Genomic DNA, 123402 nt, shown 5'->3' with positions numbered 1-123402 from the left:
TTTTTTTTTTTTTTTTTTTTAAGAGGATTAATGCCGATATTTGCTATTAAAGATCTTTTGAAGAAGTGGGAAGATGTCAGAACAACAATCTTAGAATGGCATCCAAACCAGGTTGAGGCTTGGGGATTTCTACAATTGCAATCCTATTCGTAAGTATAAAAATCCTGAAGAAGAGAGAAAAGCAATCGACATTAGACAGATTCTTTAACCCTTTCAAATGGGAAAAAACATGACTAATAAAAACGCAAGACTGTGCATGTATGTATTTTTATTATTACGTATAAATAAACGTAGTAAGAAAGTATATATTTTTTTATTTTTGGCGGTCTCCAGAACAAATTAATAAAAATTCCCATTAAAACCTATGATAAATTGATAATCGGTTAACGAACAATTCAGATAGCGAACAAAGTCTTGGAATGGATTATGTTCGTTAACCGATCACCCACTGTACTTGACTTTCCTCTTTTTCAGTGGTGTCATTTGCGTTGAGCTTTCCAAATCCAACATTTTGCTATTTATGCTGTATAAATACCAAAGCAACAACAATACTCATGTACCTACTTAGTGTTTATAAATACAAGTAATTATGTATTACTTAAATAAAAATAGTGTGTGCTTTCTGCTTCTGTCTCAATTATGTAAATGATGATGCATGGTGAGAGAAAGCCAGGTGGGGTGAACGCAAGCTGCAACGCATGTGGGCGAGTGATCGGACACATGGTGACTTGACTGACATGAAAACAATATGATATGATATGTTTAAAAGTGTTCGAAGGCCGAACCTTACGGCATAGCCTTTGAAAAGGAAGGATGAAGAGTTTTAGAGGAAATGAGAAGAGGGAAGAAAAGTAAGGAATGATAGGAAAGTGTGAAGTNTTCCACGATAGTCCCATTTTGAAGGAGTGTCCCTTGTTCGAGAATGAACAATTCCATCACGTCTCGATGACTCCGGGACGATGCGGTCGACTTCCGTTGATGGAACGATGTCAATCCGAGGTCGGGAGATGGAGACAAAGATCGGTGCGAGACACGCACACAACAACAGATCCGTCACTTGGAACTTTCGGGAGAAGAAGCCGTCGCGTCCTCGAATTTCCGGGGTTTTATCTGTTTTCTCTCAGATTTCCCTTTCCGATTGGTCTCCCGTCGTCACCTGATGACAATTCGAAACCTTTCGGGGCGCGGGAGAGGTCAAAATCGAAGTTTAATTCGATCTCCAACCGGAAATGGTCGACGGACTTACATTCTTCTATTGTTTACAAGTTAGCGTCGCGTTTTCATATCATAAAAATGTATTTCTAACTACTAAATATTTTTTCTCTAAAACAATTATTTTCCGCGAATTTTAGTGAGGGTTCGGACCTGTCCAGAGCCTCACACCAGACATCGCCCCTTCCGATTATCACTTGTTTCGATCGATGTCACATGGCCTGGCTGAGCAGCACTTTCGTTCTTATGAAGATGCCAAAAAATGGGTTGATTCTTGGATAGCCTCAAAAAAACGTGTCGTTTTTCTGACATGGAATTCAAATGCTGCCAGAACGATGGGAGAAAGTAGTGGCTAGTGATAGACAATACTTTCAGTGACCTGTTTATTACGACTTTTTTAAAATAAAGTGTTAATTTTCACAAAAAAACAGCGAGAACTTATTCAAGGTCCTTATATTTAACTGAAATATTGGTCCTACATAATTTACAATCATCAGTGAAATTGTCTCATTTTCTAAGCCAAGTACTAAACAGATGATCATTCAACCAGTTTACATCAAAGCTTGTACTATATTTGACTTTCCTCTTATTAGGTGGTATCATTTGCGTTGAGCTTTCCAAATCTGACATTATGCTATTTATGCTGTATAAATACCAAAGTAACAATGACAATACTCACGTACCTACTTACAGCATTTACAAATACAAGTAATTATGTATCACTTAAATAAAAATAGTGCACTTTCTGCCTTTGTCTTAGTCTGACCACTAATTATGCAAATGATGGTGTGGGGTGGGAGAAAGCAGGGTGGGGCGGCCACAAGCCACAACAGGTGCGGATGAGTAATTAGACACTTGTTGATTTGACTGACACGAAAACAGTAGCAGCTAGCAGCTATAGCGACTAAGGCTCCGGCTCAGTAGCAGCATCGGTTGGTGCAGCGGCTGTATCGACGGAGAGCGACAGTGGTGCCGACTGGATCAACTACTGAGCTGGAATCTGAGTCGCTAGCTGCTATGTCATTCTTTATGTTTTTTGAGGGTTGAGGGGCAGTAGCAGCTCCACCTTTTTTCTTTTTTTTCAGTGCAGGCAGTACAAAAACATCTGGGAGATTTTAACAGTGTTCCTGGAGTTGGGAGATTTTAAAAACTAAGGGTCTTTTTCCGGGAGAGTTGGAAGTTGAATTCTACAACTGTATAATTTAACTTCAAAACTTAAAGCTTGAAATTTGGGTTTAGACCTATACTTTTTATATAAATTGACCTCTTCCTCCTTTCCAAACACAAAAAACCTATTGATAGGCTAGAATCAAAATGTGGATATGAAATACAGTCTATGTCAGTGATGGTAAACTCATTACCTGTGAGTCAGTTGTTTAGTGATCTGTATGACAGTTTTAAAGTATCTACATTGAATGTTTAGAAAATATTAAATTTTATAAATTATAAAAATATTTGATAATTTCAAAATTCATTTATGTAGTGTGAAAGCAAGGACCCTAAAGCTACTGTGAAAAGTCTTAATGGCTAGTAATTATGAACCTCAGATTGAAAAATTAACATAAAATTAAGCAACAAAAGATTTTTCAATAAACAAAATATTTGTTTCCATTATAATCACATTATTTTCTTTTCATTACAATATATAGAGATTATTGTTTTTTTTTTCTTTTATAGATTAAAAAAATGAAATAAAGAAAATTTCTAAATATTTTTTGTTATTTTTTTTAATTACTCAAATTAAACATTTGACTTATAATTTGGAATTGCTAAGTTCTGAATTCAATTTTGACCCACCTTCAGAAAAAGTTTTGTTATCACAGGTCTGTAGCAGAAGCTTATATTGATATATCAATCTTAATACCTTTTGATATTATATTGATAAATTTTCCTCATAATTCTTTGTATTTAATAATATCATTTTATTTAAATATATTTTAAATAAAAATTATATTTTATGCTCATTTTAGTTATTCTTTAATTGTGTTTTGCTACCTTACTAATCAAAATGAACAATTATAGATTATGTTCCATATTTTTAGGTAAAAATAACTTAAATGATGTAACTTAGATAAAATGTGAATAAATGAAATCTCTGATAAATGAATTACTATGAACATATTAGATTTAATAGGAAAGTGAAAGTAGAAGAAAATTCAGTTCACAAAATAAAATTAAAGTTCAAAGATATATTTTATAAAGTGTCTCTCTTATTAACTTAGTAAACTTCTTCGTTCACAAAACACTGAGACGAAATCAACACGTACCTGAACCAATTACCGGTGTTTGAGAAAAGACTAATAAAATCGTAAACGTTTTCAAACTTAGAATGTAGAATGAAAAATGGAATGAAAAGGTTCCATTTTTCATTCTACGTTCTCTCGCTTACATTTCATTCGAAGAAGAACTAGTAAGGTTTGAAAACGTTTACGATTTTATTAGTCTTTTCTCCAACACCTGTAATTGGTTCAGGTACAGTACATCTTTATTAACTTAGGAAGAGAGAACTTTTCTGTTCTAATATATGAAATCATGTTGTGACACTGTACTGCTTTTGTGACAATTGCATTGCTTATAAAAAAATTAAATTAATTAGTCAAAATTATTTCAAGGATTTGAAAAGTTTGATATAGCTACAGAAAATCAGAAATGTCATTAATATAGAGAATTGAACATTCCGTGTTCTCCACAGGATGTATTTACCATTGTCACAAAAATACAGTATCGAAATTGAATAATTAAGGTCAAGCCATTGATTTATTGATTAATCCTAATGATTTTAATGAGAAAGGCTAAATATGTCTTAAATAGAGATTTATCAATTTCTCTTTCATTTATAATCATCTATAAACACATTAATACCTTATTACATATTTTAGAGTATTTTTTAAACAATTAAGAAACATAAAAAGATCATGGATGTCTAATAGGAAATTTTCAGAATAAATTTACAGATAATGCAAAAAAATTAATAAAAAACAGTAGTACTGTAGTAGTAGTAATAATAATAATAATAATTGGAAAATATAAATAAAAGCTTAAAATAAAATTTGGCATTGCAGTTTTATCACTGATAATATGACTAAGTACTGTATACTTAAATAAATGTGTAAGAAGATAAAAACAGGCCTTTATAAGATAGACTGATTCTGTGTTTTTATTGTGAATATTATGAACCCAATATATCTTATGTAATAAAACTGTAATATCAATATTAGGATAATTTATTATTAAAGCTTGAAAAAAAAATATTTTACAAGATAAAAATTATAATGAATATGATGACATTACCATAAATTATATATTAATTTTAACATGATCATAATACATCACATATGAATTAAGTTGTGGAGAACATCGAATGTTTAACTCTCTATATTAATGACATTTTTGATTTTCTGTAGCTATATCAAACTTTTCAAATCCTTGAAATAATTTTGACTAATTAATTTAATTTTTTATAGGCAATGCAATTGTCACAAAAGCAGTAAAGTGACACCCAACATGATTTTTTATATGTTAGAATAGAAAAGTTCTCTCTTCCTAAGTTAATAAGAGTTTAACAAACAAAATCTTATGTAGTAAAGTAACATAAATTTATTTTGTTACTAGATTCAAATTTTAATAAAAAATTTATAAAATTCTATTAATAAATTTACTATATTTACTCGCATATAGGATGAGGTGTGACTTTAATGATCAAAATAAAGAAAATTAGATTTATTAATACAATTCTAATTTTATTTCATTTAATCACAAATTAAATATTAAATGCACATAAATGCACACATTGCCCCGCAAAAATTACTGTCATTTTAAACTTTAAGGAAAAATCTTGTAAAATCGACAAAATAATTTGTTCGTGTAAAGCTGGACAATTGGGAATCTTTTTTGCCAATTCTTAGTAGTCAAATCTACTCTACATCAATTACACTTATGAATTTCTTTGAATTCTGATTTCCGAATAATCATCTGTTTTCATCTGGGAATGGATTAAAACTCATATTGGGCTCCCGTGTGATTTTGAAATTTGGAATTCAATTCAAAAGCTTTGCTTTTCCTGTTGCTATTCATCTTTACTCTTGACAATACACAAGAATGATTCAAACGACCCATATAAAATACTTTTGTTTTTAAACACTAGAGGATGAGCATCTGGTAAAAAAATGCAAATACATGGTTTACAAAAGTTATTGCAAAAACGCAAAGAATCCTTCACATGTGCATATAGTATGATCTAGGTTTTTGAAGCATTGAAAAGNAACCCTATCAACTGTTTTAGTAGTAATAAATAAGAAAATGAAACAAACATTTTATTTCTAAGATGTCTATCTCTGTAATATACTGACTTACAGTAACTAACATTGATTGCATTGCATTGATTATTCATACTAACTTATAAGAAGGAAGTAATAAGTCCTCATACTATATATTAGTAGCACATATAACTGGACACAATATCAATTTATCATCAAATCTTAATATCCACCTGATAATTTTAAAATAAACAAACATTTCAGCTACTTTTTGCTATGTTATATTATAAAAGTGTTGTAATTAAGCATTTTTTTACCATATTGTCTGTATTAACCCATTTGATTTTGTGCTGATCCATAAAATTTACAAATTTACAAAAGATTAAAATATTTTGATAATTTCTGTCGAATTTTACTGGCATTAATATTATTCAAACAAAGATAAATATAATGGCTAGATTACATGGAAATATTGTAGGAGCAATTTTTTGTCATTCATTTTAGAACTCGTTTTTATTTTTGAAATATTTAATTAGATTTAATTTTTTGTAAGCATTTTGGAATTTCTTAAAAGATTATGATTTTATATTCACAGGTTATAGCTTGGCCCACTTGTTCAAAAATTTTATGACAATTTATCAATTCCTGGTGGTGCTATTTCTATATTTTTTTTCATTGATGGAAAAATATTAGTTATGATTTTAAACTAAGTATTTGTCATTTATAGGGTAGATATTTTGGTTTATAGTGTGGTACTTCCATCCAAAATTTGTGTTATTTATTGTGGTGTTCTCACCCTGTGGTTTTATAACACCTCTTGTATACTTATTGCTGGAGGCAATAACAGTCTTGTCCTACGTAGTGAGAGTCTGATTAAGTCCGACTGTACCATTGTTCAGGACACACCCTGATTGGAAGAAAAGAAAAGATGACAATTATGAAGATATATAAACAAAAAAAATGGTGTGGTGGCCATCTTTTTCCTTTCCTTTTTGGGCTTTTCTTTGGACTTAACCTTCAAGCAGGCTTAGGAAATTGTTCAAGGAGGACTAGTAATCAAGGAGAGAGCATGTATGGGAACAGGAAGAAAGGAATTCTTTATCCCAAGTATTGCATGCCACTAGGATATATATTGAAAGGATCAGACTCTCTTTGGAACATTGTGTCAGAGGTGGCTCCCTAACCAAGTGAAAAGGAGGAGAAAGTGAAATCAAGGTACTATCAGTAGTTCTTCATGTGTATATACTGAAATGCTCAGAGGTGAAAACTTCTCGATAACTGATAACCCATGAGATAGGAGTAGTGAGTCTAGAGAGTGTCATTTTTAGGTTTACATTATCTTTACTGAGTGGGATAAGTTTTGTAACAATGTATATATAATTCCCACTCTTGCACAAAGGAAATTACAATACATACTGGTACTTTTAAAATAAAAATAAAACAATTTTCAAATCCCAACATTTCTTGGGAGCTACTCAATGTTGTTTGATTTCTGGGAAATCCAAAATCACAAAATTTCAGAAACTTTACTTTGGATGATGTAGCTCCTATTGGTTTGATTGGAAATGTAGAACCTATCAACTCAATACTTTCCTGATATGTAGCTCTCTATGTAAGGTCTTGTGCACAGATGCCAATCAATGCCTAAATTGAATTCTGTCTTTATATGTTACACATGGATCTGTTCTTAGTCACACAGTTCACATGCTCTTCTGTGATTGCTTCTGGCCTCATCTTTGAGAGTTACCATTTCATGTTGAAACTCACTAGAAGGAAGTGAGTCCAAGAATGTATCTTGCAAATCTTAACAGAAGTTCAGTTTAAAATTATTTTAAACTGAATTTGTAATTTGTTCAAAAAATTGTATTTGATTTTAATTTATTTGTTTAGTTCTGTGTTCTATGTATTTTACCTGAAGATGTCTGTTACAGACAGAAATATTAGTAAAAGTACTATTTTGATTACTACCTCCTTTAACTGGATATCTTCAAAATAAATACATATAAAAAACCAAACTACTGGATTTTTGGTTTTTGATTGTATTTACTTTGTACCATTTCAAAGTAATTTGTGCTAGTTTTAGATTTTTGTTTTCATTTACATATGCCTCGTGCCTCTGCAGCAACCATTGAAGGTGTGACACTTATTGATAAGCAGTTTAGAAGGTATGATACCTTCTCAAACATTAAAACATTGTTTTTTTTTACACTTGATTGTAGATGTAATTATAAAATAAATGAAATAAATAACAAAATACTGAGAGAGGACTTCCTAAACTTTGTATAGATAAAAGTGTCTATCAAATAATTATATTATAAATAACATATATATATATGTAATTTATTTTTTGTTTAGTGTGAGAAAAATAATTCATACTAAAATGATTCGTTTCACATGAATATGAATTTCAATTTTAATATGAAGGATTTTTTTCATAATGCAGATAAATGATAAGAGATAATGGAAACAAATTATAGGGCTGAAAACAATTTGAAAAAGTTGTAGACCTATAAATGTCCACTGTCATCTGTCTCTCTCCATTTGTTTTTTCCTTAATCTCGAGAACAGAGTTAGATAGATGAAAGACGAGACCAGATACGGAAACGTTAGGAGCAGGAGGCCTTGATTAATTATATACGAACTTCCGATGCAAACCAGCAGTTTGAGAGTTCTGTGTCAACATGATCATGGTTAAGATTGTTAGAGTGACTACTTTGGAGCACAGAAAGATCACTGTGGTAGGTATCCTAATGATGATGTCTGTGTGTTTTATGTTAGATCCAGATCAGTATTGTATAGGTGAGGAATAGGTTATTTCAATAGGTAACCCTTGGCATGTGTGTCAAATTTAGCATGCCAATGATTTTTTCTGGCACAACTCAAATCTCACTGTAAAAAATAAATATTTAACATCTTTGCTGAGTTGTATATTTTAACTTAATAGAATGCAATTTTATTGAGTAGAGCAATACCAAATAAAAATGCAATAAAGAAACAAACCCTATCAACTGTTTTAGTAATAATAAATAATAAGAAAATGAAACAAACATTTTATTTCTAAGATGTCTATCTCTGCAATATACTGACTTACAGTAACTAACATTGCATTGCATTGATTATTCATACTAACTTATAAGAAGGATTTTCAATTTAGTGGAAAAATCTCTAAATCTAGCTTTCCTATTAAATTGTTTAGCTGTCACACTAAATAGTAATATTCTTTCAAAAATTTTTGGTTTGTATATGAGAAAATTTTGCATCATAGATTTGGGAACTTAAACTTACTTACACACACACTTAAAAAGGTTGTTATATTCTTGTATAGGTTTGGTGGTGTATTATTATTCTGTATAGAAGCTGCAGCTTTACATAATTGCAATGTTTATTGTTTTTTGTAGAAAAATGTTTCACAATATCTATTTGTTTGTGATGAAAATGTACTATATCTGTAAGGTCTCAATTTTTCACTTTATGAGGAAGAGTCGGCCTTACTTAGGATGACGACTGTTATATTATGTTAATGTTTGTGTTTTTCCTTAGCATTGTTCTAGTTCTGTGTATGTACTGTATAACTTCAAATGAGTCTGTACTGTATAACTTCAAATGTGTGTTTTGCATTCAGTTGTGTTGTTAGTATTGAGTTTGACCTGTTGTTGTATTTTTTGTTAGTCTTTGTTTTATTTGTGCATGTTCTGTGAGTCTGTCCTGTTAGAATCCTAAATATTTATAGACTTCACCTTCATCCAAGGATTCAATGATGTCTCCATTTCTGAGTAAGAAATCACCTTTCTTTAGGATTCCTTTTCTTTATTATTATGTGAAGTACAGTATTCTGCATTTGTCTAGGTCAAATTCCATTTGAATGTCACTAGTGTGCGTGTAATATCTAATAGGTGATTTAGCTGTGCTTGTGCAGATGCATAGCACTTTATGTTATAAGTACTGTACATGTAAATGAGGTGAGATAATGTGTGTTGTACTGTTTTATTGTTTGATGTTTTGTATGTAGTATTGTTTAACCTATTGAACAATGGGTTTAATGCCAGACAGAACCAAAATGAACTTAAGAATTCTGGAAAATACTGACTTTATGTGTATTTGCTTTGTTTTAATGCATGTGTTGTGAAGTTTGATCTGTAGTGTTGTTCTCCAGTATTGCATTGTTTTTTTAGAAATGCAATAAGTGTTGAATGTATTTTGTGTAAGCCTAATGTGTTTATTAGTAACCATGAATATGGGATGCAGTCAAATGCTTTCCTGTAACCTAAGTAGGTTTGTGTGCTTGTAGAAGAACTGAGTCTATGAATAATTGTTCTTTGCATTTGCATATAGTTCTTACAACAATCTTTTTGTAGAAAATTATTATCATTATTAAATATACATCATTATTATTATTTTCTGTTTTGAGTTAAAAATATAGTAAATAATGCATTATTAGGAGAACAATTTATACAAAAATTCCTGAATGCTCTCTTTTTATGGGCTATAAAAAAATACAGTTTTTAGAATATTATGATTTAAGATGAAATATACAGATGTTACTTTCTATATTTCTATAAAGAAAAAGTTTGTTAGAATTGATAGATCTTAAAACTGAAAATTTGCCTCATTTAAAGAATTCTATTTGGAAGTTAATCAAAAGAATTTTTCATTGATCTGACAACATTGAATGTAGATTTGAGTGATGAAATAATTATATTTATTATTTTCTGATTAAAATAAACTTTTTCTATATTAAATTTTAGATTTCTAAATGGGATAGATTATCTATCACAGAAATAACTACTAGATTTTAGTTTAGCTGAAAATTTTTCATATAGTATTTCTATACTCATTTTATATAATGTTTTGTAATATAGAAATTGTAGAATTTTTTCAATGCTAACATATATATTTTTATTATTATTTGTTGTAATAATAATTTTCACATATAATGTTTTGTAAATCATAAAAATTCCATACATTTTATAATTTGGCTTTCATTTAATGCAATGAAATTAGCAACTTATTAACAATTAAACTATTAAAACTATCAAAACTATTAAATATGTATATATATATGTATATATATACACATACATATAATAGTTATGTTTTATGTATTAGTAAACTCGCATGTGGCTCCATCTGGCAATCTATAAAATAGGAACCATGTCTATTAATAGCTGTGTTATAACTTGTAATTAAATCAATATCTGTATTTTACTTTTAATAATTAAAATGTATAAACAATGATAAATAATATATGTTTAATTATTTTGTATTACGGATTATAGGATATAATAGTTATTATCTTATCAATTTGTAATTTAAATGAATGAAGAAGAAAAATTTATTTCAAGATCATAATTTTAAATTATCTTCATTGTTAATTTTGTTTAATGAATATATGAATTTGATGCTTTCTATAATTTTTATTACTTTTCAAATGATAGTAATTGTTATTATAATATAATCATTAACTGATTATAAATAATTAATGATACTGAAACTACTAAATACAACTTTGCTATTTCTAATCTTAGTAGGTGATGTGCTGATATGTATATGAACTAGAAAATGCTCTTCAAGTAATTATTTTTATTTATATTTTTATTATTTTATTAGTATTTTTCTTAAATAGAATGATTTTTTTTAATTAAAAGAGTTGTACTGTACAGAAAAAAGTGATTTTGAAAAATTAAATGAAATTTTATAAAGGAAATTCTCATAGATAACAAAGAAAAAAAATTCATTAAATTACAGGATTGCATTTTAAATATAATAAACATTCTACAAATTTATATGAAATTTTAATTATTTGAATAATTAAATATTTAGTTTTTATGATATATTATAATTATCTTAATTAAATACATTTTTAATAATACTTTAGTGTGCCTTATTTTTTATTTACAGTCATCAGAAATAAAATTTAAAAACCAATTTTGAATATTTAATTTTTAATTTCATATTAAAACTCACTATACTTTAACAATTTTAAACTGATAGCTGTCTAAAAAAAAAATAAGAATAGTTTAATAATCTTAACAAAAGAAAAATTAGTAATGATGTAAATTAAAGAAGTAATTTTAATAAAATAATTATTAAAAAGTTTAGAAAGGAATTATTGTATTAATTCAAGGAATTGTTATTAATGTAATTAAATTTTTGAACTTTTGATTATGCTTTCATTTTTTTTTATTAATGTATTAAGGAAAATATATTTTTATAAAAGACTTAATCTTTAAAATAAATAAATCTATGACATTCATAAGAGGGACTGATTAAAATGTTTTGGATAGAAAACTCTTTTTCTTATTATTGTGATATTACAGTAATATACGTTGAATATAATTAATTGACTAGATTTAATTGCTTTTAGTATTTATTGTAATTTTGTATTTATTCTTTTGTTGCATTATCAAATATTAATAATAATGTGTAGTGGTAGGTTTACATCTCTTTCTCTTGTGTCTTATCATATCATTCTGGGTTAAGAATTTTTGATATAACTGACCTCTACACTATATTGTTTACTGCTATAAAAAATTCTGTAAATATCTGCAGTCCTGCAATATTTTTTATACAATTAATCCATTTAATCCTAGGACAATTGTGCTTATTTTTTCCTTTGTTCTACTTTATATAATTTCATATTGGGTTGTCTATTCAGTTTCCTTCTTGTCATGTGACTGAACCATTTAATTATCTTATTCTGATATTGTTGAATATTGTGTTTAAGGTTTTATAAAGAGGCCTGTCAAATCTGATGGCTGCCAGGAACCATGCACTCAATGGTGGCCTCAAAGAAAAATCCTTATTAAACAAAAAAATATAATTTTTACTGAGAAATTCTTTTATGATTTTATGTTTAAATTGCTTGAGAATAAAGTTGAATATTTTAAATAAATTTTTTAAAATTAAAATTACTATGACAAATAATAGCAATGGTCATGAGATATAAACAAGCAATGCCACTTACTAAAAATAAATGAAAATATAAAAACTGTCTATTGGCATTAAAATGTATTTACCAGTAATGCCAATAGACAGTTTTTATATTTTCATTTATTTATAGAGATGGTCATTATCAATAAGAAATGAGACATCCATGCCATATGTTAAGCAATAAATCAGTAACTGAATAAATTTATTTTCAGGTATATTTATTGCTTTCCCATTTCAATAAACTTAAAACAGCAAATATGTATAATTAAAGGTAAAAATAACACAATTAGATGCCTAATAAGGCATCTGATTTAAGTTTGAAGTTTGAATTAGGTACCACTGTACATTGATAAACATATATCTAATAGTTATACAATTATCACTAAATGTAATAATTACATAGTTAGGGGTTTGCTGGCAACCTAAAATTTGAATTAGGAACATCTATTAAAACGTCTTTGTTGCATCCTGTTTAAAAGTCCTCCATTATTGAAATCATTGGAGAACTTTATTGAAACTCCATAATAAATTTAAAAATGCCAAAGAAGGAGCTAACAAAATGATTTATTCAACTTTTAACAAAGAAATACTAAGGTCAAGCAAAAGAAATTTTTTTGAATAGTCAAAATGAGAATTCTTCAATGCTATTGGCAAAGAATCTTCATTTTCTCAGTTGACTACAGTACTTCATTTCAATGCTTGTTTTTACTTATTTGCAACATGATAACAAATCTTGTTAGAAGAAATAATATATGTGAAGATACAATAGAATATTTAAGATATTTGTTGTTTTCAATTTAGTGGATGATATGAAATAGAATTATATTAACATTTTAAGAAATATTTACAAAAATGATGCAAATATTAACCATTTTGAAGATTTAATTAGCACAATATTTTTATCTTTGAAGGAAGACAAATATAAAAAAAGTATTGCAGTTAATGTTTATAAAAGTGCATTAATTCTGAACTTTACCTTTCTGAATGTAGAAGTTATATAAAAAGTTTTTCAAAAATTGTTGTGTTTAATTGGGCTGCAATTTGAAAAAATTGTAGACCTATAAATTTCCACTGTTGTTTGCCCATCTGTCTTTCCTTAATCTCAAGAATGGAGTTAGTTAGATGAAAGACGAGACCAGATATGGAAACCTTAGAGGCAGGAGGACCCGATTAACTATATACAAACTTCCAATACAAATTGAAAGTCATGTTATTTCAATTAAAAACTTTCATCTGAAAGCAGTTAATAGATGACTGGCATGACTATTGTTAAAGGAAAAGTATGATGTACAGGGGCAAGACTCTACACTACTACAGTAATTTGAGGTGGAGAGCATACATTTTAAATTGCAGCCCAGCATTGTGATGATGTCACAATAAATAATTGCTCGTTTGATATTGTCTGTTTCTAATATTTTGGGAGAAAGATCTTTTTCTGTTTTAAAACAGGTTTAAAAAACTATCCAAGAATCACTATGATAGGGATAATTTAAATAACTTGGTACTGTAAGTTCTTATTTTATTTTAAAAGTTTAGTATATATTAACTAGTGCTGTTACATAAAACGTTTTATTTTGTTTTCAATATACTGTTAATAGCTAGAATAATAAAAGCTAAAAACCAAGATTATAATTCACTTTTGAATTAAAATGTAGAAAAATATTTTAAAATTCAGTATCTTACAATTTTGTTCTTCTTACACATCAAAAGCAAAGAGCAGAGTCAACCTTTATTTGGAGGTGCTCCTCTGCCTCAACCTGCAAATTTTGTCTATAAGCATACTGGTAATGGTATAATTATAAAATTACATTTAATAAAAATTAATTGTAATTTCATAATTATAATTAAATATAGGAGCCTCCAAATAAACATAAACTTCACTATGTGACACGGTTGTTTCTAAAATATGAGGAAGACAAAATTATGAAGATACTGAATTTTCAGTGGTTTTTTCTCTCCCTACTAGATTACATGGAAATATTGTAGGAGCAATTTTTTGTCATTCATTTTAGAACTCGTTTTTATTTTTGAAATATTTAATTAGATTTAATTTTTTGTAAGCATTTTGGAATTTCTTAAAAGATTATGATTTTATATTCACAGGTTATAGCTTGGCCCACTTGTTCAAAAATTTTATGACAATTTATCAATTCCTGGTGGTGCTATTTCTATATTTTTTTTCATTGATGGAAAANTAAGGAAAACACTGAAAAATGCGTTTTGTAGTTGTAAATGTATAAATAACCATAATAGAATAATAATTGATTTTAAAAAATGTTATTATATTTGTACTTTACTTTTGTCATTTGTCTATAATAGATACTTTGACTTTGATAAAACAAAAATATGTGAAACTTAGCACTGTACTGTTCAATGAACATCATCTGTTTGATAAAGGTTATCAAAAATTGCTTAATATGAAATGTTTGTTGTCCTCAATTTAGACCATCCTCAGCATAAAATAGAAATTGAAATAGAACATTTTGTATTAAATTAATTAAATGATTTTTTTGGTATCTTAATCAAGCAGCTTTTGTTTATTAGACAGAAAGCTAATTCCAAATTATAAGATCTCTGTTCATGTTTCTAGTATTGATTATTAAGTTTATTTTGTATTTGAAATATTCTGGAGATTGGTCTTTTCTTTTGAAAACATTTAGTAATTTCATTTCTGCAAGTTTTTCTCAGTTAGTACATCTAGTTTAGTACATTAGTTTTTTACTAGAAGGACAATTTCTAGGTTTTATATTACATAAAATTCTGCCTTAATCTTTTATTTTGTAGTGATTAAAAACAAACTTTGATAATTAGCATAAATATATTTATTTGACAAGTACTTTTAATCTTTCAGTAAATTATTCTTAGGTCTATACAGTTAAAAATTATACAACTTTACAGATAAAAATCTGTTTTACTATTTAAAAATAATCTTTCTTTTTTGAAATAGTGACTTTAATTTATCTTAATATGACAATAATTTCATTATAACTGGTAATACTTAGAATTGAATCACACACAAAAAGAAAACACCAAAACCAGTTGTAAAAATCCAATATATTTACACAGTTGCCGACCATCAGTGGACAGGCTGCTTTTCCCTTTTGTCAGCATTTTTAAAGAATTTGATATTATCATATCAACACCTTATTTAACGAGTCTAATACCAATATATATGCCAAAGACATTGTATTTATTTTATTATGAACAACTGAAGCAAAACAGAAAGACATTCTCAGATTTGTTTGCTTGGGAAAGAACCAAGATTGATATTTTTATATATATATGTTGGTATACGTATGAGAATTTTAGCTCAAATATTGTAATTTTAAATGGCAGATATGATAAATTGCATTTACAAGTTTGGCAATGTTAGTGTCATTGCGTTGGCGGTTAAATCAATCATGACTGACTCGTCAGTGGAAGGAAATGAGTTTACTTTTATAGTTAGACCGAATTATTGAGTAGCATTACAGTTTCTCTGCCCAAAATGAAGAAACAATGGATTCCTCACTTAAGAATATACAGGACATATGGTATGAACCTTCTCAAAAAAAGAAACCAGATGGTTCTTTGAGATTTTATGGAATTTTACAAAGATTTGTAATCTTGTAAAATAGTAAGGTTGATGATGGTTTTGCCACACAGCATTACAAAGCCTCCCTATATTGCTAGCAAAAGGAAAAGATATTCAAAATGATAAGAAAAAGTAAGACAGAGATAGGAAATAAATCACAACCAGAAAAATCATTGTCCTTATTAATTAATAATTGCAGTGAAAGTCAATAAACTGACTGATAGCACTGTCGTGAGCACACTGAAACAAAAGAAATTAACAAAGCAAAACATCATACAAAGGCATATAACAGGATTGATATTGCATAACGAGTCTTGCATAATGCTATTGCATGAGTATTGCATTGAGATATTGCATAATGATATTGCATGAGTCTTGATATTGCATAATGAATGCCTCATTATGCAATATCAAGACTCATGAAACATCAAGGTGGAACACATGATAAATCTGGGTGTGGATTTATGACATGTCCCATAAAATACTTGACCATTTTTACATTATGATGTTAAAAAGTATAAAGCTATTGCCATACTCTTCACAGTGTTTATAGCAATAGCTGTACAGTACATAATGTCATATGCAGACATAAAATTACATTTTGTTTATTAAAGATATTTAATATAAGCCTTGTGCAATATCAATGTTAAATTAATAAAGAATTTTCGTGCATTTTTTATGCTGTCAGTGTTTTTATTCGAAAAGCAATGTTTTTCTACCAACATCTCAGCTACTCCCCATTCTAAAGGTTGGCAAGTATGTATTTACCTAAAATGAACATTCATTAGATAACTATATTGGACTTCTACACCATGTTTTAGTGTTTTTTGTGTGTTCAGTTAATGATATGATAAATGTTAAGAAATAAATACAAATAATAACAGTTTAATTTTGAATATGTACTTTTCAGAGACTTTTTTACTAAAACATTTTAAAGATGTTTTCATACAAAAAAATATCTCAAAAATCTTTTCTATGCTGCTTTTATGATTATCATTACTATTTTTAATTGAGGTGGAACATTAGCAAAGACTTTTCTGTGTGGCTTATAGAATTGAGTTCATTCTCAAAATTTGATTGGTTGATTGTGATTACACTTTGTCACTTTACGTAATATGAAATGAGAAAATTAAAAATGTAATAAAAATTAGGGGTCCATGATTTTGTTTTTGAGTATTATTTTCGGATCAAAGTGACAATGTTCAAGGTTGCTAGCCTGAGCACATGCAATTTTTTAAAATTATTTTTTATGCAGTGTTGCACTTCTTTTGCCATTTTAATGTCCCTGAAAATTAGATGCAGCTTACCATTCAAAGGTGGTTAAATTTTATCTGAAAAGACAATTTTTTAAAGTAAATCTATTCTGTACCACGTCTACTATCCCTAACTTAATTTGATCATCCAACCAGTAGTTTTTAATCGGGTTTTTTTTTCATCAACAAACCTTTTAAGAACTATGTAAGAAAAGAATATGAAAATGGTTACATTTGGAAAACTATGCTTTAACTGCTACTGGAAAAATAAAAGAAGGTGAGTACTTCAAAAATTGTGGAATGGTTATCTGTTGCCTGGAAGATAGTTCCCAGTGAATTAATTCATTCTTTTAAAACATGCTGCATTACAAATGCAATGGATGGCACAGAAGACAACTTAGTTTGGGAAAATGATGATGCCAATGCTCATTCCAAAGTCAGTTGTGATAGTGCGACTGATGACTTATTTTCATAATGTGATAGTAAGAGCAATTAAGATTTACTTTATGTATTTAAGAATTTTTTTAATAAATTAATTCTTTATTCCTTGTTACTTCTCATTTTTTGAACTTTGTAAATAAATCTTAATATCAGTATTTTTTATTTTTTCACAAAAACCTGTGTAGAAATTGAGGTATACCTTAGAATCAATGGCAGCTTACAATCAAATAAACACAATTTATTTGAAACAAAAAGTACATTTGTGTTGCTTAATTTTCGTATCATCCAACAAACTTTCAGTTCCATTTATGTCAGATAACAAAGAGCATATTATACAGTATTTTTATTGAATAGGTACTGCAATTAAAATTCTTTTTGTTTTACATAAATTCTCTGAATATGAACAGCTGAAAAATATTTAAATGTTAAACATTGACATTGTGGTAAAAAATTATATTTGAGATTTAGGTAGTTAGTTTATTTTTTCAAATTAAAAGCATATTTTTTTAGATTATTTTCATGGTGCATTGAATTTTTAATAAATTGAATATTGAAGTGAAGAAAAAGTAACAACAAAATATATTTCAGGGTAAAATTTTGGTCCGTTCAATGTTCAAAATGATTATATAGAATCAGTTGGAAATTTCAATAATACCTTAATGTACAAACATTTGGTATTAATTAAAAAAAACTGTTATAAAGTATTTTTGTTGTAATTTTTTGTGACTATTATTAGGAGACTATAGAATAACATTTAGAAATATATAAAGTTACTGTATTTTATTTTCATTGTAAAAACTAATAATAAATAAAAATTTATTATTATTTATAAAATTAATAGAAATATCTTATTAGGTAAGTAAATGCTATACATAAAATAATTTTATAATCTCTGTAAAATAGAAAAAGTTAAAAATTCAAATGTTTTATAAGTAAGAAAATTATTTATAATAATTGTAGCGTTTAGAAACAAGAGAATGATTTCGATCAAATATAAAATTTAAAATCCATATATTAATCATTAGAAAAATGAGGAGTTTAAAGTTAATATATTTGATATTTAAAAATTTATTGTAATAGAATGTAAAACTGTTATAGTTACAGTAAAAGTAATTTAATACTTAAAATAATTTCCTGGACAAAATTCAGTAAAAACACTATATAAAAGATTCAATTTAGAAATACATAAATAGATTAATTTGTTTGCGTCATGAAGAAACTGATTATAAACTGAAGTAATTTAACTATAGTACATTTTTATTTACTTTTTCCTCTCTAAAAATTGATTTTCTTCTTATATATATATCATATGTGTAACATTCTAATTTTGATAGAGAATAGATATTACCTAAACAAAAAGATTTTATTAAGGCAGTGTTTTTCAACCTGTGGGTCGCGACCCCCAGGGGGTTGCAAAGCCTTACACGGGGGTTCGTGGGTAAAAGAAAAAGACAAGTGTTTGTAGGTCCTACAGTACAATAAAAAAAAACTACAATTTCAGTGAGAAGGCTGTACCAGTTTATTTTACCGTACTGTACAATTGGTTTTTTGATCGATATTTAGGTCTCAACAGAAAGAAAATTAAATACGTAGTTTTTTTAAATCACTGATAGTTTTAATATGGCCCTGGGGGGTCGTCAAAATTTTTTAACTTGTAAAGGGGTTGCATATTCAAGAAGGTTGAAAAACACTGTTTTAAGGTATGAATCATCCTTTAGATTTCTTAAACTTTTATGGAAATTTTTGTAAATATGTCTCAAACCATATAATTCTATTTACTTTATTGTATACAGGTAACCCCCGTATAACACGGCACTTCTATAGCACGGATTCGCTCTAACACGGTTCGAGAATTGGTACCATCCCTCGTATAACACGGTACTTTTATAGCACGGATTCGCTCTAACACGGTTCGAGAATTGGTACCATCCCCCATATAACACGGTACTTTTACAGCACGGATTCACTCTGACACGGTTCGAGAATTGGGTAAAACCCTCGTACAACAGGAAATGTAATAAATTTTTACATACTTAAGTACTAATAGTTCACGAAAATTATTATTTTCGTGAACTATTAGTACTTAAGTATATAAATTTTCTTTTTCTTCTGTCGATACACATGGTCCTTCTCGAAACTTGTTTCAATGTTGCCAGATCGCGACGCTTCTGCTTCTGATGTTGCCGAATGTTTTCCCCTTATTCCATACTTGCTTTATTCTTCATAAGTGCTTAGCACCATATAAGGAAATTTATAAAGACTTTTTAACTAGAAGCAAGCAATCTAAAATTACATACATTTTGCAAAAGGTAAAGCATGGATCTGAAGATAATGCAGAAAAATGCTCAGAGGATAAGGATAACTTGCCAAAAAGAAAACGCTCTCGGTTAATTAATAGTGTTTTTAGTGATGACGAAGAAAATATTGTTTAATTTATATTAATATGTATCACTTAAAAAATTTTTAATGAAGATATTTATCTAATTATGAAAATATAGTAGCATGTTTTTTAATTTTTGGAACCTAACCCTCCTTTTCGTATTAGTTCTTTGTTTCGTATAACACGGATTTGCATAACACGGCAATTTTTTGGAACGTAACTACCGTGTTATACGGGGGTTACCTGTATTCCATATTAAACATGTTCTTTTGAAATAGTCATTCATCCTAAAACTTTTAAATTTATTTTATTATAAAAATATGTTAAATATCAAATCATTAAGTGAATGCATTGCTTTATGAAAAATATCATTCCTTTTGAAAATTATTTATTAAGCAAAAAAGATATATGATCTTTATTTACATTAATAAAAATGAAAGAAAATATATTTGTATTTATTTATTATAATAAATAAATGCATTAAATAACTGTTTCAAATTAGGGAGAAAAATATGGAAGCTTCAATGCATTTTTCAACTTGTTTTTGATAGGGGAGGGAAAAAACATTATTAATTGTACTTTTGTTTTTGTTTCATATGACTTATTATAGGTTTCTTTGCTTTATATTTTAATCATATTTAAATCAATCTTTCAATATTATTGTATTGTCCTAGTTTACTTATTAAAAAATAATGGACTAAGTCTAATATAAAATATTTGTACTCAGATTTCTATATGAACTTACAGTTGGTTATCTGAGTGAAGTATATGATGTATATGATGACATTTTATAAAATTGTTGATTAATCAATAGAATCAACAGTTGTTTAGATATTTTATAATAAAAATATTATTTGGTTATAGCAAAAATTTTTTATATAGATTCAAAAAGCTTATAAGAAAAAAAAATTTAGCACTGCCAAAAATGCTAATCCAAACATTTTCAGGTCCATAGACTGAGTTTTTGATAGAACATCTGTACAATTATAATAAACTTTTACCTGGCTCTTTGTACAAATGTTTCTCTGAAAATTGTTTATGGGCCCAAAAACAAAATATTTAGGTTTTTAATTTTAAGAGAGCTCTAATAAAGTAATTTTATTTACTTTTGACTTAACTTTTTTCAGAGAATATTATCATCAATAATTGGGCTGCAATCTGAAAAAATTGTATATCTATAAATTCCTATTGTTGTTCATCTGTTTTTCCTTAATCACAATAATAGGGTTAGCTAAATGAAAGACGAGACCAGATATGGAAACCTTATGGACAAGAGGGCCCAATTAACTATATACAAACTTTTGATATAAATGGGAAGTCATGTTATTTCAATTAAAAATTTCCCCTGAAAGCAGTTAATAGAAGACCGGCACTGCTCTGTTCTTAAAGGAAAAGTATGATGTACATTGGGCAAGACACTACACTACTAATTTGAGGTGGAGAGCATATATTTTAAATGAAATAAATTAAAAAACATGGTTAAAAATTGCAGCCGGCATTGTGACACTGTCACAATAAATATATATATATAATGTATGCACACTGTAAAAAGATTTTTTCTTTGAAAATAGTGTTTGGATTAATACTGACTCACCAGATTTATTTATTTATTATTGTTGTGTTGTTGGAGTGTTTCCTGCACAGCATATATGTAGCCCTTGACCAATTGGTCAAGAAAAGCTCTTGACCAATTGTGTAACAACTAGGGACTGGCAGGAAAAGTTGAGAGCAAGGCAAGGGCAGAGTTGTTGGAGGAAGAAGGAGCAATGCTGTGAAAGTGTTTGAATTTGTTAATCCTATGCCATCTACATATTTTATTGTATTTCACTGATTTATAATTAAATTTAGTTAATTTATTGATTTTTCTGTTGTTCTGATTCCACATATATATCTGCACCTAGTGCCATGCCAGACCAAAGCCAAGGCTATAGAAAACAAATGCTTTGTTTGTCTGTTCATGTTTGTATCTGTGTTTAAGAATTTCACGACTATGTGACATAGCAGTATGTGGCATACTTGGTATGGCAATTTCTATAAGTGCTTTTGAAATGTGTTTTCTGAAATTTTTATATTTATGACTTTGTTTTGTATGGTAATTGTGAATCCTTCTGTATCAACATGAATTCTTTCTAGACTGCATATTGTAATATCAAAACACTTACTAAAACACCTTTTCTTGCAGCCGACGCTTTATTATAACAACTTTCAAACGCTTTCGGTCTTGTTAAAAGACCTTTCTCAAGAAAATACAATTAAATAAGTAACAAAATAAACAACAAAATCGTAAATCGAACGCTTAGTACGAATAACTGTTTTTTCAAATCTTTCGAACTCGCTTATAATCCGTTGTACATGACGTCAGTGTAACCGAAAATATAAAAAGATTACATAACTATCTAAATATAAATACTTAAAGATGCCATCTCCCTACATCGATTATTATTATTAATATGTATCTCAAGTTATATTTTTTTGAACGATGTAGGGAGATGGCATCTTTAAGTATTTATATTTAGATAGTTATGTAATCTTTTTATATTTCCGGTTACACTGACGTCATGTACAACGGATTATAAGCGAGTTCGAAAGATTTGAAAAAACAGTTATTCGTACTAAGCGTTCGATTTACGATTTTGTTGTTTATTTTGTTACTTATTTAATTGTATTTTCTTGAGAAAGGTCTTTTAACAAGACCGAAAGCGTTTGAAAGTTGTTATAATAAAGCGTCGGCTGCAAGAAAAGGTGTTTTAGTAAGTGTTTTGATATTACAATATGCNGGCTTGTTAAAATATATAGAAATATATTTTTCTATTTTAATCTTAAAACATGTAATAAAATTAATTTGATAGTATTGTATTAATCATGCATTTATTTATCTATTATTTTACATTTATCATTTGATTAAAAACTTTATAATGGTTCTTGCATCATATATGTTAGCTTTTCAACCTTAAACTAGTAAATATTTTGAGTATACTTGGCATTCTGTGTCCGGTTCATATTTCAAACGGAATTGTGTTTAATCCTATAAATTTATCTAGCTTTAATTTGAATATTTTTTGTAGCTGATTTGAATTCTAAATTGTGAGATTCACATTTCAGCATCTATATATTTTTAATACTTTCTATAAAAATGTTGAATAAGTTTATTCTAGAGTATATATAAATTATAAGTAATTTTTATTTGAAAAAGAAATTTTTCATTTTGAAACTATCGAAAAAAACACCAAGTTATATTTTTATTTAACATTAAAATTTCTTTTATAATGGCCAATATTAATATGAACAAATCATTTATTTTATATATTTGATTTTGAAAGACTTTTTCCAAATGAAAAAAAAAAGATAGGTTTTATTTCTCTTATTCAGTATTAAAATATCATATTGATCTTTATAATAAATTTATAAAATAAAATTATATTAAGATATACGATATAAATTAGTCAATTTTTATTTTTCTCAATTTAATAAATTTAGCTTAATTTTCTATATTTTGAGCTAAATTTATAGCTTAAGAAATTTATTCGACAAGTGATAAAAATTATTAATATTAAATTACAAAAATATTATTTTAAATATTAATTTAAAAAAATGAAATTGATATATAAACACTAATTGTTTTAGAAATTAGAATATTTTTCAAATAATTTATTTAATACTTTATATAAATTTCTATATCATATTAACAAAACATATTTAGATGCAATTTGATTGTAAATATGAAAGAATTTTGAAATTTGATTAAAATCTTAATTTATTTATGTAAATAATAACTTATTTATAACACTTGTATTACAAAACAAATTTGTTTAACTACGCCAAAAAATTCTTTGATAACGGTAAGTTGCCGAAATTCACTAAACATATATTAAGAATTTGTATATTTTTCTCATTATAGAATTTGTTTGTCGAAAAGAATCATCTTTTGTTGTAATAAAGTATATATTAAGGATGTCCTACCAATTTCTGCTTATACAGAGACATAAAACAGGAAATCTTCAATTTTTCTGTTGATAAATCTTTATATATATATTAAAATGGGCGACAATGTCAAATTAATTGAAAATATGTCCGAAAGAATTCTTTATTTGATATTTAAATTAAATACGTAAGATGTTACGCTTAAATTGAAAATAAATTAAATTATGTTGGACTTTATAAATTAGGATTTGATTACAGAAATATTGTTTATCATTTTTTACAATTAGAACATTTTCTATAAATGATGTCAGTTATAATCTTATCTGTCAAGCTATTATTTCTTTAAACATAAAATGTAAAAAAATAATAATACTTTAGAACAGTAATTTAACTGGTTATTGTGAAATGTGGTAAATTTTTAAAAAATATTATTAATATTTATCAGAAAATTATTAAATTTAANCTTTTATATTTCCGGTTACACTGACGTCATGTACAACGGATTATAAGCGAGTTCGAAAGATTTGAAAAAACAGTTATTCGTACTAAGCGTTCGATTTACGATTTTGTTGTTTATTTTGTTACTTATTTAATTGTATTTTCTTGAGAAAGGTCTTTTAACAAGACCGAAAACGTTTGACAGTTGTTATAATAAAGCGTCGGCTGCAAGAAAAGGTGTTTTAGTAAGTGTTTTGGTATCAACATGATCTTGGCTGAGATTGTTAGGATGCCTACTGTTTAGATTGGAAAGAGCTCCATGGTAGGCATCCTGATGATGATGTGTGTTTTGTGTACTATGTTAGATCCTGATCAGTGTTGTATAGGTTTAATGTTATATTATTTTTATCTACAAGAGTTATAGCTTTATGTAATTGCAGTATTTCTTGTTTTCTGTAGAAAAATTCTCATAATGTTTTGTATTTGTTTGTAGTTAAGATTTACTATATCTGTGAGGTCTTATCCCTCTTTATGAAGAAGTGTCATCCTTTCTATGGATGGCTTAAGGTGCATTTCTTAGTATTGTTTGCATTGTTCTAGTTCTGTATCTAGTCTATAACTACAAATGAACATGCCAATACTGAGATGACATAGGTCTATGTGTTGATTATTTTAAATGTGTGTTTTGCATTCTGCTGTGTTGTTAGTATTGAGTTTGATCTACTGTTATATTCTTTTGTTAGTTTTTGTTTTGTTTGTGCATGTTCTGTGAGTTTGTCTTGTTGGAATCCTAAATATTTGTAGACTTCCCCCTTATCCATGGATTCATTGATGTCTCCATTTCCAGTACATAATCACCTTTCTTCTGGAATTTTTTTTACTATGTGAAGTATTTTGTATTTGTCTAGGCCAGTGATTTTTAACTGGTGTTCTGTGAATTTGTTACAAGTGTTCTGCTAAATTATGAAAGCAGCATATTAGCTGAAACTATGCTTGGACAAACTTTAGCATAAATTCACAGTTTAGAATGCAGACAAAATGCAACTTGCATTTTGCAGTGAACTTCTCTTATTATTCTTGCAAAGACAAGAAACTCAAATATTATATCTAAGCAATGTTTTTGCATAGAGAATCTGTAGTTTCAAAAACATTGCCAGCAACATTAAAACCTATACTAGACCAAGTTGTAAATATGTTAACTTAGGATCAAGATCATTTAAGATGATTTTTTAAAAATTTGAATATCTATGGAAGCTCAGTATAAATCTTTGCTTTTGTATGCTGAAGTAAGATTGTTATTCGGGCCAAGAGTTGTGTTCATTTTTAGAACTTAAGAATGAATTGTTGGTCTTTTTCTGAAATGAAGGTATGAATGCTTTTATAAAACGTCCTAAAAATGATATTTGGTTTGTTAAAATGGCACACTTAGCTGATATTTTTAATTACTTGAATAGCTTAATACAAATAACTAAAGAAAACATGAAAATATTTTGACATCCACTAACAAATGCCAATGTTTCAGAAAAAGTTTCTCTGAAAACTCGCATCAGAAAAAATATGAACCTTATACAGTAGAGCCTCGAAAACTCGGCACTCGATAACCCAGCACTCCGGATAACTCGGCCACACCCTGGCAGGGCAAAAAAATCCTTAGTTAATTAATTTTCATTATAGACAGCTTTATGCCTCATAAAGTATTTTTTTGAGGTCTGTCTTATCATGTAAATTACTATACACAGTGTATTCATTAATTTTCATTTTCATGTAGTAAAGACTCTATGCCTTCATAAAGGATGTACTTTTCCTTTGTTTAAGGGTATTTGGGCAGTTTATTCTCTGTTGTATTCTCAAGCAAACAATACATACAAGTACAGTACAATATTTTCTGAGGAAACATGCATACTTGTCTTTTTTTAACCCCATTCCCAATAACCCGGCATTTTCACAAACTCGGCCACCCTTCGGTCCAGATTAGGCCGAGTTTTCGAGGCTCTACTGTAATAAAAATGTCAAGGGAATTATTTCCGTTATAACAGAACTTTTAGCACTATTGGAAGAAAACATTGCAAGTTACTTTCCTTCCTTAAATATGACTTGATATGAAATCAATTCAGCACAGTTAATACATTGAGTCATGAGTTTTCGATACAAGAACAACAACTTGTCAAACAGATGGTACATTAAAAAATGAAATTCTCTGAAATAACTCTTAAGGAATTTTTGGATTTTTATCCAATCCAAATAACCAGCTCTCTTCACAAGGCACTAAAAATTTTGTTACAGTTTTCAACATAATATTTGTATGAGCTTGGATCTCACATTCACCAATATAAAAACTCAAAAATTGAGAAAGACCTACTAATATAGACAAAGAAGTGAGGGTAGCTATATCACATAGTAGACCTGATATTGATGAAAGCTGCAAAACCCGATTAGCTCATGTATTGCATTATAATTGACTTAATAAAGAAGTTCCATTTTTATAAAAGTTTCATTATTTCAGTTAGTTTTTACAAATATAAGTTTTTAATTACTGTTTTTACTATTATGTATACTGTAATCTATAATTTTTAATAAAATGGTATGTTCATGTTTTATTTTTATTTTTTTGTTATTTAATGATCTTAGTGATTTTTTTCTGTTCTACAAATTTTTCTGATATTCAAAAGTGTTCCATGACTTCAAAAAGGTTTAGAACCCACTGGTCTAGGCCAAACTTCATTTGAGTGTCACTACATTTACTACAGTAAATGTGTATAACATCTAATGGTCATTTAGCTGTGTGTGTGTGGATATGTAGTCTTATGTTATCCATGTAAGATGATGAGATAATTTGTACAAGGTCTGATTTAAAAAGTATGCAACCTTATTTTTTTCTTTGCAAACTGGGTATCATGTGACCTTGGACTCTATTGCACTATGTGAATTTTGGCTAGCCCATTCTATTCTGCAGTCACTGTCAGGCAGCTGTGATAGTTACATGTATACACTGTTATCACATTCACTTCATCACATTAGTGAAGAAGTGAAAATGGCAGAACATGATAGATACTGATTTCATTAAGATTATAAACAGAGATGAGACCTGCGTCTACATGTATGACCCTGAGGCAAAGACACACACAATCCTAGTGGAAAATGCCATGGTCTCCATGGCCAAAGTAAGCATAACAATCATACAGGAATATGAAGCATATATGAATGTTGAATGTTTTTTTACCACCAAGGCATAATTTATCATGAGTACACTCATCATGGACAAACTGTGACAAAGGAGTACTATCTGACTGTTTTACATCACCTATGAGATACTGTTCAGTTCAAGCACAGCTCTGGCAGTCTCATCACTGGTTCATTCATCATAGCAATGCTCTGACCCTTGGATTGTATCTCTTCCAGACATTACTTGCAAAATGTGGTATTGCACAAGTTCAGCAGCATCCTTGCTCTCCAGACATGGCTCTGGCTGACTTTTGGCTCTTTCCAAAATCCAAATTGCTATCTAAAAAGTATGTGAAGTATTCTTTTCTTTGACTTGAAATAACTGAGCAAATTATGCATATTAGGGAATTATATAATTTATAAAACTTCTAATTTTTTGGATCACATTGCAGGTCATAGTTTGGGAACTGTTTTATAAAGTAATATATTTTATTAAATTATTAAATAATATGTTATTGATAAAATTGATATTTTAAATTAATTGAATTTATTTTACTATTGAGATGTTTGAATTTATACTTTAAATTAAAAACTATTGTAAAATAAAATAAGAAAGTAATCCTTATAAATTTAAATATTGTTATAAATCTATATAAATAATTTAAAATATCTCTTAACAGTATTTTCCATATTTCTGTTTTTAAAGTACATTGAAACAGCCTATAAGTATTTAATATAGTTGTAGCTGGTGTAGTGTGTGGTAATAAAGAAAGGAATTGCTTAGTTGGAATAGTTTAATGTATAGTACACACAGTAGAGGTACAAAAGTATGTGTGTCTACATAGGACAGGGTCTTATACAATATATGAAAAGATTTAGGCACCACCTACAGCGTCCCTAGAAGAGTGCCACAATACTCTTGCTAACAAATATATTGAATATCTGCAATTTAACTGTAATGGTAATTTTATGAGAATTTGATTAAAACAATGTGTCAGAAATATTTAATATAACAGATTTATAAAAATAAAAAAACAAATTTCCATTTAGAACAGTTGGTTTACTCATTAATCCTGAATACTTTTTTCTATCAATTTTAATATATACATCAGTTAATTTTTCACTTTGTAAAATAGCTATTAGTTGATATGATTTATTTCATTTAATTGTCTGATATACCATCATCAATATAACAACTATAAATAATCATTTGATGTGTTTTGTTTCGTGATATCAAATTTTAGTGCATTGATTATATAATAATCAAGTATATTTGTTTAATATTTAATTGTATGAATATTTAAATATTCAAGCATTAACCATGGATGACATTCAAAAATTATATGAGTTTCACTTAATTTGTTTCTTCTATTTTCATTTTGTCTTTAACACACTAAAAACTAAAGACTAGATATGAATGGAAAGCAAAGTTGAATTAAAAATTGAAACAAATATTTTATATTAATATTATTTTTGCAATCTAAATTTCATTAATTTAAGGATAAAAATAAATTTTAGTACAAAAAAAATAACAACCTTAAAAAGTAATCAAATTAAGTAATTTGATATGAATTTCAATTTCACTTTTAATATGTTAATATGTTCAAAAAATATTTTAATGAATGATAAAATAAAAATCAATTATATGTATATTTATATACTTATTAAAAGTAAATTTAGTATATTATATCCAGTGACAAAATACTGTATAATTAAAATAATATAAATTTCTTAAACTGTGTATTTTTATGAATAAATTATGCATTTTTAGACCAATATGTTTATATCCTTTGAAGTAATGTTTTTAATACCTTAAATATTCAATTAAAGATACATTCATTTAGATAATATATTAGATACTCCAAAATAATTTGGATCAAAAATAGAATCTTTTTTTATTGAAATTGAATATTTTGTTTGAGATAAGTGAAAATATTAATTCTTAATTTAGAAAATAAAACATACGGATTTTAAGATAAGAATTTTTTGATTTAAAACAATACTCCATAATTAGTACATATTTTTATAAAATATTTTTGAATAATAATTAAAACATGTTATATCCATCTTTTATTATATTAGTGATATTCTAAAATTTTAAGAAATTAAAAAGAAAATTTTTTATAGTAGAAAGACAGATTTTAGAATTTTCAATTATATTTAAGATAACATAACTGAAAATATAATAAATGCCGATTAAGATCAAATTTTATATTGAAAATATACCAATTAGTTTTTGTCACATTATATACAAGAAGAAAAATGACGATCTTTTGATTTTGAAATTCTTAATCAATGAGTAGTGCTCTATCAACCATCAAATATTTGTTAAGTACATTGTATTTTTCAGATTGTATCTTTCTGCTTCTCCCATTTTAACTTTTTTAATGTTTTTTATACCATCTACAATCTTCATTGAACTATTGTTCCTAAACAGAAGTATTCATGCTGAAGTTGGCATTTCACAATCTTGTGCATTAATATGTTTGCCTCTGATTTTTTTTGGTTGAATTTTCTTGGTCATTGTAACAATAATATTTTCATGGAATTAAATATCTTATTTCACATTTTCTTTTTGTTATTTAGAATTAGTTTAATAGATATGTATTTTGTACAATAAAAAATAACTGTTTAAATTTTGCGAATATAAATTTAAAAAATCTTATTAGAAGTAAAGCTAATTTTATACCATTTAACACTTTTTGAAGTAATTTAGCTTTATTTTAAAAATGAAACTGCATATAGATTGATTATATTCTGAAAATGACACTACTGGTAATTCCTTTAAAAGTATTAGATATAATAAAAATTAATTTGATTTCTGATAAGACTATTTAACTTTGTTCTTAATTTATTCTTATTTTGTTATTTTTGTCTATATTTATTTTGTTCTTAAATTTATTCTTACATGCTTTTTTTTGCAATGGAAATTGAAATTTATCAATTTAAAAAAGTTACTTGCTTTTTGTAAAAAACATCTGTTAGTAATACAGATATAAACTATAATGTATCAATTGTAATCCTGTTTTATGTAGTTAAGTTAAGTTTTAATTAAATAGTTAAATAATTCTTGTGATTAAACATTTTGAGAATTAAATTTTGAAACAGAAATGTCTGTCTATGATGTAATATCTTTAATCTTTCAGATATTAAAATATTTTGTGTTGATTTTTTTTAATGTTAATAAATCTGGAGTAGGATATTAGAAAATTCATATATGTTAAAATTAAACATTGAATAATTGAATAGCCAAATAGAAAAATTAAATCATCTATATATATATAAAATTAATATGTATAAGCAGAGAAGAGCCAATAGAGGAAAGTTGACTCTGTTAGTGTTAATTGTGTTCTTGTGATTATGAATGGATGTTCAGAAGACTGTATATATATATATATATATATATACATCTTTGAATAAATTAAATTATTTACACACTATTGAAGACAAAATATAAAAAAAACATTTTTTTAGTCTTCTGAACATCCATTCATAATCACAAGAACACACTAACAGTCAACTTTCCTCTATAGGCTCTTCTCTGCTTATACATATGCAATTATTTAAAGTTCGTACAATGTTGGATATATTTATAAAAATTTCTTTGTAAAATAAAGATTAAAAACTTCAATAAACCTTCAAAAATATTTTTTGAATTTTGTCTTTAATGTTGTACAAATCAGGGATGTTAGGAAGGGGGAAAAGTGTTGTGGCCAAAAGAAGAGAGCAGTTGTCATGTTAAGAGGGAAAGCAATCTCTTAGGTATTGCTTTCTCCCTTTCCCCCAAGGAAAGTCTGTTGGTTTGGTCTGATAGTGTTACATGCTGTGGATGATTTTAAATTAAAATTGTATTCAAAACATTGACAGCAAGAAGTGGTTCAGCCATGGCCAGACTGGCTTCTACAGCCTTGCAAATATATTCATCTTAAATTTTTAATCTTCAATAAAATAAGTAATTTATAAAATTATATTTTTAATAAAAATATAATTAATTTTGAATCAAACTGTCTTATTCAGATTTTAATAGTGTTTTAATTGCTAAAAAGATCAAAATAACCAAATTAGTAATCTTTTCAAAAACATACTTGAACATTAATATGAGTGTTATAATTTGAGTACACTTTTTATGCCTACTATAGCACTGCACAAATTCTTTATTTTACCAAATACTTACCTAATGATATGGAGAAACATCATACATTCATCAGAAGGAGTAAGAATGTATAAATATGAAAGTTGTTAATATTTATGGATTTGCTTATATTTATAATACAATACATGTTGGATAGTAAATATATAATAAATGATAATTGTTCAAATGATGTATGCCTACTATTCCCACTAAAGCCAAAATACTAATTATAGATTATAATCCTTAAGTAAACTTTTGAGTTTGTAGAATATCTTATTATAGAAATCGATTATATTCAGATGTCCAGATTCAAAATTAAATAATCGGAGATTTAAAAATTATATAAAAATATTATAAATATTAAAATATAGAAATAAAAATATGTTACTAGTTATTTTTAGGTATTTAAGTAAAATGAAAAAAATCAGATGTAATATGGCTGATTAACACCTGATTTGTTGTTTTTAAATTATTAAATTTATAATAATCATTTTGATCTCGGAATTTTCCGATTTTATTTTAAATGAAAGACTCCTAATTTAGGTACGTACAAGTATTTTGAGTAACAAACCATCTAATTAATTTAAAGTGATTGATAGCTAATGCATTTTCAGTGATGTAATATCATATGTATTAAGTCTAAATCTTTATTTCTTTTACAAACAAATATATAAGATAGAATTTGTGTGTTTATAAAGAAAATATAGTATATAAGTTATGTTGTGTTATATTATCATGATCAGTTTAAAATAATATTTAGGCCATATTAAATCTGCAAACTCTTTTCATCTTTGTTATAATGTATAATCATGAGATTTAAATATAGATTTTTTTTTTTAGTCAATAACAGATGAAATATAACAATATCAATATAAAAAATTTAAATCTGCATTTATTAATCCATATTTAAAACCACGTTTATGGTTAGGTGGCTTGTTAAAATATATAGAAATATATTTTTCTATTTTAATCTTAAAACATGTAATAAAATTAATTTGATAGTATTGTATTAATCATGCATTTATTTATCTATTATTTTACATTTATCATTTGATTAAAAACTTTATAATGGTTCTTGCATCATATATGTTAGCTTTTCAACCTTAAACTAGTAAATATTTTGAGTATACTTGGCATTCTGTGTCCGGTTCATATTTCAAACGGAATTGTGTTTAATCCTATAAATTTATCTAGCTTTAATTTGAATATTTTTTGTAGCTGATTTGAATTCTAAATTGTGAGATTCACATTTCAGCATCTATATATTTTTAATACTTTCTATAAAAATGTTGAATAAGTTTATTCTAGAGTATATATAAATTATAAGTAATTTTTATTTGAAAAAGAAATTTTTCATTTTGAAACTATCGAAAAAAACACCAAGTTATATTTTTATTTAACATTAAAATTTCTTTTATAATGGCCAATATTAATATGAACAAATCATTTATTTTATATATTTGATTTTGAAAGACTTTTTCCAAATGAAAAAAAAAAGATAGGTTTTATTTCTCTTATTCAGTATTAAAATATCATATTGATCTTTATAATAAATTTATAAAATAAAATTATATTAAGATATACGATATAAATTAGTCAATTTTTATTTTTCTCAATTTAATAAATTTAGCTTAATTTTCTATATTTTGAGCTAAATTTATAGCTTAAGAAATTTATTCGACAAGTGATAAAAATTATTAATATTAAATTACAAAAATATTATTTTAAATATTAATTTAAAAAAATGAAATTGATATATAAACACTAATTGTTTTAGAAATTAGAATATTTTTCAAATAATTTATTTAATACTTTATATAAATTTCTATATCATATTAACAAAACATATTTAGATGCAATTTGATTGTAAATATGAAAGAATTTTGAAATTTGATTAAAATCTTAATTTATTTATGTAAATAATAACTTATTTATAACACTTGTATTACAAAACAAATTTGTTTAACTACGCCAAAAAATTCTTTGATAACGGTAAGTTGCCGAAATTCACTAAACATATATTAAGAATTTGTATATTTTTCTCATTATAGAATTTGTTTGTCGAAAAGAATCATCTTTTGTTGTAATAAAGTATATATTAAGGATGTCCTACCAATTTCTGCTTATACAGAGACATAAAACAGGAAATCTTCAATTTTTCTGTTGATAAATCTTTATATATATATTAAAATGGGCGACAATGTCAAATTAATTGAAAATATGTCCGAAAGAATTCTTTATTTGATATTTAAATTAAATACGTAAGATGTTACGCTTAAATTGAAAATAAATTAAATTATGTTGGACTTTATAAATTAGGATTTGATTACAGAAATATTGTTTATCATTTTTTACAATTAGAACATTTTCTATAAATGATGTCAGTTATAATCTTATCTGTCAAGCTATTATTTCTTTAAACATAAAATGTAAAAAAATAATAATACTTTAGAACAGTAATTTAACTGGTTATTGTGAAATGTGGTAAATTTTTAAAAAATATTATTAATATTTATCAGAAAATTATTAAATTTAAGCAACAACTTAAAAGAAAAAAACTTAATAAAGCACATTTTCTTTATATCGAAGGATTTGAGTAACAAAAAAACCGAGCTTTTAAAATTCGCGTTTTTTTTTTTTTATCAAAACATATGAATTTAATCACTATATGTATCTAAAATTTGAAAATAATATTGAATAAGTCTTTCTACAATTAGATTTTATTCATTTTTATTATTTTACCGTCAATAAGTTAAAAGAAATAGAGTTATTTTTATGTTTTAAAAATAATATTTTAAACTTTAAAAATTTTTACGTTTGTAAAATATTAAAATTTTTATTAAATTTAATATATTTATTTTTATCATCTTGAACTAAATGCAATTTACTTTTTTTTTTTCCTGTTTAATTTTAAATTCATTATTTATTTCATGCATTATCATTACTTATATGAATTTATCCTCTTTTTTTTTAAGTTGTTGAATACTTTAAATAAAAATCAAGTAATAAAAACATTTTTAAATTAAAAATAAAATTTTATATCATAATATATATAATAAAATTAATTATATATCAGGTGTACATTACTCTCACTGTATTAATTACATCAAGCAGATTAATTTATTCAGTTAAGAATGAGGATAATTAAATTAAAAGTATCAACAAAAGGAACAAACCGTTTTGTTAATAAATTCAAATTCAATAAGTTACTTAAAAGATGCATTAAATTTTTACAATTAAGAAAAATATTTAATTACGGGAGGAAAAAATAATAATAATTTAAAAATAATTAATTCAGTGTTAAAACATCATTAGTTAACATTTAGAGATTTGTAATATTTGTAAAATAAATTTTTAAACAAATTGCGCATTCCGTGTTAAATAATGTAGATGGAGAAATGAAAATTTTATGCATTATAGACCAAACACATTATATAAATAGCACTAATAATAATAATAAACAAGCAGATCAATACCATCTTAAACATACACAAATCTGACATGATCAATTACTTAGAAACCATACAAATATCAAGTAAAAATATTTCAATTTAATCAAATAATTTAATATTATGAATGTTAAATTAATTAAATGTTGAGAATAATACAGACATACCTATATATATGTATACACTCTGTTGTTTATAAGTGTATATATATATATATTTATATAAAGTATTGTGTAATACATATTGTTATCTTTTGATCAAAATTTGGTATTAGTATCACTTTGGTTTTGGAGCCACAAATTTCCTGTAATATCTCGTTAATCAGGGGACATCATTCAATTTCTGTTCCCCTGCATTATTTTGCTGACTGTATTGAATGTAGATTTAGCCATGTCCTCGTCCAGCCACAGTTACAGTAACTGGGATTAGCAGGATTAATTAGACTGATAATTTGGTCGTACTGAAGTTAATTACCTGTAAATCAGAGACATTGTGTCAGTAACAGATCTTTGTGCAACTTCTGAATCTGATTGATGATACATCCTACTAGATAGTAAATGTTGTCACATAGTTTGTAGAATAGTACTAGTATATAGTTTAGTGTCAAGCTGTTTAAAACTTTTAACTATATTTACATTGTTTAATTTATTTAGTAGTCGATACAATTTCCTTTATTTAATTGTATTAAACGATTCGCATATGTTTTTTTTTCCCCCTTCTCCCTTACAAGTTTGTGGAAATGAATTGCGGGAAATGAACAGGGACATTGACACCTTATTTATATCTGTAGAAAAAAATGTTCTTACTTTTTATAAACGTTTTTTTAACTATTATTTATTTTATTTAGTCATAAATTTAAGTACTTTTTGAGATTTTTAAATAATTTAAAAATCTGTTAACACGACTAGAATTGTTTATTTCTCTAAAAATAACACTTTTTATGGATTTTTTACCGAGTATTTTCGTTATTTAATGAGTTAATTTATATACCGTATATTTATTTTTTTCGAATGAGCTTGTCAAAACAGATTAACAATATTTATATTTTATTAAAATCTATTTATGTTTTTTTTTTTTCTTTTATAAATTATTTAAGATATAAAATCACTTAGAATTTTCCATCGATGAATTTTTTTTTTTGAGGTTTTTACAGCTAAATGTAGTAAAAATAAACGAAGAATATTTAGTAAGCAGAGAAAATTTTTATTGTAGGATTATAAAAATAAGATATGTCAGCGCGGTTTCATCCATATTCTGCAGAAACCTTGAGAAATAACTGACAGCTGTCGACCACCTGCAACAAGGTAATTTTATAGTTGGATGATTTTTCTCAATCTCTATATTTTAGTCGTTTATCAGTAGATATGAAAAAAAGAAAACATATAAATGATTGTCGGTGACGTGTTTTAATTTATATATATATAAAAAAAAAATAAATGTATTTAAAAAAGAATTATTATTATTTTTATAGTTTTAGTAATTGGTGGAAAGCGTAAAATATATTTACGGGTAGGATTTGAAGAATTGTGTATAAAACAGACAATATATAATATAGCACGTGACCTTATAAATGCAAGACATGGAGTGTAAATGTTTGCAGCTGGACAGAATAGTGCTAACTTCGTCCTGTTAGATTTGTTGTAGGGTTCTACAATATCTGCACTTAAATCCACTCAGCACACATTCCTACATTTAGGGACAAAGACTAATCAAGTTTACGACTTGCTGATTAATCAAATTTGTCTCTCGTGATAAACAGGGAGTAAATATCTAACCACTAGTTAGTACAGCTTGTTATAAAATTATTTTATTCGTATGATACTAAACTAAATCATCTGGAATTGTACAAACGTCGGATTTTAGCTGCGGTCCTTGTTAAAACTTATTAAGGATAATAAAGTGAAGCCAAAAATACAAGGTTATTAGTCTTGTGGTGTAATCTTGAGTATTCTAATTGGATGGTTGTGCGCGACCACAAGTGGTGGGAAAGAATAATGAGACCATCAGGAAATATGCTCCATTTGTCTTGGGTTGCAGAGGCCAGGCCATGTTCCTTGGGGGATACTTTCCCTTTGTAGTGATGCGATATGTTGTGGCTGGCATTAATTCATGCAGTTATCAATAGCGGACTTTTCACCTGTAAATGTTAAGTAATTGATATTCTATTTCGGCTCGGTAGAAGGTTTATAATGTCATCACCAGCTCTATTTGCTTTGACAAATTTTGTTAATAGTTGCCGAAAATCATATTAGAAAGTTTCTAAACTCTCGACCACTTGAAATTAATTTCTCAATCGACACGTCCGTCGAAATCGAGAAAATTTCGTAACGCGCCGCTTAATTGGCCAGGGGCTGCCTCTTTCCGTACCTGGCCAATTCGTTATCCGGAGTTTTATATAGTGTGGAAACCAGATAGGAAAGGGATTTGAATGGCCTCACGCCCGCTTGATGGAGGAGTAATATTCGCGTAATAGTTGTTTTTGACAGTAATTGGTTTTACGAGGTCCTGTTATCGGGATAGAAGAGTATTGAGAAGGACACGACAACAATTCACTTTTGCACCGTGTAAAGAAAGATGCGGCATTGACTAAACGCTCGGCACCTCCTCCGATAAAAGTCGGCCTGCACATTGTAGCTTGCCTGATAAATCTATAAAAATGACGTCAACCAGTTGAATTCTTGCGTGTTTTGTGTCCGTCTAAATTACCGGAACTAAAAAAATTCCACACACCAAACAGAATCATTTTCAACAGATGAAGCGTTCTTTTGAAAATGCGGCCAACGCTCTATTCCTTTCGGAAATCAAAGAAAATTGTTTTTCCAAAACAAGAATAGTCGTCCTTTTATCTCCCTCTTTTCTCGTCCCCCCGATTGCGAAAAAAGTATACAAAAATGGAATGCGGTTGATGGCATTCTTGCGGGTCCTGTCCAAAAGTCTCTATCGATTCGTTATCGACTGGACAATGTAAAAAAGTCTCATACGTCGGATTGTATTTTTCGGACGCGCTCGGGCCGGACATTTTCGGCCATTTCATGCTCCACTAAGCTTTAAAAGAAGTCGACTCGAAATAAACGCAGGAATTTCATATTGTCAGAATTTATCACTTTTAAAGTTATTTCGTCCACCGTCGAAGACGAGAGGGCAACACAACGAATGAGGGGAGAATAAAATAATTTAGTGCGGTCACTTCAGTCTGGCAGGTATTGGTCATTTAGTAGTTGTGGCTGGCAGCACAAGAGATAGATGTCGAGCCATTCCACACTTTACGAACTGTATTTCTCTTGTGGCAGCCTCAACAGATACGTGTGTCGAGTGTGTAATGCTGAAAAACAACTATCTGACAGATTTTTCAACACACCGTAATTGTATTTACTGCCGAGAGAAATAAATTGGTTGCCCGACTACCACGCGATAACCATTCCGTTCCACTCCCATATGAGTGTGTTCGCTGCTACCTTTCGGGACGCCCTCCTCCACCTTCGTACGCAAATCCGATATTATCCTTTCGTTACTTAACGTTCGCCACATCCAAATATTCGGAAGTAGACGGGCTGCGATTGATTAAAAACAAACATCATACTGCCATTATCGGCCAATTATCGGTTGGAGTAAAGCCTCATCAGTTGTGAGACATTAAATTTCGCGGTTTGTTGGTGGGGAATCTGCACGGTTAATCAATGCAGGAAGGGATAAAAATCGGGGAGATGGCGCACGGTCACGAAAGCGGAAAGATTTTCATTAGGGTAAGAAATGTTTAAATTCTGTATGGGAACTTCATTTAAAAGTTAAGGGTCCGTTACAATAAAGGCTGCAGCAAATCAGAGATTTAAGCAGATTAAAATCGAATGTATTCTTTTCCTTGTTTTTTGTTATTATTCTTTTTCTTTGGTGGCTTGAGCCCGAGGCATTTGTTTCAATTTTTAACTCGGGAGAATAAATTTTAAATACTCGAAAAATACAGTTTCGCATCCTGGCGGCAATTAAAGTAATTCCATTTGGTAGGCGGTTAAGGTCCTTGCAGTTGTGTAATTTCATGCAAATTAGATTTCTTTGAAAGAAATACGATTTCTTAGCTAGCAAACATTTCTTTATTTACAGTTTCCTTATGTTTTTGTCCCCGAGTGTAATTTCGGCTTTACTCGACTTCATTGAGTCATTTGTCAATGTCCGAATGGAAATTACTCGAACCGGTTTTACATGCAAAGAGGCAAATGTTTACTATTTAAAAGCGCTACAGTGGCGGGGGCACTCCTGCAAGAAAAATAGTAGACGGGGTTTACATGTTATCCCGCTTCTTAAAATAATTCCGATGTGGCAACAATTAAATTTTAACGACGAAACGTGGATACTGCCATTCGATTTACCGGAGACACCCGAAGGGCGTTTCGTGCATACTTCGCGCCGTCCCCCCTTTATTATAGTGTAATAGATAGAACCGAGGGTCTCTTTTAAACTCGTTAGGCATTATCCGCATTTAGGGACGGATAATTAAATGAAGAGCGGTTAATAAAGTGGAAAAACGGTACGGGTGCCGGATGTCTTTCCATTGTGTGCCCGCTATGAATTAATTAGTATAGTTAGCACCATCTAACAATTTATCAAACTATGTACCTCAATTAGTATAACATTGTGCAGCCGAGAAATGCTCCACAATAGCTTAGTGGTTAGTTAGGAAACAATGCTTGGTAGATGGAGGGAGTGTCAACATCACGTTGCGCGCTTACAACGTAGGAGGTCGGCAGCTTAAACAGATGCCCCAACTCGATATTCCATTAGTATAAATTTGTTACAATACTCTGTAGACCTATTACGATATGGATGCTGCCTTGCCTATAAATATAAAAAGCTCACCGGCCACCGAAGACGCCATAGGCGCAAGAATATATTTGTTCTTTTACGGGGGACGTCCGTTTGCCGGTGGCGGGGGCATCCGCGCGGCAAACAAAAAAATAAAGGAGAAAAAATGATTTCGGCGTCGTAAATCAGTTGCGCGTCAGATGTGTGTGTTTTACTACGTCGCGTATAAAATCTCCTACAGACGGATAACTACGGTAGTTTCCCGGAATCATCCTCCTAGTGGGTGGAGTAGCTGACAGTAGATTCTAACCCAACTCATTGAGATAATGGACAAATTAATTGTCTGAAGGCTGGATGGGAGCAGGGTGCCGGGCCTCCAGGTAGGCGCGAGTCGTACCGTAACCCACCCAACCGGTCACGTATTGTTTTGTAATAAACACTTTAGCGGAACATTTCGTATGCAAAATGTGGTGCCGACGTTGAGTTATTTATAAGTCGGACGTGTCCGGAGACGTCAGAAAGGCTGGCCATGTCCCAGGAGCGTCGCTATCGTCTTTATAATTACAATAAACAGGCGACATGGAGAAATTTGGAAAAATTTTCCGAGTGGCGGGCGCGTGGCCGAAGTGTGCGGAAGCGCGTGGAAGAAGGAGATACGACGCATGGCGTGGAACTAATATCGAACAATATAACGGCACACGAACCGTTAAAATTAATAGATTCACGAGCCGGTAACGTGCAGACATGATGAGAATAAAGGTTGTTCCTCATCCGCTATTAAAACCCACCAAGGATGTCTTTTTAATTACAATCTTTTTGGGAAATTACCCGCGGCCGGATGATGTCACGTCTTAACGCGACTCCACCTCTAAGTAAATGAAGCGATTTTTCCTGGCGGGCCGCAAACAAAACATGTTGGTGTCCGGATAGGGTGACAAGTGACGGGATGACACCAATCGCTAACCTCTCCCGGCTCGGGTGATCCATTAGAGTGGGTGGGGTCGCAGGCAGCCATCCGTAACAGCGTTTAGATGAATTGCAGCCCTCATTAGTCCCACGGCTAAAGGAAAAGCCCTTCCGAGCATGTGTCCAGTGTCACTCGTGTGAAATATGTAGAGTGCAAGAGATCCCAAAGTTAATTAGACGGTAGGAAAGGGGGGAGAGTCATTACGCGTGATTAAAGTCACCGCTTACGCCAAGAAGTGGTAGTGTTTTGGTGGATTATTTCTTATCAGTCGGAGTGTGGGGCGGAGTGCGACCGAGCCAACTGTCACCCTTGATGGTTTACAGAATGACTGCTTACATTGAATTACACTCAATACGTATCGCTGTGCGCTTCTGCCGTCTCTGCCTTTTTCGTCCGCTGCAGCCAGAAACATGTTAATTAACCGCTGTGTTTATCAATTAAAAATAAAGATGATAAAGGGAATTAGCAAAGATTCTTTAATCTACCTGATGACGATTTTGGCTTTTGTCGTATTAACAAACGAGATAACGACCGCCATCCACCAAATTTGTCATTTTTCTTTTCCTTTTTTTCCGATTCCGCGCGCCGCCAGTTTAATGGCACAAAGAAAATTAATAAAGGCAAAACTTAAGTTTAAAGAAAAATTTAATCTTTTACTTTTATAAGAGTCAATTAACCACCGGAGTAATTTGCAATTCTTCGATTTGTTTCCATAAATTAATCGCCATTACTTAAATTCATTACTAATATGTCGAAGCGGATTTTTTTTTCTAAGCAGTTTTTTTCGTCGAATCGCCATCGGGGAAACGCAGTTTTTTTCCAAGAAAAAATATTTTTAATTATCTTTCGACTATTTTTTGCCTCCGTAGGACTTCTTAAGAGTTTTTTCCCTTTCCAGTAGGCATGGGGGAATTTCTTTAACTTAAAACGCCGAACAAGATTCACATTTTTTTTAACCCATCGAATTAATTTTTGAAAGTATAATTTTTGAGTTATTATTATTAAATGAATTGTATTTTTTAAAAAATAAAAATAATAATAATATCAAAGAAGCATATCAAGGATTTTTTTTCCTTTCAGGAAGAAGAATAAGGCAATCGGAAGACTGCGATGGAAACCGAAGTTTCCTCTATTCCTAATAAGATATCCGTTCCTACTCGATGAAACGATAAAGAATATTTTTTTTTTTAACAAATAAAATTTATGTGGAATTAATTGTATTATTTTACGCCACCAGGTGGCGACACAATCAAACGCTTGGAAGGAAACTGCTAATTGTCTGGCGCATTACGGGATAAATAACACGAATAGAAAAATGCACGGATGGCATCCGACGGAGCGGAAGGCCGCGGCCAAGAGGATGTTCGGAATAGTCCTTCCGCCCGTCGTCGGGTGGAGCGACGAGAAATAATAGAAACGCACATACGAGCCGACGCTGGTAATTGGTCGAAATATCGTCTCCGTCTGCAACTCGACCAAAGAAACCGTGGCAAAACGGAAATTACGTAAGCGCCACCTTTTGTCGGGGCGACTAAAAACGCGGTTCCGGTATCGGTCGAACGACTCGTAACCATTTCCCTCCCCCCAGTCGATTATCGTGAGAACCGCCACGACTCCGTTTCTGAAAGGGAAGTTCTATGGCGCAAGGAATTATACGCCAACTATCGCGAGAGGGCGCGCACGATAGGAAAAAAATCCCCCATTTTAATATTTCCACTTTCGGGGGGGAGAGGACGGATGCCGCTTTTCACTCGGATGATCTACAATCTAGAAGGAAAAACAAAACTTTTTTTTTTATTATTATTATTTGTCGAAAATTTTAATAACGAACTGAATTTACAAAGAATGTTAACAGAAAATAAAGTTATATGACTTTTCCCTATGACACAGATCGCTAGGGGAAAAAATAAGTATGCTCGTATGTGTGTCTCGTGTACGTGTATGTATATATACATATAAATACACACACAAGACGTTTTTATAATTTATATTGTAAGAAAGTGTGAAATAGGCACTACTATGGTTGATTTTTGCATAAATACTGTTAATAAAGGAAGAGTAACGTAATGGTAAAGACGAATAAGGACTGACTTCTTCCGACCACGTTAGAAATCTCTTAAATATCAAATATTAACATTTATTATCGAATTACATCACTCCTCACAAATTTGTACAAAGAATCATATACACGAATAGTTCTTATCCCATAAAAGTAAACAGGAGGAGGAGGAAGAGGGAGGAAAAGAAAGAAAAAAAAGGCTACATACGGTAATAAACCCTAATGCCCAACTTTCCAATTTTTGTTTTTCAAAAAAAATTATTGCCAGTAACTTGGCACTTCCGATACGAAATACGTCGAAGATATATATATTTACATAATCACACTCAATTCTACGGAGAGTCTACCGGACGAACCGAAAAAAGGGAAGACTTCTTTCTTTAATACAAAGGGGGTAACATCAATAAATAGGTTAGTACGGAAAGCGGTACAAAAGAAAAAAAAAGTAAACGTGATTAGCCGGACAGCAAAATAATAATAATAATAATAATAATGTGTTTGGCTGTCACTGTACAATACGGGAGCAGCGAGCCGGAGTGTCTCTTTCGGGGATGTAAACGACGATGCGAAATTGTGACAAGGAATACGAAATGTTCCAAACGATGTTTGTTGTTTTTTTTTTTTGTTTTATATTATCTTAATAATTTGTGAAAGACTGCTTCGGAGGAATAGTCGGCCCGGCCGGAAACGTTACCATTCGGCGTCGCCCATCGCTCGTTGAAATATGTAGTCCCTTCCGCGAAGATTCATGATGCCGTCCTTCAGGTGGAATTTCCACTTATTTCGACTTCGGGTGATCTACGTCAAAGACGGAAATGACGACATTAGAAAGGATCGGAGAGGAAGCGGCGCGTTAAAACGAAACTTACCTTGTCGTACTGGCAGACGACCACGTTGTCCGTATCGAACAGATCGGAGGGGTCCTCCTCGCTGACGTCGTCGTCCGAATTTAACGGATCCTGAAAAATAAGCGTTTAGAATTAAAAAAAAAAAAAAAGCGACGAATTTCTTAATCGTTTCTCACGATCCGCCATTTCTTTTATTTGGCATTAATTCGTACGGTTTATTGGACGGACGGCAAATGTAATCGAAGTCTTATAAACTTCGAAAATGTTATCTTAATTAAACGTCGCGTTTACTGGCCGGGAGACAGTTGTTGGCACTACTTGGCATTTCTCTAAACGTTAAGGAATGGTTGAATTAATTTTCAATTTTTGCCCAAATGTCGCATGCTATTAAGCAATTAAAGTTATTTAATTGTCGTCGTTGCATTTGCCAGGAGAAATGGGTTAACTCGCCTCTGACAAACATCTATCTGGACAGAAAAATGTTCCGTTTTTAGAATACAGATTAAAATAAATTCTCTTATATTATTATCATCGATGTTTCCCAATCGTCCAAAGCGTATTTCCTTGTAAATGATCCGGTATCCTATAATTAAAACTTTCGTCGTATTTTGCCGCTTGGGACATCGGCAAACTCCTTAAAAACTACACGTATTTATTGCACCTGTAACTAATTCTCATAATGAAATTTTTATAGTAATTTGATTGACAATTTAATGGCAGTCGTATGTAACTCATAAATCACTTCTCTGTCTACACGTTATTTGTATTTTGCAATTAAAAACAACAGTTAGATATGAATAATAAATACACAGAAAAATCTTCAATTTGCTGTATTAGTAATAATAGTAAAAAAAAACTATCGGAAAGTACTCAAAAAGAATTATTATTACTACTTTCCATCAATACATAAAATGGCTGGCTATGGGTGAATGCACTTTGTTAACTAAATAGAAGGTTAGCTAATATCCTAGCTTGACTATCACAATTCTACTGACAGACAAAAATATTCTACACATATAATTAGAATTTCCAATTATGTAACCATCTGAATCTGCCTTTCTTTCCTTCCAATATAACAAAATTAATTTATTTTTTTTCCTCCTTTTTTAAACAGAAAAATTTAAATTTAGAAACCTTAGGCAATGCTAATATTTAATAAAGATCTACCAAAAAAAAACAATTACTCTAAATAAAAAGAAATAAACCATTATATAATTTAATAAATAAAAAATTTATTCACCATATTAGAATAAACTGCTTATGATCAATGCACCTTATTCTTTATTATTTTAATATTTGTAAGCGTGAGTATACTTATTTATTCTCATAATTAAGTACAATTTGATATAAGCAAGCATAGTATTTTAAGTTAGTTCCAAATACTAAATAAAAATTTTTTTTAAGCATAGGTACAGTACATTTAACTCCATTAAAGTATTTTTCTGGTAATAGTTAATTCTGGAAATAATGATTCTGTATTTGAAGACAAATAAAAAATCCAGGCAAATATACAAGCCTACAAGTTTATATTACTAAAATTGTTTTCGAACTACCTCGATTCGTCATTCGTCCACCGGTTTTTAGAACGATGGCTTTCGAACCGAAACAAATTGAATTTATAGAAAAATATTCAGAGTCCACACTTGTTGATCTTGAACATTTCATCAAGCACGGTCCACTTCTTTGAGTAATGGGCAAGAACGTTACCATTTGAAAAAATAAACAAACCGGACAACGTATTTACTGATCGACGCTTTGGAACTTTGTCGTTCCGTCGTCGGATTGGCAAAAGAATTACGATAAACAACAAAATAAGAATGAACAAAACTAAACTAATAAATGCCAGGATCTATATTCTGTATTTTAAATCTTATATGTAAGAAAGTTTGTTAATATTAATTGTTAATTGAGTTATATTAGTGTTTGGTGACAATACACTGAAATTAAGGGTACGAAAAACTAGATGATTTATTGTTATTAAATTTAAATCTTGCATATAAAAAGAAGTTTTAATTTAAGATTTGAAATGCAAATTCTGAATTTATAGAAACAAATTTTCATTTAATTTATTCAAATTTGGAATAAATCCAGACTTAAATGTAGAAGTTGATACTTCTACATTTAAGTCTGGATTTTATCAAATGTAATTTTATTTTTGTATTTTTTAAAGTTCAAAAGAAAACAAAATTTCATTAAAAAACTAATTAATTATAAGCTACTTTAAAGACAGAATGGAAGTTTCTTTTAAATGAAAACCCATAAATTCATAAAAACAGATTAATAGAATCTATCATAACTTTGAATTGTTGTTTTATATAGTAATGATGAATTCTTATTCTTCTCAGAATAAATAAAATAAATGTAAAATCCAAAAAGATATTTGAAGTAAAACTGTGTTATAAAAACAGGGTTAAGACGGTTTCTAAATTATCTCTTTACATACAAATGTTTGTTCATAAAATTTTAGTTAATAATTAAAAACTGTTTATTATATTACATCATTAATAATTAGTGAATTAAATAAAGATGAAAATATAAAAATCAAATATTCTAAATTATAAAATTTTAATTAAAAACTATAAATTTTCAGAGATGTTGTTACTCATTTTCCATAACAACTTATAATGTGAATCAAGTAAATGATCAATAAAAGTTGAGCCTTTTAAAGTTCACACAAATTCTTATGTGATCTGTTGCATTTAAGACAAACTCTCTTTTAATACCTTGTGTATTGCATATGACAGCATTTCTTAACCTTTTTAAGCCAAAAACCAGTAAAATGTCTGAAAAAATACTATGTAGGCCTACTTTTTTTTAAACCAAGGTGGGGATTACCAATATTTGGGACATGCTGTGCCATTTATAACATAATAATTCTAAGTGTGTCTTGAATACACACAAAAACATAATTAATTGAGTTGAAAGTAAACTATTAAAAGTGAACAATCATTGAACACACTTTTAATATTTATTAATTTAAATTTGCCTGCAGACCACCTGCCCAACGTCGCAGAGCAGGGTTGAGAAATGCTGGCATATGACAATCAATTTTTAGATAGATATAAATTTAACCTAGATATAATTTTGTTAAAAGCAATTCATATTTACAATTTCTTACTTGCAATTTTAATATTAAGTACTTCAAATTCAAATAAATGTCAACTGCATTTAATATCACAAAACTGTATAATTCAAGTATTACGAGAAAGTGACGACATTGTTTATTATTTTGGATCAACGTAATGCTAAACTCAATATCAGAAGTGGATTGCACCACTCCACCATTCCATTGCAATAAGAAAAATTGCTAAAACTTTTACAATATTTACAATGAAAATTTTATTATAATGAAAAATCTGTTTCATTAGCATTCAACACAAAAATAACTTTTATTATTATAATCACTAGCATAAATATAGGATTTGTTAATGAAGGTGAAACTGGTTTTTAATCCTTTTGGTACAAAAAGAGCTAATTATGTAAATTGATTTTTTATATTTTTACTTGGAAAACAGTTATTTATGATTTTTATTTCACAAACAAACAAATCTCTCAACACCTTGTACTAGATTACAAATAAAGGAACGAAATATAAACTGACCGTACTTTCGTTCTAAGTTTGAATGTGAAATAATTAACACTACAAACTGACACATACGTGCCAGGATTTTTTTCCTTTCTGGCTAGTTGTTTTATATTTATCAAAAGGTGAAAATTTTTAAATTACCGATGAAATGGCAGCATTATTAGAATTAGTTTAATTTGTTCCTTACAGAAATTTGTATATCAGTATAGATTTAACACTGGGTACGCAACATTAATGCTTATACTAAATACAGTATTAATATATCATATATTTTGAAGTGCAAGACTTTTCATTCTTCATGTGCATCATTCGCCTTTATCTTTAAAGAAATTGAGCTATATACTTTCATAAAATGAATTTATCAGTTTAATATAAATATTTTATATTAAATAAACAGTTAACACTACTACATCTAAAATAATTTCAGTTTGTTGCCTTTTTTATTGTCTTGAATATAACATTATTCAGGTGGGGCTGGCAGGCCAAACACACCTTGACTTAAAAAGATCTGTTGTGCACCAAATATAGAATGTTAGCTTGAATATAGATGCTTCTTATTAAAATATGACATTACAATATATCATTTTAAACAGCATTTATTATATGAATACATGTAATAAATGATTATATGAATACAAAGTAATAAAATTGGATATATCTGCCTTAATTTGCACGATATCATGGATCGAAGAATGTTTCAAACGGTTATAGCTAACAATTATCCAAAAATGGTGAATATGGCCATTAGGGACAGAAGATTAAAGACAACTGTCTTAATTGTTGAAATTTTATAGATCTAAACTGATAAATACAAGACTCAAAATATTTGTTGTTATTAAATTAACATCTACTAAGCAGATTATTATAATCTAGTTGAAAGCAGATGGTAAAATTTTAAAATTATTCATAATTAAATATTACAATTCCTAGCTCAAATATTTTTAATACATAATTTTAAATTTTCTAACACACTAGCCTATCATTACTATTTAGATATTTACTGATATAAAAGTAATAATTTTTCCAAAGAAAACAAAATATATAGCCTAGTCTCTATGTGATATTTTCCATCAGTCTTTACTGTATCCTCTAAATTGTTCAAACATTAAATCTTCAAAAAATTATAATTTGATGATCTTTATTCTTGTGTATTTGACAGTTTATCTCAGCAGTTCTCAATAGAATTAAGGCCCGAGATCAGGACAGTTCACTGTTAGAATGCTCATATTTTTGAAACTAATCATCAGAATACAAGCAACATAACAACATTGTCCTATTAGTAAAAATATGTCTCAAAATACTATACTAATATACATATACAAATGCCCAAGACATGCAGAGAAAACTAGTAAAAAAATTTTGTTCAAAACCACTTTAAAGAACAGTCCTAAACTATCACACCATCAAGATGTTATTATTAAGAATATTTTATGAAAATATATTTCACATATACAAAATGTTTCAAATGCCTACATCTCATTTAATATTAAATGCATCAGATTTGAATACTTTCATTTATGATATGTTTTACTTGAATTTTCAGAATACCAGTTTAGAAATAACATTACTGAAATATTTTATCATCTGATAATTCTTAAGAAAACTGAATTCTTAATCAACTAACTAATTTTAAAATCATATTCTTCTACAGCATATAATATGAAAATCACATATAATCGTTGTCATATGATATACAACATATCATAAATTTTGAGTAATCTAATAGTGTAAAATCTGTCCGAAGTGAAACCTGAATAAAACAAACCTGCCTAAGTGGAAAAAGTTCTTTAGAACAGAATGATCTTTTTATATTAAAAAGAAACTTGGAAACTGGAAAAAATATTAAGAACCATGTAATTTCAGTTTTACTGTATAACAGTTTCCAGCTGTCATTCACTGTATAACACTATGCAAACATTAGCCGTATGAGGACATTTTTATCTACCTGTTACAAGCACTTTTTAATAACAAGTGGAAGTTTTGATTCTTTCTGACAAACATTTGTATTGTACAATACAATACTCTCAATCGTTTAAGCAACAAAACGAATGTTTTTGGTATTATTAAAGACCATCTTCAGGTTAAGAAGAATTCTATCAAGCACTATAAATTCAATGGTTAAGAATGCAAGAAAAAAATATAAGTTTAGAGAATGCCAAACATTACAAATTGAACCAAAATAAAATACCATAAAATAATAAAAAATAAATACCAAAAGTATTTAATTTTTGTATTATTTGTATTGTACAATCAAATCCTGTTTATCCAGATTTCATTCATCTAGATTGGTTTGAGTACTCATTAGTATTTAAATTTTTACAATTTTTGTAGAAAATTTTTTATTTTTTCTGAGATTGTTTAAATGTTATTTATGAACTCAATACCTTAATATGTACCTATGTAGCATTCTTACATTTGTAAGGATAGAAAAAATTTTAAGGATTAAAATTACATAAATAGAAACATAAAAGTTACTTTTATGTTCATATTGTTTTCAAGTCAGTAAAGCACATAAGTTTATTTTCAATCATTAAAAAGTATTTTCAGTATGGAATTTTTAGACTCAAATTTCAGTTTATCTGAATTTTCATTCATCTGGATTGGGTCCCATTCCATCTGATCCAGATAAACATGATTTGACTATTATTATTTTATCATAATTAATTAAGTTTGTATTTGTTAAAACCAACAAATACAGTTTAAAAACAATAAAACTAAAAATGTTTATTTTGTTTTTTTCACCTTAACCATCTTTTATCAGAGACAAAGAACACCAAGGTTGTTTTTAAACTAAAACCAACAATAGTATTAAATCTGCCCCATTGTATTTTTTATAAAATATAATTAAATTTGCTTACTTTTTATACTTCATTTTCTGTAATGTTAGGTAAATGTTAACTGTAAAATGTCACTTGTTATAACTGCTTCTAACATTTCTTAGTAGCTTAGAAAGTACAGAGTGGAAATGTTAATTATTTTCAACCAAAATTTGAATTAATGAACATTATTTGAAAATTGTGTATAAAAAAAACATTTCCCCTTTAAGTTGCAGAAATATAAGAAATGAACAAAATTATGTTTTTTTGTTTTTTTTTGTAAATATTATAGTGAAATAGGTATGTAAACTTTACAAGTGTGACTTTTGCAAAAATGTTTTATATATTCCATCATATGTCAAATATATAAAACTAGTCTGACTGTTTTTTTGATTTCTACTAATTAAATGCCATCCCACAATTTATCCCATGTATAGTTCAGTTTATATTATAAATGACAAATTCAATAACAAATTTTCTAACCTGATTCAAGATTGTCAATAACAAGTTCATATATATTCATAACAACAAATGCATAAAAACTTGTATTAGACAAGATTGTCTTTGAATATCACTATATGCAATCAAGCTATGTACAGCCAATCAGACTACAAGAATTTATAAACATATTAGAATATTATGTGCATTTACTTTTCTTAATGTCCTTCATAAGATTTCTATTACTTTATTTTAAAGAAAGAAGGAAAAAAAAACAACTATTTAGTATAAAGCAAAGATGACTTCTCTTCTAGTCTGGAAGAGGTCATCTAAACACATATCCTATGAATAAGCTTTCTCTGTCAAATTTCAAAGAACATTAGCCAAACATGAAACAGCATTTTCAGTACTACCTAGTTTTCAAGTTGACAGAGCACCCCCTTAGAGAATGAAATTTTATATAATATATATATATGAAAAGGTTGAAAAGAATACAAGTAAACTAGATTACAAATTCATATAATTAATCTAAATTTTAAACATGTCTTATTTAAACTGAAATAAAAAAAAATTATATATAAATTAAATTATGAAACATGTATATTTGTAAACAAGTTATAATGATATAGCTGCCTATTAAAAAGTACTAGCTGCACATGCCTGGTAGTTGCAGCTAGTACTTTTAGGCTTATAAAGAAGTGGGGATTGGTGAGGTTAAGTTGGGAGAGATAAAAAAAAAAAACAATGGTCTTAGTAACTAAAATCTACATTTATTGATTTCAGCATTTAAAATAATGAAACCGCAAAACACACAAAATTGGTCAGGATACATTTAACAGGAGGTGGGACCCCAACAAGCTTGTCCCATAGACTTAACATTATACCTTTGCCATGCCCAAACCACTGTATCTTTCTCAAATCTCTCTTCAGTGTCATCACCTACAGGATAAGAACTTTACTTTAATATATGAACAGTATTTTTAACCCCCAGCTGTTCACTCAAACTAAGTCTGACAAACTAAAACTCTCTTCAATTAATGTATATATATATTAGATTCTTGAATAAAACAAGTTAACATTCAAAAAATAAATGTGACATATACAGTTAACTTTTTTTAAAACAAAACCTATTTCTATTAAATTTGAAAATATTTTAGAATACTAAAATACCATATATGATAATACAATACAATCTTCACTTTTGCTGTTTTGTAGCATTCAATATGGCAATAATCAATTTACAACTCCATGTGGTATTAAAAATGAAAATACGGAGGGGGAAAAAATTAAGGTATTTCTATATCCAATAAAAAAAAACCTTATCTGCAAATTATACTAATGTATGGTAAATGAATTAGTCTAATAATTAAATGAAAGTAAAATTTCTTTACATTATTTGATTATTTAATTTGAATCGAAGGCAAAAAACTACTAAATGACCAACAGATTAAACTAAGAGGTAATATAGGCATAAAGATTATTTACTGTCAATCTCATTTGTATATTTAACTTATTTTATTTGCTCGCAAATTTAAAAAATGTTCTAAAATAGAATCTCTGACATTCAGTAAAGCTTGATGTAGGCCCCTAAAAGAGACTGAAAACATTCTGTTTTGTATTTAATTCAAATATATATTATTTGCTAGAAGATTGTATGCATGGTATGTTAGTGTTTAATTTTAATAAACTTTAAGGTTATCTATGATAATATATTTTTAAAAATTTTTAATTAATTGTACTAGAATGTAGAAAAAATATTTAGAAATGCTATCATCTCATCTATAATTTCTGCATCTGAGTTTCTGATTTGAAACTAATCAAAATACAGTAAAATCCATTTATTGTAATCAATCCCTGATTACAATTGCTATAGTTATCAGAATTAGCAAGTCTCAAAACCTAAGTTCAAACACACTATAAAACTTTTCTTATTGTAATCAGAATTCAGTTATAGATATCATTATCTTCAAATGAATGAACAAAAAACTATCTTTTTGTGTTATCAGTATCAGTCAAATCTTTAAGTAATACAATTTTTAATTGTTTTAACATATCCTTTTAATGTCAGAGTCAATAAAATAAAACCTGAATTTCCACTAATTATAATCTTACTTATTTATCCTGCTTAATGTTCTCATTTGGTTATTGTTATCAGTATACCGTGTTTCCCCGAAAATAAGACAGTGTCTTATATTAATTTTTGCTCTGAAAAATGCGCTAGGTCTTATTTTCAGGGAATGTCTTATTTTTTCCAGGAAGAAGAATTCACATTTATTATTGAACAAAAAAATTCCCAAGTCAAACTTAGACGAGAGTGACGTATATCCAGTGTGTCAAACTGTCGCCTTTTTATAGTGTCAACATCGGACTCGATGACCAATTAGGGCTTACTGAACCGTAGCACTATGCAAATGTCATGTGGCGTGATTCCCGGCCGACCAATTAGCCATCACCAGCCGTAATGTTATGCAAATCTGTGATTCCCAACCTTAGTCTTATGCAAATCACGCCGTGTGGCGTAATTGTCTGCTGACCAATCAGTGGCTGTACTTTCAAAAAGCCAACGGCCACTTTCAACCATCTGTCGATGACCGTTACGACTAAAAAAAACTTCGCTAGGTCTTACTTTCAGAGGGAGGTCTTATATTTCGCAATTCAGCAAAATCTGTGCTAGGTCTTATTTTCTGCGGATGTCTTATTTTCGGGGAAACACGGTAGATGAATCCCAAAGTGTGGATTTATGGATTTAGATTCAAAATATTATAAATGTTTCCCTTTTTTTTTTTAATATTGTCAAGCTGAAATGAAAATAATTGTTGCAAGTGATTATTTATATTACGCAAAGACACAAATCATTTAAAAGATGTCATGGTCTTCCCAATGGATTTTGAAAACTGATTTTAAATATCTTTGCCAGGAATATAATTTAAATTCAAAAACTGGTAGACGAACAAATGCCTTAGCTAGGGCACAAAAATCTAGAACTTTTCTGCAGAAAAAAAAAATAAACTTATAGCCTCCTTTCTAAATTTATTCTTATTAATGATCAATTATAGAAGCTATCAGCATACATCAGACTTTAAACTCAATTAAAACATGTTATACCTAGGTTGATGTTAAACATTTAATTTTTTTATATCATACTACTGTGTATTTTATCAATTTAATATACATGCTGTAATTATTTGTAATGCCATAACCATTGAGTGCTAGTATTAACACTTTCTTTTCAGTTTGTTTGATTTCAAATCTACATATTTTTGCATGATTTCTCTTGTTAAATATATCTACTGAAGAGTGAGTGTGTTATAAACTGATATGATGTATATATTTGTAGATTAAACTGCAAAAAAAAATATACAATGGTATTTGTAGTACATAGATAATCAATCCAAAATTTTTTTTATATATATCAGCCCAATATTCTTAATTTAGCAATTATAATAAAATGAATTTATTTATTTATTTCCTGCATAAAAGAAACATATGAATAGAGAACTGCTCTAATGATAAGTAACAGATTAAAAAAATTTCTAGGAAATATTTCATTTTGAAACTAAGAAGCAACTATAAGAAAAATACATGCAATACAGATCATTTTTATTTTCCAATAACTATCGGAGGAAGTCATTTATGTTACTTAAGAGGAAATAATTGCAAAAAAATTCAAGTATTTAGTATATACAATTTTGTTCAAAAGCAACTTGTGGGAAAGAGAATTTTTGTGCAAATTTTCATTATAACATTTGTATATTTGCTCATTATTCATTTATTTTTTAAAACATTTTACAGTATTTTAGTGAACTGTTTTACTACCTTAACAAATTATTTATTCTGTTTACTTACTAAAAATTTTTCAATTATTACATCTACAGAAAAAAACATTATTTTCCTGCATAAAAGAAAGGAGCAGTAGGAAAAGTTCATAATAATAAAAAAAATTTAAGATTCATTGAATAATTCTTGTATTCTTCATTATATTAATGATTCTTACTCAAGAACCATTAAAATAATATAACAATAGAATAATAATTAAATTAAAATAGTCTTATTAATGACAAACATACGCTATAAAATTAACATTTATAACTTTCAACACTTTTGGAAAATATACATGTTTACAATATTCTTATAATATATTTAAATTACTAACTCAGGAAAATAATATATGTAACGAGTTTTCAGTTCTATAGTTCTAAATTTTACAATGCTTTATTAATCATTTTTAATCTGCCCCCAATATTAATTAATTCACTGCTCAATGAAAATTAAAATGCACAAAANTGTATTCAATATAGTGGCCTTCTGAAGTGTGATGTATGTATTTCTATTCAATTGTAATGTTCCCAGGCTTTTGTGTAGTGTGTGTGGTATCACACTTGTACAGGAGAGAACGACAGGTACAAACCCTTTCCATCCTCCACAGATGCCTTATTTCCTGGGCGAGTTCTGTGTACTTGCTAATTTTTTCAGTGCATGTGTTTTGTACATTGTGAGTGTTTGGAATGGCTATGTCTATAATGTGTGTGATTTTATTGTGTTTGTCAATGAGTGTGATGTCTGGTCTGTTGTTATTTCAAAACAAATAAATATTCAAAATAAAAAGATGTAAAATAAGTGATTTTTAAAATTAATTTATGATTACAAAAATAATGGAAAATGCAAATCATTGGCAACAATTTTTTGAAGTTTTAAAATTCAACTGTAATTTACTGTATTATTTTCTATTTGTATCCATTAAAGAGTGGCCTAATAAACTTAAAGAATGTAATTAGTGTTGTATCCTATATACAGTATAAATTTTGAATAAAGTAGTTTTTAAGTTGCATTATTGGATTGTCTCATCTTGTATATAATATTTATGTGTATAATCATGACTTTATGATGATAATGTTTTAACTTCTGAATTTTTTCAAAAATAATTTTAATCTCAATACCTCCTCTTCAGCCAGAATGTCATTATCTTCTTCATTTTGCCCATCTTCATCATAAACTTCATCATCATCACGAAATTCATCTTCTTCTTCTTCGTCATCACTAGTATCATTGGTGCCATCAACTTGAGTAATAGTTCTTACCTAGCAATTATATTACAATTTAAACAATATGAGAAAAATTTACTATCAAATATACAAAAAATATTTTATATTTGAATTTTCTATTATAATAAATGTTCCATATTTAACTTAACATTACATATACTTATAAATGATTAAAATTGCCTTACTTGTTGTGTTGATGTGTTGGCTTGTGTCACTAACTGTTTTTGTCGTTGATCGGATATTAATGTTTGATACTGAATACCTGCAATTGGCTGATCACCTGTAAAATAACAAAACATTTTGAATTGAAAAACATTTGAATTAAAAAACTTTTTTTTAAAATATAAAACAAAATCATAATACTTGTCTGCAAAGTGGTTGATTGTTGTTGGCCTGTGTTTAAAATGCTACCTTGTTGCAATGCAGCTTGTTGTAACAGAGTAGCAGCTACCTCTGGTGGTAAATTAGTTAATGTGGTAGGGCCCGACTATAATCAAAAAGAAAATTTGAAGTAACACATACATAAATAATAATTTGATTACAGTCATACAACCATATTAATTTTATTTTGAGGAATTTATGAACTGCCTTGTTTCAAATAATTGGTAACTACCATATTTTACAGCATACAACATGCACTCCCATTTCAGCACAGAATATTTAGGGAAAAAAGTATTTAGCGTGTTTAATTTAAGCCAACTCACACCTTTGGCACTCAGCTTCAATTTTTTTTTTTTTACTATATTCTGATTTAAAAAAAGTAGATTTAGATGCCACACTTTCATTTATCAGGAAAAAAGAGGCGTTTAAAAAAAAGTCATTAAAATTAAAATTTAAAATATTCATCACGAATACATGAAAAGTTTCTTAGCTACAGCAAATAATACTATTAATATATTTAATTAACAATAACATTTTTATTCAAGAGTTGGGCTAGATCGAGGTTACCTGTAGCTACTATATAGGCCATTTGGGTAATTCTTTAGCCTGTAGATGATCACAACTTAACATACAAGACACAAGGTGATTTTGTAGACTTTTTCTTTTTTGGCAAAAGTCCCATCTTATATGCCATAAAATATGATAATTATGAGTAATAATGCTAGTTTTTCATTTGAATACAAACAAATAATTTGTTTTTAATAAATAGTTAAAATTTTAAACTTACTACAACAGATTGTAGTCCAGCTTGAGATATCTGATGAGCAGGAAGAGTTATTGTTACTTTCTGTGGCATTGTGAAGGCAACAGTTTTCTGACCCTCTCCCTAATTACAAAAAGTAAAGTTGTAATATTAATTTTTTTGTACACTTTCCCTAACTGTTAATTTTTTTCCTATCACACAAAGATAGTTGAAATATTTAAATTATCATCTTCAATAATTTAAAATAATTTTTTAAATACATCTCCAATACTCAATGTTTTTGTTTTAAAAATATCAAAACAAAAAAATTTATAAATCAAAAACTTTTTATAACAACTATAAAATATGATTTTCAACTGATTAAAAAATTTTTTATTTAAAATCTTACCATATAAAGTTTGACAATTTGATTCCTGGATTATGTAAATTTATAAGAAACACAATATACTTTTAATATTTTTTTTTCAAAGTAATTTCTTTGAGGTAACTTCACATTCCTGCACTCCCTCACATTGTTGTTAGAAATATCTTTTTAAACTTTAAATCTACTGTAAGAAATTTCTTTGTTATTTGTCATATATTTAATGTTTTCCTCTACCTTCAAATCACTTTTCTTTAAATGTCAATTTAATTTTAAGAGGCGAAAGATAGTCTATATGAAAGAGAAATCAGGAGAGCAAGGACAATGATTTAGTTCTATAAGCCTATGCTTTGTCAAAAACTTGATCACAATAGATAGCAGCTGTGCAGTCATAAAGCAGGAAGTAACTCCTTTTTTCCCCAATATTCTTTTTTTGATGAAGTTTTTGAACTGAATGATCCAAACTTTGTGCATAATATTCTCTACTCACTTTTTCTATTGGAACAAATTCCACACAAATAATTTCAAATGTTTTTAAATTTCAATTATCATTGGTTATCTGTAGTATTTACTGTCTTCGATATCCTCTTGACAGTCATTCAGAACAATAGGGAACATCATTGCCACACAATTAAAGGTTCATGTGCTGGAATTAGCACTTAGGTGTGAAGTAGTAGTTTCCACACAATTATGTTATAAATCTGAAATTTTCAGTCAGATTTGTTCTATTTGACTTGCAACAACCTTTATGTTTATTCTTTGCTCCATAATTAAAATAATAACAATATAAACAATATAAAACTTCTGAAATGACTAAGTCGGAATGATGATTGATATGAGTTTATAGAAGAAAACAACTGTATTGGTCACAATCATGGACACATTGACTCTTGCATCTGTGCACTTTTGTATACTTAAAATGGATTCAGTCTTGGAATTAAATTACCAAACTTTGTAGGAAGGGGAAAAAAACAATTTTAGATTAGAAAAAATTCTTTACCTATGGATCCTTTAATTAATTAATTTTTACAAAAAATTAATTAATTAAATGATTTAGAACTGAAGATAGTTTAATATAAAAGTATTCCATTTTCAGATAATAATTGTAATAAATGTTTACAGTTTAACTATTTTTATAGACAGCTCATGACAAAATCGATTGAGAGAGAAAGGGATCAATCAGACTTGCCAATGACTTCTTGTTACATTTATTTAACTTATGGTTAAATTCAGCATATTCACATCAACACAATTTGCAAATGAATTAAAATAATTGGCATTGATCAAATACACTGCTTTTAATATACTTATTTATCCTTATATTGAGTACATTAGTAATACATAGAATATTTATGAAATTTTTAAGCTTTCGAAATTTCAATTTTGTTTTCAACACTAAAGATTTTGCAATAAAATCATATCTTTTATAGATAAAGAGAACAACAAATTACTATTTAATTTAGTTGGAAAATCAAACAAACCATGCAATCATGTTTTAACAAAATTAATCAGTCAAGATAAATTATATCCATCTTTTGATAATTAAAAAAAACCTAAAACACATCTTACTAAATTATCAAAAGATTTATGTAACTTGAGTTGTTAATTTTATTTTAAAAAATCAAACAGTTACTTAATTTTTAATTATTAGCATTTTTAAACTTTTAATCTTCTTTAAGAAGTAATAATTCTGAAAACATTCAATTATAAATTCAGTTATAGTAAACTAAATGTTGGCATTTTAATTCTATCCAATAATTTTTGAATATTTCAAATAATGCACTCTCAATATTTATAATATAAATGATGGTAAACTTTTAAATTGTATTCTCTTGTATGCAAAAGCAATGAAGCTGTCATAATTAGAAATTAAGCATTTTAATAACATTAACAATTTTGATTAAAAATTTAAATTTTACTTTTATAACAATAGAAGAAACATTTTTGAAGATATTTCTAAAATTATATTAATATTTCTTAAACATTATTAAATGTTAAAGATCATCTTTAAAAAGTTCATTTTCTGTAAATAATTACATTTACAAAATTCAAATCTTATATCTTATATGATATTTATACAATATACATTGTTATCAAAAACTGATAATACGGTGAATATCACATAGTTCGGACATAAGCTGTTGAAAAAATAACTGTTTATTTATGGGAATTATAATCTTGAATAAAATGTAAAAGATATACATTCAGCAAGTTCAGCATTCACATTATCTACAAAAACAAGTTTATTCAGAATTATAAAAAAGTTTTCAAAAGGCAAACCCTATCAAACCCCATTTATCTGTATTGGTTTAACTAGTCACTTCTTTTTCAATTTTTACACATTTAGTGGGAAATTATTCTTTGTGATATTCATGAGAACTGAAACATTCATTATTTACAGTCTTAATGCATACCTATGTAGCAATCTCACATTTGCAATGATAAAAATACATATTGTTTGTAAAAATATATGTACAGAGTAATTTTTATGTTCCTATTATTTTCAAGTCAGTTAAAGCGAGTAAGTTAATTTTCAATCGTTAAGAACAATTTTCAGTTTGAAATTTTAGACTTGAATTTCAATATCCAACTAATTTTGATTATCCAGATTTTCATTAATCTGGATTGGGTCTGGTTCTATTTGATCTGGATAAATGGGGGGTTTTTGACTCTAGAAATTTTAAAAATTGAAAGAGTAAGAATAATATAAAAAGAAATTTTTTAAATTTACATTTTATCTAAATTGTAATAATTTTTAAAACAACTTATAATGTTAACAAAAGCCTTAATAGTTTGAAGTATTAGAAGACTTTAAAAAAAATTATATTTTTTATGTGAGTCAATTCTTTACATTCTTTTTACAGTCCAACTCGGAAGTAACAGCAAAACTGGCTTGAAGATATAACTAAATCTTTGTCAGTGTTTTGATCATTTTTAATACAATTAAAAAATTTACACAAGTTAAAAATGATCAAAACGCTGACCTTTTATTGTAGTATTCAGCACTTTCACAATAAAACACCAATTAAAAATTTCTCACAATATCTACTGTGTCTTGAAGCCATAATATACCCAAAAGGACCAAGACTCCAAGAAGTCAACTATTATGGCTTCAAGACATAGTAGATATTGTGAGAAATTTTTACTCAGTGTTTTATTGTGAAAATTCCAAATCCTACAATAAAAAGTCTGTGTGCATTTTTTAATAATTTACATTCACTGTTTTATGAAGATTTAGTTATATCTTCGAGCCAGTTTTGCTTTTACTTCCAAGTTGGACTGTAAAAAGAATGTAAAGAATACTCGAAAAAATTATATTTTTTATGTAAGTCTTCTAATGAAGTTAATCCTGGTTATGTCATTATGTTGTTTAAGCATTAATAGTCTTTTATGGTCTGTGTATTACTGTATTACTACTACTGTGTTCTTTAGAATTAAAGCACAAAATTGCTATAGAGAACTTATCACACAAGAACACTTGTTTTGATGGAAAAAGTAGACTTTATATTCTATTTTTTTTTACAAAAGGAAATGCATTTCTGGCCATTTGTCCTTCATCAGTCCTCAATGTATAATATGGTAATACTAGAATGATAGTTATTCCAACAGTCAATCATTAGACATCATTCCAGTTTTACCATATTATACATTAAGGACTGATGAAGGGCAAATGGCCAGAAATGCATTTCCTTTTGTAAAAAAAAAATAGAATATCAAGTCTACTTTTTCCATCAAAACAAGTATTCTTGTGTGATAAGTTCTCTATAGCAATTTTGTGCTTAATTCTAAAACATAGGAGATAACAAGGAGCAATCAAGTACTATTATTATTCTGCTTTTATATAAATATAAAAGAATTTCAGATATATTCATAGAGAAAACTATTCAGTAATAAATTTGTAAACAAATGTAATATTTTAATCTGTTAAAACTTATTGTCTTATTTATTTGGACTGATATTTTTGAAATCAAAACAGTTTACTTTAGAGATGTAAATTCAAACAGAAAATATTTTTTCTAAATAATTGCTTATTTGTAATGTTTTAAATATTTAAATAAAATACTAAATTAAGAGAAACACATTCTGTTACTGACATAAGTGTTCAAATGCTATTTGTAATGAGAATTTCCCAGTGTCTAGACTCAGATACATGAACCTTCATTTCTTTTATTAATTATTAATAGCAATTGTCAACTCTTCTAAGATTCTAATCGGCATCATTCTGGATAGGGCAAAACAATTAAAATCCTATTCCACTGTATCTGAAGGCCTCTTCAAACAAAGGTGTGTTTTTTTCTGGCTTTGAGGACTAATGTTTTTGATTTTTTTTTCTTTAGATGTTTCTGGAAAAGTCTTACAATGTATCCTAAATAAAATGTATTTCATCTTTCACACAATTTTTAGAGTTATTTTATAAACCTAGCATTAGCAATGTCAGAAAAGGTTTCTCTTCATCTTTAATCAACTAATAGTCAAAAACAGCATCCTAATATTTGCTATTCTTTATGTTTTCTAAGAGCATATTCTCGCCAAATGATTGCCAGATTATATCAGGCTACATTCTAAGTAATTTTGGGCTGATTTTCTTCTTCCAGAACCTTCTAAATTAATTATTAAAATATTAATTTAATTATAATTATTAAATTTAGCAAGAGATATTGACTAACACCTACTTCTAGTGCCAAATTGCCTAGCATTTAATTAATAATAGTAGTAGTAATATAGTCCTATATAATTTGGCAATTGTTTGGCTTTAACATATAACTATCAGGTTTTACATGTTTATATGAGCATATTCTCTTAACTTTTTGGCTTTTAAACTCAACTGTTAGTTACTATTGAGAAGTTTTGAAAGAAAATAAAAGCAAGCTTAATCTGTTAAAAATTATCATATTTCTTTTGTTTATATCAAAACAAAATATGTCTTGGAAATAAATTTATTATACAAATGCATATTATAATTTAAAAAAAATTATATTTACTAAATAAATACACTCAGTTCTGTTTTTATATTTTCTTGGTACCATACACAAGCCCGTATGCAAGATAGCATAAGATGCCTGTATACTTCCACGATCGATCTTATCACATGTATACAGGCAAGAGGAGGTACTGCAAGATACTAGTCTTGTTCAAAACTGTACTATTGTTCCAGAGAAAATTGTTCCTTTATATTGTAATCACTTATTACCATCATTTCATCATCCAGTTTGCATTAATAGAGTTTCATTCAAATCAAATGCCTCCATCTTAGTGTAACTTTTCATCCAATTAGCATCAATGTTCAAATACAAATTTCTTTCTTCTATATTTTACCCATTTACACTGCTGCCCATTAAAAATGCTACACCAGAAAGGAAAGCAAACTGCAGAATCATATTTATTGTACACATACATTATAATGGAAGATATGATTGGCAGGTAATTTTGAGGTACAGAGCTTGCAGAAATCAGTACCCAGGGCATCGAGTTGAATAGTGTTTGGATGGCAGGTATGGGTACAGCAGTCCATGCAATTTCAACCCTATGCCAGAGTTCATCTATCATACTGGCTGGCGAGGGTGATGTGCCAGTTTCTCAGCGACCACTGACCAGACATTCTCAATCATCAATTGGTGACAGATCTGAAGAATGTGCTGCCTAGGGCAACAGTTGAACACCCTCTGCATTCAGAAAGGTCAGAACAGCATAGATAACATGCAGTCATGCATTGTCCTATTGAAAGGAAGCATGATGGAAGTCTTGAAGATAGCACACAGCAATGGACCTTAACACATCAGAAATGTAATGATAGCTGTCCAAATACCAGCTAAACAAACAAGAGGTGACTGGGATGTGTACCCATTGGCATCTCATACCATCACTCCAGGTATTGGGATGGCAAAATGATGAATGCAAACTGGCAATGATCATTCCTCTCGGTGCCTCCACACATGGATATGGCCATCATGATGCTGTACACAGAACCAGGCTTCATCTGAAAAGACGATGTGATGCTACACCTGCATCCATATTCGTTGTTGAATGCACCATTGTAGGCATATCTGTCTCTGCTGCAGAATCAAGGGAAGCTGCAGCAATGATCATTGTGCTGTTAATTTGTGGTGCTGCAGATGTTGCTGCACTGTCTGTGCAAACACTTGTTGTTCTGAAAATGACCAAAATTCCCAACTCAGGGTATGTGATGTAATTGTACAATCCTGCAAGGCTATGTGGAAAAGATGTTTGTCCTCTCGGGTGTTACTGAACAGGGGCTGCTGAGATCCCACATGGTGTTCTGTATGGCCCTCCTGGATCCATCAATTCCATATTCTCGTGACAGTCATGAGATCATGACCAATGCAAGCAGCAATAGAGTGGGATGATAAACCGCAGTGCCTGTACACTACACTACACTTCTACCACGGTCAAGCTCTGACATATAATGGTAGGCATTACTTCTTACACAAAGCATAACAAAACCTTTACACAACAAACCAACGTACAAATGTAATTTCTGTATGAGAAACCAGCTTTATAATCTTTCCTTTTATACAGACTGTAAGTGGCCTTACTCCTACCTGCTTTGCGAGCATGCATTGAAATGCTAATCATTTAAATATCCCAGCATGTTGTACTTTTCATGCAAATTTCACAGAAGACATTAAAGAGGGTGTAAGATGTCTCCATGGTAATTGAATGTGTACACAGATGAATGTATGAGAAACACAGTATCTAAGAGTGGAGTGAGAACTGTGAATGAGAGCATGTGTTAATTGCTGTATGTGTACAATACAGTGCTATTAGTAGACACTGAGAAAGAACTGCAGACCCTTGTGCCAAAGTTGGTTGAAGTACATGAAGAATTTAACTTGCCTGTGAATGTCAGTAAGACAAAGATGGTTGTGTTTGAGTGTGAGAAAAAGCAAATAGAATGTGCAATTCAGATAAATGGGGAAATGTATGGAACAAATGGATGAATTTGTGTATCTGGGAAGCATGTTTCAGAAAAATGGCAGCATAGTTGTTTCGACTAAAAGAAGAGCAAATGTTGAAGCACAGGTTGTAAAAGTTATGAGTACATTTATACAACAAAATATGTCAAAAAAAAAAGTCAGAATGACAGTATACAGAATTGTTATGGTTCCTGTGTTGATGTATATGGATATGGCAGAAGCATCATAGAAGTTCCAACACTGCATGTGAAATGAAATATTTGAAGAGAATGTGTGAAGTGATTGTTTGAGGAATGAGAATATCAAGAAATATGATGTGAAAGAGAACATCATACAAAGAGTGAGCAAGTTTGATTTACATAGATTTGTTGAGAAAATGAATGAGAAGGAATTACTAAAAAGAGTGTACTTGGAAACAGGGCCTTGAAGTCAGAGTCAAAAGCAAATTCATTACTAGAGGAGTCAGAGTGAGTAAAAATGGGCCAACTCAGATTTTTTCTTTTTCATTATGTATGTACTTTATATGAAGCTCCCTTTATATTGTGCTTTGAGAGAGATAAAGGTAGCAAAGGTGAAAGAGATATGCAGAGACAGGAGTGTCTGGAGAAATCTGATAAATGGATGAGTATCCCTCTTATATGTTGCCCATTCCTCCTGGAAGATGGACATGAAGATTAAAAGATGGCTGTAGAATCATTAGTTGATAGGTAAATAGATGTTTTATAGCATTTTAACATTTTTTGGGAAACATGAGTAAAGTAATTGAGATATATTAGAACAAGGTACAAACTTTGACCATAAGAATAATGAAAAAGCTTGTTCTTATTTATGAGATGTTTTCAGATATGAAGTACACTCATATCAGAGTCACATTTTATTGGTATGCTTTTGATATGATATGAAACTTGACTTTAATCCATCAATATAAAATCACATATAAATTTCTTATACAGTAAGACCCCGCTTAATGCTGCCTCGATTAATGCTGATTTGATATAATGTGGGTTGCTTGAAGTCTTAAAAAAAAATGCTCAAAATTTATTCTGATTCAAATTATCGCGTCATTTCATTGATTCATATATAATACAATTATTTACGAACATGAACCAATCAGTGAAAGGTGGCAATTCATCGTAGAGCTGTACTACCCTTAAATCTGTTTGTTTTGTGCATTTTTGGAAAAAATATAACATTATGGATGCCATAGGAAATATCGACTTTGTTTGGCAAGAATTAACTGATAAATGCATGAACAGAGTGTGGAAGAAGTTATGGCTGAAGGTATCCAAGAATTCTCAATGAGAAGAGCCTACTGCTATATTGTTAGGTTGACCAAATTGTCAACCTTATTGATACGGCAAGACTAGGAGATGTAGATGAACAGCATATTGAGGAGTTACTGCAGGGGCTGTATTCTGGTCACTTATCTCTTGTCTCTTCTTTCAAGGATGAATTACATCAAAATGAGAGACAAAATTTGTTTCTCAGAGACAGCAGTGATTCTGGTCACTTTTAATGGCCTTGTCTTTATTGATGATGTCACGATTCTACTAGGTTGATTATACATGTTCAGGTTAACTGTGTGTGCAACACAGTATAGAATTTTAACCAATAAAATTGTAAAATTTTCAAAAATGCAGAGTACATAATTATATGTGGCAAGGAAAGAACATGTTCAAATAAAGCACATAATTTTGGCAAAGTTATGTTTTTTGTTTTATAACGTTTTTACAGATTGTGATGTCAATTTGTCTCTTAACAAATAAAAATTTTAATAACCTAAGTTAGAAAAGCATGTGTACTTAGATATTTTTTGAAATACACCATCAAATTTCTCCTTAACTATCTAAGTAAGATTAACATCATATTCAATAGTTCAGTAATTGATGTAGGATTAAAAAAATAAAAAAATGAAATCAGTAGCATTTCTGAGCAGGCACTGGAAAAAAATAAGCAATTTCTCTCTCAAAATATTCTTTCTCGAGATAGAGAACGTTCTCTAATACGATTGTACAGCACGAGTAGCATCCAGTCGTCCATATTGGATAAAACAGAATCGAGGCAAAAGACAAAAGATGGGTCAAAAGACAATTATCCACTCATTATCCACTTGTCTCTGAGAAACAAGATAATCTTTGAGAGAAAAAGTTGTCAAGAATCACATTTGGAGAGATGCAATGCTCTCTCGTGACATAAACAAATGATTAGCCAATCAGCAACCGGCTTGTGACAGACGAGAGATGATGACCAGAATACAGCCCCAGGTTTCTGATGAGAGCCTTACCAATGATGACCTTCAAGAACTGGCAGAACAAGGAACTCATATACAACTGGAAAATAGTGATTCTTAAAATGAAGGACCCAAAGAATTTCTCTACAGATTTCCTTAGTGGAAGTTTGGTAACAATAATCAAAATCGTTGATCAAATTGTAGTGAATGATCCAGATTTTGAAAGAAGTGCAAAAGCAAGACAAGACATTTTGGATGTGATCTCTTGCTACTGACATTTGCTTAAGGAAAGGAAAAAAGTGACAAATGAAATTACATGACTTTATTGCAAAACACAAGAATTTCAGAAAAGCCAGACCTTCATCACAAAAAATGAACTTTACATTTCTGTGTGCATATGTTTGTGTGTTATTTAACATATATTATTATGCAAATTAATATAAAAAATAACCTAAAATTAAAGTAAAATCTGTTTAATTTTGGTCGCATGTTCCCCTTTCCCTATTTACTCTATGTTAAAATGACTTTGTTTAATGCTGTTTTGTCGTCTAAAAACATATCGCATCCCCACATTAAGTGGGATCTTACTGTACTCGCAAAAAATAAAATTATTTTCTTTTGTTCTACATTTAATTTCTCTTCTAATAATATACAAATATATATCCAACACAAGCATCAACAGAGTGGAATGATAAACCACAGTGCCTGTATGCTACGATTCTACCACAATCAAGCTCTGACATGTACTGATAGGCATTATTTTAGTAGGCATAGTACTAAACTTTCCATATTATGGGTACTATCATAATATGGAAAGTTTCTAAGGTACCAATAAAGTTTTAATTTTATACAGACCGGTTCATTTAAAATGTCCCTGAGTATCTTGTAAAATATGTATCCAATCAATCAATCAATTAAAAATTAATCAGAATAAAAGTTATTTACTTTTGAGAGGTTTATTTATTTCATAAACATTTCCTTACATTCCCTTAAGGAGGTAACTTTAGAATTTCAAATGAAACACCCATTTTTTTTCTTTTTCTATGTTATGTATTCTCAATAAAAAAAAGTAACAAAATTTTTATTTAAAACAATTTTCAAAAAATGTTAATTTCAAAAGCTATGATCATTTTTAGATGTATTTTCAAAAAGTATTTTTGAAAAACTAATTTATTGTAACTAAGATATTTAAATGTCTCAATGACTGCGAGTTAGATAATTACATCATAAATTATGTAATCAAGATAAAAATCATTTTCATCCAGAAATTTTTTGAAGTAATCTTTTAAAAAAAGGAATATTTGTGTTCCTTCAAAAAACATGTTATTTTGATCTGTATCTGTGAAATTACTAATAGTTAAAAGATGTCCTAGGAAAAAAAAAATTTCAATCAAAGTGACAATTCTGTTAAAGAAGAGCCTACTGCTATATTGTTAGGTTGACCAAATTGTCAACCTTATTGATACGGCAAGACTAGGAGATGTAGATGAACAGCATATTGAGGAGTTACTGCAGGGGCTGTATTCTGGTCACTTATCTCTTGTCTCTTCTTTCAAGGATGAATTACATCAAAATGAGAGACAAAATTTGTTTCTCAGAGACAGCAGTGATTCTGGTCACTTTTAATGGCCTTGTCTTTATTGATGATGTCACGATTCTACTAGGTTGATTATACATGTTCAGGTTAACTGTGTGTGCAACACAGTATAGAATTTTAACCAATAAAATTGTAAAATTTTCAAAAATGCAGAGTACATAATTATATGTGGCAAGGAAAGAACATGTTCAAATAAAGCACATAATTTTGGCAAAGTTATGTTTTTTGTTTTATAACGTTTTTACAGATTGTGATGTCAATTTGTCTCTTAACAAATAAAAATTTTAATAACCTAAGTTAGAAAAGCATGTGTACTTAGATATTTTTTGAAATACACCATCAAATTTCTCCTTAACTATCTAAGTAAGATTAACATCATATTCAATAGTTCAGTAATTGATGTAGGATTAAAAAAATAAAAAAATGAAATCAGTAGCATTTCTGAGCAGGCACTGGAAAAAAATAAGCAATTTCTCTCTCAAAATATTCTTTCTCGAGATAGAGAACGTTCTCTAATACGATTGTACAGCACGAGTAGCATCCAGTCGTCCATATTGGATAAAACAGAATCGAGGCAAAAGACAAAAGATGGGTCAAAAGACAATTATCCACTCATTATCCACTTGTCTCTGAGAAACAAGATAATCTTTGAGAGAAAAAGTTGTCAAGANATAAAAATAGCAACAAAAGATGCAAATGGATTCAAAGACAATATGAAATAAAACACAACAGGTTCTAACAATAAAATTATTATTCATTTAGAAAATATAGGAAGTGACAAAGTTATTATTTAAGATAAAACAGACGTAATAAGAGAAATCAATATAGACAACAATGGCTAGTTTTTTTCTTTTATAAAAAATTTAATGTATGAACATTGTAATGATAGACTAATTTCTTAAGTGTGGTAATTGTGAATGATAATGTCTATCAATGCAAAAATATTGGTATTCCAACAAACTTCAGTGTGCTGCATAAATTTAAATGGCAAATGGAAACACAGAAGGTTTGTTTACATTGATGTTAAATAAGGTCTTATGTGTAAGCTATAAATTTATATAATAAAAAAAAAAAACCATTAGTGAATGAAAATTACATTTATTCCCCACCTGATAGAATCAGATGTATGGTTTATAAAGAAAATTTAGTAATTCAATTCCATTCTATTTTTTTTTTTTTTTGTAATAAAGTGCACTGTTGATTTACAAGACATTAAAAAAATTGGGAAATTCCCGCACTTCATTTTGTTAAAAGGTCCCCACGTGAGATTCTGTGCTACTGAACTTATGCTTATATATGAGACTATTAAAATTATTAGTTCAAAGCAGATGGTTTGTGACTTTTAAGATATTATTAAGGTTATTTTGGTTTTTACTTAATCAGTTATTAATTTTTCCAGATATGTATCACTAAATTTTTTCTAAATATAAACATCTAAAACCCAATAGATTAAAGCCAAACAATAATATAGTAATATAGTCCAATATAATCCAGCAATTGTTTGCTGGATTATATTACTATATATTAAACTTTTTTTTTATTAAGAATTGCACTGAAATCATTTCTTTGTTGTGAATTAAATTCCAGTCCTAAATTATGCCTAATGAAATTAAAAAAAAGCACTGCTCAAAAAAGATTTTCTCTCTAGAATCAAAGATAAGTTTTAGATCATCTTTAAAAAAAGAGAAAAGACACATTCTGCAAAAAATTTAAATTTAAATGAAGCAATAATCCAGATCATTAGAACTTTTATTGTGTAGGATTTCCTATTTCTGTAAATTTGACAAATTCTTGTTAGCTTTTGAATATAATCCCTTCTCAAAATAAAATGATCAAAAATAACATGATATCTTTCCACATACAAAGTGGTCCTCTACTTTCGTATCTAATTGGTTCCCGAAATGTGTATGAAAGTTGAAATGCACAAAAATAGAGCAATGTAAAAAAAACATCAAAAAAGAGTTTTCAAAATATTTATTTTTTTATTGATTAGTATCTGGTGTTTTCTTTATAAATTTGTCAAGAGATAATTGAATTTTACTCTTCTTTTTCTTTTCTTGATAAAGAGTTCTATAATATACTGTTTCTTTTTCTATTACCATTCATACATGAGATACACACTCTCCTTTGGGATCACATTCTTCCATGATGGTCAAAAATTTGTCAAGATGCATGAAGACTAACTCAAGATGTCCTTGCTCAAGAGTGAACCTATGATGCCGAAAATTGACATGATTAATGTCGGAGAGGCGGGGAGGGACTAGTGACTAACAGTTCAAGAGAAAGGGAAAATCATTACATGAAAGTGCATTTTGCCATATATATGGATAAAATTTGAAGTACGAAATGTGTGCAAAATAGTATATTGAACAAAAGTAGAGGATTGCCTTAGTCAATACACATTGTGGTACATGAAAATCTCACAAGCATTTTCAGTCATTCTAAATTCTTAAAACACAGACTGTCTTTCTACCCTGTTTGTGTTAATTAGAATTTTTGCCATCAGCAGACATTGATTTGAGTGGAATCGCAAATAGTAAATTTGAATAGATATTTTTAAAACAATTAATTATAAACTGATTTTTGACATGTCTATAAAAATGTTTTGAGTTATTAATATCAAATTTAAGTTACCCTATAAATAGTCAAACTTAGGTTGTAGAATTTATTGCTTTTGAATAAAAAAAAACAAGATGGAAAAAACAGTATAGACTTTTTCAGAGTCAAATTTATTCCTAGAGTGGTCTTAAAATTATTTCATAAAACTAGCAATAAAAAAAAAACCTGTTAAAAGATATTATAAAAACTAATCTGAATGTAGGTCTAAAGCAGAAATAATACTGGTAATAAGAAGATATCAAAGACAATATCCAAAAATGATAATTTCAATTGAAAAAGATTCCATCTGAAAAAAATCTGAGTTAATAAAACAAAAACTTCATTTAGAAAATATTTTACAAAGTCTATACATGAAAACATAGATAGCTTATGATATCAATGTATATACAATAGATTAAAACACTAGAGCACAAGAAATATTTCCTCTAGAAAAAAAAATTAGCATTAAAAAAGTATGTATTTCATACCGTGTGTGTCACAAAAATGTAGATGATTAATTAATTTAAATCGATTGTTGAAGAAGAAAAAAATATTTACAGCAATTGAAAAAAAAAGTGCTTTTGCTTCAGATAACAACAAAAAATATATTATACGAGGGCTGTTCGGAAAGTTCGCGGCCTTGCCTATATGCGGCGCTGCGATCAATTTAATTTTTGGCGGGAATAATTCAGCCATCTTTGCTAAAGATACGATACCAATTTCCGCTTGATTTGTCAAAAAGTTTTGCCACGACAGCTTAGCAGATAGTCAGTGTGCACATGCTTTGTCGAAAATGGAGAAGACGGAGACTCGTGCGGTCATAAAATACCTGACGAAAAAAGGGTTGACCCCATCTCAAATCAAAGCTGACATGGATGAAGTTTTAGGAGAGTCTGCTCCTTCGTACACCACTGTGAAAAAATGGACAGCCCTTTTTAAATCTGGCAGAGAAAGTGTGGAAGATGACCCTCGCAGCGGACGGCCGTCAACTGCTGTCACTGAAGAAAACATCGACAAAGTTCACGATTTGGTATTAGCAGATCGCCGTTTGAAAACGCGTGAGATAGCTGAGACAACAGGCATCTCTGTCGACCGAGTGCACCACATCCTAACCGAAGATTTGGGTATGACGAAGGTCTCAGCAAGGTGGGTGCCGCATCTGCTGACCGCCGAGCAAAAACGTGTTCGCACTTTGATGTCAAAGGAGTGTTTGGACTTCTACCAGAAAAACCCACAGGATTTCTTGCGTCGGTTTGTGACTACTGACGAAACGTGGATCCATTACTACACTCCTGAAACAAAAGAACAGTCGAAGCAATGGAAACACCACAGTTCGCCACCACCAAAGAAGGCAAAGACAGTTCCATCAGCGGGTAAAGTGATGGCCTCGGTTTTTTGGGATGCTAAAGGCATCATCTTTATTGACTACCTAGAAAGAGGAAAGACCATTAATGCTGTCTATTACTGTGAACTTTTGGAAAAACTGAAGAAAGAAATCGAAGAAAAGAGGCCACACTTGAAGAAGAAAAAAGTTCTGTTCCACCACGATAATGCACCTGCACATTCCGCCAGAATCACTGAACAAAAGATAAACGAACTTCGCTTCCAATTAGTTCCACATCCACCGTACTCACCTGATTTGGCCCCCAGTGACTTCCACCTTTTTCCAAACCTAAAAAAATTCTTGGCTGGAAAGAGATTCCACTCAAATGATGAAGTCATCTCTGAAGTGAACGAGTATTTTGCATACCTTGACAAATCGACCTATTGTGATGGCATAAAAAAGCTAGAACATTGCTGGAATAAGCACATTGCTAACAGAGGAGATTACATTGAAAAATAAAAAAAGTTTTAACATTATTTTGTTTGTTTTTCTATGTGAGGCCGCGAACTTTCCGAACAGCCCTCGTAGAGCAAATCAAAAACATTTTTAAAATCCAAATTTAACTTTGAAGCTTAATTAATGTGCCTTAACAGTGATGAAATTTGAATAATACATTTACATGGTGGCCCAAAAGTCACAGCACCATTTGAAAAAAAATTCAAATCAATTTTCATTAAAAAAATTTTTTTTTTGTTTCTGGTTTCAAATATTAACATTACAATCTTTGGAAATTTGTTATGGAGAAATATAGCACAGCCCCTACAAACCAAAACTGTAGAATTTTATTTTGAAAATGGACAGTCACACACAAAGAGCATACAGAAGCCATTATCAAGTAAGGAACCAGCTCTCTAAATTGGCAATTATTGGCAAATATATAAAACAGCTACCATATTTGATATTTGCAAGACTAATTTATTTGTTTCCAATAACAGGGCTCTGTGTTCAACTTGCCACAAATTTGGAGATCATGTTCCATGCAAACTCCAGAAAACATGTTGAACAAAGCATTCAACAAAATATATCCACTAGATGATGTTTCTATGAGCTTGATATTCTCAGAACATCCTTACAGTAAATTCAAAAGGATTTGCACATGTACCCATACAAAGTGCAATTAGTGTAAGAAATAAAGCCAATAGATGATAGAATTATGTTGTTTGTTTTCAAAATATGGCAAGAGACCACAATGAATTTCTTCATACCTGTGAGGCTACCAAATAATTGTGTGTACAAACTCTACAGTATACATTAACAAACTCTGCAATACCCTGAAAGAAAACACTCAAACAGAAATTTGTGCACTGGGAGCTGACATGTTGATCCATGTCATAGAAAATGCACTTAAAAGAGGATGCACTTGTGAGGCATCAAATAGAGGTCATTTGCTTTATATCAGGATTAGACAAAAAATTCCAAATTTTATATTTCAATTTACAGAAGCATTCTTTCAAAAATAAATAAATATAAAAAAAGTTATACAGTTTTTAAATGGTAGCATGATTTTTAGACTGTCCTGTATTAACAGCAGGTACAGTATAAAGATGCCCTTCTCCTTGCCTGGCAATATCGTCTTAGTCTTTTGCATCAATTGTCACATTTGTAACCATCTCCCCATTATTTACTCTACTCATGTCTATCTCATCTTCCTTCCTACAAACATTGGCAATTCCATGCCTAAGGATAACTGCTAACCACACTAGAAATGTTTGCATTATTCAAAATAATTATAATTAAAACTATCATGCGGTCGTGTAACTGACAATATGACCACACGATAAGAGGGAGCTGTGGGTTCAAGTCCTGCTTTGAGTCAATTCTTTTCTTCCAGAACCTTCTAGCATTACTCAAATTAATTAAAGGCACATTAATTAAGTTGAGTAACAACGGTGGCTAAATCACCCCTTTTAATTTTAAACTATATAAATTAAAGGTAAAAAAAAAGGTAATATTAAAATATAAATTTAATATTATATTTTAGCAAATTTGTATTCTAAAATCAATTTTTTAATAACTTAAGATGAATCTGCCAATAATATATATAGCAATATTCTCCATAGTATTCAATATTTTACCTGAAGGATTAATTTGAGTTGTTGTTTGTTGTTGTACTTGAGATTGTCGTTGAATGACAGACTGTTGTGTAACAACATTTCCAGAATTCAGAACAGGATCCGAATCCCTTTGTTCAAATGCTTTTGACTCAATTAACTTCTTTTCCCATACCTATAAAAAGTATTTTAAAATATGTTAAAAATAATAAATACTATGAAGTTTTGTAAGTTTTGAAACTGAACAAGGTCTAAATAAATGTATCTCAAAATTGTCTAAAAAAAATCACAATAAAATATTGAAGAACTTCAGTATCAGAAACACTTGCTGATGAAAGAATAGAAGATAGAGATTCCATAGCATGTATAATCTTTTTAGTAAAAGCCCGGAAGTTTTAGTACTTGGTTATATCACACCTTTTCTTCATCTCTCGACAAGCGCAGTATAACAAGGGGCTACTGTATTACTTAGCTGTTAATTTATATATTTCTAAATGCACTTTTCCTACAAAATATTATTAAATAATTCAAATTTTCTTATTTTACATTTACTCACAACTGTAAACAAAATAATCTAATATTTGATGATACTTATAGTTTTATAAATTTATAATTTTATGTGTTCTATGACATTTCTCTGTCAATTTATTTATTTATTGGTATGTTTGAACTAGTTTCAAATGCAAAGATTGAGAATTTTGAATTAAAAAATCCAGTGATGAGTTGCATAACTTTCCCAGCAAACAAATTTAAAACAGTTCATGGCACCATCTGTTATGAGATTTTACTAAAAAACTTTTTACATTATTAATTATTATAAAATGGCAAAACCTTAATTTTGAGGGTAGAGATGAGTTTTATAAAAAATTTTAAATGCTAATAAGTAAAACCCTCTTTAAGTCCAACCCTACTCAAGATAGGACACACAAACTCCTTTGACCTTTAACCACAAAAATTTAATAGCATCAATACCCTTTATACACAAGATACCATGCCAAATTTTATTTCTTAATCATTACGCCATCCTGAGATATTAAACAAAATAGATGCCAACACAATTTTTTTCCTCTTTTTTGATTTTTTTGTGATCATGGGGTCTCAAAATTTTGAGATTTGCAAAACAACCAGTGGATCAAATTTAACACAATTCCAATACAGTATTTCCCATGTTATATATATATATATATATATATATATATGTATGTATGTATGTATAACAAGCTGGGAAAGTAAAACAAACTCATTTCCCAGGGAAAAAATAGCATCCAAGTTTAGTTGTAAGGGTTTGAACAATGTTCAAATCATAAAAGAATAAAAATAATAAGTGAAAATTCTGTGTATGGAGATATTTAGAGTCTAAATGAAATGAAATCTGGTATTTTGACATTTCAGGATATATGGAAGACATTTCAAAAAAATTAATAATAAAACTCACCACAGTAACACTTTGGCACTGCAAGCAACAAATATTTTATTTAGACAAAACACTCATGTACAAAGACCTTAGTAATGCAGAGGACACTACTCAATGTGGACCCCATTTTGAAGATGTAAAAATCCAAAGGCAACAAAAAGTGTGTTCAATGGCCAACCATAATTAATTCTGTTGCGGCAGTTGGCAACATGGTGCTTGACCACTGTCGCTCATTTTGTCATGCGCTCTGACCATTGTTCGTGGTCAACATGATTGTAACTTTTGTATATATTCCGTAAAATAAATTCCTGACAACTACTGGTGGATTCCATCATCTGTCCTGAGATCATTTATTGAAACTCTACGCTGATGCTACTCGTGGATGCAACCAGATAATCAAAACAACCGATTCTTCCTCAAGAGGTGCGCCTTAGTGGCCCCCTCACTGTGATGCTTCTCAGCTGCAATGTGATACTGTCTTTCAAGGCTATCAAATTTAATCAAGGCTTGATAAACGACCCTTCTTAAACATCCCATTATATGGATTATCCATACCAAAAGTGCCAAAGTGGTTAGTTTTGATAGTATTTTTTTACAGATGTCTTTCACAAGTTTTAAAATGTTATCATACCAGAGTTGATAGCATTTGGATTGCTAAATATTTCTCTAGCATTGAATAGAAATCATTCCATACTGTAAATCAATTTTTCTACATTATGAAAATGGAATTGCTACATACTACACATTTTATCACTTTATATTATTTCTGATAAGTTTTTTCTTATTGTATTTAAATTGACAGGCAATATATACTAGATATAATGTTTTATAATTCTAAACATTTCCACTATTATAATTATTTTCTAATTGTCAATTCTTTAATTGTGTGTATTTAGATTTTCTGAATTTCAAATTCAAGGGACAATAGTAATTTAAAAGAAAATCTTTGCATTCTATCTCAAGCATGATATTATGTTATAGATGTAAACAGAGTTCCATACAAATCCAAGATTATTTACATTTTAAATAATGAAGACTATAAATATGAGTTGCAATCTTTTTTAAAATCCTTTTTAATTATAATCAGCTAATGATTGAAGATAAAACACTAAAAATCTTCATAAAAAAAAATCAATGATTCACCATTAAAAACAATATACAGACATACATATTAAAACTGCAGCTCATTTGTAATGTCTTAATTATTTAAAATGTAAACATTAATAACAGATATAAAAGTGTAACCTGTCAGTTATGTTTTTATATCTGATATTCAGTATTATTTATTACCAGATCAGTCAAATGAAAACCTTAAAATGTGTGTAAAAATTCTAAAATTTTGTGTATTTTTATTTTTCAAACTGACAACATGCTGAAGGACATCTGAAAAGTGGATACTAGGAATCATTATTCATATGGCCATCTCACTAAAATCATTTTGCAGGGAACACCATTCTCTTATCATATTCCTTAGTAGTGATGGGGTGAAAACAGCAGAAATCCATTGTAAAATGAAGGCTCAGTATGGGAGTGCATGCACATATCTTCAGCAAGTGCAGTCCAGTGGCATAGAAAGTTTGAAGATGGCATGACTTCTGTGAATAATGATCAGGAACCAAGAGAGGGTCACTGAATTGTGACACCATAGTCAATAGCTGAATTATTTAACATCAGTATAGTTCAGAACCCCATATCATCCTTGTTGAATATAATGGGATTCTTCTATAACAATACAATGCAAAAACTATATGTTGCTCATTTGACAGTTGCATTAATGGTAAAACTGGACATGGAGTGTTTTAGAAACTCAACACTCACCAAACTTCACCTCAAGTGATCACCACTTTTTTTTACATTATTTAAAGGTGTACTGAGTTGCAGAAGGAAGTTTATGAGTAGCTCTACAAGCAATCAAAATAATTCTATTTCAAAAGAATCCATGAACTTTGTAACCAATGGAGGGTATACATTGCAAGAAATAAAAACTGTATTGTAGATTAGTATAAATGTATGATGTTTATAATCAATACATTGTAATTTATTTACAAATTAAGGTTTGCATTTGACTCTTCCTTGTATATTGATTTTAATTTGTGTAATATTTAAAAGTAAAGAAAAAACACTTAAAAAAGTAAAAAATTATTTAAAGCTGACTATGTATTCAGAGTTCTTTAATAATTTATCATCATCATCATCTCTATTAATGAGATCATTATATATTTTTATGTGAATACAGTTGTCCATACTTGTCTGATTTGTGCCATATATCAAGTGTCAAAATGTGTGGAGTTCTCATAAGATTTGATGATTTTGTAGCACTATGCAACTATGTATTATTATTATATTTTTTTTTGTCTCAGGTTCCTTTTTGTATGTATCAGGTTTTCTTAATTTGTACGATGTCGCATGTATTTTTGTGTTATGATGTCACCTCTTAGGTACCACGGGAAAAGCCTTCCGATTGGTCCAAGGTGGGACACGTGAGTAAAGTGGATTTCCGGAGAGCGGGAGGTATAAATTAATGAACTCTCATGATTGAGGGAATTCTGGTTTTTGGATCCGTTGAGGATAATACGAAGGTTCAAGGCCAGGCTGGGAAAAAGGAGTGAGAAAGGAAGACCATTTCCAGTTCAAGAGTCCAATCCGTTTCCATCTTAAGGAAATTTAGAGATAACATCAAGGGACATACATTTTGTAACAAGATAACAAAATAATAATCAGTTTTTGAGAAACATGAAAAACTAATTATATCTTTCCAAGACTTAAATCTCATCAAATACTTTTTCCTACTTTCTTGGCATTACACATAATAGAAAAAATACATGTTCCCAAGTTTCATACACTTGCATGTTACAATTACTACAAATTCTATCAGGATCTATTTTTAGTGTATTATACGTTGAAATATAATTTTGACCACATCTTAGTTGAAGAATTAACCATTTTTCATAATAATTTATGTCCATAAACAAATAATCTTCACATACAAAAGTTGTTTTAATACTACAGTATAATTGAAAATGCTTATTCTTTTCCAGTAGAGACCAATCTTCTTGTATGCATTGTTCGCAACACACTTTCAGAATTAACATTTGATAGCTTTCAATCAAATGAGGATCTTGAGACAACTATAAAAAGGAGAAATCATGTTGATCTAACAGATTTTTCAGTGCATTGTCCAACTTTATGTATAATTGTCCATTTTTTAACTTAATTTATAGAGTTTGTTATATGCTTATTTAACATAACTTTTATCCTCCAATTTCAAAAGTCTAATCTAAAATGAAATTATTTCTTTAATTACAATTGTCAATATTCTAGAAATGCCAAACTCCAAACACAACATATAAACTGGAATTTTACTATATGGCATAAATATTTTTCTAAAATATAAACCAATAACAGGTTCCATTTTATCATAATAAGTAATTGCCCATACAGGAGCAGCATAAAGTAATGCAGACAAAATCATTGATTAAAATAATTTTATATAAATATGAGCAGAATTAATTTTAGCTCTTGAAAGAATCAGTCACATAGAACCCAGTGCTGTTTTAGGCTTAGGTATACTATAATTTTTGGCTTATAAGATTTGCCCAGAAAAAAAATAAAAATTCCCAGATTTATGTAATTTGGGACAACTTATAAAGGTTGGTTGTTAAGAAACCATCTCTCTCTGGGTGATAGTTTACTGCCTTTTTTAAATACCATTACCTTAGTTTTTAAAATGTTTATAAATAATACATAGTCACTACAAAATTGCTCTAAAATTGCAATTTTCTTTTGAAACATTTGTGGAATATCAGCAAGAATTACAGTATTGTCTGCATATATTAGCATACGTATCTCCACTTGATCAGAGAGAGAACCTGCTTGCTCCTGACACAAAATATCATATGTAAGGATCCAGTTTCTAGTCTTTCATTTAAGAAAGACGTAAACAGTTTCCCAGTTACAGGAACCAAAGATATAAGACAATAATTTTTGAGATTATACACATTGCCTTTTTTGCATATTGGAATAATCAAAGATTCAATCCATGATTTTGAAAAACTAGAATTTCTTTTAATAGAGTTAAAGATTTCCACAATTGTAGAAAGAAACTTTTCTGAAAGACACTTTAAATATTCTGTTCTAATAAAATCAATTCCAGGTGAGATACCAACTTTAAAACGATTAATTGTTCCTTTTATTTTCTCCAATGTAAAATCTGTAAAACATTCTGACTCTATTGGAAACACTTTATACACATTCATTGACAATTGTTCATCATTAATAATTAAAGAATGTTCTTTAGAGAATTTAGCAGAATAAAAATTGAACCATCTTTCCAAAGTAAATCTTAAGTTATAGCTCATGCACTTTTATGTTTAAAACTATTAATTGCTTGCCAAAATATTTTAGAACTATTAAATAACACCAATCTCCTATTTTTAAATTCCAAAAGTAAGACTGTTTTTTCTTTTGACATAATACTTTATACTCTTTCAAATTGTTTTTATAGAAAGCATAATGTTCTACTGTATTTAACTTTTTTGCCTTTTTAAACAATTTCCACAAATTTTTTTCTCATGGTGTAACATTCACTATCATACCACACATTTCTTATATGGCTTTTATGAGAAACAGATTTAACATCATGAATTAAGTCTAGGGACATTGTTGCTTTAACTATACAATTCACTGATCATTAGATGTGAAGTTTCCTCCATATTCTTCTGATAAAAAGTTATCTAATGTGACAGTAAATGAAGATTTAAATTCGTTTCTCCATATTGAATGTTAACCAAACCTCTGGATGATATCAAGGGGATTATTGATAGTAAGACAGGTGAGTGATCAGAACCTATCTCTGATAAAACACAAAAGTCATTTATAATGAGAAAATATTTCTTGTGACACTAACACAAAATCAATTACACTGCCTCCATTAGTTGTATGGTAAGTAAAATTACCTTCTTCATCCCCTGGCAATAAACCATTTAAGCAAACAAGATTATTATCCTCACAAAAATGGTAGAGAATTTTCCTTCTATCATTGCCAATGAAATCTTTTGTAGTTCTGAAAGCAATTTGCTGGTCACCAGTGAAACATGACAAATAATCAGAATATTCCACTCTAGCATTAAAATCTGTACATAAGATCAAGTTATTTCCATGTAGTGAGTAGTTTTCTATAAGCAACAAAATATTCTTGAAATCATCATCATAATTATTGTTAGGTGGAATTTATGACACTATTAGCTGGATATTAATTAAGTCTTCAGTATCTAGTTGTAAAATCAGCACAAATCATGATTGAAATATCAGTTTAACTTCAGAGACTGTGTCTAATCTACGACCAACAATTAATCTGCAACTGGGTCTTTCAGGACCCTCACAGCTATATGCTACCTGATGATAAATTTTATAATCATTAGAAAACATTGAATCAATTGCAAGAGATGTATGCCATATTTCTACCAGACAGAACACATCTCTTCTATATATCAGATTCCAGAAGTTAGGAAAGCAATGTTTATTATTTAAACTTGCGATATTATAAAATAAAAGTTTCATATTATCAATATTATCCAAGTACAGAACTTTATATTCATCATCCTTGTCCTTTATATCATCATACTGTTTATCATTGTAAACTATATTGCTAAAAAAAGATTTTCGCCATCTGTCTGGATAATTTTACTTTTGTAATTACACACAAATGTCTTATTGCCTATGATTAATCTGTTACATTGCAATTTAACATTCATAGCTCCTTTTGAACACATTTGTCTACCACAGAGCCTTAATTTGTTTGATAGTTCTTGTACTCGTTGAGTAGTCATCATTAATGAATATATTTAAACCTTTTAAATTATTAACATTTTTATATACTTTTAATTTATCTTCAAAACTGATCAACTCACAAATAATTAATCTTTTTCCATTTGGTTTAAATTTTCCAATTCTAGAAGCATGCTTAATGTTAACACCTGTAACCTTGTTATTGTTAAAAAGTTTCTGAACCTTAAATAAGCTATCATCCATTTTATTGTTATCCTCTATACCTGAGATTACAGTATTATTTTTTCTTTCTTTATCTTCTAACCTCATTAACTTTTCATGCAAATTATTACATATTGCATAAATTTCCATAACTGATTTATCACTTTTAACATAACCTTTTTCTCTATCAGTTTCAAGGACAGAGCCTGGATTCAAGATCTACCAAAGCAGTGTCTCTATTTTCAATCCACGTTTGCATTCTATCTAAATGCTCTAAAAGAATTTGTAATTTACTATTTGAAGAAGCTTGTAATTTCAACAACAGTCGAATTTCTTCTTAAACAATAACCTCCTTTTCAGCACTTATATAAGACAAGATCAGCTGTTCCATTGACTCACCTGAAACACTCTTCACTTCCCATTCATTTTCTTACATTTCGTGGAAATTCATCTTGAGATAACAACAAAAATGTTTTCCTTTTCTGAGATGAAAATTCTGTCTTTTTTCAAGAAAAAGACAAAAATGAGTCAAATCACAAGAGAGCAAAATATTCAAGCCAAGTCTCAACAGTCAGAAGTGCCCCATTACAGTCAAATATCAAGAATAAAAAATTAAACAAATAATAAATAATGTAACAAATTATATTTGTTATATTATTATTTGTTTAACTTTTAATTTAATAAATTTATAATTAGGAAAAAAAAGTCTTTTTCTTTGTGAACTTTACAAGTTTCACAGATAAAACGATTCTAACAGCATTATTTGTGGCAAAAATTAATAGTAACCACTGCATTTAATTTAATTAAAAAAAAAAAAAAGGATTTACAAAATGATAAAAAAGATCAAAATGCAAAAAGTATATCTTCCTATGTTTCAATTTTCTTTGAGTTTTTATAGCAGCTATTTTGGAATGCAATTTTTTTTATTTTACTACTGTAATGTAAATTTTATACAGTTTCTGAATAAGAGGACTAACAAAATTAAAACAAGAATATATTTAGAAAATTTATAATTAGATTGTTTTTGATACATAACTTTTTAATTAAATATATAAAAGCACTAAAATATATGAATGCTAAATTTAATATTAAATTATTTTGAATATAGTTGTAATGTGACACAATTTCACAATGACAGTGTCCTAAAAAATCATTGCAAGAATATTGAGAGAATGCCTACCTCAAATTGCACTAATATAATACAATATTCCTAACATTTTCAAATCTACAAAATAATCTTAAAACTATGATTATTTTTAATTAAACTTTTAACATATTAAATTTTTAAATTTACAATATACATTATCATAACTTATTTACCAGACTAAAAAAATACCTCAAGCAAAACTTTATATAATTGCTTGTTAAAATATGCAATAATCTTTTGGTAAAATTTTAACCTACGCCAGGTGTCGCCGACGTCAGGAATCTGATATGGCACCAAGAAGAAGAAGAAAATTTTAAATATTTTTACTAACTTGTTTCAATTCAATAAGAACTTGTTCATCCACTCCGTCATCCAAAAATATTTCTCGTACATTAGCCACAACATCTTCAATGACACTGCGATATAACACTGGCTACAAAAAATTTATTTTATTAATTTCAATGTTAATTAATAAATTTTTTGAACAGAATTAGTATTTCAGAATACATATTGGTAATTGCTAATGAAATAATTTTATTACTTAAAGGTTATTTATAAAATTCACACAATACTGCAATTTATTTCAATTTTTCCATCATCATAATATCATTTTAGTTTTATACATTTAATTATCAATTGTTTTATACTATCACAAACAGATTTATACTTATGTAAAACATTTTTAACTTTAATTTATTTATGTAAAACTTTTCTAAGCATATTAGCAGATATGAATTAAAAGATCATACTAGATAATCAAGATTTCACTGTAAATGGAAGTTTGTACTTAGCTAATTTCCTATTTAATTTTATGAAATTCCACTATAAATCAACTAATTATACATCTTATTGCACCAAGCTCTTCATATGTAACATCCGATCATCTGCTATTATGTATATTAAAATTCATATAAATATTTTATCTTTTCATTCCAGAATCAACAGTGAATACAACAGCAAAAGTATAAAAGATAATCACAATGCATTGCGGAAGAAAATCTGATTTAATCAAAAAAGATAAGTTCTGTCCAAAAAATTGTTTTCACACTATATAGGTCATCACTGCAAAATGCAGTGTATAATCACAAATTTTTTCATACCTTCTAACAAATTGAATCTCATTCCTAAAGAGATTATAATGGTTTCGTTCTCTCAAATGTTACTTGAATAGTCCATACTTCTAAACAAAAGAAGCAGTTAAGGATATTTTTCAAATGTAATTTAGTAGGCTCAATAAATCTTATTTATAATACAAATATGAAGTGTCCAATTAATTCCAGGACACAACTATTCCTTTGCTTCTGCTGCATCAAGAACTCCACTAATATCATGGAATGTAGCATATACTAGGACTATCTATTGCAATAGCAGATTCAAAAGTACCCAAAGGGGACTAACTCAAAAATTAAAAATATCTAAACAAGCCAATAAACCATACAGTATTTATGTTGATGTTTGAACAAATAAGTTTTAATTTTTTATGTCAATGGGGAGGGCTTAATTAAGCCCCTGTAGATCAGCCACTGATCTGTTGGCCAGATTGTAAACTATATCAGAGCAATCAACATCATTGATGGACCACATATGTCAACACAGTTGATATTTGTTTGGAACAAAAACTTGTGATGAAATTTCCTGTTGCAAGAGCAGAAATTCATTGTTTAACTTTTATTTTAAAAACTTTATAATTAGGAAAAAAGTCTTGACTGCTCTTGGTAGTGTTCAAGAAAGACACTTTGTCATGATCAAAAAAGTTTGAGTAGTGCGTAAAGTTTTAGGATGGTAGAAAAATCAGTAACAGATGACCTGAGAACCAGAGTTCCTTGCTTGGCTATCTCACAAGGAGAGAGTCAGATGTTTGGGTCTCCAATTCAAACAAAATTTGGTGAGCGTGTAGCCCTTAACTTAAGCTCTTTGTCCAACTAATAGGATCCATTTCCCAACCATTTCCAAAAAACATGCCTCTAAAAATTGAGTGTTTAGCTTATAAGGCTTTGGAAATTTGCCATTGTTCAGACACTGTAACATCAACTGCCTTACTCTAAATTTCCAGGCTGATGTCTAATAACATTGCATACATTCTCAACTCACTCTTGTAGCTCTGTCACAATTGCAAATGGCACAAAGTAGACAACAGAGTTCAAATACCTCCAAAAATAAAAATCAAAGAAATTTAAATCAAGGGACCTAACTGGCAACTGAGTAGTCCATCTCTTCCTAATTTCCAATTAAGATATTATATCTCTTGCTACAATAATAAAATGAAGAGGTGCTCCATTATGCATGAACTAAACAATCATTCTTGATGCTAAGGGAACTTCTTCAACAATTAAGAAAAAAGTTTTCTATCAAATTCTTTTCTTCCAGAATATTCTAAATTATTTATAAAAATTAATTTACGTTGTCTTTGAAACCGTGTTTGATGAATTTATTCAATAATATAGCATTAATCATAAACAGCATAAATGAAGAAATACAGTTTACTGTAGAAGAGGAGAACAAAGCCACTACAAGTATAAATTATTTAGATGTTACAATAAAAAGGAGTAACAACAACTTGGAATTTAAATCTTATAAAAAGCCATGCTCTATAGATGTAACAATTAGATATGACTCTAACATTCCTTTATATAAAATATAATACCTTTAAAATGGAATATATAAAAATCATGACTAGAACTATATTAATGTCTATAAAAAGAACAAAAAAAGAAATTTGCTCTCGATGGTTATCTTAATAGTTTAGTCGATCGCTAGGAAAACAAGGTAAATAGTAACATGAATAACAAAAAATTAAAAAAATTAAATATGGATATAAAATATATCAGTTTTCCATATATAAAAGGATTATATGAAGATATCAACAAAGATTTACAAAAAATAAACATGAAACTAGCCCCAAAATATGAAAAACTAGAAAATAGATTAAGACTCATAAAAACTAAAAAAACAGACAATACAAAACAAGAAACAAAGAACATAGTGTATAAGATACCGTGTACCTGTAATACAGTTAATTTCTATATAGGAGAAACTAAACGCAAACTAAGTATACAATTAAAGGAACACATTGCTGATCTCAGATATCATAGACTAAACTCTGTTTTTCACAACCACTGTTTATTAAATGACTGTAGTATAGATAAAAATAATGTTCAATTTTTATACATAGAATAGAACATGTATAATAGAAAATTTAATGAAATTGTTTCAATTTTAACAACCAAAAACTATCAATAAAAATCTAAGTGTAAAAATAAATGAAAACTGGTTGAAAATATTATAAAACACGCAGTATATATTAATGTTGATTGTAGTTATCTGTAAAAGTTATACTGTTGTTACCACTCATAATATCTCTGTAATATGCAAATTAGTATAAAACTGCAATGCAGTAAGTGACGTGGATACAGTCAAAAGACAATAATGTAAAAAATCGCTCGTTTCTGAAATGTACATGTAATTGAGTTTATACTTCCTAGATATTGTAATACAGTAAGGTCTCGTTTTATGCGGATTATTTTTATGCGATTTTGAAGTTGTGCGGTTTGTATTTCATCCAAAAATTTCTTGGACAAACATACATATAGGCTTGTTTAGGAAGCCCGCGTATAGACAGTCTCCAAAAATCGTGGAACGCTCAAAGCTCACTCCATTTGTTCCACTGACATATGACGTTTATGGATGTAAAGGACAGCTAGATCTACCTTAATCGCTTTAGTTCCTAGCAATTTTTGATATAAATGTAATTAAACATAAAAAATACTTAAAACTGAAAAAAACGAAAGAAATGCGTTAATTTTGAAGAAAAAGCTTCAAAGTTTAACTTCCTTTGTCTCGCCCTTCTGTGAAATTTAACACCGATGAGTAATTGTTTACACATCTGGATGACCTGAACACAGCTGGAGTTGGATTTCCTGGGGCATTCTCATAGACGTCACGGGAGGACAAGGGTTTAAAGTAGGGTGAACACTAGCTGGCCGTATATTTTTAACTATTTTTTAAAATTTTGGAGACTTAAAAAACATTCCAAAAATTCAAAAAAAAAATATATTTCAAAAATGGCCTTAAGGACCGTGTTTTATGAAACGCTATGTAACCTGCCCGAGTTAACTCGGGCGAGGAACTAAAGTTTTAATTAACTCTTCACATCCAGATGTTAGTGATTTATTTTTAGAGTGAGCTTTTGCAATTCGGGGATTCCCCTTGTATTACTTTTCAATAAAATAAACTGAATTAAGTTTGAATACAAGTTTATTTTAAGCTTTTATATGAATTTCTTTCAGACATTCGAAGTAATTTATTAAGTAGCCTATTTCTTTTAATTTCTGCAAACTTTTTTATGCGGTTTTAAGTTAATTTTAACTCGTTGTTTTGGTTTTATGCGATTTTGGAAAATTACGGAACGTATCCTTACTTTTTCAAGGCAAGTAAAGTCTTTTTTTATGCAAATTTTTTTATATGCACTTTTCTGTAGAACGTATCCACCGCATAAAACGAGACCTTACTGTAGTTGGATACTGTGAAATAAGTAAAAGATCATATATAGCAAATTTTAATGTAAGGGGAACTACTCCACTTATTGTGAGATAAGTTCTATGTGTCGATTGAGTAAAGATCTTGTATGCATAATGGATTGAATATGGATATGGTAAGAACTATACCTTGTTTTAATTCACTTTTGTTAGATATTCAGTGTAATATTTTAAATATTGTATCATTTAGTTGACTGATGAAAAGCTTTATGCCTGAAACATGCAAATGGCACATATATCAACTAAATGGAGATGGAAATAAAGCCAAGTGTTTATTTAAAACTCAATTTTGAGTTTGAAGTCCAAAATTAATTTAGCCGACGTTCTGCATAGTTTTAGTACAGATTTATGATAGGAATTGGCAGAGGAGATCTACATAGGAACTAATAGGGCTTAAGTCCTGGGTCCCCAAGTGTCAAGGGCCCACAAAATTGAATTATCATCACAAATTTTTTATACATTTTCATTAACAATGAGCACTTATCATATAGTAAAAAAAGTTAATATTAATAATATAATAATGATGATAATTTATAGTATTATTTGTTTATTGTAATAATTCTTAATCTAACAAAAAATGAGGTCCCATTGGACTTCAATAAGCTCTAGGCCCCAAAAAACCTAGATCTACCCCTGGGAATTGGCAGGCAAAGTTATGAATTAATTTAAATATAATTATTAAATTTAATAAGAGTGAGCACCTAATGCTTGCCTCTAGTGACAAATTATTTAGAAAATAATTTAAAATATTTGCAGAGAAGTAGCTTGATTTAGTACAACAGTCATATTACTAATATACGCCTAGTAGGTGATTTAGCCTTATCGACAATGGGTCGTACAACCAGGTACATGTTTTACTCAAAGAGTATTACTAATATATCTGGTTTCATGATATTTGTATGTGTATCTATCCAATTCATCAAGAAAGCTCAAAATGATTCTCTGAGAATATGTTTGACAAAATTTAAGGGTCAGTCAGTCAGCTTCCATTGATTTTTGTCCAATCACTAATCAAGAACTGGTGTTGGTGCTAAGGTGACAAAACTATCTTTCTATACAAGGTCTGTTCAAAAAGTATCGGACCTTTGGTCCTCAAAAATAAATTTANAATATGTTTGACAAAATTTAAGGGTCAGTCAGTCAGCTTCCATTGATTTTTGTCCAATCACTAATCAAGAACTGGTGTTGGTGCTAAGGTGACAAAACTATCTCTCTATACAAGGTCTGCTCAAAAAGTATCGGACCTTTGGTCCTCAAAAATAAATTTATTGACTTTGAGGTACAAAACCCTAATCCCCTTCAAAGTAGTCTCCTTGGTAATGTATACACTTCTCCCAGCGTTCCTGCCATTGCCGGAAACACTGCTGGAACGCATCTTTTGGAATCATCATCAGCCGCTCCATCGCATTCCGCACCATGTCTTCTCTCGACTAAATTCGTGTTCCTTTTAGCGGCATTTTCAGCTTGGGAAATAGCCAAAGGTCCCACGAAGCCATGTGGGGAGAGTACGGAGCATGACGAACCACAGGAGTATTGTGTTTGGCAACGAAAGCCCGAAACAGATGCGCAGAATGGGCGGATGCGTTATCACGATGGAGCTGCCAAGTTTTGATCGACCACAGATCCGGTCATTTGCGTCTCACTGTATCGGAAAGACGACGAAGGACCTCCTGGTAGTACTCCTTTGCGATGGTTTGGCCTCGTGGTGCATACTCACGACACACCACCCCACGAGAGTCGAAAAAACTGTCAACATGACCTTTGATATTGCTGCGGACCTGCCGCGCTTTTTTTGGCCTCGAGGATCGTCCCCGAAAGCCTGCTGAATCTTGCGAATGGTTTACACTCGGGTATCGCCAAGGTTTTTGGCAAAATTTGATGTAATATCGCTGCTCACGTTGTTCAGTCATTTTCCAGCTTAGTGGAATCCGACGAGAGCGCACTACATGACCTCACTCATAGGCCGATTGCCAATGACTGACGCTTCCTGCAGGCGGGAAAAAATTCAGGGCTGTGCATGACTGTCCCCTCCACAACTCCACCGAAGGAGGCCTCTCGCGCATCATTGGTTTACGCGGAAAAAAAAAGGTCCGATACTTTTTGAACAGACCTTGTAGTTCTCAGCCCAACTGTGCTGATTATGAAAATGAATATCTTGTTTTTTGTACACATTGCTTCATCTGTGAAGAGAACATTGGACAGGAATGGGTGGTTTTCCACGTATACTTGTAAAACCCATTGAATGTACTCTAATCTAAGTGGAAAATCATCATATATCACAGCCTGGTCTGGATATGTTGAAAATGGTACAGAAAAATGATTTCACTGCAAAATTCACATGGCAATTGTTAAAAAGTTCATGTTCACAAGCAAGTGTTCTTGAGATAATATGTGAATCATTCATTATTCAATTGGGAATACTGTCTTTGTTTTGTGGCCACCTTCCACTTGTTTGTACCACAAAAAATGATCCTTGTTCTCTAAGATGGTTATGAATATGGGTAAATATTCTCTCATCTGGAGTTTGGCAATTAGGACAGACATCAAGATAAAGACAAAATAGACAGCTTATGCTACATTTCCATTTGCATGACTACACTACTACTCAAAACTAATTACTTGCTATTTTTCACTTGTGCAGAGAAAAACTGTTTCTGCAATTAAGTTATAAAATCACTTCAGTAATATGGATTATAGAGACATTTATGCAAATTTTTGAGTACAAATCCAATTTAACATTACCTATGGTACATTAAAAACACAAAAAGTCAATTTTTTCAAGGACTTTTGAGACACCACAATTGTTTGTTTGTTACGTTATGGCAACGCAACACTTGGGCAATCTGCCTAGGAGGATGCCTTCCGGGAGGTCTTTTTAAGGAAACTGGCCCTTATTTAGGCGTTACAGACGTGGGGAAAAACCTGGAAAACTCCACGTGGCAAGCCCGTCCGAGCAAGGCGCAAACCCATGACCAAACTCCCCGTGTTCAGGGTATGAAGACCGCTTGGCCACTGATAGGCTTGACACCACAATTCAAAACTGTCTTTACACTATCATATGGATGTCTTTCCCTAGGCACAAAAATAAAATAAGTTCAATTCCTTTCCTATGGGTTTACTGAGACTTTTCTTTTAGCTTTTGCATGTAAAACACATTTATAAGTTATATATAAGTTATTTTTGATATACAGTAGACGTTTATCCGAATCAATTGGGGACTGGGGTTGTTCAGATAACTTATTTTTTGGATAACCGATTATGTACGAAAAAATACATTAACCTATTCCATCCTGAAATTTTTCTCCGTTGCGTGTCGCTTTGCGTTGAATTTTCGTCTATGTTAAGCCTAACGTAAACTTTTTAAAATAATAATTGTGGCAAACAAAATAAATATATTGAAAAATATAAAAACAATAAAAAATTATACTTCAGGACTTAATTTAGTATCAAAAACAAAATATTTGAGTAGCCCAAGACATAGCCAAAGATTGCAGCGCCACAGCACTAGCAAAAATTTAAATTTGCCGACTGGAATTCTTTCGGATAACCAACGCTCTATTGTATTTTAAGCATCCCTGTATAAGTTATTTTTGATAAATATAATTAATTTCATGTCAACCTTCATTTGGTTTTTAATAAATATTGTATTATTCTATTATGGGGTGGACACCCCTTTTGTCAAAGGCCATCTTTCAATGAACAGAAACCACTGTCTGACAATTGTCTGTCCCTGTTACATTCTTGTCAAGAAATGAAACACAGAAGCACTAAAATAATATTTTAAAAAGAAGAAAGTAAAAGCATGATTACAAAAAGGGCACCATTTAGCAACAAACAAGAAATAGCAGAGATGCAGATGGAAATATACAAAAAATTTGGAAAATACTAGAAATGCTACAATATAAATGTGTGCATTAACAAAGAAAAAATAAATATTTAGTAGTGTTAAACACTGATTTTTAGTTATTGTTACATTTTTTCCTAAAGCAGAACTTTATTTTAAATCACCATATATGGCTAGCTGGATGGCCAAGGTGATTAAAGCAACAGCCTATCACTCTGGGAATCTAGAATCAAATATAGGCAGATCAAATAATCCCAGGAATTTTTCAGGGGATTATCTGTTCTAGATACTTCAGACCCTGTTTCTCACCATCCAGCTGTCCCATTGTGAATCTGCCACAGTAAGCTTGCAAAAGTCTTCTGAGTGGCTACAAGGCAGACAGAATCAAAAATTAAAAGAAAAAAGTCACCATATATGCCTACTGACAGTAATTGTTTTTAGAAAAAGTACTGTGTATACATAAATACATAGTGTTTGCTATGTTTATTGAAATGACTTTAAAATTAAAAGGAAAAGGGCAAAGAAAATAAAATATACATATATTTTTTTACATTTTTCCTTTTAATTTTAAGGCCATTTCAATAAACATAGCAAATACTAAGTCTAGAGTAAAACTTGGTTAAAATGAATATTCACATTTTGAAGCAATTATCATTTTCTTGTTACAGACAGCATAAGTTTAATGAGTCCTGTGCAATACTGGATTTTACAGAAACTTACAAACTATTTAAAATATACAAATGACAAACAATATTGTCATAATATGTTTGTTTTGTTAATTTATGAATTTTGTTTACACTTTTATCTAATTTTTAACAAAATATTTGTTTTTATTACTAAAATCAGTGATAATGACTTGTATAATATAAAAACTTATAACACAACAGTCTTATTTTGCAATGATGATTAAGAAATTTTTTGATGAAATATCAGATTGTAGAACTAAATTTCAAAAATATCTTTATAATCCAGCAATAATTCTAATAAACTAATATATTCAACCATTTTAAATGGTTATCTTCACATTCAAGAACCTGAAGGTGAATGAATATTTTAGATAATTGAAAATGTTAATTAATTTAAAATTAGTACTAGATTATATAGGACATTTTGTTTATCTGTCCAGTGGAATTCATTTATCTAAATATTTTTCTGATTTATCACCAACAGTTTGTTGTTAATTCTCTAAAATCAAACTGATGTTAAAAAATGATTTTAGGATATAAAACTAATATGACAAAAAATTGGTAACAATAAATGAGTTAAAAAGTATTACACTTAAATGTGCAAACAACAAACAATAAAGGAATGAATCTGTAGAAATAAATGGATTGTCAAAGACTGACTCGTTTCTACATGCTTTTAAATAATTGTAATAAATTCAATCTTGGAATTTTATCTGATATTTTAAGAGATTGTAAATATAAAATAATTATTTTATATAATTCAAACTGTAATTCATAAGAGTCACTTCTAGAGATACTTGATAAGACTTCACAGATGAATATCCTGCCTTGCTTACGGCCACATATTCACATAACTCAAGTTCAACAAGCATTGAGGAAAGTAAAAAAGCTCTTCTAATGAAAATGAAAATGGCTGAGTTGATGTAATGTGAAGGCTGAAAAGATGTTGTCAGGATTACATCAGAAATATCATTAAACTTGCAGTATACTAAATAAAGAAACCCCATAGGAAATATATTTATGTACAGATCTAAGAATGCTATTTTTATATCCATCTCCTCTTCTATGGAGAAGGAAATGGAGGAATACACAATGGATAAATGGTGTACAGTGTGTGACAGCTCCTGGTTCGTACCTTCTCATGCAACAAGAATGTCGTCTACATAACTGAAATATAGGAGTGGGTAGCAGATAGTGAGTGAGGTAGTAAATACTTTAAACTCTACTTATCTCATGATCAACCCTATCAAGGTAGCAGATAAAGGGGAGCTCATTGAGACCCTCTGCTTTTTTAAGTAGATGGTTTACTTTACATTCAGTTTTATTTTAAATTGCAAAAACATAATTTTTATTTTTTACATACTAATTTATTGGTTATTCTTATAATTTTTCTATTTATTACTACTATTTAGACATTCTCTGAAAGTTGGATAATCAAAAATTATAGACACTCTCTCTTCATATTGGTCCATTCAATTCAGGGTCTACTATATCCTTATCCCTGACATACAGATACACAGTATATATGATGAATGCATTAATTCAGCTGGCAAATAAAATTATCAATTAAGTTAAAAATAAAAATATAATGTTATTAAAACTAACCTCCAAAAAACCAATAACGGTGGGTTTCCTCAAATAAAAATTGTCACAAATGTTTTCGAACATAGTTCTTCCTCGGGTGAGAATTTTTATTTGAAGAAACACACCGTTATTGGTTTATTTGGAGGTTGGTTTTATATATCGCGGTTTGCTGCTGATGTTTTATAATGTTATTCTTGTCATATATAGTCTACCATACATATTTAATTGTCATATTTGGTCTACCATGTCATATGACATCTACCAATGACTAAAGACTTACATAGTGTTTATGTAGGTCTTATTTTTTATTAACTTTTTTGGGTTTTATTTTTACAAAGAAATAAGAAAGGACAAAATTAAGAAAGCCTATATCAATAAGAGTTCCTTGTGTAATAAGTTACTGAAAAAAAGCCAAAAACTTTAGGTTTATAAAAAATCCACAGAAACCAGTAATGGAACAATTAATCATATTACATTTCATTACAAGACCTACAGAATGGTTCTATTTTAAATTTTATTCTAATTTTGAGGGTTAAAAACAGAAGAAATCCTTGACTGTCCAAGACTAACTCAAATGTGCCTGAATTCTGGTGAAACTGTAGTTTCCAAATTCTATATATGGCATATATTGTAGACTTCATATGACAAGAAAACTAATATAACTCTATATATATAGAACTATATTATTGGATATCTTTAAAACAGATTATATAAATAATCTGTTTTAAAGATATCCAATTCTACACAAAAATATTGTTTGGGAATATGCCTATTGTCTCAATTGTTGATGGTCGACGAATCAATGAATTCGTGCCATCAGCAGCAGTTGGTTGGTTAACATCTGGTTAACCAACTGCAATGGTTAACATCTGGCAATGGAAAGGTTTCCATAAATTAATGCTAAGGGGAACATCTAGGCCTATGTTGTGGGATTACAGTAATATGGAGCAGTGATATTATCCTAGCAATATGGAACATTATGAAACTATACAATGTCTGAAGTTACAATGTTTTTTTTGTAGGAAAGTAAAGAACTTTCAGTTTCCTGAGTAATTACAAAAATCCAAATCAATTATCTGTCTATTCATAAGCAGTGACATCAAGATAACTGATTTGAATTTGCTTTCTGTCTGCACAATATAAATTATCTAGCCAACTAAAACTGGTGACTTGCATGTTTTAAAGTTGGATGAAAACAGGATCAATTAAAATCTTTTTCTCCAATAGGTAAATGTTACAATTTGACATTCAGTGCTGAATAAATCAATGTACGTATGATTGAATTTTTAAAAACTTTTTGAGTTATGTAAAAACTTGGATTTCTTGTTTTTATGATGTTGGTATAGAAAATTTGTAAGATGTAGTATTACTAAGGAACTGTACTCTGTTTATGGTCAGGTCTTTGTATCAGAAACTAGAAATAGAAGGAATTCTTATGCATTATGTAATTTTGTAGGTGTCCTAGTGAGAAGCATTACAGTATGTTATAAGTGATGATAAGGTAATAAAAATTGTAAAAAATATCATTATTTAACTTATGGAAGTGCCCTTATCTGATCTGTAGGCACCAAGAGGACTTTTTTTAATCATGCCCACTATGGTTTGGCTAGACTCACAATAGAGGTAGCCAGGTAGTGTGGGATGAACACTATATATTCAGGACAGACCACCCATTAATACTACTCTATTTCCAATTGGAAAAAAACCCAGGTTCCTGAAGTTGGCAGGATAAGAGTCTAATGTGTTATCAAGTTTTTTTCCACAATTTGCTGTTCTGACTCTTCTCAAGTTGTTATACAGTAATGCACAATGTAACATACTTTTTACTTGCTGTTAATCTGTTACTGTTTTTACAAAATAACAAACCATCATTACATTCAGTTATTTTCATCTTGGAAATAGTAAATAAAACAATTAATTATTAACACATGGTCAGAATAATAGCATGCAATTGGCTAAAACTGGCTGAGCAGTATCATTACCATAATTGGCGTTCCTTCACCCTAATACTAATAATTTACTTTACTGATTCATATGTAAAACCTAATGATGTATGAGTATTGGGAAAGTACTTAAAAATCTTATTGTTTCCCATATACAGGTATCCCTTGATTAATGCAGTTAATTAATTAAAACTTCTGCCACATATATAAAGGGATTCCCACAATTAATTTCACATGTTAATTAAATCCCACATTAAGCAAGGGATACCTGTACTTTCAATGTTTCTTTGAAATGTAATTATTGCCTCTTGAAATATTTCACTTTAAAATATTTTGTTACAGCTTGCTCTATTAAGACTTTGAAAGAAATTTGTTAATCACAAATATTTTTGTAAAATACAATAGAATAAGTCTACACAAAGATACCTAGATAAAACAAAAACTGACTTCATTAAGAGAGGATAAAAAGAAAACCAATGACAAAATTTATTGACACAGCAACAGAAGCAATTATTCAATGTAGTCACCAACTAACAAAATTTCATGTGGTTTTTGAACCTGTTTGACGTTTCTATTCACAGATATGCTAATTTGTATAGTAGGCATGACGAGATCACACTTGGTCAATACTAACCGCCCATTTTAGGAAAGATGCGATAGTTCTGCGATAATTTTGCTATGTATGCGAGTAGTTATGCCGTACGAGTTTTATCAGTTATAATATCAATTTTCCTCAAAAAGAACTTTTGTGTAAACATAAGCAAATCCTCTGTAACCTGGATGATAATTCGGAAAGTGGAGGAGGGCTGGAGGGGGTGACCCAAGGATTTAATAGTCAATCTCACACAATTTCATAAACGCATTTATATCTAATAGAAAGTTGAATAGATCCCCAAAAACAAGTTAAAAACAGTAGAGAAAACTTTTGATGCAGAGAGTACTAACTCATCCTGTCACCCATTTCTAAAACAGACAGTATTGACCAAGTGCAATCTCTCATTGCAACTACTATAATTTTCTTAAGATATACCAGTGTTTAATTTTTCCCAGTTTTTTTTTAACAAATTATGATTTTCTAAATTTTATTTTCTCATCTTTTTATGAAATTACTAGTGGAAATATCTAACAATGCCAGACAAAGGATAATAAGGACAAACATTAAAAATTTGGTCTTCGATCCAGACAGCACCGGATATATCTGTTAGTACTAATATACAATATCATCGAAATATAAAATCCTATACACAATCCAGTTAGAATCAAAGCATTTTACGAAGATTATTGAAATTTAAAGTTCAAGTGTAAAAACATTTTATTTTTCAAACAAACAGACATTGTTATTTAAAAAATATACAACGTAACCAAAACTGTATTATTTAAGAAATAATCATTTTCAATTATTTTGAATTTACCGTATAAATATATATATATACATATATATAAAAAATGCAATTTATTAAATTCGCGTTATCGGACGAAAATTAATTCCGTATCAAACTTCAGTAGCAGCTTCGTTTCCCGGTAATTTTAACCGAACCTCTTCTTTAAATCAATATATTCCTCCCTACAATTTATTATATACTTTAGATTAATTCAATTTTTTTACCCCCTTCAATTTTCAATTTTTCTAATTTTTATATGTTTTAATATAATATAAATAAATAAAACTCATAAATATATGTATGTATATTACATATAATATTTCATTTCTAAACAAGGATATAAAAAGTTTGAAAAATAATAACTTCAGCCTAAAGCAAAAAGAGGGACACAAAGGAAAAAACTTGTTCCACTTTTGTCAAGCATGGGAAGTTCCCTTATCATTATTCCCAATCACAAATAAAAATATAAAAGATATTTGGTAAAACTTAATTTTGTTTATTTTTCTTTTTTGCGGCAATAACACACATATATATATATGTAGTACCTGAAAAGGTCCCAATCGACAAACACAATTGGTTTATTTTCTATTCGGATTTTTCGCTCTTCCGACATTTGTTCACTAAGTCAAAAGCTGATTGACTCAAGATCAAAAGATCTTATATTTAAGTCTTTTTAATTTTTATATATCATATCGATTGTTGTTTTTCGAGCGAACTTACCACTCTTGCTGCTGCCATTCACTCGACTTTCGATTCTTTTCCGTTTTGTGGGCTCCAGTGGCAGCCGTCGAACAGCTAACGTTCCTCCTTTATATATTCCCCGTCTCCTCTTTGCTTCCTTAGGGGGGTCTTACAATTGCTCTAATGACGTCAAAACGACGTTTCGCCATCTGGCAATCGGTTAAAAATGTAAAAATCTTATTTACTTTAAAATTTTAATTAAAAGCAGTGACATCAAGATAACTGATTTGAATTTGCTTTCTGTCTGCACAATATAAATTATCTAGCCAACTAAAACTGGTGACTTGCATGTTTTAAAGTTGGATGAAAACAGGATCAATTAAAATCTTTTTCTCCAATAGGTAAATGTTACAATTTGACATTCAGTGCTGAATAAATCAATGTACGTACGATTGAATTTTTAAAAACTTTTTGAGTTATGTAAAAACTTGGATTTCTTGTTTTTATGATGTTGGTATAGAAAATTTGTAAGATGTAGTATTACTAAGGAACTGTACTCTGTTTATGGTCAGGTCTTTGTATCAGAAACTAGAAATAGAAGGAATTCTTATGCATTATGTAATTTTGTAGGTGTCCTAGTGAGAAGCATTACAGTATGTTATAAGTGATGATAAGGTAATAAAAATTGTAAAAAATATCATTATTTAACTTATGGAAGTGCCCTTATCTGATCTGTAGGCACCAAGAGGACTTTTTTTAATCATGCCCACTATGGTTTGGCTAGACTCACAATAGAGGTAGCCAGGTAGTGTGGGATGAACACTATATATTCAGGACAGACCACCCATTAATACTACTCTATTTCCAATTGGAAAAAAACCCAGGTTCCTGAAGTTGGCAGGATAAGAGTCTAATGTGTTATCAAGTTTTTTTCCACAATTTGCTGTTCTGACTCTTCTCAAGTTGTTAGTTATACAGTAATGCACAATGTAACATACTTTTTACTTGCTGTTAATCTGTTACTGTTTTTACAAAATAACAAACCATCATTACATTCAGTTATTTTCATCTTGGAAATAGTAAATAAAACAATTAATTATTAACACATGGTCAGAATAATAGCATGCAATTGGCTAAAACTGGCTGAGCAGTATCATTACCATAATTGGCGTTCCTTCACCCTAATACTAATAATTTACTTTACTGATTCATATGTAAAACCTAATGATGTATGAGTATTGGGAAAGTACTTAAAAATCTTATTGTTTCCCATATACAGGTATCCCNTAAAGTAGTTTAATGGAAGACGGGGCGCTCTGCCCAGGTGGAATTCTATCTAAAATTGGTTCCTACTTATATACTACACATATGAAGAATACCAAAACATTTTTTTATGTTAGGGCTAGCGATAGGTTGATATTATAAATTATTGGCGGCCGGATAGCCCAATGGTCAAGGTGGCACCTACCGCTCTGTGGGAGCCGGGGTCGAAAATCTCCAGGAATTTTTCGGGGGATGTCTTCTCACCCGTCTCTCACCAACCGGCCGCACCATTGTTGGCCTGGCCGAACCCATAATAATAGGCTTATTGAAAGAGGCTCCCTTAGTACCCACAGGGTGGAAACAGTTAATATATATATACAGTATATATATTATAAAAAGGTTATGTTTATATTGGTTGGTTGGTTTTATTCGTATATGGTGACGCGACACAGGCGATCTTCCGGAATTTCTTTTATAGGAAACTGGCTTCTATTTAAGTGTTAGTAACGTGAAGAAAACAGGAAAACTCCATGTGACAAGCCCGCTTACAAGGCATAAACTTACAACCAATTACTAGTGTTATTCACTCGGTCGCTGGCGGACTGTGTTAAGTGTTGGGAATTAATTAGAGCAGAGATGCCCAAATTTTTTGATTGTCGGGCTGAATTACGCATAAGTCTAGATAGGTGGGTACAAATATTTTGTATGTTTCATATATACAAAAAGCAGGCTTATTTCTATCATTTTTTAAGTGATGTGTCAAATATGTTGGCGGGCAGATTAAAGTGTGTCATGGGCCGGATTTGGCTGAGGCGTAGTTTGGGCACCACTGAAGTAGCCGATAATTTCATTACATTGTACATATGTAAAATAAACGTAATGGTTTTTTTAGGGATGAAGCCTCTTTTTACTCAGAGAGCACTAAGAGGGATGTAACTGTTTTAGAAGAATTATAATCTGTAAATAACAGAATCTGTGGCGGATTATTACGTAATGTTTCTATTAGAACGATGAAATTAAACCTTTGACGGCTGAATGGTCGAGGAAGTAAATAAATTAGCCTTCCACTCTAGATAGCCGGATTCGTTTCTCAGATTATAAAATCTGCGGAATATGTTTATTGTTTTTATTATAAGATTATTTTTCAGGTTTTTGTTTTAAATATCGACCATATAATAAACTAAATAATGTGCGAGGCACGTACATAACGCCTGATACTTTTCTACCGTACGTTCAATTATGAATTTTTTCGTATTACCAAATATAACTTGTACAATTGTGGATAACTTGAAGTTACGACGCTATAATAGTATGATAAAATTTTAAGTAATAAAATCATTAATTGAAATTATATAGTATTTTAAAATGATACACTAAAGTTTTATATAAAGTAGTTTAATGAAAGACGGGGCGCTCTGCCCAGGTGGAATCTATCTAAAATTGGTTCCTACTTATATACTACACATATGAAGAATACCAAAACATTTTTTTATGTTAGGGCTAGCGATAGGTTGATATTATAAATTATTGGCGGCCGGATAGCCCAATGGTCAAGGTGGCACCTACCGCTCTGTGGGAGCCGGGGTCGAAAATCTCCAGGAATTTTTCGGGGGATGTCTTCTCACCCGTCTCTCACCAACCGGCCGCACCATTGTTGGCCTGGCCGAACCCATAATAATAGGCTTATTGAAAGAGGCTCCCTTAGTACCCACAGGGTGGAAACAGTTAATATATATATACAGTATATATATTATAAAAAGGTTATGTTTATATTGGTTGGTTGGTTTTATTCGTATATGGTGACGCGACACAGGCGATCTTCCGGAATTTCTTTTATAGGAAACTGGCTTCTATTTAAGTGTTAGTAACGTGAAGAAAACAGGAAAACTCCATGTGACAAGCCCGCTTACAAGGCATAAACTTACAACCAATTACTAGTGTTATTCACTCGGTCGCTGGCGGACTGTGTTAAGTGTTGGGAATTAATTAGAGCAGAGATGCCCAAATTTTTTGATTGTCGGGCTGAATTACGCATAAGTCTAGATAGGTGGGTACAAATATTTTGTATGTTTCATATATACAAAAAGCAGGCTTATTTCTATCATTTTTTAAGTGATGTGTCAAATATGTTGGCGGGCAGATTAAAGTGTGTCATGGGCCGGATTTGGCTGAGGCGTAGTTTGGGCACCACTGAAGTAGCCGATAATTTCATTACATTGTACAGTACATATGTAAAATAAACGTAATGGTTTTTTTAGGGATGAAGCCTCTTTTTACTCAGAGAGCACTAAGAGGGATGTAACTGTTTTAGAAGAATTATAATCTGTAAATAACAGAATCTGTGGCGGATTATTACGTAATGTTTCTATTAGAACGATGAAATTAAACCTTTGACGGCTGAATGGTCGAGGAAGTAAATAAATTAGCCTTCCACTCTAGATAGCCGGATTCGTTTCTCAGATTATAAAATCTGCGGAATATGTTTATTGTTTTTATTATAAGATTATTTTTCAGGTTTTTGTTTTAAATATCGACCATTGTTTGTANAGTTTTTATATTTTTCAATGTATTTATTTTGTTTGTAAAACACAAATAAATCATTTTTAACGATACAATAGCCACGATTATTATTTTAAAAAGTTTACGTTAGGCTTAACATCGACGAAAATTCAACGCGAAGCGACACGCAACGGAGAAAATTTTCAATACGGGATAGGTTAATATATTTTTTCGTACATAATCGGTTATCCGAAAAATAAGTTATCCGAACAACCCGTCCCCAATTGATTCGGATAAACGATGTTCTACTGTATTACTATATTTTAAAAACTTAAATAAGTTTTATATTGTTAACATAAAACGATTTCAAAGCAAATTAAACCAATCTTCATATTACGGTTACTAGAAGAATGCCCCCCCAAAAAGAAAAAGAATCTCAAGAAGTTTCAACACGTGAAGATTTTCAAAAATCTCGGAGGATCAAATTCCAATATCTCCCGTGTTATTTACATAACAAACCGAGAAAGTAAAAAATATCGAAATGTTAAAATTACTTTCCCACATATCAATAAACATATTTACATATTGCTAATTATGTAATGAGGTAAATTACATATTGGTATTATTAATTAAGGGTATTTACAATTCATAGCTTATCTCGCTATAACGGTTTTATTAAAAGCCACAAAAGTATGGCTCTTGTCTATTTCGTTTTCTTTAGTACAGATTCTATGGCAAAAGCCAATGGCTTAATGGTTCCCTGATTATCAAAACTCGTCGACATAGAGACCAGAGTCGTTTTGTTATTTAAAAAAAAAAAAAAATACAGCAACAAATTATGTGACTATCCCGGCTGTTATTACATTTTATTTTTTAAAAAAAACTTTTAAAATATTAAGCATAATAAATAAAATTGTGCGTTGTGCCATCTGTTATTGGATTTTGTTATAAGAAACTTTTAATATTTTTAATTACTATAAAATAACAAAAAGAATAATTTTGAGGGTAAAGACGAGTTTTATAAAAAGTTGCAAATATTAAAATAATGAATAAAATCTTTATTAAGTGCTATTCCTCTCCAGATATGACACGTGATCATCCATTATTTCCTCACTCCCTTCATCTTTCACAACCAAAATTTAATAGCATCAATGCCCCTTATATACAAGCTCCCAAGGCAAATTTCGTTTCTTAATCTTTACCCCATCCTGAAATACTAAACGAAATACCAACACACACACGAAATTTTTTCATTTTTTAAACTTTTTTTTGGGTTCAAGGGGTTTGTAACGTAAAGATAATTAAGTTTTTGCTCACGAATAAAATATTACAATTAACCATCCTTATATTTTTATATTTAAATTTCATATTTAATTTGTTCGTTTAACCATCCGCAATTCGCAATTCTTTCATTTAGTCTAAGTTATGAAACTACAAACAATAGAATAAATTAAACGTTTCCAATATGTTATTGAGAGCCGCGACTTTCAAAGGCTTGCATTACACTCTGAATTTCAATTCGGTGTGTGTGTTACGTCAATGAATCATATATCGAAACAATGAATCGACTCACTTTACTGGGTTGATTCGAATGTTTCGAAACACTCGAATGAATCATTTTGCACAATACTAACTTAACACCAATAGAGTCGACCTTTCTTTATAGGCTCTTCTCTGCCAATATGTATGCAATCTTTAATAAAAATGTATCAGATCTATGAAAAAATATTTTTTATATACGATTTATTTGTAGAATATGGTATTTACAAAAAAAAATTATGTAGAATATTTTTCAAATACTAAAAATAATTTCTTTGTTATTAAGAATAACATTTTGACCATTATGTAGGTTTTTTCGAACATTTCTGAAATTTTGCAGGGAGGTTTATTTATTAAATTTTGGTGATTAAAGGTCGAGGGGAGTAGGAGATACTGGGGGTCGTGTGTATCTCCAGTAGGGTTAAAGGTTAATTAATGACGATTTTACTCGTTATTAGCATTTACAATTTTTCATCAAACCCCATCCCCACCCTCAAAATTTTTGCCATTTTGAAATACTGTAGTAAAAATATATAAAAAAAAAAAAAAAAAAAAAAAAAAAAAAAAAAAAAAAAAAAAAAAAAAAAAAAAAAAAAAAAAAAAAAAAAAAAAAAAAAAAAAAAAAAAAAAAAAAAAAAAAAAAAAAAAAAAAAAAAAAAAAAAAAAAAAAAAAAAAAAAAAAAAAAAAAAAAAAAAAAAAAAAAAAAAAAAAAAAAAAAAAAAAAAAAAAAAAAAAAAAAAAAAAAAAAAAAAAAAAAAAAAAAAAAAAAAAAAAAAAAAAAAAAAAAAAAAAAAAAAAAAAAAAAAAAAAAAAAAAAAAAAAAAAAAAAAAAAAAAAAAAAAAAAAAAAAAAAAAAAAAAAAAAAAAAAAAAAAAAAAAAAAAAAAAAAAAAAAAAAAAAAAAAAAAAAAAAAAAAAAAAAAAAAAAAAAAAAAAAAAAAAAAAAAAAAAAAAAAAAAAAAAAAAAAAAAAAAAAAAAAAAAAAAAAAAAAAAAAAAAAAAAAAAAAAAAAAAAAAAAAAAAAAAAAAAAAAAAAAAAAAAAAAAAAAAAAAAAAAAAAAAAAAAAAAAAAAAAANTACAATAGCGACGATTATTATTTTAAAAAATTTTTGTTAGGCTTAACATCGATGAAAATTCAACGCAAAATAGGTTAATAGCGATATACTAATATACTAATTACATGGGATATAATAATATACTACACTAATAATGGATTTTTTCATACTTTTCGGTTATCCGACTTTTCAATTATCCGACCAACCCCAGTCCCCAATTAGGGCGGATAATCGAGGTTCTACTGTAATTGTTTAAAAAAAAAAAAGTTAATTGGAATCATATGATTTCATTTCCCTTTTGCAGGGAACGTGAATGACCGGATTTCCTACTGGCTGAATTATGCCGATAAAACTAGAGATTTTATGTTAGAAGACAAATATATATATATTAAAATTTTATTTATTTATTATTAATATATTGATATATATATATACATTTAAACTTATATTAATATATAACTTTAAAATATATATTGTCTTATTGCCTTATGTACTGTATATATTAACGTTATAATACAGTAAAACCTGCATAAACCGGAATCGCACCGTATCAAACTTTTTCCGTTTTGACAGGTTTTACTAATTTTTCTTGTTTTAAAAACCAGTGATTTCCAAAGTTTTTCGAGCCACCGTCCCCTTGGTTCCATAAACTTATACCCAACGCTCTCAACCGTACCCCAACGTCCCCTAACCCATATTCCCTTGTGAGGAAGGCTTGGAAATATTCTTAGAAACCATTGACGTGCGGTGACATTTGACGATAGGGAAGCTATGCACATCCTGGATAGAATCATTGGAAGCGTTATGGGATATTTTGGTGTGTAGCATCAACCAACTAAACCGCGTGAGGTAAAGGCAATAGGCGAATGTCTGTAATCTGGCTGCTTTACACGATTCAAATATTTTCTCCGTGGAAGCTGTGTCGTATTCGACAATACAGCGCTTTCATTGAGAATATGCATACACGAATTTATATTCGAATATATAATAGCAATCTTATCGTTGTTTTTTTCACATACATAATGCGGTTAAAATAAAATATTAACTTTAAGTAATTCAAAGTACTTTAAAATATAAAAATAATCGCACGATATGTATTTATATTTTAGAAAATACAAGGGAAGCGGAGCTTCCACAGCTTCCATGGACGGCACGCCACTATTAGAACACTTTTCTGCCGCACACTTGTTTCTTTTCATCCCACTATCAACAATATTAATCGGCTTGTTCTTGAATAGTCGACACTACTTAGTTACTAACTGTCCCAGTATTTTTCAACCTTTTTCTAATACTAGAACTCTAAATTGGTATTTTTTTTTTCTTTTGCGGCACCCCTACTTCTTTATCAATATACAGTTATTTCCTTTTGCATATTTTAGTAATACAGTACACATAAGAAGTGCTATGGCGCTGCTCGGCAGTATATTGCGTTGCATTTCTGAAGTGTCGTTGCCTCAACACTCCAGCTGAAAACCACTGAATGACTCAAGACAAATCGACACTTTGACAGTACCGTGTTATCTTATTCTCATTGTTTTTAACGAGAATTAGGTTCTCAGAAACGTGTTCTCAGGTTTTCTTGAAATTCTCAATTTTTAAAAGTATTCGATTCTTCCCCACGTTAATTTCGATTAATATTAACAAAGATTTTGTGTCCTAATGTCCCCCTCGTCTTTTTTCTGAAACGATTCGAAATACAGTTTGTCACGCTCTGTGGTAACCTGGATATACCTGGAAGCGATTTTACTTATTTGTCTACAAATGAAATCTTAATTTCACTTGTAGTTAAATAGTGTTAATTAATAAACCTATTCCGTATGTTAAATAGATTCCTAGCTTATAGTAAAGTTTAACAAGAAAATTGTTCAGTATGAAGTTACTTTTTCCTTCGTTTTATTCGGGTTTTGTTTTAAATGAATTTTACTGTAATAATATTTGAGCATAATTAACATTGAGGGAATTCATTTTCACAATTGTTTTACATTAATTTATTTAATATAATTTAATATTTTTCATAGTCGGTATTGTTATAACTTCATCATTCGAATGAAATTTATATAATTTGTAAAAATATTATTATATATTTAAAAAAATTAATGATAAAATCCTATATTTAATCGTCGTATCCATAGTATTAAATATATTTTATTCCAATTTAAAAAAAAATTGAACAAACTAAGATAAAATACAATTACAGTATATATTTTCCATATTTTTTAAATTTATTGAAATATTAATTTATCATATTTAGTTAGATTTTCTTTTTATATATAAAGGTAATTTTTAGAATTGAGTTTATAAATATAGAAAAATTGAATTGCGTGACAATCAAGTAAAGATTATTTAATTTTTTTATAAGTTAAAATCTATGATAGGAGAATGACCGTCTCTCTTATCAACAACCATTAATCACCTCTGTCTACTTAATTCTTTTAATTCCAAGAAATTTTGAGTACACCCAGTCGACCCCCCGTCCCAGATGTCATTCCTCTTCATAATTCGCTGCTCTTTGTCTCCACATGCCAACCTCTGTAATAAGGATTGACATTTTATTTGTGACAACTCATCGACTTCACAAATTTAGAATTATGTCTTGTATAAGAATTAGGATTAGAATAGAATTTTATTAAATATATAAATNGTGAGCCGTTCACAGCCCGGCACACACGTATTTGTAAAATCTAAGTGACTTGTACAACATGGAATTCATATAAAACAGAAAAATCAACAGTGTTATAGGGGGTCGACTGTACAAATAAAAAGTATTATTACAATATAAAAATTATTAAAATATTTTTTAATATAATAATTTCTTTTCAGTAATGGCCTTGTTTAAATATGAATTTTGTACTTTCTTTTTTTTTATAAAATCAACTTGTATATAGACAAATTGATTATTATCATTAAGTAAATAATTTTTTATAGTGCTAAAACATTCAAAAATGAATTTAAATATACGTGTCTTTAAGATATAGTCTCTGGCATAACAAATCTTTTCTATCAATAATATTTAAAAGTCCCATAGAAAAACAAGTTTATTATTACTACAAATGATGATAAAATAAAATTATTTATTTTGAAAAATGAAGGGAAAAATAACCAATGTAGTTTCGTATTTTTCGTAATAATTAGCTTAATCCTGCCTTTAGGGTTGGGCAAGGGAAGGGGAAGACCGAGCTTCGTTGGACGTCTGTATATTTCATTAAATTTTATACAGTTTATACATTTTATTATATTCATTTTAAAATTTCTTGTGTTTCCTTATGATATCTATCATTCGTATAGTGATAATGATTTTAAGTTTGTTCGTTAAAGCAACGCAACACATGGGCGATCTGTCTAGCGGAGATGCCTTCCGGGAGATCTTTTTAATGGTAATTGGCCCCTATTCAGACGTGACAGAGGTGGAGAAAACTCGGAAAACTCCACGTGGTCAGCCCCTCCTGGCGAGGTACGAACCCATGACCGAACTCCCCAGTGTTTAGGGAACAGAACCGTTGGTCACTGGTGGGCCGATAACGGTTTTAAGGGGGATCGAGTTTTGTTGGACGTCCAAAGAGGAGTTACAGAAACTTAAAAGTTAGACAAACTGGAACAATAGAAGGAGGGAAAGTAAAAATTTCAAGAAAAATCTTATCACTTATAATTAAAAAAGAATAACAATAGTTTTTATTGAGATAAGTGTTTTCTAATCATGCCTCTAAAAATTTACATATAAATAATGAAATGTTTTCCAACATTTAGATGGGTTATGTTCGAAATAAATTTAAAAAAATCCTGGCAGTATTATTTAAAGGGCGTTGTTTATAACACAGAAAACGATATCAAATATTCGACTAAATGGAAATCTTCAGCTATTCCAAGATTTAACGCTACGTCAATCATAAATATTCATTTCTTACTAACTCGCAGACATCTTTTCTGAAAAATTTATTTTTAATTACTGTTACAAAAATAATAAACGAATTAATTTAATATTCACAAAATTATAATTTCAACGCGAATAGAAACTTTGTTTATAAGCTCATAAATTTTCTACTGAATTATTTATTAAAAATATTTATCGAATTTCGTATATGACATAATAATTAATTTTGTTAAATGATACAGTTTATTGTACGTAAAGAATAGAAAGACCAGTGTAATTAAAAATAAAAATCCAATTATAATTTAGATAAGTCATATTTAAGAGATTATAAATTACTTTAATAGAAAGTCTTTTTTATTTTTTTATTTTTAAAGCATTTAAATAATGACTGGATGGGTCATAATGGGTCACAGATAGAGACTTGTTACACGATGACAGGTTTAATAAAAATTTAGTTCATCATTGTTTGCAACTTCTCGGAAAAGTCAATAATTTCATTTTTGGAATTCGATGAGTTTATTTACTAATTCCAAAAATGTTGTCAACAAAACGGAATTTTACATCATTATTTCTAAATATTAACGTGAATACAAGTTGCACGAATCGCAATTTTTATTATTTATTTAATTTTTTTCTAATAAAAAATAAATAAAGGTTTTAAAAGGTTATAATATCATCACGAAAAGGGTAATAATTCTAAGTATAATTTCTATTTTCTCTTGTATTTGATATCATTGAATTAAAAGAAAGAAGTTATAAATTTTATAAGAAAACTATATATATATATACTGTTACCAATATCATTTTTCAAATAATAATAGGTGTATTTTTTCTTCGAAACGTAAAATTTGAGAAGTATATTTAAAAATTTTAACGATAAATCATATATATATATATGACCTAAGTAAATTTTATCAGGGTACAAAGTTCATGGATTAAAATTAAAATAATAATTATATATTTAAAAATTTATTTATTTTGTGAATTTTAAAATTAAAGTAATAATAAACAGATTTTTTTTTTAATTTAGAAAGAAGGAAAAACGAGAAAACATTTTGCAAAAAAAAATAGTTTCATAATTTATGTAAATATATTAAATTTGCTTATATTTTAAACCCATATTTTTTCCTATATCAAAATAGTATCAATTTCATATGTTTAACAATGATTCTGATTTCATACACTGCTACCAGTGTTAATTTTTTTCATCAAATTTATAATTAATAGATTAATTAATAAAATAAATGTGATTAAAGTACAAATTGTTTCATACATCTTGTCTGGGCAATGTGTGGTACTTGGTTGTGACTCTGGAATTTTTATAAAGTTTAAGAGCTCCTTTTTTTTGGTAACTCAGTGACCTTACCATAGATTCATCAAATAATCTGTTCTCTTCAGTAAGTAAACAGACTTGTCTCTGCTATCACACATTTTTACAACCTGCCAAGATTTATGAAACAAGCTGTATGTAGTTTACTTTTAGTAATGTGATCTTTGAATTGCCTTACGAGGATAATTCACAGTGTTAATTTTCTATAATTAAAGATGATAATTTCGGTAATGTTCTAAATTTTAAGTTCAGATACTGTACTTATTTACTAATTAAAATAGCCATTTCAGTTACTGGCTTTATTGATAAGTCTCTTCAGTGTAAATTATTGTCGAAGTTTCTAGATAGTTTTTATTCAATCACTATTTTATAATATTCATTTATTTAAGTGTATGTATATGTTAAAATGACAAAATTTGATATTTAAATTTAGATTTTAAATTATGAACCATATTATTATTGTATTAATATTTCATTCAGCTTGCTGTCTTTTTCTCTTTGACTGGATTATCTAAAAATAACTTAATCCTTTTTTTCTTATATTTTTTTTCTGTTTTTATTAGAAATTTATATATCTGATATGTTTTTTTATTAACAAAACAAGAGTATTATTGAATGTAGCAAGATCATTTTTACTATATTGTTTGCTTGTGATAGAATTTTAACATAATGTATTCGGAACTTTAAAAAAATTCTTCTCGGATATTTATGTTTAAATAATGTATTTTTTGTTTTATTAAATTCTGTTATTTGTTTTTTAAAGTAGTAAGTTTAACTGGAAAATTAATTCTAAAATTAATACGTTATTATTTTACAAATGATATATCAAAACGAGTTACGAACATTCCCTATGCATGTTATAATACAAAAGAAAATTAGTTTTATTTTATTTCAAATTTGATTGAACTGTATAATTTGTTTTAATACTGTCATTTTTAAGTTGTTCCAGTTTATATATATTTTTTATATTTATATATATATTTTATATATATATATAACTGTTTGATAGTTTCATTGTTAAGTTCAAGCTGTAATTCAGGAAAAGTATCTAAATAGAACTTTGCAAATGTGATGTAGTGATGTGATTAAGAAGTATATTTTTTACAGTAATTGAGATAGAGGATGATGTGAATTCGGATTTCATTTCAGGGTAATTGTATAGTTTGCATAAAAAGAAATAATTTTTTGTCATTAATTAATTTCACATATTTTATGATAATGATTCTCAATTACAAATGTGCCTCTACACCNTCACATATTTGTAAAATCTAAGTGACTTGTACAACATGGAATTCATATAAAACGGAATTATCAACAGTGTTATAGGGGGGTCGACTGTATTTAAGTTTCCTCATTTTAATTACCAGTTTAAACTTAATATATAATGCAACGTATTCGAAATATTACATAAGATATTAAGATAACTTTTAATTTTGCTAAAAATATTTATTATTATTATTATTATTAAAGTTTTTAATAATAAAACATCATAACAGATGGCATCACAAACGCAGTTTTAAATATTGCCGTGAAAGTTAAGCAACTCATTGCTAGATTTTTTTGAGTTTGTTCCCTTTGGGTACTTCTAGATTTGATGCTAAGTGAATAATGCTTTAAGAAATATTGAAATAATTAGTTCGGCTGAAAAACAATTCCGTCTGTACATGCTTAATTGGTTAGTGACAGTGGAAGAGTTGCTATTCGATTAAGAAAAATAGAATTGAATGAATTAAACTAAATCATTTCACTAAAATACTCGACTAAATTTCACACGGTAAGGTAGTAAATTATTCACCACTCGACTAAATTACTAGATTGTCTGAACGAGCCTTCTGAAACCCTCGGCTATGGCTGGATACGCCCATGCATTAATATGACCCTCATAAAAAAAAAAAAAAAAAAACAGGGCTACAGGTGGCCCTAGAATTTACAAGCTCTAAGCGAAATTTTTGATATACAAACAGACAGTTCAAAGTAATAATACATAAATACAATAAAGTAATAAAATGTGTACGATAGATTACAATAAATTGGAAAATTCAATAGATATGCAGAAATTCATCTAGAAAATTGCCCTCCTGCTTTTAGCAGAGTCGAGTTTTCAATTATAGAGAAAAAAATCCAGTAATATCGCTTTCAATGAATAAAATCGAAAGTGAAAAAGTCTCTATTGATACATTGTTGATTGCAGGTGGTTCTTAATCAATTTTAATTTTAAAAAGGATTGTTTTTAGATGCAACAGCTACCGGTATGGGCATAAGCAGAGGGAGCAAAAGGGGCACTTGATCCCTCTGGAATCGAGTAAATATTCCACAAATTATAATCGTAAAAGTGATTGAATCTTACACTCTCGACCATGAGACGCTTTGTTTGTTTTTTTGTATTGATACAATACTGTTTTCTATAATCTACTAGTGTTAAAAAACCCAAAAATTAAATAATTAAATCAAAATTTATTGAGGTAATTACTTGTCTCCAAGCTTTGCTTTCCTGGAAAAATTCGCCCATAGCTACTGGTACAAATATATGTTTCATAATTGGACTGCAATTTGAAAAAATTGTAGACCTATAAATTCGCATTGTCGTCCGTCCGTTCGTCTGTCTTTCCTGAATCTCGAGAATGGAGTTAGATAGATGAAAAACGAGACCAGATATGGAAACCTTAAGGGAAAGGCCCCGATTAATTATATATGAAATTCCTATACAAACTGAAAGTAATGTTATTTTAATTCAAAAATTTTCCCATGAAAAGTGTTAGATAGATGACCCGCATCACTCTATTGTTAAAAGAGAAGTATGATGTACAAGGGCAAGCCACTACTAATTTGAGGTGGAGAGGATATATTTTAAATTAAATAAATTAAAAATATGTTTAAAAATTACAATGTTTAAAAATATGTTTAATTGCTCGTTGCTAATTTGATAATTTAACTACTAAAATATATTATCAACGCTTGCTAGACCCCTACAAGCACGATGCATCGCCCTTATAAAGAGGCATATCTAGGGTTTCCAGATGTCCCGGAATTTTTCCGACTGCCATTTAGCAACAAGAGAACTTTATTCTAAAACTATTCCTACAATAAAGTATCTTTTTCCACATTTTAAATGTATTTCAGTCACTGGCAGAGTAAAAGTACACATCTATTGCATGTCCTGGAATTGACTTGTTCCATATTTTTCGGAAAGAACTCAGTTTGTCCCAAATTCTATCCCCAAGAACTTGGCAACATTAGGCATGTCATTTCAAATAATGCTAACATATTTAATGCTAACCGGAAGAGATCAAGAACAATATTTTAAATTACATTTACTTAATACAGTAGTTAAAAGTTAAATTGTTATTTATAGCTAGAAAATCACATTAGAAAATAGCAATTTCTATTCAAATTACTTTTAGCCAAACATTAATTAACATTTCTATTACTTGTATTTAATATTATTCGTATCTATTACTATTATTCGTTTAAAATATCGCATAAAAATAATAATAAATGTAATAACAATACTAAAACATATTTAAAAGATATCATCACAAAAGCTACGAAAATTATGAGAAAAATAAATTTCTCCCACCTTTAATTGATTATTAATTATTTTAAAATAGAAATTAAAGAAGCTGTTTAACTATAAATTATTCATTAGATATGTATAAATACTATCACATAAGTTACTTTTCATAAATACAAGAGTTAATTTATATAATAAAATATAACCATTTTATTATGAGGTTAGTGTATTGTTTATCTGTTTGAAACAATAAACAATATTATATCAATAGTAAATTTAACTTAAGTTTTCAATGATACTAAACGTTAAAAATTATCTGAAAAATAATCATTTATTTATAAATTACTGTTGAAAGTAGAAGCTGGAAAGGAAAAAAAAAACAAAGAAACAATTTTTTTTTCATTCGACTTTACAAGGACAGTTAAATGTTAAGAGCTATCAGAATGAAATAAATTCATTCATAAAATCTAGTTTATAATAAATAATATTTTCCCGAATTAAAAATTACATAAAAAAAAATATATATATATTTAATTATTATTAAATGAAAAATTCATTAAAAATACATTATGGATAGAATCATTTTTAAGGAATAAAGATTGAAAAAATCATTTTCTATCGAAGAAAATCTTAGAATTTGTTAATTTAATTAATCATAAATACCCGTAGATAAAATTATATAATATATAATAATTGCTTGTAATTATAATCGTACATAGAAATTGTCTATTCTAATATTGTACTCGATCTTATCCTATTGTTTACAATATAGACTTATAAAAAATCAAGGAAAAAAAATGCTACTATTTTATAATATTAAAAAACTTAACTAAAATTTATAATATATTTTATTTAAAAATACTTAAATATATCCACAAAAAATGAAAGACTATACAGTGGCACGTTATAGTTTCGTGAGGATCAGGCAAATTCGAATTAGGGTTTTTTTTTTCTTTGAGAGAATTTTTTGGGGGAAATATTTTCTTATAAATGATTAGTTTGAGGACCCCTGAGACCCTTAGACTATACAATAAAAGTTTCTTCTTGTTCTTTTTCTCACACTGTATCGAATACTTAATATATATTTAAAGAAAATTTCTCATATTGAGAGAATTTATGGCATATTTTATATATGTTTTTATATAATAAGACTATTTATAGTACGAAAATTCTTTCTCCTGTGTAAGAAATATATCTGTTTGTAAACATGTTTGAATTTTTTAATAATTTCGTGACAGTTTTTTAAGCAATATAATGCAAATATAGTCATTTCAAAGTAGAATGTAATAGGGAAAATGAGTGCTGATTTCCGGGATTACCTTTACTACTTTTCTCACTAACCGGTTGGATTAGAATCTCTGTTTATGCGGGAACTCACCCATTTTTAGATAACTTGTTAAATAATTTTATTCTACTTAACTGAAGTCTGTGATCTGTAACATTTGTTTACTAATAAATTTTAAGGCACGATGTAATTCAAACCCATTAAAAAAATAAATAAATAAATAAAATAAAACTGCAGGTTTATTTTCAATAAAGATAATGTTATTATGTAAATATAATTAATATTAATCATTATCATTATCTAATTAATAATATATTCATAGACATACTTAACGGGTTACTTTTTTATTGATTGGTATTGCACTTATTGTACGCAAGTTATGACTCCTGACTGAGGCAACGAACTGGGTCGAAGAATCAATATTACAAGTACAATACCGTACATTACCCGTAAGAGGTAGCAACATTTAGTTGTAAGCTGAATATATTTTCTTTTTTTTTTTGCTGAATACACTAATATTTCTAAGTATTCGAACATGATTTTTTCGGTTTTATTAACACGAATTTCTCATCATTTTTCCCTTTAAGAATTACTTACTAATTCTGCCAATTCGTGTAAAATTTAAGAATCAGAAATACCAGAATTGTATGAAAATTATTGGCATTAAAAATTCAAAGGTAGATTTTATTTATTTCTACTCTCTTAACAGGGGCCTAGCCTACTTTTAACTGGTAAACGAGCTTTTTCAAACGTAGAAAGTGATTTCTAGTTTATTAACCTTTTTAAACATAGGAATTTCTTGTATCTTACAAGCTAACATTCGGAAATCTCTTTGAGTTCTTTCATCTTTTCACATGATTTATTTTCTTTGTAAGAGAGAGATTTGACGCGCCTTTCTATCGACAATGCCGTATTTTTCTCAGATAGAACGGTAAGGAGAAAAATGTCACATTAGTGGGTAATGTTTCAAGAGAAATCATTCGTCATCAAAGTAACACTTGCGAACAATGTCAATAAATATATGATTAATCCGACTTACGAATAAATAAAAAACAATGAAATAAACGTATAATTAATTACAAGTCGACCCCCCTATAACACTGTTGATTATTTCGTTTTATATGAATTCCATGTTGTACGAGTCACTTAGATTTTACAAATACGTGTGCCGGGCAGTGAACGGCTCACGTATTTGTAAAATCTAAGTGACTCGTACAATATGGAATTCATATAAAACGAAATAATCAACAGTGTTATAGGGGGTCGACTATAAATAAAATCTTTAAAAAAAAAAAAAAACGCGATGAAAATATAGTTTACGTTAAAAATAACGAAAAACTTAGAAACACTAAAATTAGAATAATGGGAAAATATCTCTCTTCAGATTCGTCTCTATTTATATAATCTATTTATGGAATTAATATTGTAGGATTTGTGTTTCATCATCGGTGGAGGTTGATAACTAAAACAGCGTGTGGGAAATCTCTTACTTTTCAGGATTCAAACAACATATTTACATGCCCACGTCTAATATTAATGAATCGGAATTCATCATACGAAATAAGGGGCGAGGTGTTTTTATATTCATTCGAGTCGTTGTTAACTTTAAAACTAAACTAAAATATCCCCCTCTTTGTTTAGTAGTTTCACGTAAAAATTCAGGAAATCCTTGATTCATTTGAGAAAATATTTTTGAAATATCGAACAATAGTATAGTAAACAGAGACAAGGATGAATAAATTGGGTGCATAAAAAAACTAACTGAAGTGTAAATATAATATTATCACTATTTGCAATATTATGTGATTTGTTCAGCTGTAATAACAGAATTTATATAGCCAATATTTAAATAATATAGGCCCTATATAAGTAATATTATTGATTGAAATTTTGCTAATGTGTCAGTTTATCGATTAGATATTCGATGAACTTGGTAATTGAATAACTAAAAGAGGGGAGAGTGGATCAATAATTATATGATATTTTAATACTTGTTAATATTCAAACGCCTTTTAATTATTATTATTATTAGCAAATAATAACAGTAATTAACATATACTGATTATTATCATTATTTCCAAACTCATGAAAACTAATAACTATTGAAATTAGATAAATTATTATTAAATATTTATTTCGCTGAAGTGCAAATTTATTCGTTAAAAGTGACATTTTTGAATAAATTTCTAAACTTTTTAATATTATAAAACAAGTTATTCACTTCTCCTGAGGCATTCGGTTCAGTTTCCTTAGAGGCATTATACAGATACAGATCATAGAACAAAAATACTAATGAGATAAAGGTGAGCCCCCGGCTATGGGAAGATACGTCCACGCGTTAATGCATCCCTGCTACAAATGATATTCAATTAGTCGGATTTTGATTATTAAAATATTTGTAATTTTTCTTTAAAATAAACATTTAAATAAATTCTTAATATCTTCTTTCTCCGAATTATAAAATACAATTGATTTTAAATCAGTTAATTTAAGGAAAATATATAAAGTATTTTTCTTGTATTAATTTAATGTATTTAATTGAAATGATAATAGAATTTATTAAAATTTCATTCTCTTCTTGTACCACGAGTTGCTGGCGGTTGTAATTCTTCCAGAAGCTTATTTTCCGCTTCTGTTAAGATGAAGGGAGTGAAACATAACAGATTCACTTATCTGTGATGACAATGCAATTTGTTGAAATTTCACCCTCTCGACTTTGTATATAAGGCCTATCCTCATCTATTATATGAATAATTTTTGATTCTATTAAAAAAATTATAATGTTAACATTAATAATCGCTTTAAGTTTTCTTTTAAAAAATACAATAAAGGTGTATAAATAAGGCCTATTCTTTTATCTCATTAGTTTAACATATAAATTAATATAATTTCCTATAAGAAAAAATGTCTATTTTATTTAATAAATCATTTTTCCCCCTTCATTATAACGGAAAATATTATTATAAGACCAATAATAATAATTTATATATATATTGATACAACGTATCCTCCTACATATTGTTATATATAGGTATACAGCATATCCACTCCCTTTGTGTGTCCTTAATATGCACTTAGAAATGTGTAATAAGGAGTATTGTCATAATTAACAGTTTTTATAAAGGTATCCAAATATTTAATTATTCTATATTAAAGTTTTTGAAAGAGAATCTCGACTGTATTCGTAATAGGGAAATTAAGAAACTCTCTTGGCTTTAAAAGAAATAGAACATAAAATGAAATTTCTTCCAAATCAACTAAATTGATTTGTTTTTTTTGGGGGGGAAATTTAATTAACATAATACTGGTATAAATCTAGTTTTATATTTGAACTTTTACGACCGAAGATCGACACGAAACATACAATAAAAACTATGTAAAAATTAATATTATTTATTCTAAAGTCTTATAGATTAATCCTTAATAATATATTTGTTTTATTATATCATTACTTTTAGTAAAAAAAAAAAAAAATTAATTTTAGATAAAAACCCTCTTCGATTCTACTAAATGTTACATTATTGCATCATTTTCCACGAACTTTCGATTCGTAAATTTCAATTTTAAATACCGTTATTACGGAATTAAAAATGAATGATACAATTTGTAATTATAAATTTGATCTAATACAGTCGACCCCCTATAACACTGTTATATTTCACAAATACGTGAGCTATTCACAGCCCGGCATACGTATTTGTAAAATCTAAGTGACTCGTACAACATGGAATTCATATAAAACGGAATTATCAACAGTATTATAGGGGGTCGACTTGTATTTACTTTTTTTTCGGATTAATTTTCGTTATCGTACATTTAGTTAATGTCGTGTGCGATTTGTTTGAATTACAATTATGAAATGAATTTTTTTTNTGATTTAAAAAAAAAAAAAAAAAAACAATCGCCATTTCGATTTTACTTTAAAATCAACCGAAAGAAAAGAAATTCCTTCTTATCTTTAATTTAATTATAGGAAAGAATTATCGAAAAATTCTATTTTTATGCAGCTACTATGTAAACTGGAAGAAAATTGATCTAGCTTTATATAAGAACTTTTATTGCCGTTTTCGAAGGTAGTAGACATCATCCGGGTGATTCCAATTGCGTAACACACAACAACACCACCAGTTAATAATTCAATTTTTATGTTTTAATAAGGATATCATTGCTTCTACCTCAAAAAAAAGGAAAAAAAAAAATACGCTTTTGCGCTTATGTATTTATTTTAAAATGCAATAAAAAGTAAACTAATGCTTGTTTGATTTAATTAAAATAATTTCATAATAAATACAAATACTTTTATTTACTACTACTATGATGTATATAGTTGCGTTAAATACACTCTGTAGGGAATACATTTCCTATAAATCTATAGGAAATAATGTAGAAGAATTAGTAGAAAAACTATAAAAACTTTTCTACATGTATGAGGAGATCGTGAGATAATAGACTAGTCAGCGATGATGGAGGTGTATGAAAAAGTCCTGAGAAAAAAAAATAATAATAATAATAAAACTAAGCCGTGCTGTATTCACTAAAAAATTCAACAGGCTCTTGGTTTGTCGCATTCGTTCGGAGATCTTTTTAACGATTGTTCTAATTCGAATAATTGTCCCATGAAATTTAAATTAGGTGATATGATAGGTCTTTTTCTCTTTACTAATCGATAAGCGTCGATCAAATTCATGAGTTTATGATGCATCAAATAACCGATGATAATTGTAGCCGAACGAGAAATGCCTGCTTGACAATGCACTAAAACATTGCAGTTTTTCATTCTGGCTTCGTCTGAAAGAAAACAAATAAAAATATACGAATTTTACTAAATGCTACGTTAACGAATACATTTAATATTTTTATACTAATTATTATTAAATTTTTCCGATGTAAATTGAATTAGATAACAATTTTCTAATTTCTCATTCTTTGCTCAACAGCTACATCTGTTTGGCATNAATTTTACTAAATGCTACGTTAACGAATACATTTAATATTTTTATACTAATTATTATTAAATTTTTCCGATGTAAATTGAATTAGATAACAATTTTCTAATTTCTCATTCTTTGCTCAACAGCTACATCTGTTTGGCATTTCTCTCTTCATTTGTTGGACACATGGGCGATGATTCATACAACCAAACCAGATGTAGTACACATACAACCATTAGGAGCCATTGAATCACTATTACACACACACATATATATATTTTAAAATAAAAATATATGGCACTATATACATTTCTACATTTTATACTTTAATAATAAGATATTAATATATATATTTTTTTTAAAAATACCTAGGTGCTTCTACGTTATTAAAATCTCAAATGGAGCTTAAAAGGTTTACAATATATAATTATTTTATAAAAATATATAGGATGAAACCTACCTATAAATTCAAATGCTGCCTGAAAGTATTGTTTTAAATTTTGATTGTTGTTATCGGAAGCGGGTAATCGTTTAAATTTGATTCCATCCGCCGACTGATGATCGGGGAGATCCGCCGTTACGTTTAGCACATAAGTTATCCCTAAGCGTTTTAACGTCGTCAAATCTGCAGCATCCTTCTCGTTGCCTAAGTAGAGGAATGGCAGAATTGGACAAGCGTGGATAGTCTCTACGGCGTTATCGCAGCTAGGAGATGGTACCGTAGAAGGAGATATATCATCGGATTGAAAGCATAGATCTCGGTTACAGTTATAAAATTCACGCCAGCCACCTAATTATTTTAAAATGCTTAGAAATTAAAAGGTTACTGAGTAAATAAATAAATAAATAAATAAATAAATAAAGGCTTACCTTTTAAGATGGATACGTTATAACCTTGATTGTAGAACGCATTGACTAATAGAGAAATTGAATTAGTTGAGAGTAATTTATCTAAGTCCGTCGTGTTATCGTCGTAAACAATTATTTCCTTTCCGCAACAGTTTTTCAACACTTCCTTTCCTTCATTTGACGTAACGAAATCCCACAAAGGTAATTTACATTGTTGTAATCGCCTCCTGTTAATTCTGTCAGTGGAATTAAGGTTAATAGAACCCAAAATGTGATTGGAGTTATAACACAAAAACGAACGACAATCGATGAGTACGACTGATTTTCTAAAGTTTCTTAATCGGTCGGATAATTCGGAAGAGTTCACTAAACGCACTTGTTTTATCCAGTTTCTATTGTTGTTGCATTGTTCCGTGTCCATTCTACACTTCTTGTGAACGGGAGACGACGGTCGGTAACCGTTACAACAGAAATTACGATTGAGCGTCAGATGAAGACGTTGCCTCCTTCCTTCGCTAAATTCGAACATACTGGGAGATAACTGAACTTGAGCTGCGCCAGACATTGAGGCTCTGGAATCAAACACCTGGAAATCAAACAACCAACAGCTTACACAATTAATCCCACAAAAGATATTGCAAAACAACGTTTCACAATAAGCAAAAATCGCTTACAACTAATTGCGAAAACGGCACACTAAACGTTCTGTCCTATATCCTATCCTTTTTATATTATAACTGGAGGGGGAGTGGTTTGTTTGACGTCATGCGTGACATCAGTAGTGGTTATCTTTCGGTCATTATCGGCTTTCTAACTAAATCGAGAACTTATGATGTCACGATTAGATTAACGGCGCCTTTTTTTTCACTTTTCGAATGGTCGGGATGGTTTCCCTATTTAGTAAATAGTGTCGTCTTGCAAATATCTGAATCATTTCGGATATTCGACTCGATCTCGATACCCAAAACGCCTTCAACTTAAGATAAATTCATTTATTTCTAAGCATTATTTTAGCAATTTTAATTAATTATATGACAAATTAGATAATATTTAATTCAACTTTATACTCCATACACTCGAAAAGAATTTCCATCCATTTTTTAAATCTCTTTAATCCGTCGAAAAACGGTAGCATTTTTAATCTTTTATATATAAAGAATGTCTTTAATTACACAAACTAGCTACAAAAATCCAATGCGTAATCGACTCAAATAATACATATATATATATATATATTTTTTTTTTTTTCAGTTTTTAAATGTATAATCGATCCATATTCTTTTAGAAATAATAAAATAAACAAACCGGCCATTTGTTGATATTTCAATTTAACGCGGTGCCAAAAGTCTGTTTGGACGAAAATACAAAAATTTTGGCAAGAAAAGACCAGAGTAAACTTACCTCTTTGTGGTAGGGGTAGAAAGAAGAAAGCAGTGAAAATCAGTCGGTCTCAATCTTGCTTCGCGACGTCAACAGTTTCCGCGATGAGTCATACCGCCGACTGACGTCACACCTGGCAGTTGTACACATGGACGGAGCGTGATGCATGACGGGATTACAGTGATCTCGACCAAGGTCGAATGGTTTATGACGCATTCGCTTCTAGAGTCGGATGCGTATGTGTTAATACACCTGCCCATTGGAAAAAAAAAAAAAAAAAACAATCGCCATTTCGATTTTACTTTAAAATCAACCGAAAGAAAAGAAATTCCTTCTTATCTTTAATTTAATTATAGGAAAGAATTATCGAAAAATTCTATTTTTATGCAGCTACTATGTAAACTGGAAGAAAATTGATCTAGCTTTATATAAGAACTTTTATTGCCGTTTTCGAAGGTAGTAGACATCATCCGGGTGATTCCAATTGCGTAACACACAACAACACCACCAGTTAATAATTCAATTTTTATGTTTTAATAAGGATATCATTGCTTCTACCTCAAAAAAAAGGAAAAAAAAAAATACGCTTTTGCGCTTATGTATTTATTTTAAAATGCAATAAAAAGTAAACTAATGCTTGTTTGATTTAATTAAAATAATTTCATAATAAATACAAATACTTTTATTTACTACTACTATGATGTATATAGTTGCGTTAAATACACTCTGTAGGGAATACATTTCCTATAAATCTATAGGAAATAATGTAGAAGAATTAGTAGAAAAACTATAAAAACTTTTCTACATGTACATAGAATATATATATACATTGAAAATACAAACGTACAAACTATAAAATTCTAATACTAAATTTATTTTCAAATCAAAGTAATCTCATAGAAAAAATAAATAAAAAAAAAACATACTTTATTTATCCTTAGGATTAAAAAGTATACCGTAATAATTTAATTTTTCTCCTTTAAAATTAATATACTATAGAAGTGGATATATTTATATAAAAATATTAGTTAGGGTCTTCGATTAAATAACCTTGAATTCAGGCCCCACGCAATAGCATTGTCTTTGCATATAAGGTAGCTGTGCTTCAGTATAAAATTATTTCATATTTTTATAATAAAAAGAAAACAATATATATATATATATTTAAAATGATTAGTTATTGAATTAAATTCGTAAATGAATGCTATAAAATAAATTAAATTTTGCACCTTAATAACAACAGTTAAGACATTTTCATAATAAATATTTTAGGATAAGAAGGAAAGTTTAATTATAACAAACTTTGGCTAAATAAGAGAGAGAAAAAATATACACGAATAATAAAATTTTAAAATGTTTTTAAGTAAATTAATATTACTTTGTTTTAATTAAGAAATATTACGTTATAAATGCAAAAGTATTAAAATGCTGGCGATGTAAATAGCATAGATTTATTGATTTTTAAAAGTAAACAAGATTTATTTACACGAATTATAGATAAATTTAATCTTGAGAGACTTACGTAATAGATGAAAAGTTTATTAATTTAAAAAAAAAAAAAATTGCTCAATATTTCATCTGTAATGTTAAAACAACTCGATAAGATATATTACGTATAGAGAGAGAGATAAGTTAATTAATATAAATTTTTGTCAATAATAATATTAAGAGTTACTGATAAAAGGTTGAAGAATGCAATATTTTATTTTATTTTATTTTAAATGATTAATGTAGTCAAGTTATCCCGAAAGTATTTCCTCCCCTCCCCATCTTCTCTTCGCTTCATCACGTGATATAGTAACGAACTACAGTCTCGAATCGTTTTTAAAAGTGTAACGAAGTGACTCACGACGTTACAAATAGAAAGCATTCCCTTTAAATAACCAGACCTACATCTGTTTCTGTTCTCATTGGAGCAAATGTTGCTTAGCTAAACATCGCCGTTTCAGCTTTTTGGAATCTTACTCTTGCTGATTACGGTCATGTCCTACTAGCTCTGTTCGACGTCACTAATGACGTCAAGGACATTCACTCCGGTCAATGAAAAGACCCCAGAAAAATGCTCATTTTAATATTATGACTCATTGTTTGTGATCGTTCTCTCTCTCTCTCTTATTTTTAAACAAACAATTTAAGGAAAGCGATTCAGAATAGAAAGTAATTGGTATATTGTTTACGTTAAAATAAGCTTATTTTCTTATTCTATAGCTTCTTCGATTCTTTACTAACAAACAATTTTTTTTTTTTTTATTTTATAATTATTGATTGCTTATAGCATTTTTTTTTTTTTAACGCGAAAGCAAAGCACGTAAGGTCTAAAGGTTATTAAACTCGAACTTAAATCCGATACCCATTGCAAATAATTTAACTATAATGGGAATCTTTAGCGTCACTCTTTATATTTAGTATATAAAGAGTTAAAAATAATCTTGAATATGCCAAATTTAAACCATTTCTATTCAATTTTTTTTCATGTTTTTATGTAAACGTTACTAATTCCGATTTTCTTTAATTACATTTCGCTGAGTTGTTCGAATCTCTCTCCCAAAATGACATCTTTAAAAATTGGGGTGAGACACGTGGTTTGACCCCGATTTTCACGCTTTTAAAGAATGTCAAACAAGTTATATCAATAAACATATTTTAAATTTGGGACCGGATGAAATCATTTTTTTTTTTTTTTTTT

General features: G+C 29.1%; 2 protein-coding genes and 1 long non-coding RNA gene across 3 annotated transcripts; 1 reads left to right on the top strand and 2 right to left on the bottom strand.

Moving 5' to 3' along the window:
• Positions 1-7919: 7919 nt before the first annotated feature.
• LOC111625028 lies at positions 7920-42123 on the top strand. The gene is made up of 4 exons (XR_002756675.1): positions 7920-8206; positions 10994-11038; positions 36361-36452; positions 41993-42123. It is a non-coding gene; the product is annotated as an uncharacterized LOC111625028 (long non-coding RNA).
• Positions 42124-43026: 903 nt separating this feature from the next.
• LOC111625063 (TFIIA-alpha and beta-like factor) lies at positions 43027-97398 on the bottom strand. The gene is made up of 10 exons (XM_023368094.1): positions 97245-97398; positions 82882-82983; positions 74026-74176; positions 73576-73649; positions 56870-56968; positions 56065-56188; positions 55887-55981; positions 55597-55737; positions 43841-43930; positions 43027-43769 (listed from the first exon to the last, which is right to left on the bottom strand). Exons 1-10 carry the CDS (start codon positions 97260-97262, stop codon positions 43662-43664), a joined length of 1002 nt encoding a protein of 333 aa, XP_023223862.1. The 5' UTR covers positions 97263-97398; the 3' UTR covers positions 43027-43661.
• Positions 97399-117988: 20590 nt separating this feature from the next.
• On the bottom strand, positions 117989-120876 carry LOC111625026 (dual specificity protein phosphatase 10-like). Its single transcript, XM_023368034.1, has 4 exons — positions 120738-120876; positions 119358-119922; positions 118948-119277; positions 117989-118344 (listed from the first exon to the last, which is right to left on the bottom strand). Exons 2-4 carry the CDS (start codon positions 119899-119901, stop codon positions 118100-118102), a joined length of 1119 nt encoding a protein of 372 aa, XP_023223802.1. The 5' UTR covers positions 119902-119922; positions 120738-120876; the 3' UTR covers positions 117989-118099.
• Positions 120877-123402: the final 2526 nt, after the last annotated feature.

The sequence above is a fragment of the Centruroides sculpturatus genome, unplaced genomic scaffold, assembly GCF_000671375.1.
Source record: "Centruroides sculpturatus isolate CEXI.00-Female unplaced genomic scaffold, Cexi_2.0 scaffold40, whole genome shotgun sequence".
NCBI lineage: Eukaryota > Metazoa > Arthropoda > Arachnida > Scorpiones > Buthidae > Centruroides > Centruroides sculpturatus.
Note: the sequence above shows the minus strand (reverse complement) of the source record. Positions and strands in the feature narration are given on the sequence as shown.

Coding starts and splice junctions, on each gene's coding strand:
- LOC111625063 (XM_023368094.1), bottom strand. Junction 56,189..56,869: donor CTGGACTACAATCTGTTGTA/GTAAGTTTAAAA, acceptor TTTTGATTATAG/TCGGGCCCTACCACATTAAC. Junction 55,738..55,886: donor CCAACACATCAACACAACAA/GTAAGGCAATTT, acceptor TATAATTGCTAG/GTAAGAACTATTACTCAAGT.
- LOC111625026 (XM_023368034.1), bottom strand. CDS start 119,901: ATGTCTGGCGCAGCTCAAGTTCAGTTATCTCCCAGTATGTTCGAATTT. Junction 119,278..119,357: donor TAACGTATCCATCTTAAAAG/GTAAGCCTTTAT, acceptor TAAAATAATTAG/GTGGCTGGCGTGAATTTTAT. Junction 118,345..118,947: donor GGCAGCATTTGAATTTATAG/GTAGGTTTCATC, acceptor GTTTTCTTTCAG/ACGAAGCCAGAATGAAAAAC.